This window comes from Drosophila teissieri, chromosome X (assembly GCF_016746235.2).
Source record: "Drosophila teissieri strain GT53w chromosome X, Prin_Dtei_1.1, whole genome shotgun sequence".
NCBI lineage: Eukaryota > Metazoa > Arthropoda > Insecta > Diptera > Drosophilidae > Drosophila > Drosophila teissieri.
This window is the reverse complement of record NC_053034.1, coordinates 1,238,750-1,360,645: the sequence shown is the minus strand read 5'-3', so window position 1 is coordinate 1,360,645 and position 121,896 is coordinate 1,238,750. Positions and strand designations below refer to the sequence as shown.

Sequence of the window (121,896 nt, the reverse complement as noted above, 5' to 3'; positions counted from 1 at the left end):
CAGGCCGTGTAAAGTGGGTGTGAGTACATCCTTATGGAGTATGGAGTTACAGTAGGGGTTAGGCTATCGTATTATTGTTAGAGTTAGGTTGTTAGGTTATCTGTACTTGTCGCCGTGTTTAACTTGTGTATTAACTTGCAGTGGCCTTTCTCTGTATTGCTAAGTGCCGGACGCTGCGTAATCCGCGTCCGGCGTAATCGGGCGCTGCGGTTCTACTACTTGCTAGTGTAAAGGTTCCTCGTCGAAATAATCGTCGTAAGCATAAGTCATACTCTATATAATCTGCACCAGCCGTGCTCGTAAAATAAGTCAAAATGGATACAAAATGGGTACGAGTAGGTGGCGACGTTTTGGATCATTTTCAATTTCCGCTTGTTTTCTTTTTCGTGTATAAATTAGTAACTATTTAAAATTATATACATTCATGTAGTACTTATCATATTATAGATATCATGCCTGTCTGTACAAAACGTCGCCGGATAGGTTTTCTTTTTCATTTTCGTTTTTCGCTAAACTTTGTTTTCCACACATGTATATCCTCACTATACTCATGCATGTATTTTATATTTGAGTGCAAGTTCACATAAATTCAGTCGTGATTCAATTGATTTCCTAAAGTTGATCTTCGCCTCGATCTTGCTCGTTTTCTAAAATAAAGCTCAAGGTAGTAAAACCGGGCCTACACAAAACGGACCACACGCACACTCCGCTCCTACCGCTCGCCAGTTCGACAGTGGAGCAGAACTACGGAGCAGAACTCTGCGGCTCTACAAATTCCGGGGAAACTCGGATTTGGGGTGCAGAGGGCCTGGTTTGGTATCGGTATCGGTATCGGATCGGACACGTAAATGCAGCTCGAACCTATGTGGTACTGTAAGTTAGTTAGGTGCTTAACCAAGGGAATCGCGACTGCTCCAGCGAAGGGTCCGCTGCGTCGTCAGGGTCGTTATTGTAAGCACGATAAAAACTACTAAGACTAACCCTACAAACTCCCGCTAAATGTGTATATACCTAGCTTATTGAGTGTCCCAGCAGCCCAGCAGCCGAGTAGTCCAGCAGTCCAGCAGCCCAGCGGCTCGGAAGGATCCTCTGCTAAATGTCTGGCTAACTGACTGACTGACTGACTGACTGACGGACTGACTGACGGACTTGCTGGTTCGCGCGTGCCTCCTGAAGCAAAGCTGAAGCTCGAAGCTGAGTCTAATTCAGCAGCCTGGCTATGGGGCAGTACGCAACGAAGCAGGGCTGGTTTCTTGTTTCTCGTTACTCGTACAGTCGTACAGGGTCTATCTGGTTTACTACAAGTTGAACACATGCACGCCCGCACACACTTCGTACAGTGCGCAAAACGGCCACAAGGGCGAGAATCGAATCGCAGTGGTACCTGTTAACTTTGTCTCGAATGCAAATGAAGCGTAGTCTCCCTGCGGGCTCTGCTTTGGTGATTCCGGCTGATCTTGGTGGGTGATCTGTGACTGTGCCTGTGCCTGTGGCTGAGTCTGATCTGATCGCGTGTCGTGTGGTGTGGTGTGGTTTGTGGTGGGTGATGTGGCTGTGGCTCGGGCTCGGTCTGTGGCTCGGGCTTCCTTGGCTGCATCCAATTTGTGTTGGGTCGGTGTGGTTGATTGTGTTACTGATTGGGAATGAGTTTGCTGAGTTTGCTGATGAAGGGGAGTTCGGTATTTCAATTTTCAGGGGTTGTATGTGAATATATAGCGCGATTAAATTCCAAGACTGTAATTAAACAGAGATAAAAAGAGCGTAAGTCACAGACAGGCGAGGCAATGTACTACAGTCCTAGAGCATACGAAACTCCTATATACAAATATGGTCTACATTTAATATATTGTGCGTTGCTAACGTAGCGCAGCGGAACAAGTCCACTGTTAATTGTTACTTCCGCTTTAACATAGAGTACATGTGTCATGTGTATATGCTTGTCGGTCTTCGATATGCTGTCAAATACTCGGCACCAATATCCATTGGCCATTGGTCACATAAGACAGCACACCCGAACACCCAAAACGGGCGCCAGCAGGGAAACAGCGAAAAAGAGCGAGAGGGCGTTGTGTCGCCGCCCTGCGATTGGCTTACATTCGCGATCCCTTCTGCTGCAGGACCTTGGCCCGGTCGTTGAGCTCCAGCTCCCGCCCGGCCGTCGTGCCACACTCTTTGGAGACCACGCACAGGAACTCATTGTTCTCGAAGGGCCCGTAGTTCGTGTACTGTTGAGCTGATGTGCTGATGAGCTGCTCGAACCTCCAGCCGTCCGACAGCGTTGAGATCATCTGCAAAATAAGGATTAATGATCAGATTTGTGGAGCGCTCTATTAAATCAAGGACTCACCTGGGTTAGTTCCTGCTCGCGGCACTGCAGCACGCGATAAACGCGCTTCTTGTCCGCTTGGGGTCGCTGGAAAAATTGGCACGGATTAGTGGGGATTGATAGGGCTGCGTAGTGAGGTTGTCTCACCTGATCCCTGTGCAGGATGCACTCCTTCAGCAGCGCTATCAGCTGCGTCACGTTGTAGAACTCAGCCTCCTCCAAGACGCCTTCCTCGGAGACGCCATCGATCACCAGCTTGCCGTGGCGCAAATAGTTGAGCACGGGTGCAAAGTATTTGGGGTCTCTGTCGATCAGGTAGGCTCCTGTCTCGTCCTGTAAGCGAATCATTGATTAGTATTGCACGTCCAGTGATGGGCACGCGGGTGGCAAAGCTAGTTGATTCGAGCATCGACGTTGGTGAGAGGGGTCAGGGCACTGTTTATTTATACAAAAACGGAATAGTCAGAGCATGAGAATGTGCCTGTGTGCCCCTGCCACTGGAATTTCGCGCTGCTTGGGGAGCCATCGAAATGTTTGTTTGCCGATTGGCCGTGTGCATGTTATAATTATTGTCATGATGATTATTTGGTCTGGCCCGCTTCGAGGGGGTTGGGTGACCTTCTGGGGGCAACACTGCAAACTAGCACACTCGGCTGCAGCTGCAGTTAATGTAGGACGCTCTCTCGCGCTCTCTGGGCGAGCTTGTTGCTTGGCTGCTTGTTTGTGGCTCTTGGTTCCTGGCCCCCGACCCCTGGGCAAAACCCCCGGCCCCCCCGAAGCTGCATGACCTGCTTTGGGTCATGTGCGCACTTTTCGGTTATCTCGAATGGACTTATGAAGTGTGGCTACTGAATACACTGGGGACGTGCCATGTGCGCACATGGGGTAGGGAACACTCACCCGATCCGATATCAAGTCGCAGTCCTCCTGAATCAGACGGGAGAGGAACGAATTTGGGTCACGGGAGAGCGTCGTCTTGGTGGTGAGGAAGTAGGTGCCGCCCACGTTCAGCTTGACCCACTGGTCGGTGCCCTGTTTTTTCAGCACGTTGGGGCTCTTTCGCGAGTTTATGAACACCGTGCTCATAGTGGTGGTGGTGGTGCCGCTGCTGCGCTTCGGGTGCTCCGCTGGTTTGGTGCTTCTTTGGTGCTCCTGCTCCTGATCCTGCCCTACTCCTGCCCAGCTCCTGTCCTGCTCTTATTGTCCGCGCGAATCCCGTTGCTTGCTGGCGACGACAGCCTCAGCTCATGCTTTTCTTCTTCGCTTGCGTCTTTGTTGCGTTGCTGCGCCTTGTTGGCTGGCCTTCGACTGCGTCTTGCTCTTGCACTCGTGCGTTGCCTCTTTTTGCTGGGGGACTCCACTTGGGCACGCTGACTGTGCTGATTGCGCTGCTTATCGTCTTTTTTTTAGTTAACTTGGACTAATTAATTAATTCATTAATAAACAAGACCGTTATCGATAGCATGCGTCTGCCGATGTCTGAGCTCATCGGGTCTGCAGTACCTCGATAACGGAGGCCTCATTTCCCTGCGTCTATCGCGTTTTGTCGGCCGTCTGGTGTCGTAATATCGAACGGCGGTGGGTGCCCTCGCTAGGTCGGTGTGTGTACGCGGTAAAATAAACTGTGTATTGAATATCGATGTATCGTTGCGGACGTGCGATACTTTCAGTTGCAGCCCATGGTGAGTTTCCCAAATTTAAATTCAAACTTTTGCTTAGTCGAGAGACCAGTTTGTGCGTGGCTTTTGGACCATCATCACCACTATGACCGATCTTCTGCCGCGCTTGTTGGTTCTGCTGCTGGTCTTTGCCAGCGTCTCCACCTCTCCGATGCTGTACAAACTGAATCCCGAAGAGAAGTACGAGGCAGGTGAGTTCTCCGATATGATGAGTTGCTCACTGTCTCCCCAACTGTTATTCTGCCCTTTTCGTCAGACCTGGTGCCCGTCTCCTCCACCGTAATTCCGCTGACAGTGCTGGAGGTGAGCTACGGAGCAGGTGGAAAGCCCAGCGAGGAGTACAAAGCGGCCTACCTTCGTAAGCTGCGCAAACAGGTGCTTCAGCGGACAGAAACCGGCGAAAACGTGGGCGTCGGCGCTGGCGTGGGCGAGGACGACGAGGATATCCTGATCACAGGTGGGTTTCTCTTCAGTCGTGCACCCGATCCTCCACTGATGCCTATCTAATCGTAGTGAAGTCGCAGAAGCTGGAGAAGGCCAAAGTCAAGGCCGTTCCAGCCACGCAGGCGGACTGAAGTGTAGCAACTTGGTGCTGGTTTTCGAGCTGATGTCATGGCGTACTTCGCATAAAAAACAACTAACCGAATCGCCGCAAATCTTGTTTTGACTTGGGCCTAATTGGGTGCGTGTGGGCGTGGTAGATGACGCAGCTTGGTTGCGGCACACGTAGGTGCAAAGAGGCGAAAGCTACGACGGAGTCGCAGAGTTGACAGGAAGCTGCTCGGAGCGGAAGGATGTCTGTTGTCAACGAAATCGAATCAAATATAATGAGCTTGGGCGAGGAAGCTCCCCATTCGATTGGGATAACGACGGTAACGACGTTGGGATAACCTCCACAGCTGCTGGGGGACATTAGAAGCTGACTTGAGTAATTTCACCCTTGGTCAGAGGCTGCAAAATCTGAGCAGCACAAAGGAAAGCGAGGCATTAGGGAGCCAAAGAAGAATTTCACAGGGAGGAGCCGATGGGAATGTCTGCTGGCGTGTGCGTGCTTTTGAGGCCAGTTAGTCAATTCCCCCGGCCGCCGCGCTCCCCCATACCCATCTCTTTTGCCTTTCTAGGACTCAGGTGAGACCTTCCTGCTAGGCTGCCTGTCCGAACAGAAGCTGACAAGCACATCGGACTGCTCTTTTTCTTGCTGCTATCTTTGAGCCCCTCCTGCTTTGTGCAGAGCCGTCAATGTAGCTGTCATGGGCAAGTCACAAGTTGCATGGCCACTGAGGAACGTGTCACCACCAGGAGGCATCCGTGCCTCCGTTCACCCCATGCACACCCACCTGAGAAGTGAACCCTACCGGCCCAGAGCGTCGTGGCTGATTAAGCGCACAGAAATGCTGATGGCAGCCAACTATTTTCGCTATTTGTGCACTTGCCTCCGGCACGTACTTAATTTGAATACAAAGCATAAGGGTGGTGGGTGTTTGCGGGACGGGTGGGATTGAAGTCTGTCATGTTTGTGGCAAGTGCACGCGGATTTAACCGGAGCACTGAGCACTGCCCCCAGGGGAGACCAGGGAGTCAAGGGAAACGGAGGCAGCGGTGAAGAAGTGTAAACTACACGTAAATGATGTTGTCACTATTCCGCCCTCCGTCCGCCCGCGCCCTCCTCGACAGCCCACTTCACTTGGCGCAGCTCAGCTCAGCTCTTCAATCTGATTTCCGTCGTCGTTATTACTAGTAGTGATCTGCACATTTTATGCTCCACTTACCGCAACGGGGCGCTGTGATGAACCAATTAATAGCTGGGCCTATTCAATACGAAGTGGTGATATCGCGTATACGCCCACGCGCCCATTCAGATGTGTGTCGCTTGAGAAGATGTTGATGTTGATGGTGGTGATGGTGATGGCGTTGCTGACGATGACGACGATGATGATGACGACGATGGTGCTCCAGCGGCACACTGGTTTTTGTTGCTGCTGATTGTTGTCAGCGACAGATGCCATCAAATCGAATGTCAAATCGAATGACGTGTGAAGTAATCGTTGGCGCGGTGCCGCTTTTAATTTGTGGCAAAGAGAACACTCCTGACAGACGATGCGGGTGCGGGTGGGGGTGGTGGTGGTGGTGGATAATCCCTTCGGAACCTGTTTGCGAATAATAGGGAATCAGCGTGTAAGCATTAAGCTGCTTGATGTGTAAATTTCTAAGCTACGGGACACTTACTGGAGGATACACACCGCTTTGGCATGGACTCAAATTTATTTTGAAAGCAAACTAAATTTGAAAAAAGGCTTGCCGGAGTTTAAAAGCCAATCAAAAATGAAACTACCTGCAAAATCAGGTTGGGCCATGGAAAATGCTCGCGTGCGAGGAAGAAACGGACCTGGCTATGAATTTGCACACAATAGCAATCTAATTCCAGGCTTGACTGGGGAAATGAAATGTCATTAAGTCCCGAATTTGTTTCGTTTGCCTGATTGAGGGGAGTGGGGCGGGGGGAAATCTAATTGCGGATTTGGGTCGCGTGCTAGGCGAACCAGCTTCGGATGCAGTTGGTCATCCCGCTGGCTCCCAATCCTGTTGCTGTTTCTGATTTCAGTTTGCCCTCCCCCTAGCCCTGTTTGCATTCAGGGGGAGATTGTGTGGCGGCGATAGCTGGATAGCTGGGAGATCGCAGTTACAGGATTCGCCTAATTGACCCACGTCCTGTGCGGGCTTTTCCGTGTCCTGCAGGCGACTGGAGCGGCCTCCAATGTTGCGGAAAATTACTTTAAACGTGGTTTCCCATGTTCCGATTCGCCGAAATTCAGATTTCTGTATGTGTTCATCAGGGACATGGTCTAGGGAATATAGAGGGAGTGCAGGGAGTTCGGGGAGTACAGGGAGTACAGGGAGTTCGGGGAGCATGGCCGAAATGTCTTTTTAAATGCTTCGAGCCTTGCCAAACTTTGATGGGCCAACTCTCGCTCTGACACACTTCGGCTCTCTCCCTCCCTCTCGGCTTTGTTGTGCGTGTGTTCGCTTTGATATAGTGGTGGGTAGCGGGCGGAGCGGGGCGGGGGAAAACCCTTCAGACTTCAGATTCCCGACTTCACAGAGATGCCTCGCAGGCAACATCGGCCCAATGAAATCAGCGTCTGGCAAACAAAATTTTACTAAATACACACACACACAGATGCTCACTATGTTCGAAAAGGGAACATAATGCAAACGAAATTATAAGAAGTGAACGCCAAGGGCGGAGGCAGTGGCAGTGGCAATGGCAGAAGTAGCTCAAAGCGCCACGCCCACCTCCCCCCACTCCCAGCCACCCGAAATCATCAGCTAGCCTTATTAATCGAGTTTTCAATGCGATAGAAAAGCACTCGCATCCATCAAAGGCCCCCAACATCCCAGCCAGGTGATCGAAGACAGCAACAGAAGCCGAACTTATTTGGGAACAGCAGCAGGAACAGAAGCAGGAGCAGTAACAGGAGAAGGAGCGGGACCAGGAGCAGGAGCAGGAACACCCAATCATCTATCATAGAGAGCGCTTCCACGCCCCACTCATTCAAATCTAATCAAGGAGTACACGTCGCTATCTTCTTCTGGCTGTGCGTTTTTACAGCCAATTTATTAATTTGGCAAGTTAGGCAGAGCCACAAGCACCGCCACATCTACATCCACATCCACATCCACATCCACAGACGCAGACCACAAAAGGCGACAAAGGCGCCTGGAAGCTCGACGGATGGCAGGGGCGGCAGCGGTGGGAACAGGGCTGCCGCAAAGCGTTTACCCGCCGCTTTGGTTTCTGGCGAGCGGAAGCAGGATGAAATCCAAGCCGAAACCGAGAGGCCGAAACCTAGCCCAGACGGACGAGCCCAAGTCCGAAAGCCGAAGGAAATCTGCCAGCGCTTGAAGCACACCGCACGCGATGAGCGTCGTGGTCACAGTGGTTACTCGTTCTTGTTCATGGCAGGATGCAAAGTCAGCCTAGGCTGCCGTCCATCAGGCAATATTCTCAGAGATGGAATGTATACGACAATTCGTTGGCTTTGAAATCGAATAAAATCTGCATCCAGTCCGTCCTATTATATGCCCAATTATTACGCCGTGCGCACCACGGTGGCTTGTCGACGCAAGGGCGAGGTACTAGGATGTACTAGGCTCCAAGTCCTGGCGCTCCTTTGCTGCCGCCTGGCTGCGCAGGGAGCATGCCGCCCAGCATTCAGTTGGCAAGTGGCGACGCCGTGCGTAAGAAGCCAAAGCCAGAGAAAGCTAAGGCTGCCTGGGCAGCCTTAGCCACGGCGTCAGAGTTTGGATCGGAATCTGAATCTGAATCAGGAGTCGCAGTCGCAGGAGCAGTACCAGTAGCAGGAGCGGAATCGCACAGAGTGCGCACAATCAAAACAAATCAACACGTGGTTTTCGTCCACCTCTCGAGCAGTCGAACGGTGGAGCAGTCGAACGGCGGAGCAGTCTAATGGTCCAACAGATGAGGTCGAGGCAAGACCCAGTAGTCCTGCTCCACCCCGATGCGTCCTGCAGCCCCAGCATCCTCCATCTGCTCCCCAAAACACAAAAAAAGCGGCGCAGACGCAAAGACCCGAAAGCAGCACTTCGGGCGTTGCCAGATGCCGCAGGATTGTCTGCCTGCCATTCCGAACTCGATTTTCGCAATGCGGGAATGTTGAAAACAGTCACCCTGGTGACATCAAATGCCCGAGCAATTTGAAGTAGGCGAACTAATCGAAAATACCCCTTTGACAAGTTTTCCATTTTGATGGAGGCTTGTTTCCTGACATGTCCTGATAACAGATTCGAAAGTGGCGTGATTGAGGGTTGACAGATTGATGACTTTCACTTCGCCGGGTGGCAACCACGCCAATGGGCTTGGCACGCGATTAGCATCCAGAAGAGAGCAGAAGCAGAAGCAGAGCGAGAGAGAGAGCAGAGAGAGAGAGAGACGCGAGAGCAGGATATTACGTATACGCTGCAGGAGGGCGTGTTACAAGCCGAAATGAAACGAAAACGAAATCGAAACCAAGTCAATGCCTCTCTCTCTGTGACATTGACAGTGCTCGGTGGCCCCTGCGTACGCCCCACCGCGCCCGTTCCGTCGGAAATACGAGACCACTTCGTGTCCTTCGCGCTGGGGCTGGCATCCGCTCGCAGGAGCAGCGGGGGCAGCGGGAGCAGCAGGAACTGTGGGAGCCGTGGAAACTGAGGAAGCTGCGGAAGAGTGCTTCCTCTTGCTCGCGACAGAGGCGGCTCCATGGCTGCCTGGCAGTGCCATTCGGTGGCTCATCGAATTCAGTCCGCAGAGCGCGCTCCGTTCCGTTCGTTTAGCTCGCTCCGTGCCGTTCAGAGTCCTGCTCGGTTGTGCTCGCTCGCACCCGCATCCGCATCAGCAGCATCCGCATCTGCAGGAGCTGCCAGGCGTCCAGAGCCAGAGAGCCAGGTTTGGCTTCAGTTTCAGTCTCAGTTTCCGTTTCCGTTTCCCAGACTGAGCTGAGCTTGGCTTGGCCCGCTGAAGCGGACTCGAACTTCGGAGCCGGACTTGGGACTTGAGACCTGAGACTTTGGACTAACGCCTAGCTCTAGACACACACTGGACACACGGGACGAACTGGACTGACCACGAACTGACCAAGTGAGCACTGCGCCCAGGATGCGAACGTAAACGTAAGCCCAGGACCTGCGTACCCACCCCGCCCATGTGACAATCCGAGTGTGTTTTGTTTTATAACAAAGAAAGCAGCGCAGCAACATCAACGGCACAACAACAACAGCAGCAATGGCAAAAGGACAAAAAACTGTGTGGATGGGGTTGGACAGGCGGAGGGGAAGTGAAAGGGGGTGTGGGGGGAAGGGGAGAGAAATAGAGAAAGCACAGCGGAATGATGGCGAAAAAGTACATGAGCAACAACAAAACAGATGAACTTTTTCGTCGCTTTTTTTTTTTTTGGGCGTGTATGTCCATGTGTGTGTGTGTGTGTGTGTGTGTGTGTGTGTATGTGTTCGTGTGCCTGCCCCACGTCTGTGTGAGTGAGGCTGCGTCGTCGTCATCGCCGCTGTCGCTGTCGTTGTGCGTGTCTTTGAATTTTTGGGTGTGGACCTGCTTCATGTTTCAGTTTCAGGCCCCACCCTTTCCAGCTAGCCACCCCTCCCCAGCTTGCCCCGCATATCCTGCATCCCCCGCACGCTTGCAAAACTTTACGCTAAGTAGCAACAACAACAGCAGCTGCGAAAAACATCGGGCTTAATAAAAATAATCACGGGAAAGTGCAATGGAGAAATGCAGCGGCAGCCCCACTGTCACTCTTTATTTTGTTTTTGTTCGAGTGTGTGAGTGAGTGTGCCAATCACAACAACAGCAACAACAACAACTACTACAACAACTACAACATCAATAAGAGTAAGAACAACAGCGACGGCAACTGCAACAACAACAACGACAACAACCGCAGGCAGCGCAACAACAATGGCCAAGTGCATCAAAAGTGCAGAAGGAAAACAGCGCGAAAGCAAAACAAAAGCCCCACCCCGCCGCCCACCAGCCCCCCCTGCAACACATTTTAATTAAGAGCCTGCAATGACAGACCCCTCGACAGCCGACCCACCCACTCGAAACCACTGTGCACCACCCACCCCCCATCACCCGCCACCACCCCATCCCATCCGCCATCCAATCGCGCCACCAAGATTGAGATTTTTATTATTATGAAATTTTCGCTAATTCGAGGCGGAAGGCCAAGCGAAGCAGCCTTGGGCGGCTTTTGGCGCGCGCTGGGGCCCCGCCCACTTTCTAAGCTCCACTCCTTGCCCTCGCCTTCTGACCCATTTTGGCCCATTTTGGCCCGCTCGCCAGCCGCATCCTGAAAAGTAAACAAACCGGAATGGGGCAGTGCATTGAATATTTAGCTAAATCGATGGACCCCCATTAACTCCTCCTAATTGCTTTTCTTCAAAAATATATCTATTGTACTGTGTTACAGATTCCCGTCGAGATAAGAATAGAGTATTGCAGAAAAATGTAAGCAAAGTTGGTATTAATATCTTTTAGAAAGATCCCAATTAATCAGGCTCACCGGTTTTCTACCAGGATATCGGCCTACGGTATCTGTGTAGAGAGTCTACAGATCTTGCGCTAGCCAGTCGGTGCTGAATCTATTTGGGGAACTCCCCCTTCCACCATCGACTCAAGGTCACCGGCCAAGGATGCCTCTAATGTGCCACAATAACCACTGCGGCAAGTGCATCTCAGTCGGGGGCCGAAACTTCTGGGCCAACACAACACAACACAACACAACACAGGACACACAACACAACATGGCACAAACGCGAGGCGGGACAAACTGACATCGTGTTAGTTTATCCAGTTCGTGTTCCTGCTCCTGTTCCTGTTCCTGTGCCTGCGCCTGTACGTGCTTTTTGTTGCTACCATAGTTGTTGTGGCCGACGCGTTGTTGCAGCGGGATTTGCATTCGACCAACTTTGGGCAGCGAACTTTTGTTTGCTTGTTGTTTGGCGGCACAACAAGCCGAAACTTGGGTGGGGTCCAATGAATTAGGTGCCAGCCAGATCCCGCCGGATGGGGGAAGGGACACCATCAGTGTCACACAGATAACACGTAGTCATTTTTCACGCCGACGAGCACCAGGGAATCCGGCCCTTTTTTTGGCGATGCGAAAAGAAAAATAGGGCCAGTGTCGCTGGAACAAAGAAAAAGCGTTGACAGCGCCAACGTTTGGCCCAAACTAATAAGCAACCGGCCATAGCCATGTTTGTCTAGAGGGGATTGGGGGCTGACAGCGGTCGCCGTCCTGTCAAATAAGACGGCTTCCTCCCACTCCCACTCCCACTTTCACTACTCCCACCACATTCATTCCCAACACCACCCATTTATCTATCCACCCGGTCATCTGTTCTGGCCTAAAGCTAACCCATTTGGATCCGACCTAACAAGGATCCGTTGGCCGGGAACGATAAAGCACGGCTAAGGAAGGAGGGGCGCAAGACGCTGGGTCCACGGACGTCGGCGAGGAGTATGGAAGCGGGGGGAATGGAACACACAAATAAATAAATACGTGTATTGCATTTGTGGGCGTGGTCAGTGAAAGAGGATGACAAAACGGGTAGAGAAAGAAGCCGAAAGCGGCAAGCCATGCTAGAAAGTAAATAACTCTAAAAAGGGTTCAGCTATGAACAGCCATGAACATGTACACCGAGAGAAAACAGTCTGTCCAAGAAGGACTGCTTCCCCACTGAGCGACAAGCTCCTTACGTAATACAAGTTTTTCTCTCTGTGCATCACATGTGTGTGTGTGTGTGTGTATGTGGTTGTTCGTAACAGAACCTGTCTCCAAAAGAGCCAATAGAGCCAAAACAGCCAAGTATAGCAAACACAACTTGAGCCTAGCACAGAGATGTCCGGCAAAAGTCATAAACTTACGCACACACAGAGGGATGATGATAATGCCATTGTCGGAGTGGCAGCAACAACAGGGCCAAAAGAATACGCTAGCTGGCGGAGCCGGAGCAACCAGCATTTTCAATCAAAAGTTTAATACGCCGTGAATTCATTACACGTCCGATGAATGATGTAGCCCCCGAGCTCGAAGCACCGCCCCTGCCCCAGGAAGGAGCTAGGAGAGAGGAGATGGGAGATAGGAGATAGGAGAGGGGGAGTCCATTGTGAGGACTATGAGCCACGTTACCCGGGATGTCTGTTATTTTGGTTTCTTTTCTCATAAGATACAATTTATTGCCGCCATCATGTACGAAAAGTACGAAACACATGTAGGCACACACAGACATTTACGGCTACCCCAAAACACACGCACACAGATGTGTGTGGATGAGCCTGGAGGGAGATGGGAGCTGGGAGATGGGGCCATGCGGAGACAGCCGCCAAGGAGCCCGTGACCTTCGGCGCCTTTGGCGGCCATTGCATGGAGCATTGGGTCCTGCTTCCTTTGTGCCTTTGTGCCTGCCTGCTTGGCCCCAACAAAGTAATCACTCTTTCCTGCAAACGAGCCACGGAAGTGGGCCAAGGAAGTGGGGCAGGAGATGGTTCCACCCCCGCTTATTGACAGCCAGGCAGCTTAGTGTCAAAACACAGTTTAAGCAAACCAGGGGCTACGCAAAGCGGAGGGCCAACCGACAACCGACAACCATCAACCGACAAATTATAAGCCCAAACAGCTTCTGTGTGCCGCGCAGCCAGGAGATGCGAAAGGCGAAAAGCGAAGCAACCGCCGCAACACGAAATGAAGTCGAGCAACTTGCTGACGCAGGAGCCACGACCCCTGCCGCCCCTGCCGCCCCTGCCGCCCGCCACGCCCCCCTTCTCGGCGCAGGCGGTGGAATGCGATGATAACACGAAGCCGCAGCAGGCGACGCCCAAAGCCAAGCCCGGAGCTCTGGCTGTGGGGCACACAGAAAGGAACGGGGTGAGACCAGCGTCCGCTTTGATCCAATAAACGAAATAGTGAATGAAAAACGAATCCGCTAGTAACAGCTATGTATGAAGATGTCTAGCAGAATGCGAAGGATAAACAGGATAACAGTCGTAGGGTCTTTCGAATGACAAACCAAGCTGCAGGGGAGTGAAGGTTTTTTCGAGTGTACCAATAGCTACAAACGAAGCGCAAATTCGGGCCGGAAAAGCAGAATGAGATACAGCGCAACTACCAGCAGCCGCAATATGTGGAGATATTAATGGTGATGACAATCATAATGGCTAGACTGTGCGGGAAATCGAAAGGAGAGGGCTGGCAGAGGACGGGGGAGGAGGACACAGTAGATATCTGTATCCAACTCTCCCGCTGCCACTTTCCGCCTCCCGTTTCCCACCTCCCACCTTCCGATTCCCGATTTCTGTTTCCGCTGCTTCGGCTGCCTTGCTCCGCCTGGTTCTGCCCTGGCCTGTTTTTACTACAGCTACTGGCAGCATTCGAAATTCAAAGTGAAAGTTTCGCGAGCAAATGCCGCATTCCCTGCGGGGGTGGAGGAGCAGCGGTGGGGGGTTGGCGTTTGGGGTTTGGGGGCTGCTTGAATCAGGAATCGGGAACCTGGCGGCAGAGGCAGAGGCGGAGGCGGAGGCGAGAGTGTGTGCCAGAGCAGCGATTATGCGGACCAATGTCGCATTTAATTTATGTAGAATGGCAAGCTGCGCTCAAATTGAATCCGAGTGAAAAACTGTGTGGGCGGGGGGAGCAGGGGATCGCAGGGCGAAGTACCCTGCAGGGCCTGGGAGCTGAGAAACCATATCTGACATCTGTGTAGCATACAGCAGCATTTCTGCGCTGCCACCCACAGTTGTTCAGCACTCATTTCACTGCTGCTGGCAATGCTCCCCTCCATTGTAGCCAGAATTTAATGCAAGACACCTATTACAATACCTGAGCAGTCCAGTTGATAAAGCCCCCTGAGTTCTCATCATTCCAAAAGGCGGCTACACTCTTCTCTCTTATTGTTCTGTCCACGGAGGCGAGGGGTTTGGAGGTGGAATGTCCTCGCCGGCGACCAGCAGGCGGCACGTTCGGCACAGTGGATCCGAAAGTTTGCGCACGACATTCCTTGCAGGCAGAGGGGCGCCAAACATCGCGATGTGCGAAAAGGCTCCACGGTGCTTTTCCGGCCATAACAAATTAGTAGCGGAAGCGGAAATGGAAATGGCGGAAAACGTCAACGACGAGTGTTGCCATTGCTGCTGCAGATGTTGCTGCCTAGGTGTGTGCGTGTGTGCCTGTGTGCGTGTGTGTATGTATGTGTGCATAGGGGCATGTGTATATTGATGTGGGGTGGTGGGTACATGTACTGAACATAACTTCTGTTGCCCGTCTGAATTTAGCAATGCGCAGCGGTCAATACAAGACCATCAACTGCCCGGGGAAGCGAACAGAGGCAAAAGCGGCCAGCGAGCGGACCCAGACTGTTCAGGAAAACGCAATCCATCCACAATCCGAACAATAGCGCGGCCCAGACAACTGCATCCCGGCCAGATGCACTAGAGGCCACCGGAGCACTGAGCACCGGATCCCAGCGAACTTCAGGATCTAGTAGTCCACGCGCCATGATGCCCAGTCGCGTCAAGCTGAAACGCGGCACGGATGGGCCGACGCCCATGTCAACGCCCACGTCCTCGCCCTCGCCCACGCCCACGCCTACCACAATGCCAATGCAAACGCCAATCGCCACTTTGAACACTGCCAGCAGCCAGCACAATAGCACAACAAGTAGACGAAAGCCAAAACTCACCCCTCCAAGCGGGCCCATCCCGCTGCTCCTCCTCACGGTCCTGACCCTGCTGATCCTGGACACCAGGTCCTGCCAGGGCCTCCGGCTGACCAACGGAGGCGGCAGCCTGAGCAAGGGCGCGGCGGCCAACAAGGAGCAGCTCAACATCGGCCTGATCGCGCCGCACACGAACTTCGGAAAGCGGGAGTACCTGCGCAGCATCAACAACGCGGTCACCGGATTAACGAAGACGCGCGGCGCCAAGCTGACCTTCCTGAAGGACTACTCCTTCGAGCAGAAGAACATCCACTTCGACATGATGTCGCTGACGCCCAGTCCGACCGGTGAGTGTCCTTCACAATGCTCCTTTGTCAATGCTCCTTTTCCCCAATTATGTAGGTACTTATGCTGCTACTCGGGCGCGAAATTTGCCTACCAACGTTTATTGTGACCACGGGGGCGCAGGTCACAGGCTACGGGTCGCAGGTCACAACTCACAGCCACCAGCCACAGCTTACAGGTCGTGGGCGACGACACCTGGTGGGCTCTTGATTGCGTGCGCATTTTTAATGGCCGTTCATTTAGAGCTTCTTAAGCGCTTAACCCCCTTTGCCACTCACGACGACGCAATAAAGCGTAAACGTGAATAAAAATTAAAATGATAATGAAAACGAAAACAAAAAAGAAAACGCAAATGGAAATGAAAGTGAGGAAACGAAGAAAACTGCTTAATGGCCGAGCGGACGGGGCGCACATAAATAAATGACCAGGCCAAGCCAGGCTGTAATTAATCGCTGGCAGAGTTGTCACCGCTTTGCGGCATGGTTGTCAACGATTTGGCTATAAGGCGGGCCTGCAGAGTTGCAGTGGTACAGAGTTGCCAAGTGCTTTTATTAGGCAACAAGCTGAATTTCAAATTGCAAGAGCTGCGCTTGCAGGGTTGGCAAGGCGATTTCAATGAAGATGTAACAGAATGACCAAGTGCCTACCAGGGTTGTCAGGACAGCCAAGAGCATGGTGAGCTACGTTTCTCTGCTCTGGTTGAGTGACAACTCGTTTTTCAGGTGCCGTAGTGCAAGTGGCACATTTAAGCCGCGCAGGGCTGGCAGGGCACTCAATTCTGTAACAGGGTTGCCAAGTGCCCCAATGCCAACAATTTATGCCACCGCTTTTTCGTCCTGTTTTTTTGTTATTGAAAAATCCCGAATACCAGATCCCAGATTCCGTTTTGCAAGTTCAAAATTGCAAATCAAAAGGCTGCGCTCGAAGTGCCCATGTCTACAAATTGCATTCTCTGTGCCACATGCAACTGCCACGCACCAGGACCAGGACCAGGACCCGACTCCGAGCTCGAACCCGAAACTGGCATCGTGGCACTAAAATATGCACAGCTATAAAAAGGGCCGGATCAGGAGCAGGAGCAAACTTAACATCTCCGGGCGGAAAGTGGGATGTGGGATGTGGCATGTGCAAAGTGGGAAGTGCAAAGTGGGAGGAGGGCATGGCCAAGAGTGATGGTGCCCGGATCAGCCATGTGCATATGGATGTGGCGATGGGGCGAGAGGGCGGGTGGACTTGGGGGCATATCGAAATTTTATGTTGAATTTCCACAGTTGGCCAAATTGATAAAGTAAACAGCAGAGCGGCAAGGGGGCCAAGGGGAGTGTGGGGAAAATGCGAGCGCAAACAAAACCCAAATGAATTTCCAATGATGTTTAAATGTTTATTATAGCCAGGACCTTGAGAATACGAGTATCTGTGTGTACGCAAATTACAACACATGGCAAACAAAGTCTGTCTGTTGATTGCCCCTCCCCAGGACTATGGGGAATTTATAATGGATTTCTATGGCTTTCGCACCCACGCACACAAACTCACTCGCTCACTCACACACACATTGACAGGACTTGGGCTTGTTCAGTTGCTGAGACGATTGTTATTTCTCTCGAATGTCGAACAATAAACGCGTGATGCTGCCTTGATTTCTTTCCCACTTACCACCCGTTTTTCCCCCTCTTACCGCCCACTTTTGCATCCGCCTTAGGTGGAAAAGTCTGCCTTTACTTGCCCCCCGAATGTCCCCTGATTGCATTCCCGTTCCCCTTCGCACGCCTTCCATTGATTGCCGAACATAGTTTGGCAGGACTTGTGCCAGCAAGTTCGTAATAACCGTATGGAAATTGAATTCCAGTCAGCGGTCGTCCAGTTGAAGTTGTCATCCAACCCATTCACATTCTCATTCACATTCCCTGCCATGAGCATTAAGTTGGACGAGCTGTGCAGGTCGGGCGAAAAGTTCCTCTTTTCGACAAGTGCCTTTCATTCCAAAGGCTCGAACTCGAACTCGAGCTCCGTCTGCCCGACACGACAGCGTAGTAGATGATTTTGTGTCAAAGCAATTTCATACAAAATCGTATTTGCTTTAACCCCTAGACACAACAAACGATTACCAGGTCAGGTTTGGGGCGGCTGAGCCCGGGCTGTGTGTGTGTGTGTGCTTGCCCCTTTCTCGTGGCAGCCATAAACTTTGATGGCCTTATTATCGAGTTTGGCTCATTTGCGGCGATGGAAAGCAGGGCAATTACGAACGAGTCTGTAGGGATAGTGTGAGTAAAGACACATAAGGCACATAATAATGCTTTCCACGGGGAAATTGATTGAATTTATAGAAGCATGTTCCACAATGAGCTGGAAGAGCAAGAGCAACGGGAAGCCTGATGAAACGAGTGGTCAGTGCCAATAATCGTTAACGCCACTTCAACACGACCATCAGCAACAGAGCCTCATTTTCCTGCAGACAGGTTAACCCTTTTTCGGTTTGCCACCCACTGCGCACACGAGTACTTTGTGTACATATGCACGTGTAATCTGTTATCCTCTTACCCCGTTGCCGCTGCCTCTGCCTCTGCCACTTCCACTCCCACTCGATTGGCGCCCATTCTTTGACACGTCCATTAGTATCTGCTCATCCGGCTGATTTGCATTAATTGCATAACAATAGTAGCAGCCAGCAACCAGCAACCAGCAGCCAGTAGCCAGCGAAGCCAAATTGATGGGATAATTGAGCGCTTCGTGCAACCGAGTGACTCACGTGCGTTTCGCACTGCCCGCAACCTTTGACCTGTTGTCGCATATCGATGTCAGTCGTCGATTGACCTTGAACGATTGCGAATCACGATAGCCTATAGCCATGCACACGCATCCTGGGCCTCGTCCGTGTGGCGAAAGCGATACCCTAACTGCAATTGAAAGCTGAGTGAAGAGGCACTACCCCAAGCCCACCCCCATTCATGCTGGCCCACATGGCGTATGGGCGATGCCGTCAATAAGCGGTTGATTGAATGAACGATCCCGTCCAGTTGTCTCCACTTTGCTAAATGACATTTTCATTTAAATCGAACCGCGCGGAACCGGAGCCCAGGACCCACGTATCATATATCACTCCATTGTGAGCCAGTATCCGCTCCGACAGCCCTAAGTCAGTCAGTCCTAAGTCATTTTTCTTGTCGTTCCCTTTGCCTTTCTACCGGGGGAAGGGTGGAAGGCGGAAAGGGGGAAAGGGGGAACCTGTCAACTTCCATCAGCAACTTGGGCCACTTGGTCCTTTATTATTAGCCATTGAACCCGCGATTACTACCACCACCACTGCCACCCAGCTGGCCACTGCATTGAATGACCGGCAATGAATGACCAGGTCCAGCGACCCTGTCAGCGCCGTTAACCTTGTTTACACCATGTTTGCATGCCGCCTCTCCCCTCCCTTGCATTCTCTGCCAGTGCGCATTAATAAGCTATTGTGGCCGGATCCTGCTCCTGTCCTGCTCCTGTTCTGGCCTCTCCTTGTGCCTGTATCTCTACCAGTACCTGTACCTGTCGTAGCTGCATACGCCTGCCACACCTGCCAGGTGGCGGCTCCCACCACTGCAGCTGGAAGAGCGAACACGAGTGGCTGTGTTGCCGCATTTGTTGACAACGGGCAAGTACTCGGCCGCAGCTGCTGCTCCCTGGCGGTACATGCCTGTATGTGAGCCAAGGGCAATCCTGCTCCGAAACAAGCCCCAAACAAATGGATGCCAGCAGTAAGCAAGCAGGCGACTGGGGTATGCAAGCGAAAAAACGAAAAAGAAACGGACCCAAGCCTGCGGCCAAGATGGGTCAGATGGGATGGATGGGGTGGCGGAGGCGGAGGCGGAGGCCAAGCCAAGTCAAGCAGGACAATGGCCTGGGCAGACATCGAGTCCCCACCGCAGACACACTGGGGAAAAAGCCATCAATAAATGGACCCAGAGCACCCGAAGAAATCTAAACTGGTGGCTGATAAATGTAACAGTTGCCATTACCTTTTATGGCCTGTCATCTGGTCTAGAAAGTCACGGCTTATGGAACTATTTCCTACTCCCGTTCCAAGCTGCATAAAATTAGGCGCTTAAATAGTAACGAGCATGGCTCTTCACTAGTTCAGTCCTTTAAAGTACAGCGAAGAACAACTGGAGTACACTACTTGATACCATGGCATATTTTTGGCCGGTGCACACACACCAAGACCAAGCCAGCCAAACGGAACCCAAAACCCAAAACCCAAATCCAGCCGGAGTCCGACGCTGTTCCACTAATTGGCGCCGTCGCAAGAAGAAGGCGCATCCTTGGAGTCACTGGCAGGTCAAGAATGGCCCTCGGGCCTAATCCTGCCACACCCCAGACCGCTTTCCTCGTGCCTGGCGTCTTGTGCCTTCAGCCGGATGCGGAATGTGTGTATGTGTGTATGTGCGCTATCTGCTGCTCTTGCTGGGAGACTTTTGAACTTGGACCATTTCTCTCGGGAACGAGAATGGAAAAGAGCTCGGGCCCTTGGGTGGCGCCAGGAGCATGGTAGCAGGGGAGCAGGGGAGCTGGGGAGGAGCATGTGCGTCGATTCGGTTTCGGGTTACAAGCTATGAACTTCGCTTAAGTCTGTTGACATTGCACACATGCCTGCGGTGACGGAGCGGCCAAGTCGTGCCGGACAAGGGGTGGTCGGTCACAAGTGGTCACCGGTCCCCGCCGAGCAGACCAGACACAAAATGGACACTGAATTGCCTGATTATACACGCTCAGCTGCTAATGATGGCCCAGAAGTCCACCGAGCTGGGTGGGCAAGGCCAAGTCCATGGCCCAAACTCAGGACCAGCAAAACGGCTACGATCCGAGCAGGGCGGGGCGGCCAGAGGAGCAGAGTGCTGCGAACTGAGGCGCAACCACGCCTAATGGCCCGACTGGCCAAGTGGTTGCGGTTGTGGGCCAGGCTGCTCGGTGGCGGTGGTGGTGGTCTGGGTGCCAACACGCTCTCTGGGGAGGTGGGAACTGGGAGCTGCGAGTGATGGAGGTGGTTGAAGACCGTCCACAAGGCTCTCAGGTTGCCGTTGAAACAGGGCCGTTGAAACCTTAGAAGACACAAGATGCGGGCGTGGCGCACTAAAGGACGAGTGAAATGGGCGGAACAACTACTATGACGCTCCACTTTGCAGCAAAGTTTCACCATTCCCCGCCGTGTCAGCAGCTGTGGAGTAATCTGCCGTGGCTGTGACGCCCGCGTCCTTGGGCTCTTCTCGGGATGGCAGCTCACAGCTCGCATCTCACAGCTCCCAGCTCCTATCACCATAAGCCTTCACCTCTCTTTGAATCGGATTTATTTGGATGTTGAAATCAAATGAGTAGGAAAGAAGTAGCCTGCGCTCCTAAGAAAGTTTAAATATTGCATATGCATTGTAGAGATAGAAGATCCAATGGGGAAACCACTGTACACTATATTATTGCGATCCTGGGCTATATCCTCTATAGATTACGTAAGTTCTTGGCCTGACTTCGTTCATAGCCAATGCGTTGTTTCCAAGACTTGGCTGGTTCCTAAGCCCCGTAGAGTCTTCGAAAGCATATCACGGAGCAGCTCTGAGATATGAGTCAGCTAAGCTGACGTAGTAGAAGGTGCACGCCCCACATGTCCGTGTGTCCTTTTACATCCTGTGTGTGTGTGTGTGAGAGTGTGTGTGTTGAATACTTCACGTGCAAAACTCATCCGACAAGAGCATGAAAAGCGAAAAATCATCTGGCAACACTTTGATATTCGATAAGATGTTTGGGCGCTTTCGTCGGCGCTTTCTCACTAATGTCCTTGCCGTCCTTGCTATCCTTGCTGTCCTTGCTCTCTTGTCCCTGTCATTGTCGTCATGCGAGTTTCGGCTGCTCGTATCTGCGAGGTGGAGTGGTGAGCCAGTGGGAAGTGGGAAGTGGGAGCCGGTGGCGCTGGGGCCCGTGACGTCAAGTTATAAAATATGAGGCTGTTCCCAGCGCCCAGCCCAAGAATCGAGTTTAGTTCGGGTCGCTTTGCTTTCCCCCAGTCGCAGAGCACAGTCCTTCCTGCTGTCGCCACTCGTCTAGTTGTTGTTACACTGCCATGCATGGCATTTCTTTTTATTGGCATGCCACGCCCTGTCGGATCTGTGCGTGTGCTCGTAAGGAACGGGTGGCTGGATGGGTGGATGGATGGCTGGGTGGCTGGATGCCTAGGGTGTCTGGGGTGGTGCTGAGGTCACAACTCGGAGCTGCAGGATTCGGAGCTGAGTAACTATTTCAACCAACTAGTTTCCGGGTCCGGGTTAGGCATTTCCGGGGAAAGAAGCAGCCTGGCCCACTTGTATGCGCTGGTTAACAGACATGGATTTCACTTCATTTACCTCTAATTTCTAGCATTAAAGCTGGTAGGTGCAGCAGCACCTTAAGATACATCTGTAATCAATGCTACCAGAGTGAGCGACGATTACTTAATCGTCCGAAATTATCACTGCAAATATTTAATTGTGTGCACAATGTGGATTCTAACCCGCCAGGCAAAAGTTTCCATCGCTTTTCACATTCAGTAACCAGCTACCAGCTACCAGCTACTAGCTTTTCCCTCCCAACTACCCGTATTGAATTTCCCAATTCTGGATTATCGAGCGCGAGTCAAAGTGCTGGGACATGGGACAGCTGCTACTTCTAACTGTGCTTTATGCCATCCTGCTCCGCGGATGTCGATGCGGATGCGGATGTGGAAGCGGAAGCGAATGCGAAGTTTTCTGTGTGCCGAGAGATACACTTTCGAGGGCAACTAGATTTATGTTCTGCTTGGGTGGAGCGCCTGTCGGCGCTTTTTCCACTTGCCTGCGTCGGGCGGAATGTGAAAAGTTGCTCAAGAGCGGCAGCAGGATGCGGATGCGGATGCGAGTGCGAGTGCGGATGCCAATGCGGATGCCAAGTGGTTGGGCGAGTCACACACACACATGAAGGTGTCACTCTCCCTCCACTCGGTTACTTGCATTGTTGGCAACTTGTGATAACTTGCGATAAAAACGAAGGCAATTGAATGATGCTTAAATGAAATTAATGGATGTTATAATAAGTTGACAGACGCATCCCCCCTACTTCCCCACTGCCAGCGCACCACACACCCCCCTCCCTGCGGCTGCTGTCAGAGCAGACAAGTCGAGCAAGGACGAATGCGAAAGGACTCAAAGCCGGAGCCAACTCACAGCCGACAGCTGTCAGCTGACTCCCGACTCCTGACTCCTGCGCTGGTACCACAATCAGCTCCTCGTTCAGCATTAAAATTGGGGCTGTGTCAAAATTCAATTTGCACATTACAAAAAGCTAGTTTCGCAAGCTCCTTTGTGGCCCCGAAATTGTGAAATTGTGAGCTTCCGTAGTCCTTTGGGGCGGCAAACATGGCAAACATGGTTCAACTGCCGCTCACCTTGACGGACTCTGCATCTCCTCACCGCACCACGCACTTTGGGGTCTGTATTACCTCAGACGTGAGTAGGATTTGAGACCAGAACACCACCCCACCCCACCCCATCCATTCATTAGACCCCCAGGTCCCTCCCCCTCGCTGGTCCAGTTCCTACGGCTCCACTGCGAGTACCCTGCTGAGGCGACACTTAGTAATGCAATTACAGGATGCCTAATGCACGCAATTAAATTCGTAATGGACGTGCCGGAGGAATCAAAAATGCTCCATTAAAACGGAATTAAATTTTTGGCAGCGGGAGCGGGAGCGGGGCCGTGCCCTGTCTTGACCGGGCCGAGCCTAATTCCGTTAAGTGAATTTCTATTCTCGGTTAAATGCGAACAAAGGTCGTCAGTGTAAAGAACCCCACCCCAAGTCCACCCCCTGGGCATTCCAATCAAGCACCGGGCCATCGCCCATCGCCCATCCCTCGCCCATCACCCATCACCCATCGATCCATCATCCCGAGTGCGGTTGCCTATGCCTGTGGCTGGGCCTATCCATCCTGCCATCCATCTGCGTATCTTTGCATCCATACATATCTGCGGCTTTGAATCCATCCGGGCGACTCCCGACAGGGAAATGGTAATTGAATGCAGGGATACTGCAAGACGTCTGCGGGCAGGATGAAAAATTAGCAGACCCCAGCTCCCGCCACTCCCCGCCACCCCCACGTCCTGCGATCCGACATCCCAGCCCTCTAGTAGCGATGGAATGCAGATAGCAGAAGTAAAGTGATGAAAAAGTTAATTAAACTTTTTGATGAGATTTCACATTTTGCCAAAGCATTGACAGAAGACTGACAGTCCTACGGGGGCACGGGGGCGGGCAGAGGGCATCGCAAGTTCCCTAGGACTTGACAATGTCTTGTCATTGATTTCGAGCGCTCCCCTCCAGCCACCTCCAGCCCCCTTAGGCAGGCTAAACTTCCGAAATTGTCTATAGTCACTGGTGAACAATGACATCGGTTGCCAAATCACGACACCCAGTCTCCCCCACCGCACCCCCATCCCTGAAGTCCTTTGAGATTGCATATGGATTAATTACCCTGTGAGTGTGAAGAGCCGTCCCGCAATTCCTTAAAAAAGGTCAATTGGCTAGTAGGCTAGTTGGCCAGAAGCCGCGCACCCAACCACCACCACCCATCCTTGAGAAGGCCACAACCAATAAAAGGCCCCCACTCCACCGGGTGGCAGCAGCCAATCGTAAAACAAGTTCGGAAGGTGGCTAATCTGCAATTAATTGCCACACATCTGTACACAAGACACGCACGAGCTGAGATTGAGATTTTGATTGGGATGGGGATAGGGACTGGGGTCCGAATCGGAATTGGAATTGGGATCAGCAGCTGGGGCTGAAGCGCTTTTCGGTGGGTTGGTCGGTCAGATAAGCAAATGAGCACGCACGTAGTGCACCCAGGGAGCCGCAGGCAATAGTGTTTCGTTTGGAAACAAATTTTCTCCGAATTTAAAACTGATTTGCATAATTTTCTTTATCAATGTGGGTGGCGATTTGTGCCACGAGATACCACCCATGAACTGCAACGCCCAATGCTAACTCATCCCTTTGTCCGCCAGCCATCCTAAGCACACTGTGCAAGGAGTTCCTCCGCGTGAACGTATCCGCAATCCTGTACATGATGAACAACGAACAGTTTGGGCACAGCACGGCCTCGGCGCAGTACTTCCTGCAACTGGCCGGCTACCTGGGCATCCCGGTTATCTCGTGGAACGCAGACAACTCGGGTCTGGAGCGACGGGCCTCGCAATCGACGCTGCAGCTGCAGCTGGCCCCAAGCATTGAGCACCAAAGCGCCGCAATGCTGAGCATCCTGGAGCGCTACAAGTGGCACCAGTTCTCGGTGGTCACGTCGCAGATAGCCGGTCACGATGACTTCGTGCAGGCGGTGCGGGAGCGCGTGGCCGAGATGCAGGAGCACTTCAAGTTCACCATCCTAAACTCGATCGTGGTCACCCGCACCAGCGACCTCATGGAGCTGGTAAACAGTGAGGCCCGGGTGATGCTGCTTTATGCCACGCAGACCGAAGCCATCACCATCCTGCGCGCCGCCGAGGAGATGAAGCTCACCGGAGAAAACTACGTCTGGGTAGTCAGCCAGTCGGTCATAGAGAAGAAGGACGCCCACTCCCAGTTCCCCGTCGGCATGCTTGGCGTGCACTTCGACACCTCCAGTGCGGCGCTCATGAACGAGATCTCCAACGCAATCAAGATCTACAGCTACGGCGTGGAGGCCTACCTAACGGACCCGGCCAACCGTGACCGCCGCCTCACCACCCAGTCGCTGTCCTGCGAGGACGAGGGACGCGGTCGCTGGGACAACGGAGAAATGTAAGTGGAGATCCCAATGCTGTGTGCTCTGCACGCTTGCAGCCGAAACGATCTGTCGTAGGGTTTAGATTTACATAAGCGAAGGACGAAGCAGGAAGCAGCGTCCTCATAGAAATAGTGAAGAATCCTGAAGTCAAAATGAGCCCCGGGCCTGTTATTAAGCATGCGGTCTCTTTCCCAGCTTCTTCAAGTACTTGCGCAACGTGTCCATCGAGGGCGACCTCAACAAGCCGAACATCGAGTTCACGGCGGACGGGGACCTGCGCTCGGCGGAGCTCAAGATCATGAACCTCCGGCCCAGCGCCAACAACAAGAACCTTGTGTGGGAAGAGGTAAGTGGGAGTTGCTTGCATGCTTTTCTCAGTCCTTTCTCACTTTGCCACTCTCCCCACGCTTACTCTTCCCGCTCCACTCTGATCCACACTCTGATCCACACTCTGATCCAATCTGATCCACTCTGAACCACTCCGAACCACTTTGAACCACTTTGAACCACGTTCCACGACCCAATCTGATCCCGCACCGATCAATCGATCTCGCACCGCTTTGTACTTATGCTGATCTGAACCACGACTCCAATTGGGGCAGATTGGAGTGTGGAAGTCCTGGGAAACGCAGAAGCTGGACATCCGCGACATTGCGTGGCCCGGCAACTCGCACGCCCCGCCCCAGGGCGTGCCGGAGAAGTTCCATTTGAAGATCACATTCCTCGAAGAGGCACCCTATATCAATCTGTCGCCTGCGGACCCGGTGAGTGGCAAGTGCCTGATGGACCGTGGTGTGCTCTGCCGGGTGGCGGCCGACCACGAGATGGCCGCCGACATCGACGTGGGCCAGGCACACCGCAACGAGTCCTTCTACCAGTGCTGCAGCGGCTTCTGCATAGACCTGCTGGAGAAGTTTGCCGAGGAGCTGGGCTTCACCTACGAGCTGGTGCGGGTCGAAGATGGTAAATGGGGTACCCTCGAGAATGGCAAGTGGAACGGCCTGATCGCCGACCTGGTCAACCGCAAGACGGACATGGTCCTCACCTCGCTGATGATCAACACGGAGCGCGAGGCGGTCGTCGATTTCTCCGAGCCTTTCATGGAGACCGGCATCGCCATCGTGGTGGCCAAGCGCACTGGCATCATCTCGCCCACGGCTTTTCTGGAGCCCTTCGACACGGCCTCCTGGATGCTGGTAAGTAGCCCCCTCTGAAGCCGTGCTCTGTCCAGCCTTCTCACTGGTAAGTGTCCTTGCTCCTTGCCTCCTCCCTCTCTCCCTTTCTCTGCGTCCAGGTGGGCATAGTGGCCATCCAGGCGGCCACCTTCATGATCTTCCTCTTTGAGTGGCTCTCGCCCAGCGGCTACGACATGAAGCTCTACCTGCAGAACACCAACGTGACCCCGTACCGCTTCTCCCTGTTCCGCACCTACTGGCTGGTTTGGGCCGTGCTCTTCCAGGCCGCCGTCCATGTGGATTCGCCGCGAGGCTTCACCTCGCGCTTCATGACCAATGTGTGGGCCCTCTTCGCTGTGGTATTTCTGGCCATATACACTGCCAACCTGGCCGCCTTCATGATAACGAGGTAAGCCTTCGGGACTCCGGGTTCGGACTTGATATCTGAGCGCACTGTCCACTTTCTAGGGAGGAGTTCCACGAGTTCAGCGGTCTCAACGACAGCCGCCTGGTGCATCCCTTCTCCCACAAGCCCTCCTTCAAGTTCGGCACCATCCCGTACAGCCACACGGACTCAACCATCCACAAGTACTTCAACGTCATGCACAACTACATGCGGCAGTGAGTCGGCAGCCACCATTGGCTTAGGGTGGAGTGCGTTCCACGGAGCACTGATCTTCCATCTCTCGCAGGTACAACAAGACCAGTGTGGCGGATGGAGTGGCCGCCGTGCTCAACGGCAACCTGGACTCCTTCATCTACGACGGCACTGTGCTGGACTATCTGGTAGCCCAGGACGAGGACTGCCGGCTCATGACCGTGGGCAGCTGGTATGCCATGACGGGTAAGCACTGCTCCCTCTTCCGCTTCCGCTCCTTTACCAGCTTGTGACCTCAAACTTCTGCACTCTCTGACGGGCATTAGATTGTCGTTTGAAGTTATTATTATATTAGTTTCCAGCCGCACACAGTTTGCATCAGCTCGTAAGCTGTGAAAACGGCTTGGCTAAAAGTTAAAGCGCATCAAGTGTGGGTGGCAAACTTTTCACTGTTGCTGCCAACACTCATTTGGCTCATTAACAACATTTGCAATATAACGTTCAGCGCTGGGCGAAGTAGTTTTCATCTTCGTGAGTTACACTGGTAATTTAATTGCACTAATTTCCGTGGCCCCCATAGAAGATATGAGCATTGCAGAACAAAGTTATGCTGAAATATTTCCATTACTTTCTCTGCAGGATACGGACTGGCATTCAGCCGCAACTCCAAGTACGTACAGATGTTCAACAAGCGGCTGCTTGAGTTCCGTGCGAACGGGGACCTGGAGCGGCTGCGTCGCTACTGGATGACGGGCACGTGCCGTCCGGGCAAGCAGGAGCACAAGTCCTCGGACCCGCTGGCGCTGGAGCAGTTCTTGTCCGCCTTTCTGCTCCTCATGGCCGGCATCCTGCTGGCGGCGCTCCTCCTGCTGCTGGAGCACGTCTACTTTAAGTACATCCGCAAGCGGCTGGCCAAGAAGGACGGCGGCCACTGCTGCGCCCTCATCTCGCTGTCCATGGGCAAGTCGCTGACCTTCCGGGGCGCCGTTTTCGAGGCCACCGAGATCCTGAAGAAGCACCGCTGCAACGACCCCATCTGCGACACGCATCTCTGGAAGGTCAAGCACGAGCTGGACATGTCTCGCCTCCGCGTCCGCCAGCTGGAGAAGGTCATGGACAAGCATGGCATCAAGGCGCCACAGCTGAGGTGAGTGCACGCTGCTATTCCCAGACTCAACGGTGTTCCACATCTGCAGGACACCGGTTCACGACTCACTCACCTTCATCATAGTGCGCTAGGCTAACATTGTGTCCCCATTCACATGTCTCCTTGCAGGCTGGCATCCTCCTCGGACCTGCTGAACCACCATCATCTCAAGGAGCGGCCGCCACTGCTGGGCAACCTGAGTCTCGCCGCCAGCGCCCAAGATCTATACAGGTGGTAAGTTTTCTTTGTGCATGCCTTTTCCTGCACGATTCCCTGCACAATGACTCCTGACTCTTGACTCCCGATTCCCCCCTCCACCGTGGCAGTAATTAAATTAAGCAATTGCTTAGGATAACATTCCAGCACGGTTCAGTGTTCTTTTTCCGGAGCGGAACGGGACTCGTTACTGGCCTCGCTAATGATGCCGGGCAGCTGCTACAACGGTCCAAGTCGCCCCTTGGGGCATTTCTCTGGTTTCTGCTCTAATATAAATATATGGAAATGACTTTATTAAATTACTTTATCTCGGTTCCTGATTCCGCATACAGACTCGGTCTGGAGCCCACGCCCCACAACCCACAACCCACACACCACACCCCAGTCCCCAATCCGCAGCCCCACTCCCCACTCTTCAGGCCCACAAACACGGGCGGGGAAACAGTCCTTGGTTATAGTCTTTAGTTATAGCACAATTTCCGGCAGTTCCTGTTGTCATTCATGCCAGCACAGGCAGCACAGGCAGCACAGGAGGGCAGTGGCAATGGAGCCATGCCTTTGTGTCAAGTGCCTGTGAGGCTGCGAGATTGTATGGGTCTGTCCATTTGCATATCGTCCACAATGGGTCGGGCGCCGGGTAGATAATCGGATGTGGGAACGCTTTACGACCGTCCACAGTTTCAGCTGCAACCCCTGGCCAGCAGGGGCAGCAATTAACGGATCAGGGTTACCAGCATCCAGCACCCAGCATCCAGCCGGCAGTCGTCATCCACATCATCGTTTTCATCTCTATTGGCATCGCCAAGCTCCGCACTTCGCACACCTCCTCCCCCTGAACCTCCACCGCAAGTTCCAATGGTCAGGCAGTCAGTCAATCACTCTGTATCCATCCCACTGCCGGCAACACAAGCCCAGTTTTGTGTGGGGCCAACACCTTTATCTCTGCTGCTCCACCACCTGACGACCCACCTCCGGGCCAGTAGTTCCCCCTGCCCCATGTCCGGGTTGCACTGCTTAGGACGACTTTGTGGTGCTTCACTGTGGGGTGGCTGGATGCCATGCAAAGGGCTCTGCGGACTGAGGATTATAAATCTGTGCATGACGATGGTGCTCTGGGGTAAAAGACTAAGTTGTACTCAATGCCGATCAGCAAACTTTAATGGGTCTGGGGTGTGGATGTTTTTGCGTTCTTGCATTTTGCTGGAAACTCATTAGTCCACTTTTTCCAAGAACGAAGTACATTTTAGGGGAAAAACTCTCAGCTCACAGTACGTTACTGAGTGCACCTTTTCCAGGGTGGCCGCTGCTTCCAACACTTGCCGGTTGAGTTCCTCTGGACTCCAGCTCGATTCCTTTGTTTGCCAGTGTGGTTTGTGGTGGGCGGTGCACAGTGGTTTGCACAATGCTCACCGACTATGTCTGTACTTTGTTGAATCAAGTATATCCTATTATATTTCGGGCCAGAAAGCTCTGATACCACCTTTCTTTAGGTAAGCCCGTGTCAAGGGCTTGATTTTTTTTGTGTCCTGTTTCCTATATCCCATCCACCGTGCCAGCTAGGATGCTATGAGGCTATGAGACATTTGCATTAATTACTGACGGGTAAACAGTCCGAGACCTGCTTCGGCGAATTGGCATGGGGCGGTAGGAGGTGGGCGGTGGGCGTGGTCGAACAGGTGGAGCGTTGTTCTATGCGGTTGCGTGTCTGTTGTGCGGTGTCCCTAGTCCTCCGTCCTCTATCCTGCTCAGTGTCTGTTGTGTGCATTATGGCGTGCCAGGATTTATCCAACGCCACGAATGGATAGTTATTTATGTCGGCTTTTGCTTCCCGCCAATGCTTCGTTGTGGACCGCCATCCTCCCTCCTGCGCCCTGCATCCTGCAGGTGGCGAAGGTGCGCATCCACAGGGTGGCTGCTCATCGTTATGGATGGCAGTGAATCCGTTTTTCCCAGAACACGTACCACGTGCTGACTTTTGGCTTTCATGTTAACCAGTTTTGCGCCCCACCAAAACAGAGACAACTAAACTTCTCGAGTTCTCCAAATTAGGTTGGCGGTACGGGAGTAGCCCTAAATTGTTAGCCAAAGCACTCGTATGTACACGCTTTTTGCATTCCGCCGGAGAACTGGGAGTCCGGGTAAACGTGGATAATACTTCAAAGCCGAGCCAGACTTTTTGGCTCGAGAAAGGGGGCGTGGCATGCGGGCTGATAAATTGATGATGGCCAACGGACAGGAGTGATGAAGAAGTAAAAGGGGAACCGAAAACCCTTTATTGGAATGGAACACCTGTCCGATCGTGTGACGGCCACTCCGACCTCACATCCCAATGCTCGCCCCCTTGCGATGATTCGCTTTTCGCATTTACTTTTTGGCACTAATTTATTTACATGCGAATCCTTGAGTGCTCGCCCCGTTGGACCCTGATTGATTGATGATGCCCAGGTCTTGCGCCATCGCATCCGCATCCGCATCCACCTTGTCCCCCTTCCCCCCCTGCCCACTCCGCCAGTACTGCTAATGTTTTTGATTCTCCACGGCAACACACACACCATCACACCCACACGCTGAAAACGACTTCTGCCTTGACACACATATCCGCACATGTTGGCAATCGGAGCTGCTGCCAGTGTTCCAGCATCCGCCCATCCCCTACCCCATTACCCATCTACCCATCTACCCAACTACCCAACTACCCATCTGCCTATCTACCCATCGTACCAGCCCCAAGAGACCCGATTACAATTTGTCACATTTTTCATTGGATGGCATGCTAATTAGCGTAGCCCGCAACGCATGTCCTGCACCAGTTAATCCGTTAAGCATGCTTGGTGTTCCGTAGCAGTAGCATACATCTACGCGATGCGCGCGAGGTTCAGAATCCTTTAACTAACACTTGGCGTTCACCCCGTTCTCTCTTTGCAAACCCAAATCCTAATGGGATCGCAGGTCGTACAAGACGGAAATCGCCGAGATGGAGACAGTGCTTTGAAGCGTTTGGAGCACTTGGACCTGCCCATGGAGGAGGGCATGTTACTCACACTAGACAAACATTCGCAATCGTGCCGGAGTGCCATCCTACAGCGAGTACGTCTAATCAAAATCAACGTTTCAAACAAAATGTGAACTAAAAGCTTTCGAAAGTTAGGGACGAGATAGCGAAAGAGAAATGAACCCAAAGCGCCTCACGAAAACCGCACACAACTCGATAGTCAGTAGTAGATAGTCGAGGATATAGAATCCAGAATCCAGAATCCAGAAACTAGAATCCACAATCCAGAATCCAAAATCCAGTATCCAGAATCAAGAACTAAGCCCAGATTTGCAGCCCAGGCAAGCCCAAAGATTGTATAAAGTTAAACTAAATGTAAAACCAAACCAAATGTAAGCCAAGCGTTAAACTAAGTGGAACACGGGGAGTAACAAGCTAACAAGCAAAATACCAAAGCAGCCGCCGCACGAGTATTTCATAAACAAAGTTTTAAAGGAGAAGTTGGGGAGATCAACCGTCGCATTTTTGGCGATTGAACTGTTAAGCGTTAACAAGAAGCAGTAGAGGAATAAGAGTAGGTCCAACCCAGAGTTGGCCATGTTTGTATGTAATCCGTTTGATTGTTTGTGATTGTTGTTTCATTTGTTGTCTTTTTTTGGATAGTAAATATTTACGAATCATATTCAAGTAAGCGTACATACATACATATGTCGAAGGCAAACGCGAGGACGAGAAGAGGCGCCGGTTGTCACGCCCATTATTAAATGTACACATTAACAGATTTATATGTATTTACCTATGATTACGACGATATAAATGTTATTGCATATACACGTACATATACATATACATTTAAAGAACAAACAAGAAATATTTACATATGAATATACATACATATATGTATCTTATATTTTTCTGTTTTTGATATAAAAATTGCTTATGCGCCGCCAGCAAAAACAAGACGAAAAACCTAAAACCAAAAGCCAAAAACACAAGAAGAATCAAAAGCAAGGCCTACACGAAATTTTCATCTCGCTAGGAGATTCCCACACGACTACTAAACAAGGCTTCATTTTAGTTTCTCCCGCCCGCTTTGCTGCTTTCTTTTGTTTCACCCACTTTCGATTTCACTTTCATTTCGCTTGCTCGCTGAGAGAGAGCCAAACACCCGCACCCCCGCACCCCGCACTTCCACTCCCACACCCGCAACCACACACCACTATCTTCCATTATCCTCGTCATCCTGGCAAGGAGCAAAGGCAAATGAGAATTTCGCTTGCTGGAGCGACCTCTGCATGTGAAAGTTATGGCAAACTCTCTCCACGCTCTTCCCTCTCTCTCAACTCTCCCACTGCACACCCCCGCCTCACCCACTAACCTAACTAGAAAAGATAAAAAATATTTATAAATGTGCATTGTTGTTGTGGCGAACAAAACATGCTTAAATCAGATTTAAAGTAAACTTGAAATCGAATTAAATATGTACAAAGGTTAAACGATTTAAACTAAAAACGCGACGTAAATAATTAATGAGCTAACTAACGAATCGAAGGAGATGTATTGTGTTGGTATTTATTTATGTGTGTCTTCTAAGTGTTTAGCGATCCTCGAGGATCACCAATACTAAAAGCAAGCGCGAAACGTAAATGTAAACGAAAAATTGAACTAACTAATGCAAATTTAAACAAACTAAATATATACACTAGACAACCAAACGCGCACGGCCGTTTAGCTGTGCGTGTGCTTCTTCGAGACTCTTTTCGTTAATGTAACGCCATCTCTGTTCGTTTAAGCCGTTATACAGTTATACCGTTATGTTCCACGCCCACGCCCCACTCGCCGTTCAAAACGACGAGAGCGGTGCGAGCGAGACAGCACTGCAACACAGCACTTCAACCAGAACACTCGACTAACGGACTAAGGAAACTCACGAACTAACTAGTGGGCAGAAAAATAAGCGAGAGGGTTGACAGTGACAAAAACAGACAAAAAACAACAAGAACAATGTTAACAGAAAACAAAACAAAGAAACTTATTGAGTTTTATTTGCAAAAGAGTGATTTTTTGTAGTGGAAATATTTTATACACAAGATACGGATGGTTCAAGCGGACGACATAGCGAATGTTAATTATTACGTATATGTATATATTTTTTAAGACAAATTGTTCAAATTTATTATACGAATACTACCAAACAAAGCGAGTCGATACCAAAGCAAAGCCAAATCGAAAACTGGAAAATGATGTTGCAGACAACAAAATAGTATTAATACAATGGAAGAAAGGTCGAAGAAGGAGAGAACGAAGAAGAGAAGTGAAAACAAAACCTTTACGGACAAATTAAAACAAGTAAAACAAGTTAACATTACATTATATAAGTAGTTAGTAATTTAAAACTAAACCCAAAGAAAATAAGCTAAACATCACGACAAATGATAAAAGCATTCAAAAAAAAGGTTTATGTATACAAAAAGATGTTTTTTTTAATATATTATTAATGTTACTAAGTTACGAGTGCGAATAACGAGCGTGCACACAGTCACACTGTCCAGACACCCACACCAACACGAATAACGAGTGCATTTTGTTAGATGTTAAACATAGAAAGCTGAGGAGAACAGAAACCAAATCACAAGCATCAATTGAAGTCGAATCAATTTTTAAACGCAAAGATATGTAAACCCCCCCCGTGCATAACGAGGGGCTGAATTCGAATCTCAATCCAAAAAAAAACAAAACAAAAGTCGGTCGCCAACTCCTGTCCCCCTGAGCACCTGAGCGAAGGGGAGAACGGGACGGCACGATGGCCGATCGTATTTCAAGTTACTAACACGACACAATTTTTTAACCACGCCAGCGGATCGAGAGAAGAAGCGTTTCACGTACATAATCTAAGCAAATGGAATATGCGTACATTGTTGTGGTAGTTACAGATGGCGAGGAGCATACACGTAATTAAAATATAAACAAACTTGCAATAAATGTGTATACAAAAAGGTATTGCGTCTTTGCATTTGCAGCAGATAGGGATGGGAATGGTATTCCGTTAGCTTGGCTCACTTACCCCAGCTAAATGAAATCATTCGCCGTCTCCGTTTGAACAACGAAACTCACCACGCTTCTAGCGATGGGCAGGAAAAGTCCGCGCACTTGAATCCTTACACACTCCGCGTTACCGAAACCCGCGAAAATTTCGATAGACTGATTGCCGGTGTGACTGCTCCGCGCCGAACAAAAAAGTACCAAAAAGTATGACCGCATCGCGCAGTGCGAAAAATCCGCAAAACGCGAACACAACACCGATTCTCTGCCTGTCAAGCTGGCCGTCTGCGACCCGGAAATCGGCCATTTTGTCAAAACTCCCAGCGGCATCTAGACGTAAGTAGAGCGAGCTCCTCCAACATACTCAGAAATACCTGCGAAATGGGATCACGGCCTGCACCATGCGATGCCTGGACGCATTGCGGATCTCCTCTAAGCTGCGCCGACTGGGTCCAGGCACCTGGACGCCAGAAATCGCGCACGCCAGACCTCCAAATATGCCGCGGTACTTCCATGTTGCTTCGAAATGGATTTCGCCTGGGCGTATTCGACTGCTTGCCGTGACTGCCTGCGCGTGATGTCGCCTCTGGCAACAGGCGCGACACCGGCGCCAAGTCCCACGTGGAGCCCCTTCTTTGAGGTTATGCCCACTAATCGTATGCGTGTTTCGTCCACAGGTCCGTAACTCTTTCCACGTTAACATGTCGGGAGGCTTAGATATTCTGTCCCTCAAGGAGGACGACATCACCAAGATGTTGGTGGCCACCACCCATCTGGGGTCCGAGAACGTCAACTTCCAGATGGAGCAGTACGTGTACAAGCGCCGCGCCGATGGCGTCAACATCCTCAACCTGGGCAAGACCTGGGAGAAGCTGCAGCTGGCGGCCCGCGCCATTGTGGCCATCGATAACCCTTCGGACGTAAGTACAAGTGCAGAATTGCAGGGCTCTTTGAGTGCGGCGTGGCCAACGTGATGAGTTTATCACTAATCTTTCGGGTATGAAATTCAATGATTTCAACTTCACTGCTGACCAGCCACGCCTCACCGCCTCGGAGGGATTGCCTTTCCCCATTTCCTGACAAATCGAGCATATTCTAATTCAACACTTCTCCCGCAGATCTTCGTCATCTCGTCGCGTCCAATTGGTCAGCGCGCCGTGCTGAAGTTCGCCAAGTACACGGACACCACTCCCATCGCTGGCCGTTTCACTCCCGGTGCCTTCACCAACCAGATCCAGCCCGCTTTCCGCGAGCCGCGTCTGCTGGTGGTGACCGACCCCAACACCGATCACCAGCCCATCATGGAGGCCAGCTACGTGAACATCCCCGTGATCGCTTTCACCAACACCGACTCGCCTCTGCGCTACATCGACATTGCCATTCCGTGCAACAACAAGTCGGCCCACTCCATCGGTCTGATGTGGTGGCTGTTGGCCCGCGAGGTGCTCCGCCTGCGTGGCACCATCTCTCGCAGCGTCGAGTGGCCCGTGGTCGTCGATCTGTTCTTCTACCGCGATCCTGAGGAGGCCGAGAAGGAGGAGGCCGCCGCCAAGGAGCTGCTGCCACCACCCAAGATCGAGGAGGCCGTCGACCACCCGGTCGAGGAGACCACCAACTGGGCCGATGAGGTTGCCGCTGAGACCGTTGGCGGAGTGGAGGACTGGAACGAGGACACCGTCAAGACCTCCTGGGGCAGCGACGGCCAGTTCTAAGGAATTGTCCGGGCCACAGATGGCACTACATCAGCACAGCGTTTTGTTGTCAGGCGCCTTTTCCACGGCATAAATAAACAGCTCTGTTTATATCTAAGCACCTCGTTTTTTCATTTTCTGCATAGCATAGTGCATACCACGTGCTTTCACCTCACGTTGTACGACATATTCACTCTCATGGAGGCAGTCTAACGCAATTGCTCAGTTGGGCTGCTTTGAGCGCCGGAAAATCCGAGAGGTTTCCCAATATACATTTATATTTATATACAGACGACTCTCCACGGAACGCTGCTCGGATTAGAGGGAGACAGCCAGCTCTCGCTGTTGCATTCCTTCTGGGCCATCACGATGCCCGCATATGTGCATAATCATGTACACACATTCAAACGAATGGCAGCGTGTTCAATTTACAGTATTAATTTATTGTTTTTTTCGGCTTTGTACAAATAGAAAACAGTTAATGACAGCAATTGCAAATTGCTCTTGTTGTATACATATCCATATAGTTTTATGCTCCCGCCAAACATACGATTTTAGAGGTTCTTATCCGCCAAAAACGGGAACGACGATATATGCGTAAAAGTAATGTTAATGTTAAGAGACAAAAATTGTGTTAATCTGGTAAAACTATGCATCGGTATAAACACGATTATGTGTAGCATCGACTTCACATCATTCAAATTTGGACAGGGCTATCAAACGTTGGTAGTCGATTGGTTCCGTCGAGCACTATTTAAATGGATTTGGACGAGCCTTGAATGCCGTCATCTTGCGCAGCTCCTTGATCTCCTCCTGCTCGCATCGCTTCCGTTGTTCGTCTTGCTGCAAAGGCAAAGGCGAAGAGGATTACGGATTAGCTAAGTAATGTATGGTCTGGTGGGGCGATGGGTGCTATAGTGCATTCTAATTACGGCTGGACCTTGCATACGCAACCTATGTCTGCCCACTCGGCCCGATGGATGGATGACTGGCTGCCTGACTCATCCAACGGCCGGAGGCATAGATGGGCTCCCACTGGTCATATATGCCTGCTCCCTGTCCTATCGGTTGCCTCGTTCCGCTGAGTCACGGCGGGATTTTCAGAACGATAAGCCGGCATTTGGGCTGGGCTGGACTGGGCTGCTTGTGAGCAGCAGATACGCGAAAATCCAACATCATCCGTCCGTTTGTTTGCCAGCGAAAAATAGAGTAGCGGCAACCGTCGCAGCCACTTGGCTGATAAGGCTGGCTATCGCGCCCAGCGGAATTCGCGGAAAATGTGAAACGAGAAAAATATAATACCAAAACGGAGACACAGCAAGGTCGCAGTCACGAGCAATGTTCTATACTCTCCCAACTTAACTCTTGATTACCCTCAATCTTTGCACGTCTTTCATCTAACGCATGAGTATGATACAAGATCAGGACTTTGGTCCGAAGGTCTAGCAATGAAGAGGACATGTTTCGGGTGATCAAATGCACTGTGGCCATTTTAGACTTTTTTGAACAAAGAGACTTGTTATTGCCATGGTACGGGGGGTCTACAAGGTGTCTGGATATGTGGTGTGGTTGGGTGAGAGCTTGAAAGCGATATCTACCGTAATCATTCGCTATGTGGTCCGTTCAACAGTGGCTGCCCGTCGTCGCAAGGGCAGCCGGGGAGCTTTGGACGCTCGGTGTCACCTGCGGAGCCTCCGAACTACCGGTGGTGACGGAGGAGGGCGAGGTTATCGTCGAGGAGTCTTCCACGGCGGATAGCACGCTGTTGTCGCCGTAGAAGCGCGGCTCATCGTGCGACTCGCCACCAGGGGAGGCAGTCTCCTCGTCGGAGTCCTCGTCGTTGGAGCTGTCGCCGGCCGTTGTGTTGAGCTTGTTGCCGGAGGCAGCACCGGTAGCCGCTGCCGAGTCCTCGCCAGAGCCAAGGGAACTGGGCACATGCTTCAAGCGCTCGTAGCAGGCGTCGCAGACGCGCAACGCCTTGGTGCTCTGCTGCGGAAGCAGGAACTTCTTGGCCGAGCAGCCGGCGCAGACGACAGCGCCGCAGTTGCGGCAGTGATGCCGGCGCTGGATGAAGGTAAACTGCGTCTTCTTGCAGTGCATGCAGACGCTGGCGTCGGTGTCCGGCACCCAGACGGCGGCATGGTTTTCCACCGGCTTCTTGCCGCTCTTGCGCAGCAGGTCTTCCACGCACTTGTTGATGTGGGCCATCCACTCCTGCTTCTCGGTGCTGGTGGCCGCGAACACCACAAAGGACTTGGTGGTGGTGCGAATGTACCAGCCGTTTCTGTACGTTTGGTTGTCGGCGATCGATTCCAGCGACACCTCCTCCAGCGGCATGATATGCTGCTTGTTGTACTTCTTTTTGCCAATCACTATGTTCCCGTACACCAGGATGTCGTTGAACAGGAAAAACTGGCGCGACTTGGGCCGCTTGCGACACATCTTGGTCAGCACGCCCTCGCCCACCAGGACGCGGCCCTGCATAGCCAGCGGCACGCCCGAGCTCCCGAAGCAGCTCTCCACGGAGGTGATGCGCCGGGTGTTGGCCTCCGAGTTGACCAGGCGATCCACCATGACGATAATGGGCGGTTGGGCTGGGGTTTCGGTATGGACTTGGGCTTGGGCTTGGGCTTGACTTCGAGTGCGGCGAAAGTTGCTGCTCAGCTAGCTCGATGCGAGTCCGAATCGGATTCCGACTTTACGAGTCGAAATGTAGCCAACTGTGACGACAGACTGCCTGCTGCAATGGTGTGCGTGCGCTCGCGCCGTGTGTGTATGGTGTGACACTCGGTGCCACTGCTCCTCAAGAAGTGTGTGTACGTGGGTGCGTATGTGTGGGTGTGTGTGAGTGTGCGGAATGGGCGCAGCTGTTGCAGGTCCTGGCAAACGGCGAGGGACTGGGGCGATTGGCGGATCCTGGTTCTGGAATGCAGGGCGACAGCTCCCGCTTTATGCAATGCTCGACGGTTGACTGTAACTGGCTTTTCTACGCCGTCCAAAACGTCATGACTCACTCACACCACAGCAACAAAAACAAACTGGGCTCGCTCTTTCTCGCTCTGCCCACCGCCTTGTGTTTATTGTTGGTGGAGCGTGGGATTCCCGGCCTGGGCCTGCTGCACTGGCGAACTGGGGCGTTCCTGGATCGTTTCCGTTCGGCCCTTGGATTTGGGTCTCGGTTTGGACGCAAGAGGGGTTTTGGGGCTGCAGCAACACTTGGAGAAATACGTTATTTTGCGAGCGCAGTGTGGCCGCTCGCGGATCGCAGCTAAATACCGGCGCTCTGGTGTTGGAAAACTCCGCGTAGCGCTGCGAAGGCACATTTTGAACGCAACGGACTCTGCTTACAGTGGGCCCTCGAAAGAGGGTCAGATGCATATCTTTTATTACATTGAGCGAAACAAGCTCTTTAGGGAAAATGCAACAACAACTAACCCTTCTAGTTAATGGCTAGATACGCGGCCAGGTGTTAAACTAACAGGAAACTAAACCATCACATTACATCACATACAAAAATTAAATTCCGTCCTGAGCTCAAACACCACCACAATTGATCTGCATAGGTTCTGAACCACTTTCAGCGCCCCAACACTTAATGGCTACTAGATTTAGTCTTTACCTCCTTCTTCTTCTGCTCCAGGCTGACCTGCACGGCGGCGTCGAACTCGCGCCGGTCGCGCACGCGCTGCTCGCTGCGCAGATGGAATGGTTTGGATCGCGTGCCGGCTGGATGCAGTCGCGCCTGGTCGTCCTCTCGACGCCGCTCCGCGTTCAATTGGCTGTGCTTGAGCGTCTCGGGCGTTCGCGGAATGGTGATTTTGTGGATGACCGCCAGCTCGCCCATGCGCTTGTGCATGGCCCTGAAGTTGGGCATGGGTCGGCTGTGGAACTGGCGCGCCTTGCTTTCCTCCTCGCTGCGCCTGCGCATCGCCTGCTGCCGCTTGCTCTCGTACACGTCCTTGAACTGGTAGGCCTTGGGGGCGGTAGTTGTGGCGGATGCGGCAGAGGTGCCGGCTCCCTCGTGCTCGCGGTGGCTTGGGGGCGACCACTCTAGGCGCAGCTTGCCCCCGACGCCTGGATGACGGGCATCCTGGTGGATCAAGTGCTGGTCGGCCTCCGTCATGTGCTTCTCATCATCGTCACCATTTGTACCCCAGTTGAGCGGAACAATTGGTTTGGCGTCATCCTGTGGCTCTGGGCCGCGCTCAACTGGGAGCTCTGCTTTGGGCTCGACTTTTAGCATATCTTGGGGCTCCACTTTGGGTTCGATTGTGGGCGCATCTTTGGGAGTCTCTATTATGTATTTAGGAGACTCCTTTATGAGATCCTCAGCACAAATCAGCTTGCCACCGAAGTCACCATCGCGCTGTTCCCGGCAGATCTTCTGCGGCGTGGGGCATAGCTGGAAGGGGTTTACATTGCTGAGGCCCCTGTTGTTCTCCTTGTTGGCGCGTGCTGCTGGGAAATGTGGAAAATGCGGAAAATGGTCAGCAAAAGTCAACCAAAAATGGCGCGTTTTCTCAGCTTGGACGCGGAGGCCTGCATACGCACCGAAAAAGTTCTGGGAGTGATCCAACTGGTAGTCACCCACGTTGATGGCGTCCCAGTCGAACTCCGACTTGTCAAAAGTTGAGTTCGCGTTGTCCATGGCCAGTAACAAGTGATTAAAACCTCGACCGAGCAGTTTCCGAACCGATTCAAATAAAGAAAAACAAAGCAAACCGCGAGCCCGCAAGTAACTCGATACGTGCAACTCGATAGCGGCGCTTTACAGCACTACATTCCCTCGCGATACTTATCGATAGCTCGGAGCGCGCAAACTTCAATTTTTCGATTGCAATTTACCGCATAAGCCGAGCACTAAAATAGCGAAATTTGATTACTGAACGATGCGTGCACCATTCTACTATAGAAACACCGGGCCACTCGATCGTACTCGATGGGATACACTTCTGACTTTGAATGCTTCGCTGGAGAGCAAAGCTTAGGCGCCGTCCCGCAGAAGCTCCGCACAAAGCCCTTTTCGAAAGTTGCCCGAGGGATTATGTCTCGAGAGCCCTTTGAAGTACCTACGAAGTACCCAACTCCCGTGGGAAAGGACACCTGGGCGGCGCACCTGTCGCGCCGCGGAAGCGCCCTGAAAGCTGGCGCAAGCTTTGGCTGAAAGCTGTGCCTCGGCCAAAGGACCGCCAGTTGGCGGCCAAAGAGTCTTGTAGTCTGTGCTGGGCAGCGCATGGCAACAGGTCGGGCAGCGCACCGCCCACTGGATCTTCTGCGTTCGCGTTCGCAGCATCCCCGCACAGCCTCGGAGTCCTCGGAGTGCTCGTGGGCCACTTGTTTTCGTTTAACCCTGCCTCCGCAAAGTGGTGGGGGGCCTTCGCGCAGACTTGCGGAATTGCGCGCGCTAAAAATAACGGTTGCCCGCCATTCTAGTCCCGTCAGCTGAATCGCAATCCCTCCGAATCTCTGGAGTGGCGAGGCGAAAGAAGTCGCCTTGGGCGCCAAAGTCGACGGCGGGCGTCGGAGCAGAAATGCGTGCCGCGCCTCCTGAGCCTCTGCAATTAGCCGGATTCGGTGAACAGGTGAGCTGAGCAGGTGGCGATGGCGATGGCGGTGGCGGTGGCGGTTTCGGTGGCTATTTTTAATCGCGCGCCAGAAGCGCGGCCACTGGGAAGGGCTGCAGCTAATTACGGCACTGCGGCCGAGGCTTAATTGGAAGCCGTCCTTGTCCAAGTGCAGCTGGCCGCGCTGAAAGCTGGTGGAAGGAAGCTGTACGGCCTTGAGTGCAGACCTTGTGGTTTGCCACTGCCTAATTGCCATTGCTCGGCTAGGCATCCCCCACCGCAACGCCACCCCCGGGAAACGGCAGGCTATTTCCGTGACTAGGCCCACCTGAGCCCCGCAAGATCTTGCGAATCAATAAAGGTTTAAAATTAACCGTCAGCCGAGCAGGTTGGCACTGGCGGCTGTGCGTGCATGCTAATTCGATTTGCCCACCAACCCTATCCCACATCCCACCATCCACCTCCTCCCCGTGAGACTTGGCGAGCAGCAGACAAGTGTAACCTATGCGTGCTCCCTGTGCGAGGCAGCGGAATCGGAAGTGGGGGCCGGAAGCCGGAGACAGGAGACAGCAGCCGGAAACGAGAGGAAATTAGATTACAAGACATCAGCAGGCAGGACTCCACTGAATGCTGCTGGACTCTGGATGCGCAGAAGCCAGTGTAGGGAGGAAGAGGGGGTCTCGGTTATTACTTCGATCTCTGTTGCTGCCTTCCAGTGGGGGCGGCCCCGTTGTCTAGCAACCACTTCAACCGCAGGCAGCGTCCGTAATCCGCTTAGCGCGAGGAGGACGCCAGGCTCAGGCTGCAGAGATGCTGCACGCCTCCGTCTGCCACTTCCAAGGCCCTCCTTTCCACGTTGGCCCTTGGTCTAATTAGCGAGGCAAGGGCATTCCTCCAGTGCTTCTGCCACTTTCTACTTTCTACTGCCCATTATAATGTCGCTTCTCTGCTGCACGGCGCGTCCAGCGGGAATGCTCGAATTCTCGATCGGCTTGTCCTTTGATGCGGAAATCGGCGCAAGGGACTCCCCGCCAGCCCGACCCACCGAACCCACTCCGCCCACCGAACATCGCCCGGAACGGGACAGAAAATCAATAAATCGGGATTTAATGAGTTTCAAATATTTGCCACGGTACGGCGAGATGTGTGTGTGCGTGTGTGTGGGTAAGTGGGTCGCATTATGGGGGTGGCAGCTGGCGGTGGGTGGGAGGCACGCTTATGAAGATGCCTCCCGACTTGAGTGCCCCACCTCTGCTCCTGTCAGCCTAAGCCCGGTCTTACACAAAGGAGGATGAAGAGTGGTGAATGGGGAATTGGGAGTGGAGAGAGAAGGGGACAGAGAGCAGGGAACAGGGAGCTGGGGGAGAGCCTTTGCTGGGGAGAGCTGTACAGGAACGGGCCGCTCATTCGCTTCCCTGCTTCCAGGCGGACGGGATGCGTCTGCGGTCTTGAACGTGCCAAACGCGCTGCTAAGAACGGCCACTATGACGGGCGCCAACATCGACTACGACTACCTGCTCAAGTTCCTCGTCCTCGGCGACTCCGGCGTGGGCAAGACCTGCCTCCTCTACCAGTACACGGATGGCCGGTTCCACACCCAGTTCATCTCCACCGTGGGCATCGACTTCCGCGAGAAGCGGCTGGTAAGTGCTAGCGGCTATTCATGATCTTACTGAAGTCGGTTTAAAACCGCATCTGCTGGTTAGTCAGTGAACGTCTGTTGTGCATGAAGCACTATGTATATCACTCGCCAACCCTAGTGACCCATCATCTTTTCTGCGTCCCGCAGCTGTACAACTCCCGCGGACGCCGCCACCGCATCCACCTGCAGATCTGGGACACCGCCGGACAGGAGCGCTTTCGGTCGCTAACCACGGCGTTCTACCGCGACGCCATGGGCTTCCTGCTCATCTTCGACCTGACCAGCGAGAAGAGCTTTCTGGAGACGGCCAACTGGCTGTCGCAGCTGCGGACGCACGCCTACTCGGAGGACCCGGACGTGGTGCTCTGCGGCAACAAGTGCGACCTGCTGCAGCTGCGCGTGGTGAGTCGCGACCAGGTGGCGGCCCTCTGCCGCCGCTACCGGCTGCCCTACATCGAGACGAGCGCCTGCACCGGGGCCAACGTCAAGGAGGCCGTGGAGCTGCTGGTGGGCCGCGTCATGGAGCGTATCGAGAACGCGGCCTGCAACCGCGAGTTCTCCCTGCTGCTGACCCAGTCGCGCTGCCTGCCGAACATCGCCTACGGCCAGCCGGAGGACCTGGTGCGCCTCCACGACCGGCGGGAGGAGCCCTGCTCGCGGCGCAACTGTCGCAACTGCTAGGTGCCATGCCCATGCCCATGCCCATGTCACCCTGCTTTGTTCCTTGACTCGTGTTTCCGAATCTAAGTGTGTTTCGATGTAAATAAATGTTGATTGTTGAGTGGAAGAGCGTTTCATTGCACGACGAGATACGAAAAGGTCGCGATAATTATCCGACTCTTGCGAAAGTGCCCAGATTTGTAGATACCTGTTGGTAACTGATACCTGCGGGGTGGCATCCGAAGTACAACAGCGATTCGAAAGATAGGTTTGCATACGGTAGCAATCAGATTTCCAGCTATCGCTACATTGTACTTACGAGTACGTGTATTGGGAACATTAAGTTTAGAATATAGTTATACAGTTACTACATAGACTAAAGCACTACGAGGGATGCATCCCGAGATGTGGAATCATAGCCACGACACCGAGCACCACATCAGCAGGGGCAGAAGCAGTCCGGGAGCCACCCTGGAGTAGGGAGCCGCGCTGCGTCCCTCTATCCACTGGCGGTAGTACTCCACGTCCACGTAGACACCCGGCAGTCCCGGCTCCGCGCATCCGTAGCCCCAGGAGACCACACCCACCAGACGGCCCTCGTGCACCAGCGGACCGCCGGAGTCGCCTTGGCAGGAGTCGGTGCCGCCCTGCAACCGTCCAGCGCACATCATCCCGGGCAGCAGGCCGGACCTGTAGATCATGCGGCAGGTCTGGTGCCGGATGGTGCTCACGTTGGCCGTCAGCAGGATGTTGGACAGGGAACTCTGAACAGGAAAGGGAAGAAGGGAGAAGCTGTATGCTCACTGGCCTGCCTACGGCTCCACGAATCCGACTCACCTGCTCGGTGCGACCCCAGCCGGCCACCTGGCACAGCTTCCCGGGGGGCGTGACCTGCCCCGCCAGTTGGATTGGGGCCACAGTTAGGTGGACGCCGGCCGAAGACATCGGCAGCCCGGTGCGCAGAAAGAGGATCCCGACGTCGTCGCGCATGCTGTCCGGGCTGAAGGTGTGCATGTAGGCTATGGAGCTCACCTGGGACACGATGGTGCCGTTGCGTTGCTCAAAGCGGTTCAGCGTGCCCAGCACCACGACGAACTCACTGGCCCGTCGAAAGCGCTTTCTCTGATTGCTGCTGGCATTAGTCCGATCAGAAGGAGCGGGCACCCCATGGGATCATTACTCACTTGTACAGGCAGTGGGCTGCGGTCAAGACCTTTCTGGGCGCGATTAGCGCACCGCCGCAGATGTGGCCGCTTCCGAAGTTGTTGTCGTGCCGCAGGAGGCGGATGGAGACCAGGTGGCGCGTCTCGTCCGCCCTGGCCACGCTTCCATTAATGATGCGCGGCTGCTGGTTCTCCTGTAGCCTGAGCTCCTCCGCCGCGCAGGAGAGGAGGAGCCAGAACAGAAGGTAGCTGCAGGCGAGCAGGCAACGCCGAGTCATCGCAGATCAGGTGAGAAGAAACAGAGCGCACGAAGCTCACTGAATCTAGTTCTCGAGTCTGGGAGCCAGCAGCCGAAACTAACAATTTGCAATCAGCGGAGGCGCTATCAGTTCGATAAGACAAACATAAACATATTAGGCGTAGATCACATCCGTACCTCATCACCAGAAACATGCAGTTGGTGGTGGTCATGAATGGAAACCAATACGAATAAACACCAATAATCAATCTGATCTGCACATTTGGCTTCAGATACTCGCAAGTTCAAATAATACATTTAATTCAATGTTAATATGTCTCTACACCATTTTGCTTATAAAAGGCATCTTTTCTAGGTGGAATTTAGTATAATAATTGAAGCTGTAAACACTTTTGAGCCTAGATAGAAAGTATAATGGTAGATATGTAAAAAGTTAGTGGATCTTTTTGGTCGCACTGATCTTACGTTTAGCTGTACGTGCTATTAAATACAATTACATATAGGGAGCCGAGTTCGCTGATTCGGCGTGTATATAGATGTATATGATCAATATTTAAAGTCTGGGAAGGATGTCGAACGTTAAAGGCACTTGGACGGCGTCGATTGCGCAGATACGAGGCACGAGATTGCGTCAGAAAACTTAAGCTAAGATCCAATCGGAGCGGAATGTATTGAAGCTACTTGGGCAGCTGTTATATGTAGCCCTGCAGGCTGCGCGACTGGCTGTGGTGGTGACGCGGCGGCTGGTAGCCCGGCTCCTGCATCTCCATTTGCATGACCAGGTTCTTCTGCTCACCGCGGGCGTCGTAAGCTTGCCGGGCCTCGCGCTGCAGGATCAGAGCGGCTAGACCAAGCAGCATAAAGGTGACAACGGCCAGGGCGTAGGACCAGCCCAGCACATTGAACTTTGGGTACATCATCCAGTCGCGACGGTAGGCGCAGCCCCCGAAGATGCACACGGCCAGAAACATGAACAGCGCTGTGGGAGATCGCTGTTAGGCTGATACTTATTAAGCAGGTGGCAGATACGTACAGGAGATGGCGGTGCCCAAGTAGGAGAGGCGGACGAGCAGCCACTCGTACTGCAGAACGGCCTTAAGCGGCAGTCGGATGATGGTAAGCGAGAGCAGAGCCAGCACGATGAAGACGATGATGAAAGACATGGTCACGAAGCCCTGCACCGCCATGAGCCAACCGGGCAGCAGATACTCACGGATAACGTAGTATTCCTGTGTGGGTGGTGGAAAATGAGGATAAGAATACGAACCGGCCACTTAGATGCACTCACGTGTGAGAAAATGTTGTGGCAGCCGTTGAATTGCTTCGGGAACGCGTACTTGGGGTACACGAAGTCCTTAAAGCAGTACTGCCACAGGCCCATGTTCTTGAAGCTGGCCCGCGTCTCCTCGTAGGACTCGATCCAGTACGGTGAGCAGAAGGACATCATCAGCACGAAGAAGCTGGCGAATGTGACTATGGCGCCGAAGACCACGCCATCTGGAAACGAAATTGAAGAGGAATTAGGCCATTGAAAGTCTATGTTGGATGCAATTGTAGAGCGGCCCGCATGCTCGAGTGCGTCACTTACTGGTGGCTCGCGGGTAGTCGCCCTTCTCGACTCCCGAGTCCGTGGTGTCCTGCGACTGCTGCTTGTTGAGTTCGCGCATGCTGCTGTCCTGGTTCTCGACGGGATCGCAGTTGGAGCGGAGGAGTATCTTTTTTGGTGATTGTCAGTAAACAAATACAACGCACACACCCAAAAAAAGCAGCAACAACTAGGTGGGGCTAGCGATGGGAGAGTGTCGATTGAAACTGTGGTGGGGCTTCGTCGATATACCGCGATGCCCTATAATAAAACGTATTAAATATTTTATTTATTTTACCTCGTTACTGTTCGGAAAGAGAGGGTTTTTTATCATTGTTTACTTATTGCTCTGTAATTGTTAGGCAAATTCATACACAATCGATATATTCACACCTCTAGGTAAGCCCAGTGTGACCAGTACTTAGAGCGAAATACCGTTCTTAGATTTTAATTTATTTCAATTCGTTTACTATCTACTATTTCATTTAATGCTGTTTAAGAAATACGGCCATGACCATCAAATGGCCCCGTCCACCTCGTGGTGCTCCAGGTGCTTCATGTAGGCCAGGAAGCAGGTCCAGCACAGGCTGCACGCGCTGATGAAAGGCACCCGGTTGCGCTCGGGGATCAGAGTAAAGTTGATGGTGGCCACCAGTGGCCACACGCATAGAGCTACCTTGTACGTGGGCAGGAATTTCTTGCCGACCTCGGCGACCGCCTCCTCCACCGTCTTGGACTCCAGGAGGCTCATGATAAAGTAGAAGCAGGTCATCGCGCCGGGGGTGTACGAGATCGTCTCCACCGCCGCCTTGATGACGCCCGTCCTCAACGATGTCTGCGGCCACATGGCGCTGGAAATCTGCAGAGCATTGGGATTGGATCGAAACGGACATGCAAGCGGTCACTAACCTTGACCCATCCGTAAAGTGTAGGAGCAACGAACAGGCCACCGTACATGCTAAACCGGAACACGCGCCACCAGTCGTAGGTGCCTGTAGGATGAAAATTAAGATGAGCAGAAGAGCTAGCTGCTCGAAAGTTTGCCGACTCACCCCAGCGCCTTCCCTCAACCGTTTGCTGGATAATGCTGCCCGTGGGCCAGATCAGGCTGTACGATATCATGCCGCGCATTATCGGGTACCGGGTGACGAGCACCTTGAAGTTTTGCCACAAGAGTGGGCCCGCCATCGCAATCTCGGCCCTGCGGAGTCACAATCGCGCGGTTGGCATCTCATTAGCATGGCTAATAGTTGAAGCCCGTAACTGCATGGCCAGCTCCACCCACACAAAAACCGCTTGCAAATGCGGGCCCCCATATCCCATAAATGGCCCTGCTCTACCTGCGCACCGTGCACATAGAAGGCCGTCATGGCTTCGCTCGCAAGGCTCGCACTGCTCTACATGGCAACCTGGCTTATTGCTGGAGCCTCCGGGGAGGATGGAAAAATCGTCAACGGCACTACAGCTGGCCCGGGGGAGTTTCCCTTTGTAGTCTCGCTGCGCCGCGCGAAGAGCGGCCGTCACTCCTGCGGCGCTACGCTGCTCAACCCGTACTGGGTCCTGACAGCCGCCCACTGCGTGCACAGCTCCTCGCCCGAGCAGATTGACGTGCAGTACGGCAGCCAGATGCTGGCGCGAAACTCCAGCCATGTGGCTCGCGTGGCCGCCATCTTCGTCCATCCAGGCTACAAGCCGGAGGACAAGTACGTCAACGACATCGCCTTGCTGCAGCTGGCGCAGTCGGTCGTTTTGAGCAAGGTTGTCCAGCCGGTGCGTCTACCAGAGCCTCGGCAAGTTACGCCCGGAAACGCCAGTGCCGTCCTTGCGGGCTGGGGATTGAATGCGGTAAGAGAGAAGCCATCGCTTGCCGGCTTCTTGACTAATCGACGAATCCTTTCAATTGTAGACGGGCGGCGTGGTCCAGCAGCATCTGCAGAAGGTCAAACTGCAAGTGTTCAGCGATACGGAGTGCAGCGAGCGCCATCAGACGCAACTGCACGATAGCCAGATCTGTGCGGGATTGCCCGAAGGTGGAAAGGGCCAGTGCAGCGGCGACTCCGGCGGCCCGCTGCTCCTTTTTGGCTCCGACACTCAGGTGGGTATTGTTTCTTGGAGCATCAAGCCCTGCGCTCGACCACCGTTTCCGGGCGTCTTCACCGAGGTGTCGGCCTACGTGGACTGGATTGTGGAGACGGTGAATGGCTGCTCGCCCTCGTCTTCGCTTTGGGTGGGCCAGCTGATTGTGGGACGATCGCCACCTAACCTAAACAGCTAACGGATTTACTCTAGCCCCATTAAAATACCAATTCACATACGCTAACGCTATCTAATTCAACAATTGGCCTAAGGGACGCATAAAAGGTAACAAATACGACACGGGTAACTATGTACAAGGCAGACCCGCGGAATCCGACTGCTCCTCGTGGCGCGTCTTCATGTACGCCAGGAAAATGGTCCACATCAGGCTGCAAATGCTTACGAACACCACACGGTTGTGCTCCGGCACCAGCGAGAAGTTTATGGTCTGCAGGATGGGCCAGATGCATACGCCGACCTGGAGGGTTAGTAATGAGTTGGCTGTGAGCATAGGGGAGCAGCAAGCAGCGGGATAGGCGTTACCTTGTACGTGGGCACCGCCTTCTCCTTCGTCTCTTCTACGGCCTGACTAAAGGTCTTCAGCTCCAGCAAGCTCATTCCCATGAAGAAGCTTACGCAAGCGAAGGGTCCGTAGGAAAGCTGCTCCGTGATGGCCTGCAAAGAGGCGGTTGAGCTTGGTCCGCTGCGGCTAAGGTGCCGGATTGAGTCTGAGCCCTTACCTTAATGATGCCCGAGCGCAGATTGGTCTGGGGCCACATGGCGCTGGTGAGCCGCACCCAGCCATACAGAGTGGGCGCCACGTACAGAGCTCCAAACAAGCTGAAACGGAGCGCCCTGGCCCAGTCGTACTCGCCTGCGGATCGTCGGTGAAGGAAGAGGTTACGCATGAAGAGCAGGAGATGATTATGGATGCGATTGGTGCGGAATAATTACTTACGCAGCTTGCGTCCCTCCATCGCTTGCTGGATCAGGCTGCCCGTGGGCCACATGACCGCGTACGTAAGCGCGCCCTTGGCCATGGGATGTAGCTTGCTCCCTCGTCGCCACTGGGCCAGCGAGGACTGCAATAGCTTAACGGCCGGAGGCACCATCACTTATGCTGGCCAGAGAGAGAGACATGGAGAAGGGTAACGGGCGGGTCTTAGACTATTGCTCAACCTAAACCAAAACAACGACAGCAACGACGACGAAGGGGAGGAGGCGTCTCTAGCAATTCAAAGGTCACTGGCTGCGCGTGGCGGGGACAGGAGCTGGCCATGGTACTTAGTATGGAGGGTACTTGCTGTGCTCAGTGCTCGGTGCTCAATGCTCTGTGGTGTGTGGCCTGTAGCCTGTGGCTATGGGGTCTCGATATCGTTATGTGCTGTTCGCCTGCGCCGAATGCCGCACTGAAACTGCACGATGAGTGCGATGAGTGCAGTGTGCAGTTTGTGAATTCTAAATTCGAACATAGCAATCGGGATGCAAAAATATTAGGCTTCGCGAGCATGTCTTCGCGCCGATCTTGACCCTCAGCCGAGCGAGCGGCACGAGACTAAGTACATATGTGCATATGGCGGGGGTGCACTCCCGAATGGCGAAATTCATTCAAGAAATGTGAACTGCAATGCATCCCAGTGTTGCGCCCCTGGATTTTCTCTCACGCAACGCGAGAGGAAGTGTTTTCGCAAGGACTTTATGTAACAGCGGCAGGGGTGGGGGAGGGGGAGGCTCGCCATTGATGAATGAAGAATAACGGCACGTTTGGCTCTCTTGCACCAGTCACTACGCAAACACGTAACGTCGCTCGTAAACGAGAGCGTGACAGAGAAGATCTGCCGCCCGTCGCCCCCTTCCTCTTCGTTTCTGTTGTTGCTGTCCGGTAAATGGTGAGTGGTGAGTAGGTAGTTAGTTACTTGCTTTTGTGGAGCGTTTAGGGGGTCCAATGCGGGAAAGGGGCCTGGGAATAGCTAGGATGTAGCTAGTCTAACCTAATGTAATCTAGTTTGTACTGTGGTCACGCACGGCGTCCGCATCTCGCGCCCTCCTCCGTTCGCTGGGCTTCCGTATCTCGTATCTGACTGAGGCAATCCGACGGCCCAAAACACGCGAATACGAAATGTTTTGCACAGTCAGCTGTTCGAGATTAGCGGGCGAGCTTTCGCGCAGCTTTTTACAGTGGCTATCTCACCAGGGCTTTTTCCAAGACCCGTAATAGCAAGTAGCATATGTAAATCGTTAGAATCATAGTGCCAATACGAATCGATTTCAATTCCAGCCCGGAACCAGCTTATAAGAACTCAAAAATGCGAAAACAATTGCAGTTTTTGGTAAGAAACAATACCGATTCAACTTATCCTGATTTGCTGCCCAAAAATTCAGTTTTTTGTTTACCGCAACGCAAATATTAATCCAATCATAAAGTGCCGTACCTCGTTGAAATCGCAGTAAAATTTGCCATCGGATGGCATTCAAGGCTTGAAATGTAAAATTTTGGCCGTTTTTCGCAAAAAAGGATGATGTTACCCCTTATCAAAAATGCAAACTTTTGCCAAAAACTTAATTTGTCAAAATCGGCAAAAAGGTGATTGGGTTCGTTAATTGGGATCATAAGCTGCAAAAAACAGTAATTTTTATCGCTGTATGAAGTTTTTTGACCAAGTTATGATCCAAAACCTCCGTAATGAACCTAGTTTTTTTTAAATCCCTTTTTTTTACCAAAAATAATCACTTTTTTGTTCATAGCTGCTAAAATATTTGTCTAAATATAGAATGTCATACCTCGTTAAATTCGTAAAAAAATTCCCAGTCGGATGGCATTCAAGGCTTGAAATGTGAAATTTTGGCCGTTTTTCGCAAAAAAGGATGATGTTACCCCTTATCAAAAATGCAAAATTTTGCCAAAAACTTAATTTGTCAAAATCGGCAAAAAGGTGATTGGGTTCGTTAATTGGGACCATCAGCTGCACAAAACAGTTATTTTTATGTCTGTGTGACGTTTTTTAACCAAGTTATGATGCAAAACCTCCGAAATAAACCTAGATTTTTTGAAATCCCTTTTTTTTTTTACCAAAAAATAGCAGCTAACATGTTGGTCTAAATATAGAATGTTAAATTCGTTATAAAATTCCCTGTCGGATGGCATTCAAGGCTTATGTTCATTTTCTGGAGTATTTAATGGAAAAATACCAAATGCGTTAGGGTTTTTTCCTGACCGCCGCCACAACTCGAAACCAAAAATGCGAGGGATCTGGCCCAGGCTTGGGCTCCCGGCGCTGCTCCTGCTCCTCCACCTGCTGACGGGCGCGAAAGCCGACTTTCGGAACGGGACTGCCAGGCGAGCGAATGGCGATTCCCGGGGAAGTAGCGCCACCTGCGCCAAAAGGGTCCTGCAAGAGATCCTGCCACTGCCAGAGACTTGCCCGCCCGAGGTGCTCGGCCTGAGGGGCGCCGTGTATATCCTCTACGACGTGAACATCTCCGAGGGCTTCAACCTGCGCCGAGACGTCTACATTCGCATGGCGGTGTTCGTGCGCCGACTGCAGAGAAGGAAGCGTTTCCGCCAGGTGCGCCTTGTGCTGCCGCCGTGGCCTCGCCTCTACCACTGGCACTCGCAGGGCCTGCAGCAGGCTGGACTGCCCTGGAGCCACTTCTTCGACTTGACCAGTCTGCGCCGATACGCGCCCGTTCTGGACTACGAGGAATTCCTGGCCGAGCAGCGCATATTCGGCAATCCTGGCGCACCTCTGGTCCATGTAGCGCACGCTTTCCGGCTGCAGCACTACGAGGTCATGCTGGAACAGGGCATCTTTCGGGACAAGTTCGAGCGCGTCACGGACAAGCCGTGCAGCGAGGGATCCCTGTCGGGAGGACCACTGCTGCAGCAGGCGGAGCTGCGCGTGGGGCGCTTCCACTGCGTTCGGTTTCAGGGCAGCGCCGGATTGCTGGAGAAGCTGCTTCGCGAGGCCATCGCCGAGGACACGGCGGGACCGGAGGACGCCGACGACATGCGCACGTACGCCTTGCTCAGCGCCGAGACCGTGCTCCACGACCACTGGGGTGACGAGCACTTTTGGCAAGCTCGCCGTTCCATGCGGTTCGCTCGTCGGCTCGATCAGGTGGCCGCCGACTTCCGGCAGCAGGCCCTGACCACCACAGACGCTACGGCCGGAGTCCAGCGGCCCGCCATGTGGGAGCTGGAGCGGCCGAAGCGCAACGCTAAGGGTGGCGATTACCTGTGCGCCCACCTAAGACGGGGCGACTTTGTGCGCTCGCGGGAATCCACCACTCCCACCCTGAAAGCGGCTGCCCAGCAGATCAAGCAGCTGCTGCGCGCGTTCAACATGACCACCGTGTTCTTGGCCACTGACGCCACGCCCTACGAACTGATGGAGCTGAAGGAGCTCTTCTACCGCTTCCGTCTCGTTCACTTCGCGCCGGAGTCGAATGCCCAACGGAGGGAGCTGAAGGATGGGGGCGTGGCGGTGGTGGATCAACTGGTCTGCGCCTATGCCCGCTACTTTGTGGGCACCTACGAGAGCACCTTTACGTACCGCATCTACGAGGAGCGCGAAATCCTCGGCTTCAACCAGGCCAGCACCTTTAACACGTTCTGCAAGGCCGTGGGCGGAAGCTGCTCCCGCAACGCCGTGTGGCCCATTGTGTGGGCGGATGGCGACAGCGATAGCGAGGAGGATTCCGACACGTACTGATTACCTCGGAGCTTGCGGACAGGCTGTACCTTCTGTAACGTCCACTTGCCGTGCCGTATGTGAATTGACGGACAACTCGAATCCTAGTTTTAAGTTCAAAGCGAGATTCCGAACCACCTGCGATTGTGTACCAAATAATAAATCTAAAGCCAATAGTCTGTGCTACATTAAAGTGTAATACCTCTAGGTGGAACGTTTAAATTTTGCCGCTCGCTCACCGTTGCCACATTCCGAAAAAAGCTAAGAAATACCGAAAATCTCGATCTGTGACAATCGATTAGGGACAGGAATCCCAATCGAATCTGTCTCGATTGCACGATAGGCCTCGATAGCATTTGAGGCAAACATTGCACGTGTTTTGGTCAATATAAATAATTATTTCGTCCGTCGATTTGCGAATACAGTAACTGCGCCATGGGCAAGAAAAACAAGGGCGCCACGCCCAACCTGGGCCGCCAGTTGATCAAGGATCGTTTTGGACACACTCCGCGCCGCAAGGTGGACAACGACACTATGGTAAGTGTAGTTGTAAAATATACGTACGTATGTATTTGGTCTTACCCAGCAAACACGATTGCGATCTTCACCAGCTGCACACCACCGAGCTGCAGGATGGTTACGACTGGGGCCGCCTTAACCTGTCCTCTGTCACCGAGGAGTCGTCGTTCCAGGCCTTCCTGCGCACGGCCGAGCTGGCCGGCACCGAGTTTCAGGCCGAGAAGCTGAACATTACGTTCGTGAACCCCAAACAGCGCGTTGGACTGCTGAGCAAGACACAGGAGCAGCGCATGCACCAGAAGCATGACGAGCACCGTGACCAGCTCAAAATCCCGCGGCGGCCCAAGTGGAGCAAGGAGACGAGCGCCGAGGAGCTGGAGCGCGCCGAAAACGAGGCGTTCCTCGACTGGCGCCGCGACCTGGCGCTGTTGCAGGAGGACGAGGAGATCTTGATGACTCCGTACGAGAAGAACCTGGAGTTCTGGCGCCAGCTTTGGCGCGTGGTTGAGCGCTCTGACGTCGTTGTCCAGATCGTAGACGCTCGCAATCCGCTGCTATTCCGCAGCATCGACCTTGAGCGCTACGTAAAGGAGGTAGAGCCCAGCAAGATGAACATGATCCTGGTAAACAAGTCGGACCTGCTCACTGAGGAACAGCGTCGCCACTGGGCGGCGTATTTCGACAGCGAGGGTATTCGCACAGCCTTCTACTCGGCCACGCTGGTCGAGGAGGAGTTGAAGCGGGAGGCGGAGGCGGCACGTGAAGAATCCTTTCCCGAGGTGCAACAGTTGCGCCAGGCAGCTGAGGAGATTCAACAATCGTTGGACAGCGTGGAGGACACTCTGAACGTTATCGAGCAGAAACTAAAGGTGACTCCCGAGAATGAGAACGATCAGCTGCCACGACTACCCGGGGACAAGAACAGTCCGCGACTGCTGTCCCGCCTGGAGCTCATTGAGTTCCTGCGACACATCTACACCGGTCCGCGGCACACAGAGCAGCATGTGACCGTCGGAATGGTCGGCTACCCGAACGTGGGCAAAAGTAGCACCATCAACTCGCTGATGACGGTGAAGAAGGTGTCCGTTTCGGCCACGCCGGGTAAAACCAAACGCTTCCAGACGCTTTTCCTGGACAAGGACATATTGCTCTGCGACTGTCCCGGCTTGGTGATGCCGAGCTTTGTGTTGACCAAGGCTGACATGTTGCTCAACGGCATCCTGCCCATTGACCAAATGCGCGATCACGTTCCCGCCGTCAACTTGCTGTGCGAGCGCATTCCGCGCCACGTCCTTGAAGATAAATACGGCATTGTGATAGCCAAGCCGCTGGAGGGCGAGGACCTGGAGAGGCCACCGCATTCCGAGGAGCTGCTGCTGGCCTATGGATGTAAGTGCTAAGCGCGGTGTACGCATTTCAGTATTTCACAACGCACTCTTTCTCGCTCTTTTCCAGACAATCGTGGTTTTATGACCTCCAACGGGCAGCCGGATCAGGCGCGTTCCGCCAGGTATGTGCTGAAAGACTACGTCAACGGAAGACTGCTCTACGCCATGAGTCCGCCCTCGGTGCCCCAGACCGAGTATCACACCTTCCCCGAACGCCAGCGCAAGGTCATCGAGGAGTCGCAGTTGCCCGGCCAGCAGCAGCGAGCCATGCGGGTGAGATTTTCCCTTTGCACTACTCCCGATTCCTTCGCTAACTGATCGCCCTGCCCTTTCCGCAGATCAACAAAAGCACGTCCAAGGAGCTGGACAACCAGTTCTTCTCCGACAAGCCCACCCACGCCCACGTCAAGGGACGCACCAACTTCCCCAACGTGCGTCTGGCCAACGACGGCTCTCTCGTAGCCGGCAATGATCCGGCGGCCAAGCCTTGGCGCCACGTGAAGAAGGAGAGACGCGAAAAGCTGCGCAAAAAGTTCTCACACCTGGACGAGCACTGATTGCAGCCCATTAGTAATTTATTTAATTCCGAAGGGTGTGTCTCAGAGGCACTTGTATATTATTAGCATTAGACCTACGTACATATTAAAGTCCCCTCAACTTAAAGAGTTTGATGGCCCACAATCTCGGGCTAAAATACTTAAATGGCGCAATCATGGAGCAATCATGGATGGAGCGAAACATAGATAAGCCATCTGATGGCCCAGCCTGAAAGCAGAGATGAACACAAAGATGGCACATATTTAGCCTACACAATAATAAAAGCAAACGGCTGAAAAGGCGTCCCCAATTGAGCACGACAGATGCGTGAGTGGAAGATAGCTGCGAGATGCGGAGGAGCGCAGTTGAGCGGAGCAAAGAAGCCTGCACTTTGACCGCGTGATAAGCGCAGATGCCTACGCCTCTTGTCTTCCATCACACCCATCACTTCCATCACTTGGCCGCAGTCTCTATCGCGCAGTCCGCACCGATGGCCACAAACGCGAGCTGCAAGCACTTCAGGGAGCTGGGCGTTGAGCAGCGTTCCGGGCTGCTCCACATTCGCTTCCAGCGGTGCTGGCAACGCCGAACCCTCTACGAGCTGATGTGCGCCCTGGACCTGGCGAGTGCAGACGCCGCCGTTAGACTGGTGGTGCTCTCGGGCGAGTTCTCCGCGGCATGTGGCGGTGCGACGGAGCCGCTGGCTCTGAAACAGGGCGTGGAGCAGCGGAGCAGGCGAACGGCTGCCCGGGAGGAAGCTGTGGGCCATGGGGATCCCGAGGAGCAGTACATCCACGAGAAGGCGGCCAACTTTGTGATGCGCTCGCTGGCCAAGAAGCTGCTTGTGCACAGCAAACTGCTAGTGGCTTTCGTGGAGAACCAGTGCGTCGGCCTGGGCCTGAGCGTGTGCAGCCTGTGCGATCTGGTCTACGCAACGGAGTCATCTGCCTTTGTGCCCGCTTTCTCGCACCTGGATCCCTGCACCAAGGTGGGCCCTCGCTGGACTGTGCCCCACATCCACTGGCTGCTACGCTTGGGCGATCAAGCGAGCTCCAGCACTGCCCTCCAGTGTGGCCTAGTGGCTGGTGTGGTGAGGCAGCCGCAGGAGTTTTGGCGCCGCGTGGACCATTACCTGCTCCTGCCCTCCGCCTCCCTGTTGGCCACGAAGCGCCTCCTGCTGCGCCCCTGGCAGGAATCCCTCCTCACCGAGCTGCGCGAGGAGGGCACTCCGCTGGCTGCGCAGCGACGTCGCCTGGCCAGATCCTCGCTGTAGAGCCGTTGCATCGATTAAGTGAATAAATAGCGTTAGTAAATAAATAGCGTGCACATTCTTTTCATTAGAGCTCCAGGAACTAGTAACTTAGTAACTAAACTTAAATCTGAAATTCAAAATCCGCAACGGAAACGAAGCAGTTCAAGGTAGCGGAAACACGTAGGGGGTACTCCTGCACAGATGGGCAGCACTGTTTTCGATACCTTTCAACTGGAAGGCACAGCTGTTTGCCGGCGCGTGTTGTTTTTTTTTGTTTTTTGGTTGCTCGCCGCGAAACTGATCAAGTAAAATCGCGTAATTTTGCGGAAAAATAAATTAACTTGGCCGAAATGCAGCGAGCACGACTGCTGCAGAGTGTGTGGCTGTGCAGGCAGCGCCTGGGCCAGCTGCCAGGACGCAGCGCCTCCTTCGCCAGCCTGCCACTCAGTTATGCAACGAAGTCAGCGACGCCGCTCCTGCCGCTCCAGCCGCTGCAGCTGCGCTCCCTGGGCACGGGTGGCGTCCTCAGTGCGGCGGAGCGTAGAAGCCGTCGCCCTGCCTCCGCCGAGAAACCGAAGGCCAGCGTGGCGGATGCGTGGTCGCAGCTGGAGACGTACTACCGGCAGCACGATCTGATCAACTTCGAGCACTGCCAGCGGCTACTGGAGCTCCTGCAGGGGGCGACGTCGCCCCCGGGAGTCGGCATCGAAGAGGTGCACTTCCTCCTGGGTTCCTGTGTGCCCGAACTGCTCCCTGCGCAGAGCAGCCAGGCGCGGCTGCAGCTCTTCCAGAGCCTCTGGGCTCAGCTCATCAAGCTGGGGCAGCCCACGCTGGCCCATTACCACACGAAGCTGCAGGTGCTGCGGCAGAACCGCTTGCCGCTGCACGACTATCGCTCCTTGCTGGCGGAGATCGCCGTCTACCATGGAGCAGCCGATTCCAGCTTGTACGGCGCTCTTTTGGACGTGGCCGGTGCCGCGGGAAACATGCGCATGGCCACCGAGATTCTATCGGAGATGCGCGAGCGCAGCTTCGCCCTCACGGAGCACAACTTTCACGCCCTGCTCCTGGGCCACGCCCGCAGCGGCGATCTGCCCGGGGCGGAGTCCGTCTTGGCCAGCATGCGGGCTGCAGGAATACAGCTGGGCAGCAGCACACAGGCCCTTTGGTTCGAGGCTCTGGTGGAAAACGGCCAGGTGGCACAGGCCAAGGAGCTGCTGCAGGCGGAGCACGGATTCACCGCGCCTCAGCTGCTCCAGATGCTGCGCGGACTGCTCGGCAGCAAGGATGTCGACACGGAGCTAATCCAACTGCTGGTCAAGGAACTGCCCCGCGAATTTCTGACCGGTCTCGACCTGCCGCCCGCCATCAGAAGCCTGTGCATTCAGCTGGTGCACCAGGAACGCACCGAAGTCGTCATCCAGCTCGTGGGCGCGTTGCCCGCTCCCAAATTCGAGGTCCAGAACCAGAATCAGAATCAGAACGTGGACGAGTACGGTGCACTGCTGCTGCAGGAGTTCTTCCGCGCCCACGTTCCGCTGGACCAAACGCTCCAGTTCGCCGGTCAACTGGTGCAGCGGAACCAGAACGTCCGCGCCCTGCATTTGGTGGCTGAGCTGGCGCTTCGCCGCCTGCCGTCATCCGCGCTCCACTGCCTGGAAGTGCTGTCTGCAGCCGGCGAGCAGCTGCGTCCGCACTACTTCTGGCCCCTGATCCTGCACCACTACCGGCGGGAGGGCGAGAGCGGCATGCTGCGCCTGCTGGCCGAGATGCAGCGCCTGCGCGTGGAGTGCGACGAGGAAACATTGCGCCACTATCTGCTGCCCCACCTGCGCCAAACCCTGGCGCAGCCCCTGGAGGCCGTGAAGGCACTTGAAGCGGCGGGCGTGAAGCCTTCCCACACCTTGTGTCCGGTCGTGAGCCACTTGCTGCAGCAGCATCAGATGTCTGAGGTGCTGGACTTGCTGGAGCGCTATCCCACGCGCTTGGACCTGTCCACGCTGCTCCAGCCACTCGCTTCTCTGGCGGTCAATGCCCGCGCCACCAAGCGTTTCGAGCTATTTGCAAAGGTGATTCAGGCGCTGCAGCAGAAGGCGCTCCAACGGGCGGACGACTTTGTGGGCTCCTTGCTGTTGCAAATGACTGGACCTCAGACGCGCCTGCGCCAGGATCCCACCGCCTTGCGACGATTCCTGCATGAGCTTAGACGCCTAGAGCTACAAATCTCACCAGCTGCTTCCGAAGCTCTGCTCTCTGTGGTCCGGCACGCCACTGATGACGCTGACCTAGTTCAGGAGGTGGCCAAAACGCTGCAGAAGATGAAAAGCCCACAGTTCGCGCTGCCAGCAGACACGGCCTCTCTGCACGGGGGATTCATCAAGCACCCGCGCGACATGAGCATAGACGAGCTCGAGTGCCACCTGGTCGAGCTGGAGTCCAAGCAGCTGAACCCCCGAGGCGTGCTGCGTCGCTTGCTGCAGCTCTCGGTGCGCAGCGGGCGCTTGGAGCGCGCCCAACAGCTGCTGGCGAAGTGCCAGGCTCTGAAGGTGCAGACGAGCGCAGGAATGATGGCCTCCATCCTGGACCTGCACATCAAGCTGCGCGACTTGCCGCGCGCCCAGGAGAGCTTGGAGCGACTGAGCAGCAGCTATCCAGGTAACTGAAACTTGCTACTTCGTGTGGACTGCATTAATGCCGTTTCCTCGTCAGCCTTTCAGATTGACGAGCACAAGGTGATCGACTACGCCGCCCTCTTGGTGCAAGGCCGGCAGCTGGAGGCCGCCAAGCAGCTGCTCCAGCGACGCGCGGAGCAGCACAAGGTCGTCGGTGGCGACTATGTGATGAAGAACGTGTGGCAACTGCTGACCAACGTGGGCCAGCTGGCCGCCGCCGCCGCCGCTTCACCTGCTGGTGGTGGTGGTGGCGAGAGTTCCAAGCCACTTAACCAGACCCGCGAGTGGCTGGACTTCCTCCGCGGTCTGGGCTACTGTCAGTCGCACAATGCCCTGCTAGGTCCAGTGGTGCGCGAGTGGCTCCTCAAGGGCGACCTGGACGCTGCGGTGGCCGAGTTTCTGCGACTGGCTAACACACACAAGCACACGCCTCTGCAGTTCGAGCTCCTCTCGCTGCTGGTGCGGCTGGGCAACGGGGATGAGCAGGAGATGGCCCGCTTTCCCGGCGTCACGGCCGAGTCTGCGCAGCAGCACCTGGCGGCGGTTACCGCGACGGTGAGTCGTGTCCACGGGCCGGCCAACATGAACAGCGCCCTGCTGCTCGCCCTGGCCGAATCCGGGAAGGAGACGCAGCTGCGCCGGCTGATCATCAACCCAGAGTTCCGCCTCAACCACGAGCTCCTCGTCAAGAACTGCGAGCACTTGGGGCAGGAGGGCGCGGTGCGGACGCTCCTGCGCCTGGCACGAGGCGTGAGGGGCGTGCAGCGAACCATCGACGAGCAGAAAATCTACGACCTGCTGTTGGCCCAATTCTGCCGGAGCAACGACTACGAGGCGGCGTTGGATCTGTTCGAGCGCCTGGAGGCCGATGACGAGTTGAAGGTGTCGCACGAGTTCCTGCGCAACCTTGTGCAGCTGCTGCAGGTGAACCAGGTGGAGATTCCCAGCGCAGTCGCCCTGCGCGCCCACGTTAGATAGCCGACGATCACGTCGCCCTTATCCTTAGTTAGACCTTTGGTATGTACGTAACCACATAAATGAATGCAGTAAACGCTGAAGGATCTTGGATCTTGATGGTCTCTGGGTATCCTAGGACTCCTGGGACCACATGAAGGTTCCGACTGGAGTAGGCCTGGCGTCGGAAGGCGATTGTCATCTGGGATTGGGTAATCACAAAGTTTTAAACACGCAGCACACACTAGTCTCCTAGCAGCTGCTCCGAAAGCCACTCCCAATCTAAATTTCAGTACTCATTTTATTAGCGTTCAATCCGTGCATGTTGCAACCCTTCCCCTCACCCTTCCCCCGCCCCTTCCTCCATCCAAGCATGAAGCGGCTGTCCCGACGGCCAGTCTCCGACGAGCAGAAGACCCAGATGCGCACGCAGAGCCATGAGCAGGGCCCCATAGAGATCTTCCTGTCGGTGGCCACCGTCTCGTCGCTGCCCCAAACGCAGACGCACCCGCACCAGAATCCGCACCAGCACCCGCAGTTGCAACCAGAAGCCCAGTCGCCGGATCCGCAGGCTCCACAGGATCAGCAGAAGGACAAAGAGCAGCGCCAGGAGCCGAAGCAGGAACCGGAGCCAGAGGCGCTCGAGAGCGGCGCCCAGGGCGACAACGAGCAGTCCGACACTGACGCCGGTCCCACTCCCTCGACGTCCACCCATGCCGCCGAGGGCCTGCCAACGGAGGGGGATCCTGCCAAGCTGAAGGCGCTGGCCGGGCGCCAGCAGATCGCCAGGCTGCTCACGCGCCTCGGCGACGGCGCAGAGGGCGATGGCGAGGCCAACCAGATCGTGCTGGAGCTGCTTGGCAGCCGGGACAGCCGGGACAACCGCCCCAACGCGTCCCTGCAGCCGCACTCGGCCACCGAGCGCGTCTCCGAACAGCTGCTGCACGTGCTGCGGGAGCAGACGTTGCTGGAGGCCGGCATATCCACCGGGAATGAGCGGTATCGCTGCTTCAAGAGCGTGCTGCAGAACTACGCCAAGATCTATGCGGCGCGCCACTTTATGGAGCAGTTGCCGCAGCTGGACCAGCTTGGCCAGGACGCGGACACGGGCACTGGCACAAACACGGATGCGGAGCGGGAGCTGTTCGCCCGCGTCGTGGCGGAGGAGGTGCTGCAGATACCGCAGCTGCTGCGCCAGCTGTGGTCGTCGCTGGAGAAGATGGAGTTCTTCAACGAGGACACCGCCTTCAAGGCCTACCTGGAGGCGCGTCGCCACCCGCAGGCCCGCATCCTGTGCGAACTCATGCTCACCCGCATCTCGCGCGTCTTCCTCTGCATTGTCAGCTCCACATTCTTCCTGGACTTCACCGAGCACGAGCTCACGCACATCTTGCGCAACTGTTACCTCAGCGTCAACTCAGAGATCGAGGTGAGATCGTGGTCACTGGTCACTGGTCACCAATCGCCTCCTAATCCTCCAAACGATCACCCCCGGCAGATATTCCTTTCCGTGGTGCTCTGGCTGGAGCACAACTGGCTTGAGCGCGGCGACTGCGCCGAGCGCATCCTGGCCGAGGTGCGCTTCGCCCTGATGCCCACTTGGTACCTGTGCACCCTGGACAGGTCCAACCGGTGCCGCCACTTTGCCCGCGTCATCCGCAGCCCCGGCGTGCAGCGCTTGATTGCCGAAGGCCTGGAGTAGGTTCCATTCTTGGGGGTTTGCTCATCCTTTACACGTCCTGTTCCCCCCAGGGACGCCGTCCCCCTCAAGTCCAAGCCCCGCTCCAGTGGTGCAACTGCCGCCGCCGCTGCCGGAGCCGCAGCCACCGCTGGCCAATCACAACAACAGCGGCAGGAGGATCAGCGCCTGGCACGCGACTGGATCGCGGATACCGAGTGCCGCCACCACCACAAGCGCCACTGCGAACGGTTTGTCTACCCCACCTACGACACCTTCAAGGAGTACCTGGCCAGGATCATCTGCTGCGCGCCCAACTACTGGCGCACGTTCCGGCCCGCCCAAGAGGTGTACCGCAGCGACTTCCGCTGCTGCTCGCCGCCACAATTCCACTAGACACGGTTCGCGTCCCGATCTTATGCCTCTGCCTGCTCCTTTCGGTTGTCCCGTCCTTCGGCTTCGGCTGGGTGGCTTAAATTCTACGTGCGAGAATGCTCCTTCGGGGCAGTCGTGATTCTGTCTGTCCCGTCCACTGCCAGTTGCTGTCTACTTCTCTTTCAACAAGCCCATCCAAACCAATAGCTCCTTTCCGCCAAGATCAAGGTGCTGTCTTCAGCGGATGCTCGTGAACGCCCACGCATCTGCAGTCCATCGCTGCTTGGCGCCAGCTCACTCCGACTGCATCCTTGGCAACACCCTAACCAAGCTATCGCCCAGGCTGAGCAAGTCAAGCGCAAACGTGCATATGTATGCCTTTCGTTGCGCGAGAACAGGCGCTCAGAAGCGATTAGCAGGTGGAAAAGGATCAGCTGATTGGTTTGATCTGTGGTTGCCCAGAGATGGCGGCGTGACCACTTCTTTTCGGCACGATCTAATAAACTACATGTGAACTGGCTGCAACGTCGTGCTTTTCGTGCTTAATTCGTGACACGTACAAAAAATCAACGTGTGCGCTCATCTCTGGTTTGCAGCTATCCCAAACTAACGGTTTTGCTCGATCTATTTGCTTTCCGATTGGTGGAAAGAGGTAGGGGAAGGAGCTTAGGGCGGCCATAATGAATTTGCAACAGCTGTTTTCGCTTACTTCACTCTGCCAGCTGACACTTGCTACGGATTCTGTTCGCCTGGTGCAATCAAGAAAATTTAGGACTTTACTGCGAGATTTTTGAGCCGCCGACCAAAACTTGGCTGAAATCGGGCTGTTTTTTCACTGCTAAATACCAGGCGAACATATTGCTCAGTAGGGGGCCCAGTAAAATTGGTGAAATGGCGACTGGAAAGATTCATGGGGGAGCCGTCATGAAAGAAGAACAGCTGTTTTTGCTTGCTCCTAAGCTGAACTAACGGTTTGCTTCCCTCAACTGGCTTCCTATTGGCTGGATGGTGCCTGGGGAAAAGAGCGCGGCAGCCATCATGAAAAAGCAAACAGCTGTTTTAGGTAAATTTGAGCTGCCAGCTGGCACTTTCTGCGGTTTCTGTTCGCCTGGTGCGAAAGACGGGAAAATGTCCGGAATCCGCCTACGAAAAATGTTGTCGATCCGCCGAATAAATTGATGACAGCTGGGGTGGTTTTTATTTCTAAGCGCCAGGCGAATCTTTTTTATTAATTATGGAACAACAATTAAGAGTAAAAGCCATTATGTAGTGTTTGCGCCAACAGGTGGCCGTCACTCCTGCTGCTACTCCTGTAGCTACTGTCCGTTGGATCCACCGCCGATGGTGGATTCGCTCATGTGAAACTGGATCAGAATTATCAGGTACGTGGTAGTGGCTCCCACGATCTGGAATGTGCGTGCTGTTATCCGGAAATTCGGAATTCCACTCGAGGTGCCCACTTACCGTATAGAGAAGGGTGCAGTCCACATTGAAGAAGCCAGCGGCGCTGAAGTGGAGCCGTTGGTGGAGTAGCTGCAGCGAGAACTGGGTTATCTGCAGAGGGACGGGGATTATCAATGATTGCTCTGGCGCACAGGTGGTACCTACCAGGGCGTTGTGGCTCTCGTTCCTCAGGTCCACGGTCACCTGGTGCAGGCACAGGGCCAGACGAGTGGCCTGGAAAGCAAATAGAACATCCTTTAGAGATTCATGTGGGCGGGGCAGGTACTCCGGTTAACTCACACACTGGGCCGTTCGGTCGCAAAGCAGCGAGAGGACGAGCACATTGCCCAGGTGGGGGGCAGACCATACGCCGCTGGCCACGATCTGCAGGATGTCGAAGGGTGAGGCCGCCGACTGGCGAAAGTTGAGGAACATCCAGTAGCAGTTGGAGGTGATGGCCAGGAAGTCGTTGCCCACCTGCATCAACACGGAGAGTCCGTAGCAGCGGTTTAGCAAGGCCACTAGGGCCCACACCCGCTGGTAGACGAGTCTGACAGCGATCAGTCGATCCATGGCCGCATCTTCCAGGTCGTCCTGCGCTTCCAGCACAGTATCCACGGCGGGCCCTTTCCGATGCAGCTGGAGCTGCTGCAAGGCCACCAGGAGCACATCCAGGCGCTGGCGCACGAGCTGAGTGGCGTTGAAGATCTGAAAGTAGCGCAGACCGCACACGAGCAGTGGCAGCAAGTAGCTGATCCAGTAGATGGGGAACCTGTCGCCCCGGGCGAGCAGCTTGGCGCCCAGGATGAGGAGTTGGCTAACCGCATAGCCCCACAGGATCCACACAGCTCGGCGCGACGTCTGCCGACGCATTTGGAGCCGCATAGCCTCCACGTCCACCCTCAGGGCCTTGGACAGCAGGCGATCGATCTCGCCCAGCTCAGCGAAGAAGCTTCGTTGTGCGTGCCGCTGCCACAGGGCCTCCAGCACGGCAGCCAGATGAGCCACCCGCATGCCCACCAGCTGAATGAAGTCCACCGTGTGACCTATGCTCGAGATGGTGGACTCCGCGTCCGGCTCCTCTTGCACGCTGCTCTCCTGGAAGAGGCCGTAGGCGGTAAAGCCGGTGGCCGCCATCAGCACGGTCCAGCCGTACAGCTCCAGCCAGCGCGATCTCCGGAGCAGGATGCCCTCCGAGTCGGGCGGGGGTGCGAGGCGCCAGGGCCACAGGTTGCACACTTGGCAGACGCGGTGCAGCGGCTCCAGAGCTCTCAGCGTGTCCATGCCGAATTCCATCCGCTATCTGCTGCGGGGTTTCGGCCAGGTTTCGCTACGTGGGGAGGAGGCTACATCAATTAGATTACCTTATCACTTCCCTGTTCCGCTAATCGAGTGCCCCTTCCCCGATCCGTACCTCAATTCGGCTTATCTCGGGATGGAACTTTTCTGTTTCGGCTATCTAGTGCTCCATTCGACCCTGCTGCGCTTTGGGATTAGGAAGCGGGATTCGGAAACTCGCAGTGGAGAAGGATAGCCACTTACAACTTTTCTATGAGACAGCGAGTCTTGGTATTTCGGGACCAAGTTAAGCCAGGAAACCTACACGGTCAGCAATCCCCACCGACCGTAGATGACTGCGCGTTGACGAGGTCCTGCCGAAAGGAACTCTCCCAGTGGCCATCCATCATGATCAATTAAGCCATTAGCTTAATTGTCAGGTCATCAATCAAGCAATCCGAGGTGGGTTTCCTCCTCAAACAAGGACTTGGAGGCGAAGACGGAGACCTGGGCTCTACTAGGTGCCCTGGTAACTCACCTGGCATGGCGGTGTCCTGGGAATCTAAGAAGGCAGGGGAACCCAAAACACACCCGGGCTTCACATAAATACGTTTATTATAATTTCAGATTTTGTTTTGGAAATAGTTCTTGAGATAAGCTTGACGTTTCATAAAATGTAATACATATATATTTCTTCGCGGTAACCTCTGCCCATTTTCAGATCTTTGTGCTGGCTCGCTCATCCCTGTCTCCTACCGACTCCTACCGACTCCTCCTCATTTCCTGGTCTGGCCAGGCATATGACCACTTCATCCGCCAGTAAGCGATACCTCGGCTGGGCTCTTGTTTGTAACAATCTTACTTTCTGCATGCACTTGCTGTACTAATGATTATATAGAGCACACACGGGCCCACACACACCACACCACACACTACGCCACATGAGCGAGCAGTGTGTGTGTGTGTGTGTGCGGGGGTGTGTGCATTTAGTATGTATATTTGATTTAAATCGAAGCTGCTAAAAAGTAAAAGCAAATTCAACAAACAAACTCTCATAGGTCATACATATCGAACTTGATTCTTAGACTAATATAAGGTATGATGCAGATATCTGTTTGTTCTCTGGATATAAGGCAATGGATACATGTGCGTGTGGCGTTATGTGTGTACTGTTGTGTGTGTGTGTGGGTACAGTATAGTGTATAGTGTATAGTGTGTGGTGTATAGTGTATAGTGTGTAGTCGATCTGATCTGATCTGACCTGATTTCAACGAAACTCATGTCGCAAACAAACGGGGGGCAAAGGTAACAAGTTTTCATATTTTCGTATCTTAGGGGAAATTCGTTTCGTGAAAGGCAAAAAATGTCTTCTGGCTGGGAGAAGAGTTCTTTTTTTTTTGGTTTTTCTTGTTAAGCAACATCAATACGCTCAAGTACATATATAATCTTATATATTCATATATAGTGTATATAGTTCATGTGTGAGTATTCTTTATCTTCACCTTCTTAGGTTTGGATTTCGATTTGGTTTTGCTTTTGGTTTTGGTTTTTGTATTTGTTTTGGTTTTGCTCGCTAAGCGCACGAATTTGGAAAGTAATTAATGTTTAATAAACGTCGTCTTTTGTTTTTCTCGGTTATAAATTTAAAATCCTCGAAGCGGAGACTGCAATGCTACCCAATAATCGAAAGTCGCCCGATCGGTCTATACGATCTATATAGTATATACCGACCGCGAGTGCTGGTCGGACGGGAGCGCTAATGGGGATCGTCGTCGTGATCCTCACTAGTCCCTCACTAGTGTGCCCGCCCCTCTTAGCCCTACGTGTGTATAATTTTGCTTAAATTTCGCTGGTTGCTATCAAACGGTGTAGACTGGACGGTTGCCAGTTGACTGTTGTCTGCTGCGGTCTGCCTGTTGCATGTTGCATGTGGCATATAGCATGCTGCATGCTGCATGCTGCACGCTGAAAGTTAATCGGCCGCAGCTCCTCCCAGATCTGTTGCTGTTGTATATAAAAAGCAACTCAAAAATATACGCGTAGCCTAAAAAGTCTGTCTCGAGTGGGGCATCGACCACTCGAGTCTTTAATTTATAATTGTAACTGGCTCTTTTGGACTGTTTTGCTGTGGCCTCGAATTGCTTGTTCCGTTTGTTTCTTGTTTCTTATTTCATGTTTCATGTTTCATGTTTCTTGTTTACTGGTTACTGGTTACTTGTTACTGGTTACATTGATTAAAATTGCCTGTGTGCCTGGTTCGCGTCTTGCTGCATATTTATCTTGTTTGTTTGTTTGTTGCAAATTTGTTATTCTATGACTATGAAAAGTAAAAAAAATATAGAAAAATAACCTTCATTCACTTTGTGTACTTCATATTTATCGTATCGTATTTAGTTATGACTCTCTGCTCATTCTCGTTATATTCTCACAATAGCTGTTTCACTGTCCCCTCATTCAACCCCTCTATCCCTCTATCCCTAAACCACTCAACCCCAGCCCGAATCCCAACCCACCCAACCTAAGACTCCCGCCCCATCACAAGCCCAGTTCTAGTCCTATTCCTATCCCCATACCAGCTAAGCCCACTCAGATCACTCGGATCCTTACATAGTAACATCAGCATTGACTGTCGTCGTCGTCGTCGTCTACGTCTTCGTCCAATACTTCGATCACCTTTCCTGCTTCCTCGATCTTCCGGCAATGGCGTCTATTCTGTAGGACTCTTGGTTCCTAAATGCATCACTTCGCCATTCCACTTCCCAATCCCCAATTCAGTTCCCTTCTCATCTTCCTTTAGTCCCCCATGTGGGAGTGGAGGTGTACGTATATCGGTCGCTATAGCATATTGGGTTATAAGTCTTTCTGCGGCTGCCTGCTGAAACAACGGAACGAAATGCAACGAAAAACATACGAAACTAAGCGGTGAGAATGGACTACGGAAAGAATTGGATCTGGAATTACTTAAATGTTGAGGGTATCGAATACCAAATCTCGGATACTGGATTTTAGATACGGGATTTGCTTCGTTAAAGGGTAAATCGAACATTTTTGTTGCACTCACTTGTTAGCCCTAACGTTTGATTCAAGTTTAGTCCGAAGGGCGGCGAAGGTAGTGAATCCGTCTCCGATCTTCGTTCTGTTTTATGATCGCTTATTATCCTACGGCTAAAGAGCTCTGACTTTACGGGTTATACACGTTCAATTAGCTAATGCTCGCTTTAAAATTCGAATACCTTTGGTATGGGGAGACCATACGAGGGTTCGTAAATGTTTCGACTAATACATATATTAAACATGAATATTAAGTTCTCTATATATATAGAGTTTGTCTTTTCTTCGTATTTTTTTTGCTTTCTTCTTCTCCTTCTCTTCTCGCCTTTTCGTTCCTCTTTTGTATATTTTAGCTATGCGGTTTTGAAAACTATTTTGATCTTTGGATTACTAGGCAAGGTAGCTTGACGTTATGCAATGAAAGCGACATAAATGGCTTCTCCTCGACTAAACCACTGAGGATCGGTTGCAATGCGTTTTTGGTAATTAATTTTTAAAACTTAATATCAATTAATTACGTAGCTTTTGGTCGGCCGAAACAAGTCGTCGAAAGCTCAATAGGCGGCATTGGTAAACAAAATGGAGTCATTCGCGTGACCCTAACTCCGCCATATCAGCCAACGTCCGGCTCATTTCCGTTTTTTGCGGCTCCTGCTCACGAAACTTGGCCATTCGAATTGTCTGAATTGTCATTCCCATTCTGATCTCCATCTCCATCCCAATCCTTGTCCTCTGCTGTGGTCGTCGTCGTGCTGGTCCTAGTCCTAGTCCTGGTTCTTGTCGTGTCAGAGCTCGAGTCCGTGCACTTTGTATGCCGCACATGGACTCAATTCTCTGGCAGTGCTCTGCTCGTCTGCTTCTATGGCTGGGTGCGTTGTGGGTTGGCTTAGTCATCGTCGAATGCAATAAACAAGCCCGTGGCCTAGAACTCCAGGCGGTAGGCGGAGCACGAGGTCTCGTGGTCCTGCAGGTTGATGGTGCAACGAGACGCGGAGGGCGAGAGGTCGATGCGGTGCTTGGCTAGCAGCTCCTCGTTTTCAGCCACCCAATAACCTAGCACATCGGTATCGTACGTAGGTATAATGGTGACCTCTGCAAGCCGCAGAATTGGAAAGTTAACTCATTTTCGAAGAGACAAATCAAGCATCTACTCACCCAACTCCTTGTCCTCCCATGTCTGTTTGGCCTCGAGCAACGCATCATACACCTGGCGACTGGGTTCCGTGCCGGAGAAGACGTAGTAGCGGGCACGCACCCGCTTGAAGAACTCCACGTGGGCGTAGTAGGAGTTGCCGTTGTGCGGCACGTATGTGAGGTCCACGTACACGGGCGCTGGCTTCTTGCCGGCCTTGTTGGGCGATTCGCTGCGCTTGCGCATGTTCTTCTCGTTGTTCAGTCGCGTCTTGGTGGCCACCAGACGGCGTTCCTTCTTGGGAGTGGTGCGAATGTCAGCACCGCCCTCTACAGGCAGTGGTGCTGGTGATGGCAGACCTAGGGGCTTGCCCCACTCCTCGAGGCGGTCCTTGGGCAGGGCTCCAGTGGAACTCGCTGTGGCTGTGGTGCTCGCTGTTGCTGCAGTTGTGGTAGGCACGGCTTCCTCCACTTCCTCTCCTTTCTCCTGCTGCTGGGAGGCGACACTGCCAACTGTGGCAAAGCCACTCTCCGCCACACGGGACCGCTGGACATCGCTAAGCGGGAAGCGCTGCCGTTCCGCAGTGCTACTCACGATCTGTTCCATTTCCTCGGCCTTTGAGGGCGAGTACGAGTACTTGGCGGTGACGGAAGACATGACCTCGGCGCCGCGCGCCTGCACGTGCTCCTCGAGTGCTCGCTGGAAGTCCTTGTCCGCCTGGTCGAGGAACTTGTGTCCTGCCCAGGTCTGGCTACTGCTCTCCACGCTCTCCGACGACTGGCTATCGCCGGACGGCGCGCCCTGAATCGGGATTGGTTCGGTGCTGGGCTTCATCGCAACGTCGAAACTGTCGGGCAGGGCGCCGTAGAAGGAGGTGGCCATGGGGTCGGCTGTGCGAGGCAGAAGAATCGAGCGTGCGGTTGAGTGCTCCTCGCTTCCATACTGAGGAGGAATGTCATCCTGGCTCTCGTCACCGTCGGCGTCCAGATCGGAGCGCTTACTCACGCCGGAGCTAGAGTGTTGCAGCTCGTAGCTGGTGGCGCTGCGCGGGGATCCCAGTAGGAGGTCCTCGTCGTCCTCGCTGCCCGGAGTGCTGGCGCGGTACAGGCCGCGCAGCAGCGCCACCTCTTTGGGCAGCAGCTGGTCGCGTTCGCTCTCGCTGGTGGTACGCGTGGTGGTCACCACTACCTTTTCGCTGTCGGGCTCTGAACTGTCTGTGGTTGTCACCGTCTTTTGCTCGGTCACTATTTCCTTGCCGTCCGCCGAAATTACCTTGGTCACCGTGGTGATTGTGGTGGTGATTATCTTATCGGTGCTCCCGCTGAGGGCTGTGGTGCACTCGAGTCCACGAAGTTCGTGCAGCTCGGGAAGATCAGCCTCGCACTCAGCTCCGGCTGCAGCGGCGGCTCCCGCCAGCATCTGCTCCTGCTCGTGGTGCTAAACGGGTTAAAGGTTATGGAATATATTTAGAAAATGCCAGACCTGTAAAACCAATACACAACTCTTTTAACTCACCTGAATTTCCAGGGACTTAAGCTCGTCCTTGCTGACGCGCGGGAAAGGCGATGTGGGCTTTGGCGAGGACTCCGGGGTGTCCGTATGCGACTCCCGACCCAGCGGAGTGGGAATTGACTGGCTCTCCGAGGTGAGGGCGCCGGGACTGGACTTGCCACTGATGTCCTTGGGCGACATCGGGCCCGATGAAGAAACGATGCTGGCAGCACTGGACTCGCACTTTCCGGCAGCGGCCACGGCTCCAGCTCCAATCACAGAGCCGGCCGATCCTGTCGAGCTCAAAGCCTTGACGCCGGGACTCACTGGCGCCGTTGGCGGTGTCTTGCGATCAGCAGGCTCTGCCTGACTCTGGCTAGTCTGCTGATCCATTTGTGTGAGAGTGATGGACTCCACCCTTGAGGCACCGGTCTTGCTGGTGCTACTGGTGGTTGTGCTGCTGCTCTGTTCGCTCGACTGCAACAGAGTTGTGGTCTTGCTGGTAGAGGTGACCTCCTGAGCCAGCTCCTCCACGTGCTCGTGCTCCTCCTCGACGACCTTTGAAATTGGCTCAATATCCTCGGAAGGTTTGTAGATGCTGGTCATCATGATTGTAGCAATCGACTTGGAGCGGCTCTCCTTAACACTGGAGCGCTCGTCGACGTCGTCAGCGGGCTCCTCATCTTCGGGATCACTGTGGGTCAAGCGGCTCTCACTCGCCTGGCTCAGCAGGGACTCTCTCCGTGATTCGTCCGTGCCCACGAATAGCGCTCGCTGGGAGGCGGTTGTGCTGGAGACGTTGCTGGCGGTGGCCTTCTTCAGGCAGTCGTCTGCCGACTTGGTGGCTTCAGTGCTGAAGGCTTCCTTGGCGGAGACAATCTTCTCGGTGGCCAGAAACTCGGCCACAGTTTCCTTTAAGTCGTCTTTGGCGCTGGCGCTGGTGCTGGTACTGGTGCTAGTGCTAAACTGGCTGGTTACTTTGGTTTCCCTAGCATCCTTGGTTTCCTTAGTTGACTTCTGAGCGATGCTGGTCTGAATCTCGCTAACGATTGACTCTGATGAGCACTCCTCGGACTGCACAAGCAGCTCCTCCAGCTGAGATGCAGAGGTGCTAGTGTCCTCCTTCAAACTAGTGCTGGTAGTGATTCCTCCTTTTTCGGCCAACAAGCTGGAGAGCGACTCGCGTCGGGAGCTGTCCTCCACCTTGAGGCTGCTACTCAACGAGTCGCTGGTGGACTCTTCGCGAAGTTGAACTGACTGGCTGGAGAGGACTGTGGACTTAGTGACTGAGGTGGAGACAGATTCAAAGCTCGATTTCTCTTCCAGTTGTTTGGTCTCAACTGTCTCTGTGGTAGTAAGTGAGTGGAGTAGCGACTCAGTCGTCTCCTCATCGCCGTCCTTGGTGCTAAATTGGCTGGTGCTAGATGCTGGGCGCGATGACTTCATGTCCTTTTCGCTGACCTGGCTGGCAACGGACTCGGGGCGAGAAGACTTCTCAGCTTTATGGCTCTCGGAAAGCACGGACTCGCGTCCAGACTCATCCTTGCTGGGAATGGGGGATGACTGTTCCTTAGCCTGGATTTCCGCCTCCTTGTGTTCATGGCCGGCTGCTGACTCTGAAGGGCAGGGCGAGGGCACGGACTCCTGTTGGCTGGCAACTGACTCCGGCCGGCTTATAGCCAATATTCCCTGCCTTAATTGTGCTTTTTCAGATTGCTCGATTTTGTCCTTCTCCTCGATGGAAATGGGGCCGGACTTCTGATCTGGCGATGACTTCTCCGACTCGATTTCTACTTTGACGCTGATTTCCAGGGATTTCTCGTCCCGAGTACTTTTGTCGGACTCCTCCTCTGTATCGGCGGTTGACTTTAGTTTCTCCTCTAGCTGGCGTTCGTCAAAGTCGGGTATGATGTCTGTGATATCCTTGTCGGACTTAAGGACCTTGGCCACGTCGGCAACGATTTTGGCTACTTCTTCCTCGCGCGGTGATAGTGGTCGCATCGGCTGTGGTGGAATTATTACTGTCTTGTCCCCATCGCTTGGAGGCGAGAAGCGATGCTCCTCGTCCTCCTCCTTGATGTCGTGCAGCACGGGCTCATCGCGCTCGCAGATCGTAACCGTGAATTCCGGTGACCCCACGGTGGTAATATGCGTTTCGCGCAGCTCCGAGAATGTGCCCAGATCCAGGCTGCTCTTTTCCTGGCCAGTTTCCGTTGAGCTTTCCCCAATAGTGGTGATGTGCTCGGAAACGTGTTCGGTCGACGTCTCAATTACTTTCTCTGTCACATCCTGCACTTTCTTTTCAACGGTCTCCACTGCAGTGCTAAATAAGGTGGTTACGTTGCTGATGCTGGAGTCCAGCACTGATTTGATCTCTGTCAACTGCTCACTGCTCTTCTTGGTCAGTTGCTCCAAGGAATCGGTCACTGTGGTTTCAGCTTGCTTCACTGAGGACTCGACTTTCTCTTCAACTTGCTTCACCGAGCTCTCCAGTAATTCCACCTTACTTTCCACCTTCGAGGTAAGGGATTCAAGCAACGTTGTTTCCGATTGCTTGGTTACCGTCTCGGATTTGGTTTCAGTCAGGTCAAGCAAATCCGCTTCCGCTGTTTCCTTGGTGACCCCGACTCCAGAGGTGGTATGCTGTTCAACCGCATCGATGGTTTCCAGAACGGGAGAAGCCTCGTCCACGGGAGAGGAGACTGTATGCGCGGTATCCGATTGCGAAAGCTCCGCTGGTTTTGAAAGTGCAGCTGGCCGCGGGAAGTATTCCCCTTTTACTTCAGCGAAGTCTCCTTCTGCCACATCGATGGGACTCGAGAGAGTTGGAAGTTTGCCCTTAGATTCACCTGTCAGGTTAAGGGGCAGACTGAGGTCAGCAATGGATCGTGGACCTTCTTCAATGGGTGATGAGGCGGTTTCGGCAACAGATGCAGGGCGAGATGCTTCCTTTGAGGCAGCTGGCGACTTATCGGCCACCGATTCAGGACGCGAAGGAAGCGGTGATTTCTCGTCCTTGGCACTTACGGCCACTGACTCGGGTCGGGATGTCTTAGCTTCGTCCTTAACGCTTTCCACAGCAGACTCGGGTCTTGACGCTTCTTTCGAAGCCAGAGGAGATTGATCACCCTTGATACTCTCCGCCTTACCGCTTTCGGCCATCGACTCTCGCCGAGATTCTTCCTTGGACTTTTCAGCTTCATCCTTAACACTTTCTGCAACAGAAGCTGGTCTGGAAGCTTCCTTAGAGACCAAAGGTGATTTTTCGGCCACTGATTCTCGCCTAGATTCATCCTTTGCCTTCTCAGCTTCATCCTTAACACTTTCTGCAACAGAAGCTGGTCTGGAAGCATCCTTAGAGGCCAACGCTGATTTTTCGGCAATCGACTCTCGCCTAGATTCATCCTTTGCCTTCTCAGCTTCATCCTTAACACTTTCTGCAACAGAACCTGGTCTAGAAGCATCCTTAGACGCCAATGGTGATTTTTCGGCAATCGACTCCCGCCTTGATTCTTCCTTGCACTTCTCAGCTTCATCCTTTACACTTTCTGCAACGGAAGCTGGTCTAGAAGCGTCTTTAGAGGCCAATGGTGATTTTTCGGCAATCGACTCTCGCCTTGATTCGTCCTTTGCCTTCTCAGCTTCATCCTTAACACTTTCTGCGACAGAAGCTGGTCTGGAAGCATCCTTAGAGGCCAAAGGTGATTTTTCGGCCACTGACTCTCGCCTTGATTCTTCCTTGGACTTCTCAGCTTCATCCTTAGCACTTTCTGCAACGGAAGCTGGTCTAGAAGCTTCCTTGGAGGCCAAAGGTGACTTTTCATCTTTAATACTTTCCGCCTTTATGTTTTGGGACACCGACTCTGGTCTAGATGGTTCCTTGGATTCATCTGCCAGATCTTTGGCACTTTCTGCAACGGATGCTGGTCTAGATGCTTCTTTGGATGCGAATGGGGATTTTTCATCCTTGACGCTTTCTGTAACAGATTCGGGACGAGAGGTCTCCTTTGTCGAGGCAATCACATCTTTCAAGCTTTCTGCCTTAGATTCAGGCCGGGAAGCTTCTTCTGATGGGAGAGGAGACTTTCCACTTTCAGCCTTGTTGCATTCGGCAGCCGATTCACGACGGCTTTCGCACTTCTCAGACTCGTCTTTAATACTCTCAATTACTGATTCGGGTCTGGAAACTTCCTTAGATACAATCTCGGGTTTTGAATCCTTGGCACTTTCAGCTACTGACTCCCGTCGCGATGGTTCCTTCGACTTTTCAGTCTCATCCTTAACACTTTCCACCACTGATCCTGGCCGTGAAGCTTCCTTAGAGTCTGGAGCGGACTTTTCATCCCGCGTGGTTTCAGCCGCAATGCTTTCGGATACAGATGCCGGCCGTGATGGATCAGTAGACTTCTCGGCTTCATCTTTAACGCTTTCTGCAACAGATCCTGGCCGGGAAGCTGCTTGTGATCCAAGGAGAGACTTTTCTTCTTTTATACTGTCAGCTACCGAATCGCGGCGACTTGTGGTCTTATCGCCTTCATCCTTGACGCTTTCCAAAACGGACTCTGGTCGAGAATGTTCCTTTGAGGGTGGAGCTGATGTTAAGTCCTTTAAACTTTCCGGCTTCACGCTTTCCGCCACAGATTGACGACGGCTTTCAGCCTTCTCATCTTTAATGCTTCCTACGGATTCGGGGCGGGAATCCTCTTTTGACGCCAATGGGGATTTTTCGTCCTTTGTGATCTCTGCCTTGATGCTTTCTGCCACGGAATCTCGCCGGGAATGTTCTTTGGATTTTTCCGCCTCTTCTTGTAGTGGAGACTCTTCATCCTTTGTACTTCCATGCTTAATGCTCTCCGCGACGGATTCTGGTCGGGATGGCTCTTTGGTTTTTTCAGCTTTATCCTTATCACTATCGGCAACGGATCCCGGCCTGGAGGCGTCCTTGGAGCCAAGGGGAGATTTTTCATCCTTGGAGCTGTCTGGTTTAACGCTTTCGGAAAGGGATTCACGACGGCTATCGGGTTTCTCCTTTTCATCCTTAATGCTTTCTACAACAGATTCCGGCCTTGAAATTTCTTTGGAGGCCATCGGAGACTCATCGTCCTTGGTACTCGTTACTTTAAGGCTGCCTGCGATCGATTCCCGCCTGCTTTCCTGTTTTAACTCATCGTCTTTCAGAAGTTCCTCGACGGAGGCTGGTCGAGATGCTTCTTGAGATTTCCCATCGTTTTTGCTATCTGCTTTGACGCTTTCCGCTACAGACTCCCGACGGGATTGCTGTTCAGATTTCTCAGCTTCAGCTGTAACGCTTCCTACCACTGAGCCTGGACGAGACACATCCTTTGAGTCCAGTGGGGATGGCGATTCCTTGGAGACTGGCTTTGCACTGTCGATTACCGATTCTGAACGGCTTTCAGACTTCTCAGCATCGTCTTTTAAGCATTCCACGACGGATTCTCTTCGAGAGGCGTTTTTCGATGCCAATGTTGACTTTTCATCTTTATGACTTTCCTGACTAGCGCTTTCCACTTTAGCAACTGACTCTCGACGGCTCTCCGCCTCATCATGCTCATCCTTAACACTTTCTACTACTGATTCTGGTCGGGATACCTCTTTAGTGGTTTCCCCCGTAACACTTGCTGCAACAGATGGCGGACGCGATGATTCCTTAGATTTTTGAACATCGTCCTTTGGGCTTTGCAACACCGATTCCGGCCGGGAATCCGCTTTAGTGCTTTCAACTACAGATGGTGGACGTGATGCATCCTTTGACTTTTCGGCAGCTTCATCCTTGGCACTTTCAGCAGGAGATTCTGGACGCTCTTCTGTCGGATATCCAATTACTGACTTCGGAGCCTCATCTATCGGACTTGACGCTGTCTTCTCAATGCCGACTTTAGAGAGTTCAGCTGGTTGGACTGGGACTGCAGTTGGGGAGCTTGTGGGTGTTGATGTCTGGGGAAAGTCACCATGAGCCACATCCACAGGGCTCGACAACGTGGGGAGACTACCCTTTAGTTCAATAGTCAAAGGCAGCACAGCTTTCTCGGCCTGCTCAAATTCCGCAAAGTCTTTGGGTGCTTCCTCAATGGGCGATGATGCTGTCTCTCCCACTGATGCCGGGCGAGAGGCTTCCGTGGAGGCGACCGGGGATTTAAGATCCTTTACTTCTGTAATGTGCTCATCCACTGCACTTGCTAGCTGATCAGCACCATCTTTGCTTTCTGCAACCGACGCTGGTCTTGAGCACTCCTTCGAAGCTTGTGGTGATTTGTCATTACTGGCAATCTCTTCAGTCGCACATTCTGCGGGTGAATCTGCGCGGGATATATGCTCTGGAGCAGATGGAGTTTTTGGAGCCTCGTCCACAGGAGACGAGACCGTTATAGCTGCACCAATCTTTGCGAATTCTGCAGGTTTTGTAAGTGTGGGCGGGACGGTGGAAACTGAAGCGACAACATGCGAAAAGTCACCCTCGGCCACGTCAACAGGACTGGAATCCGTTTCCAGTTTTCCTCCAGAGCCAGCTTGTAGACTAAGGACTAGGCTGGCTTTTTCTACGACTTCAATCTCTGAGAACTCTAGCGTCGCTTCCTCAATTGGTGACGATACAGTTTCAGCAACAGAACCTGGACGGGATTTATCTTTGGGGGAGATGGAACTCTTTGCATCAACCCCAATAGCTACGGCAGCTTCATGATCACTGGCCACAGATACTGGTCGAGAAACAGACTTCTCTGAAGTAACAGCAGCTTCGTCCTTAACGCTATCAACTACCGATTCTGGCCTTGAAGCTTCCTTGGACGCCAAAGGAGATTTATCGTCTTTAGCGCTTTCCGCTGTGACACTTCCCGCTACAGATTCTCGACGGGATGGTTCCTTGGATTTGACAGGATCGTCTTTAACACTCTCTGCCACAGACCCTGGTCGTGAAACTTCTGGGGATTTCTCGTCCTTAGCTTCTTTTTGTGTAACAATCTCTGCAACAGATTCGCGCCGACTTTCTGGCTTCTCAACATCGTCCTTAACGCTTTCCACAACAGAATCGGGTCTTGACGCTTCTTTCGAAGCCAAAGGAGATGGATCACCCTTGATACTCTCCGCCTTACCGCTTTCGGCCATCGACTCTCGCCGAGATTCTTCCTTGGACTTCTCAGCTCCGACTTTTACACTTTCGGCAACGGAAGCTGGTCTGGAAGCGTCTTTAGAGGCCAAAGGTGACTTGTCGGCCACTGACTCTCGTCTTGATTCTTCCTTGGACTTCTCAGCTTCATCCTTAACACTTTCTGCGACGGACGCTGGTCTGGAAGCTTCCTTAGAGGCCAACGCTGATTTTTCGGCAATCGACTCTCGCCTAGATTCCTCCTTGGACTTCTCAGCTTCATCCTTAACACTTTCTGCAACGGAAGCTGGTCTGGAAGCTTCCTTGGAGGCCAGAGGTGACTTGTCGGCCACTGACTCCCGTCTTGATTCTTCCTTGGACTTCTCAGCTTCATCCTTAACACTTTCTGCGACGGACGCTGGTCTGGAAGCTTCCTTAGAGGCCAACGCTGATTTTTCGGCAATCGACTCTCGCCTAGATTCCTCCTTGGACTTCTCAGCTTCATCCTTAACACTTTCTGCAACGGAAGCTGGTCTGGAAGCTTCCTTGGAGGCCAGAGGTGACTTGTCGGCCACTGACTCCCGTCTTGATTCTTCCTTGGACTTCTCCGCTTCATCCTTAACACTTTCTGCGACGGAAGCTGGTCTGGAAGCTTCCTTAGAGGCCAAAGGTGATTGTTCGGCAATTGACTCTCGCCTAGATTCCTCCTTGGACTTCTCCGCTTCAGCCTTAACACTTTCTGCGACGGAAGCTGGCCTGGAAGCTTCCTTGGAGGCCAGAGGTGATTTGTCGGCCACTGACTCTCGTCTTGATTCTTCCTTGGACTTCTCAGCTTCATCCTTAAAACTTTCTGCAACGGAAGCTGGTCTGGAAGCTTCCTTGGAGGCCAGAGGTGATTTGTCGGCCACTGACTCTCGTCTTGATTCTTCCTTGGACTTCTCAGCTTCATCCTTAACACTTTCTGCAACGGAAGCTGGTCTGGAAGCTTCCTTGGAGGCCAGAGGTGATTTGTCGGCCACTGACTCTCGTCTTGATTCTTCCTTGGACTTCTCCGCTTCATCCTTAACACTTTCTGCGACGGAAGCTGGTCTGGAAGCTTCCTTAGAGGCCAGAGGTGATTTGTCGGCCACTGACTCTCGTCTTGATTCTTCCTTGGACTTCTCAGCTTCATCCTTAACACTTTCTGCGACGGAAGCTGGTCTGGAAGCTTCCTTAGAGACCAAAGGTGATTTTTCGGCCACTGACTCTCGCCTAGATTCATCCTTGGACTTCTCAGCTTCATCCTTAACACTTTCTGCAACGGAAGCTGGTCTGGAAGCTTCCTTGGAGGCCAGAGGTGATTTTTCGGCCACTGACTCTCGTCTTGATTCTTCCTTGGACTCCTCAGCTTCATCCTTAACACTTTCTGCGACGGAAGCTGGTCTGGAAGCTTCCTTAGAGACCAAAGGTGATTTTTCGGCCACTGACTCTCGCCTAGATTCTTCCTTGGACTTCTCAGCTTCATCCTTAACACTTTCTGCGACGGAAGCTGGTCTGGAAGTTTCCTTAGAGACAAAAGGTGATTTTTCGGCCACTGACTCTCGCCTAGATTCATCCTTGGACTTCTCAGCTTCATCCTTAACACTTTCTGCAACGGAAGCTGGTCTGGAAGCTTCCTTGGAGGCCAGAGGTGATTTGTCGGCCATTGACTCTCGTCTTGATTCTTCCTTGGACTTCTCAGCTTCATCCTTAACACTTTCTGCAACGGAAGTTGGTCTAGAAGCTTCCTTGGACGCCAGAGGTGATTTTTCATCTTTGATACTTTCCGCTTTAATGCTTTGAGTCATTGAACCGGCTCTAGACAATTCCTTTAGATCATCAGCCCCATCCTTGGCACTTTCTGCAACGGAAGCGGGACGAGAAGCCTCCAACGACTTGGCAGCTTCATCTTTTACGCTTTCCGCGACCGACTCACGTCGGGAAGGCTCCTTGGACATACCCTCATCTTTCAAACTACCTACAGCTGATTCTGGCCTAGACGCTTCCTTTGATGGCTGCGATTCTGTCACTGATCCTCGCTGGGACGGACTCTTCAATACTTCAGCTTCATCTTTGACGCTTTCTACTTTGGATTCTGGTCGGGATGGTTCCTTGGAGTCCTTGGTACTGCATGGAAGAACGCTTTCAGTAGAGGACTCACGACGGCTCTCAGGCTTTACGCTCTCTACTTCGAGTTCTGGCCTGGAGTTAACCTCTGAAGGCCTAACGCTTTCCACAACAGATTCAGGTTTGTCAGTGTCATCCTTTTCACTTTCCGCTACTGATTCCGGTCTGGAGACATCCCTGGAGGCTGCTGCGGATTCTGGCTGCGACCGCTCTGCTGATTTTTGGACTGCATCCAACACATTTTCCGCAGCCGAGTCTGGTCGCGATATATCTTTGGATGCAAGTGGGGACTTTTCGTCCTTTGTACTACCTGTTTTGACGCTTTCTGCCACCGACTCACGGCGAAGGTCTTCTGTGGACTTAATTGGTTCATCTTTGACGCTTTCCACTACTGATTCTGGCCGGGAAGCCTCCTTTGAGGCAAGGGGGGAATCACGATGACTTTCGGGCTTTTCAGATTCGTCTTTGATGCTTTCAATTACCGATTCGGGTCTTGAGACTTCTCTAGATTCAATAGCGGCTTTGGCACTTTCAGCTATTGACTCCCGTCGCGATGGTTCCTTTGACTTTTCAGTCTCATCTTTAACACTTTCTACCACTGAACCTGGCCGCGAAGCTTCCTTAGACGGTGGAGCGGATTTTTCATCTCTCGCACTGTCGGCCTTTAAGCTTTCAGCGACGGATTCACGACGGGACGGCTCCTTTGACTTGTCTGCCTCGACGATTACGCTTTCTGCCACAGATTCTGGTCTGGAGGCTTCCTTCGAGGCCACGGCAGACTTTTCATCTTTTGCACTCTCTGGCTTGATGCTTTCCGCAAGAGATTCGCGACGACTTTCCTGTTCTTTTGCTTTATCAAGAGAACTTTCCTCTTTAGGAGTTTTGGCAAGGGATTCTCGTCGGCTCTCTGATTTTCCTGCTTCATCTTTGATGCTTTCCGCAACAGATTCCGGTCGAGAAACTTCTTTTGAGGCGAGTGGAGACTTGGTATCCTTTGCCTCGGATTCGGGTCGGGAGGGCTCGGGGGATGTCTTGGATTCCGGCTGCTCAGAGTCTTCCTTGACGCCTTCTGTCGCAGATTGAGGTCGGGAGGTCTCCTTTGAGGCCAGTGGTGACTTTTCCGTCTTGGTACTCTTCTCCGGAGCTGGCTCTGGTTTTTGGGCTTCTTGCTTGGCTTGCACCTCAATCTCAATGGCCTCCTCAATGGTGGGGGGACTGTCAATGGAGCCGGTGTCTTCGTGTTCTTTGGCTGATTTGGGTGGCACTGTGGTTGGTTCCGCCAGTTGGGCTGGAAGCTCATCATCGGACGTAATGTCGCTGGTTTCTTTTTCCTCGGGAGTGCTGGCCGACTTTTTGGCCTCCTTCTCGGTAATAATTCCGGACTCAAGTTTTTGTTCACGCTCTTCTATATCTTTTTCCTGCCCTGCCTGGCTTTCTTGCGTCGTGGCCATAGTTGCCTCCACGATCTTCTCGGTTTCCAGGGTCACCTTCTCCTCCACCTTTTTTTCCACTGTAGTTTGAATGACCTCGACTTTGTCGGCCACTTCCTGCACTGACTCTTTGAGCAGTACGTGAGAGATGTCCACCCTTTCCGGTTCATCCTCCAATTCGATATCTCCTACCTTGTTCTCCTTTTCGTCGTCGGTCTCCTTTTCTTCCTTTGCGGACTCCTCTTTATGGGAGATACTTTTGGCGCCGGCGTCCTGGCTGTCCTTTTCGTATAGCCCAAGATCGGCTTCCTCATGGACGGGTAGATCTGCAACTTCATCAGGCGTTTTAATGACATCGCGGAGAAGGTTTTGCTGGGCCTCAAATGTCATCTTCATGGGCAGCACCCGTTCGCCTGAGTCGGCCAGCTCTCCTAAAACCTCGGCCTTGGCGTCTATAGGGGCATCCTTGGTGGCTGCGGCTAGGATAGCATCGATTGCCAAGGGAGTTGCTTCGGGAAGAGTCTGTACGGCGGCCACCACGATGGCCTCCGTTTCCTTGGTCTCTTCCCTCACATATTTCTCCTCGATCACGAGGTCCTCCTTTATCTGATCCAACGGAATGCGCTCATCCTCGGGTAGTGTAGGAGCAGTGGTGGCCCCCGACTCAATGGTAGCCGAAAACTTCTCTTCGGGTAGGCTTTCTTGAAGATTGACGGGTAGAACGTCGACTGGAGCTCCGACTTGGTCGTCCTTTGTATCCGAAGTCTTTTTGCTTAGCTTCTCTTCGGGAGTTGGCGATGAGAGCTCCTCCTCTCCGGGCTTGGCCAACTGCTCCTCGGTGCGTGACTTGGCAATATCCTTGGCAGTGGCAATGATATCCTGCACCTCGGCCTTAATCTTGCTCTGCTCCGGATCTACGTCCACTTCCGACTCATCCTGCCGGGCAGAGGCACCCTCAAGTCGCGCCTTACGCTCAGCGGCTTCTACCTTGGCAATGGCCGCCTCGATCTCTTCTTCGGCGCTCTTCTTGCGCTTCTTCTCTGATTCCTGCGAGTCACGCTGGTGTTTTTGGATCTCCTCCTCCTTGGTCATGCTGCTTTCCTGTTCCACGATTGAGTCTTCGGTATACTGCTCGACCTCCTCCTTTTCGATGATCAGATACTCCTCCTCTTCATCAGGCTCATCTTCACCGTCGCCGGTTCCCTCGGCAGGCATTTCTCGGAGCTCGGCCTTGATCTGTTGGTGCTGCTGTCGCTTCATTTCATCACGACTAAACACAGCTTCTATCTCCCGTACCACCTCCTGCTCCTCCTTAAGGTCGTCCAATTCACGCTGCTTCTCTGCGTCGAGTTCCTGAGATGCGGTTAGGTCTTGCAGCTTCTTGGCAGCCGTGGCTTCATCTGCGGAGGGGGTGGACACCAGACTGGAGTCGGTGGTGCCCCCCTTGTCCAGACGTGCCTTTTTCAAGTCTGCCGCCTTCGGCTTTGCCTGCTTCACCGGACTTCCGGGTGCTGGTGCCCGCTTGGAGGGTGAAACGCCACGAGGTCTCCTTGAGATTGGTTTCCTCTGGGTCGCTTGGGTGGCCCCAGTCGCCGCTGTCTTGGCTTCCGTCTGCTGTTGGACACGCCTTTCACTGGTCGTGCTTGTAACCCGCCTAGAGACGGTGCTGGTGGCCTGCACTCGGGCCGCCTGCTGCTTGGACTCGAGCACTTTCCGGTTGTTGGCCTCCTTGGCACTCTTAGCAGGAGTGCTACTGGGACTGGACTTGGTTGCTGGGCGGCTCAGCACTTTAGGCTTGGCATCTCGGGCTACGGGTGCCCGGGCGGCCGGCGTAGCTGTGGGCGAGCTCTTTTTCTCATCCCGTTTGGCCAGTTTCCGGTCCATGGACTTGGGGGGCTTGGTGTCGATGCGGGAGCGTACCACCGGCTTAACCTCAGCCCGCGGCTTATCCGCCTTACCCTTGGCTGACGCTTTGCTCAGTTTGCCGGTGGGCGTCACATCGGCAGGAGTGGCATCTACTGCATCTTTGCCAGATGCTGGGCCTACTACTGGTGCTGTCGCCTGCTGGGGCTTCATGATTAACACTTCCACCTTCTTCTCCTCACCAGCATCCTTGTCCTGCTCGGCTTCGGGTTCATGCTCGGGTTCGGGTTCAGTCTCCGCCTCAGGCTCCTGCTCTGTCGGAGCAGCCTCGTCCCCAGTGTCAGCAGGCTCAGGGTCTGCCTCGTGCTCTGGTTCTGCATCCGTGTCCATGGAGTCGGCCTTGGCGCGGGCAATAGTAGCTGCGGTAGCCGCTGCAGCAGCAGCCGCCGCCGCTGCCGCAGCCGCAGCCTCCTTCGCTTTGTTATCCTGCTGCTGCGGATGCTGGACGGCTAGAGCGGCGCTTGCCACCGGACTGAACTTTGTAGACTTGTAACTGGCGCTGGGCGGAGCTGGAGTCGCTTCTATGGCCGATTTTAAGCTCTTGCGAGTTGAGGTCACGGTCTGTATGGCTGGGGCAATCGACTTTGCTGTGCACGTGGAGTGCTTCATGAACTCCAGATGCTTTAGCTTTTCGAGGCCCTCCTGGATTTTGAAGTCGGGTGTGCTGCCCGGGAAGAGAATGCGAGTGATAGTGTCGTCCGGGTTGGCTGGTTGCCACACCAGCAGGGCGCAAATGGATACCAGGTTTTGCAGCGGGAAGTTAAAGTCGCGCGACTCCCGGGCGGCAAAGACCCGCTGGTCGCCGGCATGCCACTTCTGGAGAAACTCCTTCACTTCCTTTGAGTCGCGCGCTGGGCTTATCACATACATATCCAGAGTGCCGTGGCCGACCTTGTGGTAGAGGTTGACCGGCTCCTGGTTACGGTAGCAGCCCTGTGGCTTTAGGTCCAGCGCCTTCAGGTCACTAACGATACCGTGTCCACGCTCGAATAGATCGATCAGAAGCGGATCGCGGTCCTTATCGCCGTCGGGGCTGGGCAGGCCCTTGCGGTCAGGTACATTGCCGAAAAAGTGCCCGATCTGGGGGTAGACGTGAGCGTCCCGCTTGCGCGACACGACCGCACCCAGACCCTGTACGTTGCTGTTGTTCAGGCGCGTCATCAGCACCGCGTCCAGTCGGTCGAGGTGCCGGGCGAAGTCCCAGAAGCACGCCTTCCGGTTGAAGCCGCCGTCAACTGCGTGGAAAAACAGGTGGACAGAAGGAGATTAGGTTGCATTTACTCAATACTATGTAAGTGATTTTCCTACCAAGCATATTAAAGCCGTTGATTCCGAAAAGCGCCGCGTCACCCTGGCCGCCGGGGAAGACATATAACGTTGGATGCGTGAAGCGGATGTTTCCCACAACGTCCGAGGTCTCGAGCAGCTCCCTCAGCGATGTTGGCATCACCATGGGCGCGAGGTAATCTGTGGAAAGACGAACTCGATAAGCGCTGCATCGGAAATAGTGGGCACAGACTTACCAATGAATCCGTTGATACACTCGCTGCTCGTGTCCAGGACGTCCACGGGATTGATCCGTATCCGGCACTGGCGCGCAAAGGACTTCTCGGGCAACGTGTGCCAAAGACCCGCGTCCGCGCAGTGAATGTTCATGGTGATGGTGTCCGCATAGGCCCGAATCACCCTTTGTACGTCGTGCTCCTGGAAGGCCTCAGAGAAGTCCGCCACCGAGAAGGTTCCGTCCTGCAAAGAGATGGGCATGAGCTTCCGATGACAGAAGAAAGGGGTACTATGCGGGCAATATTCACCTGCAATATCCAGGAACCATTGCCACTGAAGGTGTAGCCGGCGTGGATGATGTGCCGGTGGCGGGTGAAACTGCTGAGCAGATTTCGCATGCACTGGATAAGCGTGTTGTACTGCGGGTGGATGAGCACCTCCGTGACCAGATTCTCGCTGGCATACTGGATGAGCCGTTCGCCTGAAAGGAGAGTCGTGAAAAAAGTTGTTCCATCAGCCATCAGCTTTTTATTTGGATATTTCCGTTCGCCTCAACCGCACATTCGGAGCCCTGACATTGCTTCAACCCTTCTTGTGAGCTGACCTCCTTCCGGCAGGGCAGTAACTCCGTCCGCAGTGTTGCAGGTGGAGCATAATGCCCCCACACCCCCAATGAATAGTTAACCGAACGGTCAGAGGTGCTGGCAGATATGCAAGAGATGCCTGGGCTGCCTGGGCTGCCAGGCACGGACATGGACTCGAGCACGCACGGCGCATCAAGTGGGTTTGAATTGTCAAGCTTTATTGTCTCGACTGCTTCCAGGGCACCGTCCCCGGAGGCGCAGTTGCCACAGCTAGAAATTATTTAATGAATCTTTAATTTTAATGCTTTAATTAAGCCCTCTGCGCACGTGGGAGCGACCTTGCCGGCGACCTTGGCCACCCCCCTGCCCGCATCGCGGTAACGACGACGGTAATAATGATGACGGCGCAGATGAGGGCTGTGATGAGGTTTTTTGGTCGCCCTCGTCCGACATATACATAATATGTATGTATATGCGTAAATAATTTACGCACTTTCCGCACCAAATAGTCGTTGACAAGCCAACTGCAGGGTGGACGTGGGCGGATAAGTGGATGGATGGGTGCACCACCACCTCCCCCTGGGAGCAGCAGTGGTCAAACGTGCCCACGTACGCGTAAAAAATACAAGACAAGAGCATCGGTGGACGGCTGTCAGTTGGCTTCTATGGCTTCGGCCAGCTGTTGGCCTCGTGCCGTGTGCCGTGTGTATCCCCTGCTCTCCATATGAACCCAACCCGGCCACCCGACTTCGTGTGCTCTCCTACGGCTTATGGCCAACGCAGCGAGATGAGAACGCAGTGACTGGGCATTCCGTGCGTATACGCAATTTGGCCAACTCAGGTCGCCCTCTGCCTCGGGTCCTGTCTCTACCACTGTTCCACCTCTGCTGCTCGTCGCTCTCCCATGCCCAGGACATAATCGTAGGAGTCTGGGAAAGCAGATCTTGGTCCTTGTCTTTCTGTACCTTCTATCTTTCCGCGTTCGCCCTATTCCACACAGAATTCATTAGTTAATCTACTGCTACGGAAGAGCTTTTAGTTGAAACACTGCGAAAGAATGCTAAGAAAGGCAGTGGTGCCTTGAAAGAGGCCACTTGAAAGTTGGACATCGGCGGCGGAGATCGGTTTGTCAGCCAGGGAGTGGTCCACTTTAGCCGGCCAGGATGCAAAGTTGCAGTAAGTGGTCAGTCTGGCACTGGCCAAATAATACCGAGTGGCGATGGGAGGAGCCAGAGCCCAGTGGGATGCATAGCTGGGCAGGATGCTAGCCGCACCTCGAGCCAAAGTGGCAACATGGCACCAGATTAACCGGTAATAGCTGCCACCGGCTTTGGGCACTAGTCGTGGCCAGAGTTACGAACTTTTTGCAAAACAAAGGGAGAAATGGGAAAAAATTTGCATAACAGCAGCAGTCGGAAACTTTTTGTGTTTTATGATTTCGTTGGCCTTTTTTCTTTTTGGGCTTTTTGTTTGGCTCCAAAGTAATTACAGTTACAGGCGCCGGTCAGCCCTTCATCTTCTTCTTCTTCTTGTTCTCCTTCCGCGCCACCGCCCAGTTACGCCCACTTTTGAACCCACCGCAGTTAGGAAAAGTTTACTGTCAAACCAATGCGCACGTGTTAAAAAAAGTTTCCAATGACCTTTGCAGCCTCCTCTTTCGGACGCCCACGAAAAAGACGCGGAAAACTCTTCCAAATTAAATAATGAGGAAACTCATTGTGATTAAACTGAGATCTTGCAGTCCAGACCTTTCAGTCCAGTCTGAAAAGTGCTTATTCGTGTATTGTTAGTTATAGTTATAGTATACAATTTGTATTCCTATGTCTAAGTATCCAGTTTTAAGTGAGAGGAACATGCCCCGATGCTTTCCCGCAAAACCACATTAATAATGTATCCCCACTTGGCAGTTCCGTAGCTCACATATGGCCAGTGGATGGCGTGCCTTGTGCCTCGCCAGCTGATAAATTATGTACATACATATGTAGCCGGGAATTTCCCACAGCTCGTCCTGGCCCCACCCCTTGCATTAAGCTCCCTCGAGTGGGAACACGCCTTAACTGGCTGCGCTTATCCCGAGCCGGCAGCACGGCCATATTTATGAATGTCCACTGCACTAATCCCTGGGCATTATGGTGATGATAGTTTAATTAGCGGTTTCGGCTGCACTTCGGGAGGAGGATTGGTGTCGGTATCAACCACTGTCCGTTGGTGATGGAAGCTGAACGATGGACGCCTGGGGCAGAGCTATCGGCATTACTGGCATCATTAATCAGGGCACATAATGTGCTCGAATCTACTCTGGTTACGTAAATGCTTCGGACGGAGGAGCAGAGGAGCAGCCGAGCAGGGGAGCAGGGGAGCAGAGGAGCAGCTCCTGTTGAACAAAGCCAATAACATGTTGTAAACGTCAAGCGATGTGTTTGCACTGCCCCCCTATCCGTATTTTAAAAGGATGCGCCGCAAGGAGCCTCCTCAAATGACGGACGTCAGCTGCTTCCTCCTCGCTGATATTAATTGATGTCCTGTCAACATGTTACCCGCATTCCGGAAGGCGGAAGCCGGGGGGGAGCAGGCACTCCTTTATCTACGGCGGCCACTTCTCGCTGCATCTCGCCCCACATCGCAGTGGTTAATTTGCTTATCGCTGCTGCTGGACCACACCACTTGCCACCAACCACCCACTCCGTATGCAAATTAGAGGAGGAGAAAAGAAATTTCGTGTGGGCGTGTCAGTTAGTCAGTCTGGCTGTCTGCCTCATAAAGCCCCTATATGTCCCCGCTCGTCCCTCTCCGCCTGAATTATGCATGAGCCACACAACAACACACAAGGAAGCACCAGCACACACATGCCCATTGCCCATTGGCCATTGGCCATTGTCAATACGGCCTTGTAGGCACGCCTGTGAGCGTGACTCCCACTCACTTTGCTTGTGGCTTTCCAGTGGCAGTGGCTCCATTTATGTGCACTCGTATATCGTATATCCTCGGCACGGACGGACTCTATCTTTCTATCAATTTTGCATGCGTTTTATCTCAAGAATTTGTATGGCTTTTCAGGTTAGGTTGGGTGTCCTATTGTGGCACGCCCCCTCATCTCATCAGCCCATCCTTTGATTGCTTATGTGGGTTTTGGCTTAGGCACGATAAGAATGTGTCTAAATCCCCAGATAATCCGCAGAGCGGGTTGGGCCACGTACGAGTATGAGTACGACTATGACTGCGGGTGAGGAGCGGGAGGATCGCCGGGTGGACGAGCAGGCCTCACTGCAACTCGGGGGAGCGTTTTCCTGATGGGCACCGCTTTAAAAGTCAGCAAACTTGTACCGTCCCACTCGGAAACTTTAGGCAGCCTCATGAATCAGTAAGGATAGCGGTGCTGGAAGGACTGGGGGTCAGTCAGAGACGGGACTTCAGGCCAACTTTGGACATGCACGTCGAGAAGTCAGGAGTTGGGTACATAAACAAGGTGCTTGTGACCTATCAATTTGGGGATAAAGGAACTGGCGTTCGAAGGCAGCCACGCAGGAAGGTGGTCAACTTGGACACCATGGGTCCGTTGCCCGGCTTCCTTTTCACCCAGCGGATGAACGGAACGGAGATCTTGGACGAGCACAATGCGCGCGGCGAAGCGAGTGCATTCTGTGCATTCAGTGCATTCTGTGCATTCTGGATTCTCAATCGCGACTCAAGTGCCCCGGCCACCAGCTATGCCGGCTGCTCTGGCGGCACTCTGGTTATGCTTATGGCTGCACCATCATTATTGGGCTCTGGACCGCTCTGTGGCGGCAGCACTTCAGAATTTTGTTTGAGTAGTTTCGAGGAGGGAACGCAAACAAAATGCGATTGCGAGAGCAAATGGAAAATGGAAAGCCCGCTGTCGTTGCCAACTTTTCCCCATCCGGACAATGGCTAAATGGAGGGCATTCAGCGCAGGTGTTGCACTTAGCATGTCCTTCAAGGACAACGCCTCGGCATCGCCATCGCCATCACCATCGGCATCGGCGTCGAACGAGAGACCTGTTAAGAAGAAGAACGCGCCTTATCACTGCCAAATCCGTGTCCCTTGAAACGTACTTTGGTTTCATTGTCGCTGGAGAATATGTCCTCCAAGGTGAGGTTGCTCACGCTGTTCTTCAAGAGCGGACTCGAGAAATCAAGGGAATTCGTATTACTTCCTCGAAAACTATAAAAACATATTGTACACCAATAGGACAGGAACTACTTTGATGTGTAATGGATAGGCTAAGTTTTAGAACGCCAGCAAGTTTCCAAGTTGCTGCAAAACAAGGAAAACTTCAAGGTAGAAGGTTATAGTTTAATGCCTGTGCGAAAGCATTGCCGCAATCTGTGAGTGCTCAGACTGCGGAATTTTGATCAAACGGGACGGCTTTGGAGCACTAAAAGGAGGTGGGCGGCAGAAAATCCCAATCATCTCCAGTGCGAGTCAACAAAGGGGGCGAATAGAACCGCGAAGAGCGCGGTTGATGCAGTGGCAGCCACTTGAGTGAGCTTCAACATCGTTTTAGCCTAATCCGCAAAGACAACAGCCCCGTCAGCCAGCTTATTGTTGCTCCTGCCGATGATGATGATGATGGCGATGGTGATAACCATGATGATGATGGTGATGATGATGAGGATGAAGCTGCTGCTGTTGCACTTGGGCAAATGAAAATACAGCCTCTCGCTTGGCAGCTGCTTTTGGGCCGGCTTTATCACAAAAGCCAAAACAACAAAGCATGAAAACGTCGAGCTTTCGGCTTTGTGCATTCAATTGTTGTTTATCCGGGCCCATGCCCCATGCCCCGTGCCCCCTGGCCACCACACTCCCCCCCTCCTCGCTGCCAGCAAACGGCTGTTGTGCGGAGACAATTGTCCTAGTAATTCGCTGGAATAAGATTTGTAATTCGCCACATCGCCATTGTGGCCCGATGCGATCCGAATTCGATGATCTCCGAGTGCCAGGATGGGATTCGCTAATTGGGGCAGATGACTTAGCCTAGCTAATGCTCCAATGGAGTTGCACTTACCGTGACGAGCCTCCTCGCCCTCGGGCGCATGCTGTGTAATTGTATTGAGCTCCTCTTCCAAGTCGACGTGACAATCGGAAACGTCCCAGGAGAGGAAACCTGCAAGGAGACAAAGTGGAGAAGGTAGAGAAGATCAGTAAGGATGTGCTGGGCTGTAGAACTAAACAAACTATGTCCTGCTTGCATATCATATATAGTTACATTACATTACGCACATGACAGTGCATTAGCTGGGTGAACAAACATTGGGTGGCTGGTCCGTTTGCCCAGGGGCCATTAATCACTCACACATTAGTTTTGTGTAATTATGCACAGCGTCTGCGAATGCTTGGCAATCCGCAGTTTTGATAAATGAGCAGGCGAGGGTTTTGAAAGCGGGTGCGATCCATTACGCATACGCCACGTTGAACTGGACTGGACTGGACTCTTGATATTATGTCATTTAGTCAACAAATTAAGTCACCAGTCCGACTTCCAGCGTGGCTATGAGCAAGTACAAAGCCAAACGAATGGCCCTGCCCTTCCATCATTTTCACGCTCCAGCCACTTTTTCAAATTTTCAATAGTTTTCCCCCAGCTGTTAGTGAGTGTGTGGGCAATTTGTTGTGTTTATGCGGATGCGGTGTGGCATGAAAAGCTCGAGGGGCAGGACCAGGAGAGCCAGTTGAGCCAGGTGAGTGCGGGTAAATGAATCAAATTACTTTTGGGGCACCTTGAAGCCCAGACTTTAAGCCCTACGTGACAGGTTTAAGAGGCAGGTTTCCGAGAAGTCCCCTACTTCCCCCCAACATTCCTGCATTCGCCTGCCACGTCTAGATGCCTCGCAGATCTGACAGATTGTAAATTATCCCTAAGCCCCTTGGAAATTTAATGAACCCCCGAAGACCCGAGGACCCGGGCGTCGTTGTCGTGAATAACTTATTCAAACGATGCCTTAATGAGTGCTTAACTTTCATTTTTATGCCTCCGCCGTAGGATGCAAATGAAGCACTTTCCGCGGTATGGAATATCATTGAATGGCAGATGGTTCCAGATCATCAGCCCACAAGAAGGAGGCGAACGATGCGGAGGATGCGGAGGAACCTCTGGCTTGAGCCTAAGCCAGAAAAATATAACAATATTACCCTTTCGCCTGCCGCCTTCCACCGCTCACTGCAGCAATTTGCACAAATGGCTGGTAAGAGCAACAAAAGCGGCTGAAAAAAAGTAAAGTCGAGGCACAAAATGCAAAGTCTTAACACTTTTTCACCCAGCAGCCCGCACACACCCACAATATATATATAAAGCCAGATTCAGGCAGGATCAGGACATTGTGTGGGCAAACAAAAGGGAAAGCAGAGAATAAAGCGGAGGCAGCCGAGAAAAGGAGCAGACGGCAGTCAAAAGCGCCTACGGCGATTGCACAAAAATAATGAGGAAGCGCCCAGGATATGCGACGCCAGCACATATACTCGCACATATCCATATACAAATATATATATGTGTATAGTGTATAGTGTATGTATATGGCAAGGATGTGGGCGAACGGACCCTTCTCCTTACACTAGTTGTCCCGCTCTCTTGAGCAATCATCGAGCGAATGAAGCCACTCAGACGAAGGAGCAAGACAGCGGCGGAAACGCCGCAGAAACAGAAACAGAAACAGAAACCGAATCCAAATCCGAGTCCGAGTCCGAATCCGAGTCACAACCCGAATCTTAATCCGAGTCCGGGTCAGAACCTCCGACTCGAAGGCACCTCGTCCCCCGTCCCCCGGCCATCGCCCTTTGGCAGCGCTCATTTATTATTTGTGCGTTGATATCTTTGAGTGAGACTTCAATTTGCCCGCTGCCAGGGCCAGACTCGGTGCCTATTTATTTATTTATATTTAATTTTTGGCTTAGCTCCGCCAGCCACTCACTCACTTGCCTTCGTTGCAGTACAAATGGCACAGGGATCGGGCTCCACAATACCTATGCACCTAACATCAGTTGGGTAAATCAAGGACGTGACCAGTTTCCGCTGCTTTCGGATGCCTAAACATGTCATAATCCCGAACCCTATCCTCTGATGCATGGCGGTTAGTTGCGACCTTAATTCATCACAGAGCCGCGGGCGCCGTGGTTCTGATTTTTTTCATTTCGATTTCGATTTCGACACATCGAAAAGTGCACTCGCTGCGATTGAGCGCCCGACAGCCAGTTAATCGAATGCAGAGTCGTGTCAGACAGACAGACAGACAGGCACTTGTATCCTGTGTCCTGCGTCCTGCGTCCTACAGGCCTCCATCGCCACGTCCTCTGGAGCCCCGGAGGCGACACCCACCCACATCCGCCCCACAGATACCCTGGCGACACCTATGTGTTCCTGCTCGTGTCGCCGCTTCCGCGAGCTATGGATGATTGCTGATAGGCACCTCGCCTCGCCTCGGTGGCTTTTACTGCGTTCCCCGCGCGCTTCCCTCTGGTTTGCAGCATATAGTTGCATAATTCTGTGCCCCCTAAAAGCCACTCTGCATGTAGATGGCTGGCGAGGGGCGGGGTGGAGCAGGAGGGGGAGGAGGAGCTGTGTTGATTCTGATGTAGCTAAAAAGCCACTTGACGTTGTTCGCTCGTTCGTTGTTGCCAGGCTCTTGAAGCCAGAAAAGCGCGTTGAAAAAGTTTGCATAGCCAAATGAATGCGCTTCTTCTCCGGCCTTCCCGAACCCACAGTTCCTCCGCCAACCTCCAACCTCCAGACTCCCGACTCTGGTTGAGATTCAGATTCGGAAAGAGGGCGGCGCAAAGTGCAACTGTTGGAGGGGCCGCCGACGAAAAGGGGCTAAATGTTTGGAAATGAATAATAAACACATTAAAAAGAAATTAAACACTTGCGCCCATTAATTGCGTATTGAGTGAAGTGGACGCCAAGGAGGAGCAGCCTCGAGATGAAGATGAGTCTACAAGCGGCAGCAGAACTGAAGGAGGCGGGGTGGGATGTTGATGAACTGCGCCTGAAGGACAGCCAGCCAGCCAGCCAGCCAAGTGGGGGAATAGTGGGGCCCAAAAGTAGAAAACTGGCTAGGAGAGGCAATAACAATTAAAGCAAATCGAAAGTAAAGCAAACGAGCCGCAGCAAATAGTCGGCTCCTCCTCTGATCGCATCGAATCCTTTGTTGTGACAGCTCGAGGATGCGGACCAGGACCAGGACCAGGTCAGGGCAGGAGCGCCAATGGGGGGAGGGCGGGCTCACTGACTGAGCGAGAACAATGCTGCGCCTGATTGCCCCGTGCCGATAAGCGAGCTTGATGAGCCGAGGCACAAAGACACGGACACGGACAAGGACATCGACCATCGAACATCCACCATCCACCATCCGACATTCCACATTCCCACATCCCGCAACGGACACGCTGTTGATGTTTTTGCGCACCCAGCGATATGTATACCCTGATAAGAGCCGTAATTAATTGGAACAGGGCCCAGACGAGGTGGGAAAAGGCGCTTTAAAGCCGTACACTTTCAAATGAGGTCAACAAAGCAGGCACCTACTATTCGGTCAACACGTTAAATTTGTTTAGTTCATAACAGCCACTGTAGACTCCACCTGTTCCCACTTCTTGGCCACTCTCTTGGGCGGCGTGGAGCAGCGGAGGAGCATTGCGTCATGTCGGGACATGCGTCATTATCATGCTCCCTGTCCTCACTGCCGATAATCTTGTGCTCCTCTTTTGCGCCACTATCGCCTCTGCTCCTCTGCTGAGTCATGTCCAACGCTGCTCCTGCTGTCCCCTGTCCCCTGTCCTGGCATACATGACGAATGCGCAATATATTTTGAAGTGCTGTTCCCCCTAATGGCTAATCAATGTCTATAGGCTGCCGCCAGGCCGAAGCGCCGGGCAGACAGAACCACAGTCGGAACCGGGAACCGGGAACCCATGAGTGAGGAGGAGCCATGAGCCATGAGCCAGGAACCAAACGAGGCCAGGCCAAATGATTGGACAGCGGCAAGAGTGGGACTTCTGGCCAAATATGAAATACAAATGCGCAAATTCGTGAAAGTGCTGGTAAGGTGGCAAGGTGGCAAGGTGGCCAGAACTAACCAATTTTCAGATGGGCGTGGTGGCATAGAAATATTGCACTGGCTGACAAAGCCCCACAAGGCTCCAATATACCAACGGATGGGGAACGGATGGAGGGGGCTGGGTTGGAGGTTGGAGGATGTGCGAGCGAGTTTCGCATAATTTATGTCACTTTATCGATTCGTCCCATACATGCCATACATACATGCCAGCACAGCCACGAGCACACACACAACATACACACAACACACACACTGTGCGGCGAAAGGAAGGAACGGAAGGATCTTTGCGAGGGGGCGGCGGCGGCGAGTGAACTCTTTTTAGCATTTTATAGCCCTGCATAAATTGCTCATGAATGTTTTCCTGCCACGTGCGGTTGCACCATTCGGGGGCAGCCCGGCAGTTGGCAGCCTTTGTGGGCTGTGGGCTGTGGGCTGTATCCTGACATCTGCCCGAAAATGAAATTCTATTATCACCGCACGCGTGGCTCGGAAGACAGAGACAGCTCCTCTTCTGGGCTCTGCAGAGCTTTCATTTCTCGAATCCTACCTTCCACCCGCTGCGCCCCATGGTCATTCGGTATGAAGCACCCCGGCTTCCCGCTGGGCCAGATTTTAGCTGCTCCTGACAGAGAAGCCAACGAAACGAGAAGAACGACAGCTACGTACGTAGCCTTGCAAACAGCCAGAAACTCCTATGTGGAAGCCATCATTGTGGGACATCTGATGGGTGCCTTAGGTTGATTACCGCACGAAGTACACCTACACGCCAAGGAACATGCGATTTGTAGCACCCTACTGGTAAGAGGTCAATCGATTGCAGAAGCATACAACTCTCTGCAATGCCGTGCGAGGTATTCGAGTGCTAGCGAATGGCTAACAGCGCGCAGTTCACAGTTCGCATTGCAATCCGATTGTAGGACTCATTCTCGCCGGGGAGAATCTCCCTACGCCGCCTGCCTCCATCTCGCCATGAAACAGAGGAGAGGAGAGGAGCCAGTGGAATGGCATGGGATGGGGTGGCATGGGGTGGCATGGGGTGGCATGGGATGGGGTGGACAATCCCTTCACTTCATATCGTACTTTATCTCCTGCCACATGTCACGACTGCCACCATCCGCCGCCGCGACCCCTCCCTTCCCTTCGCCCATTTAGCTGGCCGGGTCACCTCAGTTTGTTTATATTTCTTCGATTTTACTGCCAGCGGAGGGAGTGAAAATAGAAGCGGAGCCAGTCGAAACATTTTCAGAGGAAACATTTCTGACACAGACTTGCGCCTGTCACAATGACTGCACATGAGTCCGCCGCTGTGTGTGTGTGTGTTTGTGTGTGCTGCTGCCACAAAAAAGATTTTCCCGCTGCAACTGCAGCATTTTCCGCGACCAGCTAAAAATAAATTTTGCGTTCGTCCGCGATCCGCACGAATGGAGGATTTTTGCGTATGACAGGCGGGAATAAGTGCGACCCGCGCATCCCGCGCATTTTCAAGTTTACTGAAGACGGCTAAAAATAGTTTATCCGCCAGATACCCTCGGGGTCTGACATGCAATTTCCATTATTCGAGTTCAACTCGCCGAGTATGACGTGCACATGGTTGGGGCTCTTGTGCCCTCAGCTCCATCAGCATACTCACCTCGCGAAAGGTGTCCTGGAACTAACTACTGTAGCTACTACAACCTCTGAGCTGGCATGCCAACTCACAGCCCAATTCAGTTTAATTCAATTAGCATTTGCATTTGCAACTCCTTAGCTAATGCTAATGGCTCGGCGTACCTGTGGGTGCCACGCCCCCGAAGAAACCGCCTTCCTGCCCCCCTGCCTCACAGATCCTAATTGTTTGTCACTAATTGTATAATTGCCAGCATTTCCCAACATGCACCATGCAGCTCCCATTTCGCATATGGCGCTGAGCTGCCGGGCTTATCCTTTAATGCCATCAAAAAGTCAATAATGAGAGCGATACATCGGCGAAGGACGAGTCTCCGATGCCGATGGCGGATTGAATGCCACTTGAATCATAAGCATTCAATTATTCATGGCAAACACACATTAAATGTCACGCCACTTTATACTTGCATACTCGCATGAACAGCCAATTAAGTGAAGAGAATCAAATAGTTTTTAATCGCTTCTGAATTGATGAGCAGCGTAGAGGAAAAATGTAATTATTTCCACTGAATACATCACACAATGTGCATCATATTTATTTGATTTAAGGCTGATGTTTACCCAGCAAATAGTCCCAAATGTTTGCCGAGAGGAAATGCATAAGCTAAATCAATTTTCAGCATGAGTCTACTTTCTTTCCCAATCAATGCAGCCTGTAATCAAATATTTGCATCGATGCAGTAGGAAGTGCACCACTCCCGTCGAGCTATGGCTGCTCCATCACCCAACATCCAAAGTCCTTTTGCTCATCCGCACAAAGTGCACAATAGTTCACAAAGGGTGCATCATGGGGCATATGCACATTTGTGGTCCTTTCATGCGCTCGTGTTCGGCTCGACCATTATGGATTTCCAATTTCATGGCTGACTACTGACTACTGACTACTGACTTCTATAGGTGGAGGTTTCCCGGGCAGCGCGGCTCCATCATATCGCCTCGCACACAATGGACAACCGTGCCACTTGCGAGTCTTATCTGCCACGCCCACACACACACAGCAGCACACACACAGGCATACAAAGTCGGCAAGGAAAGCGCCATGAGCCATGAGCCATGAACCATGAGCCATAAGGGCAATAAAAAGCATTTGAAACGCCTTTTTGAGTCTGAGGTGATGCCAGATTGAATCGAAATGAATTTGTATTGAGCGAACGCAGGGCAAGGGCAATTCGGGTGGGGGAGGGGTTGGGGCAGCGGGAAGCGGGAAGCGCTAATGCGGACACGGAAAGGTAGAAAGTCAGCCGAGGGAGGAGGGCGTCTCCAATGCAATTTGTCAACGATTTTTCGCAATTTTCCCAGGCAAGGCGACAAATTGGATCCAAGCACACCAACACACCTTACACACACACACACATGCCGAGCACTCGGAAAACTGGGAAAACTGGGGAAAAGGCCAAGGAGAAGTGAGGAGCGAGGCGGGCCGGGCCGGGCTCTTGTCGTGATCGACATTTCATCATTCAGTGGCAGATAGGAAATTGAAAATTTCATGCATTCTCTGCAGCCGTCGACATCTGTGCGCCCCGCTGCCCCCTGCTGCTCCAGCCACAAACCTTAAGGGACACATTTTAAAAGTAATAAACATTTTACATAAAAAGTATATCCGTGACGACTATGTAGCTCTCAGCTGAGCAGCATGCGCCAGAAACATGCACTACTTTGGCCGCAAGCAGTTTAATTGCCATTTAATAAAAGGGAAAATGCATTTTCCGAGTCAATCTCAACTTTGCCACGCCCAATTAGCGCGCAAGCCAATCAATAAAGCGCTTTGGTGGCGCTCATGTGCGAGAGTCATGAATAAATAAGCTATAACTTTGCGAGCAGCCAGCGGTTAACAAAGTAGCGGTAGGCTAATAAATAAGGAGCGTGAATAAAGTACGTATAAATCAGATTGTGTCAAAATCGAGTTCGGTAACAAAGCAGAAGGGTGCAGTGAGAAGAAAGGGTTTTTCCTCGATATATAGCTTGGTTCTTCATCATTCCGCAACACTTTGCAGATGAAGGACCTCCAAAGCATCCTTTTTCCAGCACGGCTCATACCAAATACCAAAGATTGCGAGAGTCACGCAGATTTGCTGGCAACTGTCATCATCCCAATTCCGAGCTATTAATGCGCAGCTCATTAGAGGAGCTCATTAAAGAACCGATTCAAAGTCAGGGTCCGCCGTTCCTTGCCCCGAACACCCGAACACCCGAATCCATCTGCCCGGCAGAACATGTGGCCGTGGGATGTGAGTGTCACCAGCTGCACTTGGCAAGCGACCAACAAATCACTTGATGACTGCGACCGGGGACGCTGGGGAGGATTGCTGGCGAGCGACGACGACGACTACGATGACTACGATGACGGAGGAGGAGGCCAGAATGATGCAAGAAGCTTTTTAATTTCGCAAATGCGCCAAACGAAAATTGCAGCAGTCACAGCAGGAAAATGGCCAACCGAACCACCATCCTCCCACCTCCCACTCCTGGCGATGGCGATGGCACCTCTTCTCCGCCACCTCATCCTCCTCGTCCTATGCCTCCTCCGGTTTTAGGCTGCCCACAGACACGGGCAGCAGCTGCCATAAAATTACGAAATATGTGTGCATAAAATGGCGAAGAAATCAACTTTGAATCTTTTTACGGAGGCAACTGGCAGTAATGTATCTGCCAGATACGTGCTCTTATGCAAAGCGATTTTACGGCCTCTGATTGAATTCCAATACTTCATTTTCAACCTCTCCTTCAGCTGCAACCTTAACTTCGGCCAAGATTGCCGTTGGCAGATGGATATTAATGCGAGCCATGTCAGTTGACAATCAATTATGCTCCATATAATCCATGGGGACTGCGTTGCATCCAACTTCCATAATTGAGTCAATCCATGCTGGAGACCAGGGTTATTACGACTCTGTCTACCTGCGCTGCCGGCGGTGCCAAATGTACTGAATTCGAGAGATGAAGATGAAGTTGAAGCCAAAGACATGGCTCGTGTAGAATCAGAGCTACCTGCTCGCAGTGGCCAGGTCTTGCAGTCGGAACCACGGCCAAACTCAAACAAATGAGTTCAAATCAATCAGAAACTCAAACAGAAACCAGCCGGAGTGCACTACCAAATGAAATTAGCAGAGCTCTGCTCCGAGTCACGAGTGAATCACGGGCTGCTTCCGCCTGACCGACTTCTATTGGACTTTCGGAGTTCTGTTGGAGTTGCGGAGCAAACATTTGCATACAACGCAACGCTCCGCAGGATGGCTTGGATTTGGGATTGGCGGGGCACCCGGCAGAGCGGAGGAGCCTCCACTGCAATATTCAAAATGGCGGCACATTAATTTGTGCCGAGCTCAGCGGGAGCGGCACAGGGCAAATGGAGGGGATCGGGAGGGGATCGGGGCCCAGATTGCCAATTAATTTTCATGATTTTCACGTTGTCGACTCCGGGCCTCAGCGAGTGAGTTTGAATGCGAGTGTGAGTGGGAATGGGAGTGGGTCCGAAGATGTGCACAAGTCGGCAGTTTTGCGGCTGAGCCGGAGTCCGAGTTGGATTCGGAGCCTCCTCCTTCCCCGGTTCGCCGTTTCGTTTCGGTTCGTTTCCAGTTTCCTTGGGTCGTAAACCCATTTTGCCGCCGTGAGGACGAGGGCGCGTTAATCAAAATGAAAGGCTTTAGTTACGTGAGTGTGCACACACACGACTCTCCCCCCTTTCCCCTTGCGGCGACCAAGCTGGTCCTGCGTCTTGTTCGTGTGCCAATTGCATTAGCCGAATTGTACTTCACTTTAAATGTAATGAGATAGGAATTTTTATAGCTGACCATGGCTGGGAGCGTCCCACTTTGCAGTCCAACTTTGCCAGCACTTGCCAGCAGTTGAAAGCTGAAAATGCCTGCCAGCCGGGCAATACACTTCTACTTGGCCAGGCCATTGACCCAGCCCGAAACCATGTGAGGAGCAGCTGCAGCAGGAGAGGATTAGGCCCGGGCTATCACAAATGCCCAAATGGCTGTTGGTCATATCGATAGGGAACTGCTACGCTGTACGTCCCATTTGTGGTTGTCTGTCCGCTAGTTTTATGGTGTTCCTGACTACTTTATCGATCGCCAAGGAACTCTAGAGGGTATCTCCATGTCGAACCGTGTTTTCCCTGTGTTCTCCACCCGTTCTCCTTCCGCCAAGGAACTTCAAACCCCCCGTGCCACACACGAAGCCAAATTTACTCAAGTTTGCAAACACACTATGTATCTATATAGTGTAGTATAAACTGGGAATTGGATCGTGGTGCTTATGGGTACACCATTTTCTTTACGGCATTGCCAAGGCAGTTGAGAAAATTCATGAAATTACCGCTCGGAAATGGCTTTTATTTTCCTTCTTCTTCCTGCTGCTTGTTGGCTTCTTGGCCGAAACTTTGAGCCAAAAAGTGCTTTGGGATCAGATGCGGCAGTGATAGGTGCATGGCGGCACTTTATCCTGCCAACTTATCCTTGCCCCTCCCCAGAAGTTGTGGCTCATGAATTTCGCATTGGACATTTCAATTTGTGGTGGTCAAGTGGGCCGGGCCATCAACAAGCAGTTAGCAGCTAATTAGCTCACGTCTCGGCCAAATCCTCTTCCAAACTCTTTTCGACTGAGGAATGACACAGTGCACAGTTTTCGAACCGCTTTCCCAATGCGGTCGTTCGTATCCAGTTTCGCCGTGCATTTGCTCATTAGAATAATGAGAAATTAAATTGCAAATTTAATGACACGCTCATCACGAAGCTCACAGTGAAACAGGAACGACCTGGGCGAAAACTAATTAAAATGAAACGAACGTAACACGAGCTGGGCCAGAAACAAAACAGACCACAGGGCATGGGCATGGGCCACAGGGCAGTTGGCAGTTAGCAGTTGCCAGATGGAAGAGGCCAGATGGAAGAGGGCAGAGGTCAAGGGGGCTGGCTGGGTTTGGGCGTGGTCTGCGGCTGACCACGGGTGCGTCGCATGATCTGTGACCATTCGAAAGAGTGGCAGGGGATGTTGGTGTGGTGGCCTCCAATGCACTTCAAAGCAATTAATTTGCAATAAAAGCATTTTTAATGTCCCCGCCTCTTCGTCTGTGTGTGTGTCTGCCTGTGTGTGTGTGCGTGTGTGTGAGTCTGTCTATGTGCCGATTGATGACGCAAGTGTGGTTCGGCTTGGCCGCAGACGGTGCAGCACCAACATTGCCATCCGGCTCAACGCCCCACCTCTGCGAGGGCTTTTCTATTCGAAATCGATTATTGCGTATACGCCGCATTGGCCTCTGCTGGGCACGAGGTGAAGCTCCAGCTTGAGAATAAGCTGAAGCTGTCTTACTTTGTCTATACTCGCAACAATATCATATGCGTTGCCTGGATGTGTGCCACAATACGTGGCCAGGCTGAAGCATTCGAGTGGCTGCGGGGTAACTCTGTCCAAGATCCCAGAATGCAGCAAGCAGCCGCAAAGTTACATCATTTCACTTCGGGATCGAGTGGCACTGGCTTAGTTGGCTGCTAGTTGTCAGCACTGCCACTGCCACTGCCAGCAGCGAGTGCAGCTGAAACTGCTGTCATTGCATTGTCAGCGCCACTTTGTTGTCCGGGCGAACGTGTCCAGCTTTTCGGGGTTTTGGATGGCACGAGGGTCCCTTGGAGGGTCACGTATCGTGTTCCTCGGAAGAGATTCCTGTCGCCGCCGGCATCCTGTGCGCCGTCGTCCAGCTGTCGTAGCCCGGGCCATTGTCACGCAGTCCGAAGGCTCAGTCCCCCGGGAGCCATTCCCCCCCCCCCTCTTTTCCCCTCCGGGGCCCGTCTAAAAATATCAACAAAATCGAAGCTTGTCACGCGTCTTCTTCACTCTGGGCCTCACTTGCCTCCCTTGCCCCACTTGCCTCCCTTGCCCGCCTTGCCTGCTTGTCTCTGCCCTGTCTACCCTTTTATTTGATCGATTTTCGGGCCTACACACATTTTCGAGCCACGCCCATCACCACCCCCTGCTCTTTGCCCTTTTTCGACAACAGTTGTCATAATAATGTTATGTGATTCTCCCTCCGCCCTTCCTCCCTTCTGCCCTGCCTGGTGGTCGACCTTGAAAGTCACTCTTTCTTATTGATTAATTTTTAAGTTAATTAAAAGGGAATCCGAATCGGGCACTGCAGCTGAGCTACGTAATTGTTATAATCCAAAGTGGAGTCAACTGCCCTGGTGGCGATAGGACAGGCAATAGAACAGAAAAAGACAATGGGAATATATAGTCAATGCTATTTTTATGGGCTGCTAAGAGTGGCTTGTTTCGTTCTGAATTCCTCGAGTTCCGGTGCACTACCGCCGCACTTTTGAAATCAATTACAAGGGAGGACCCCCACATTTGCACCACCCTCTTGCCCCACGCCTCTGGCTGGCTATTTGTTCTATGCAAACCCGCGGAGCTGAGCAAACAGCATTTTTTTAGCGGCTAAACCTACAGGTAATCCACATCCACAGCCACATCCACATGCCCGCCTCCGGCTGCTGACTAATTTTCGGTGTCGCACGGACAAAGTTTTGCAATTTCCGTGTGGGAGGACGAGTGGGAGCAGTTTCGTGTCCGGCAATTATGGCACATCCTCAACCGTGCGAGTTCCGGCGAATTCCGTACTCCCGATGGGCTAGTTGGTGTTTACCCTGTATCCTTTAGCCTTTTCCCTAGTCACGTTCATATTCCCATTGCCATTCCCATTCAGCCATTCCGGCTTGTCGCCTGCATAAGTCAAATATTTGTTAATAATCTGCAATAGCTGCGCACTGCATCTGCACCTGCCCTTGCATCTGTATATGTATCAGTATATGTATATGTATCTGTATCTGTATCTGTATCTGTATCCGTACCTCTTTCCCACCCGCAGCCGCGTCGCAGAACTCAGAGCTCAGAACTCTGACCCAATTGCCCTTTTTTCACCGAAGCCGCCCCGTTGTTGTTTGCATGCTGCTGTTTGTAATGCAATCAACATGAAAATAATTAATACAATTAAAAGTAAACAATTCGCTGCTGTTCGCCGCTGTCCTGTCTCCCAGTTTCTGGGTGCAGATATGCTTTCGATTTCGATTTTAATTAAACTGGCAAAGTGCAGGGACACTGCAGCTCGCAACTCGCAACTCGTTCCTGCATCAGAAGCCTGCATACCTTCATGCGCAATTTGCTTAAATCGAATTACCAGCGGCATTGGCGATTGAGTTTGCGGACAGGACTTTGCACCCAGCACGACAACGACAACCAGGACACGGACGTGGAGCGCAGTGACCTGGTCTGTCCGTGAGCACGGAAATGGAAACTCGATTAGCAGGCAGCGCGTAATTGGAGTGCCAAGGAGCCTTTGCGTCAGGACAAGCCCCTCACAGCAGTTTTAATTCCTCAACCCCTTCAAGCGATTCGGTGTGGGATGCTTCTGAACAAACAATCGCAATCAGAAGTAAATGGGTACTAGCTGCTTTCGGGACTATGGCAGATTAGCCCTGATTATCGGGAACCTCTCAGATCAGAACACATTGGAGCATGGCAGAGAAAAGTGAAATATGACGCTGGAACAGCTAGTGGTGGCTTCTACCCAACATACACCATCCACCCTCCGCCATCCGCTGACCAGCGCCAGCCAATCCACCTGCTAATTAGAAGCAGCAGCAGACGAGACGACGGCGGCCAGCAAAGTGTGAAAAAGCTGGAGAGGCTGGACGGCTGGACGGAGTGGGTGGATCGCTCCTAATTGGTGTGGAGTGGAGTGGACTGGACTGGAGACGGGAGTCTGAATCGGGCCGACTGGCTCGTGGTTTGTGTTTTGTGGTTCGTGGGGTGTGGGCACAAACGGGACACGCGACGCGAAGCGGCCAGGCTTGACCACGACCGCGACCATGAGCATTCAATCATGGACTCCCAGTCCTCATTTGCATTCCCTGACTTTCTACTCTCGCATCCAAATATGCATTCAATCCAATCCAATGATATTTTTTCTGGGCTCAGTTTTTTGCCCAGTCAAAAATTTCACTGGCCAACAAGCGGCACGAATTTTCTGCTCGAATATCGAGGATCAACAAACCTATGCAAATTGGCCAGTATCTTTGAGTATTTTCCAAGATATTTTAGCAAGATAACAAAAACCAACCATCGTGTTATGTTACACCCTCGGCTTTCGAAATCGTGGGCATGATTCACCACTGGAAGCCAAGAGAAGGTAAAGAATATAAGACTTGAACTCACCCTTGAGCAGATGCTGCAAGATATTGTCCTTGTGCTCCTCGGAGTGCGGCTCCCCCAGGACGATGAGGAGGTAGCAGCCGGTGAGCGGACTGGGCGGACCCACAATGCCGCCGGCCAGGCTGGAGGGGGCTCCTCCGTCGGCGTCCGAGCAGGCGGTGTCCAGGGGCGCCCGGCCACCAATCTCGGAGGGGGGCAGCGAGCTGGCCCCGGCATCGGTGGCGCCATCGTCACCGGCATCCCCGGCATCTGCGGCATCTGCGGCATCTGCGGCATCCGCGGGCTCAACGTGCTCCGCCTGGCCCGGCTCCTGGGCCGCGTCCTGGGCAGGACCATCTCCGGCTCCTTTGGCCAGTGCGTCCTGGTTGGTGGAGGCCATCACGGCGTCGCCTTCAGGAAGTGGACCAGCTGCTCCTCCGGTCGCGGTTGTCGTTGCCTTTGGCTGATCTGCCATCACAGTTGGTGCAGTGGTGGCTGTTGTTGTTCTTGCCTTTCGTTTGGGTCACACACAAAAAAAACTGGTTCGCACACTCGAAAAAAAAGGGGGTATACTCTGGGTGTTCTCTGGTTGACCAACCGACACTGGCGCTTCAGTTTCCCGGCGCACGCAAGATTTCTCGGAAACGATGCGCTGCCAAATCGGAAAATTGCTGAAAGGGGCGGACTGCTCAGCCGCGGGGAGTGGGCGTGGTCGGTGGAAACGCTTCACTTCGCAGCTGCTGTTGCTTTTGCTGCTTGTTGCTTGAGTTGATGTTTGTGTTTGTTTGTTGTACTTTGTGTTTGCTGGCCGTGACTTTGGCGCAGTTTTTCTTCGACTTTGCTTAATTGTTTTTCGGTTTTCAGTTTTCGGTTTTGTTTAATAATAATTTGCCTTGGTTTTTGGATTGGGTGTCTTTCTTTGGTTTTGGTTAATAACTATTTACTTTGTTATTGTGCACACTTCGAAGCTGTGTTAGGTATTTGGTATTTTGCGATTGTTTAATGGAAATCTTTTCTTTTATCTTTTTACTTTTTACTTTTACGGGTTGGAGTAAAGTTGCGGCAATTGGCGTGTTCTCTTGAAGTATTATTAGTTAAATATATATAGTATACATATATTTATATAGTGAAGATTTGGACTAGCGTTTACTGGTAGCAATTTACTTTATATTTGGTTTTTCTCTCTTTGGTTTTCCTTTAATTTCTTTATCGATAATTTTGGTTTTGCGATTTAAACATGAAAATTCGATTTTTTGTTTTCTTCTTAAATGTTCTTTGGTTTTTCTCCCAATTCTTCGCTGTTTGTTATCTCTTAACTTTCTTCGCGTTTGCCGTTCGACCCTTTTCGTCAATCGTCGGATCTGAAAGTAAGAGCAGAATCGGCCGGTTAGCTTGGTACCGCCTATGTACTTGCGAACCCTCTACCCCTCATCCATCCATCTATTCACACCGTACTATATCCCCCCCCTTCCTCGGAATGTGGCCGAAGGAGGAGCGCCACCCCAAGTTGCCCCCTTGGCTTCGTCCGATCCGCTTCCCGGTGGACCTGCCAGACAGCCGGCATCCGGGCGAGGAGCACAGCCGAGGAGCTCGGCCGAGAAGCGGCTATAAAAAGACGGCCACAGCACGGCAGGAGGAGCAGGAGTGGGGCAGGAAGTGGAGGGCGGAGGACAGTCGGAGTTACAGCGCATAAAATCCATTGAACTTTGGCCGCCTTGCACACACAGTGGACCAGCCACACAGTGGAACCCGAAGGTGGCTCACTACAGGTCGAGTGCGATGATTGGTCACTCCGGCAGGGCAGACGAGTGTAAATGCTATCATCGAGCCGCGGAGGACATTGATGGAGAAGTGTCTACCGAATAGGCCACGACCTTTCCTCTTTCCCACCACAACCATAGCTGCTTCGCATAACTTTTATGGCCCACAGCCATCAGCGCTGGACTGCAGCCGTAAGATTTGGCCCCCTCATGACGAACTGATCCACCCTTGCAGTCCCATGTAGTGAGCCGGGGGTAGTGGCAGTGAGGCAGAGATGTCGTCATCGCTCCATGGCAACGATGGGAACGGCGACGACGACGACGACGTTGCCTTCAACGTCGTCATCATGCCACCCCCTTGCCATGCAGGGGCGAGAACTATAAAAAGCAGCCAGCACGAACTCCTTTCGCGTACGTCTGGCCTGTCTGCCGTCATGTGTATGGGAGCCGCCCGGCTGGCGCAATCCTGCAGGTTCTCCCCTAGAAACTGCAGTTTGGTCGCGTGCCCACGGGCCAAAAGCGACGCGCTCCATTGCGCCGGAGTTGCACGAAGTGCCGTATCCGAGGGCCGCGATGATTCATCGCACTCTTTTTGGTTATTTTTGAATTTGGTGTTCTTGGAGCTGCCGCCGGCACTTCTCACACATGGAGGGTGACACCGGGCTGGGCCTTCGTCCTCGACGTTCCCTGCCCGCCGGCCGAGTGCGGAAATGATGGATGCGGCGGCTATTTCGGGAGCTCCGGGAGTTCCTTTGATCGCAGCCCAGGCCAGCGGGACCGGAATAATCGATGCAACTCCGGCTGCAACTCCGACTGCATTCACGGACCTCTTCCACACTGGACGGAAAGTAGAGGAAGGAAGTGCCCACTCAGCACGTGCTGTTGGTGGTTATGTGACACCACCAGTGCCGCAAGAAGCCGCAAGAAGCCACAGAAAAAAAGGTGCACCAGCAAAAAAAAGGTTCACAATCAATGGGCACACCACACCATGCCACACCATGCCACACCACGGCACACCATGCCACACCACTCCACACACTCACACACACACACACAGCGAAAAAAAGAATTAGGCGAAAGAAAAACTTCTTTCTGGCCAATTTACTTTGGCTCTCTTTCCCACTGTCTCTGTCCCTCTCTCTGCTTGCTGCTAGCTGCTTGCTGCTTTTGCTTTGCTGCTGCTTCGCTGCTGCTTGCTGCGGCTACTGCTGCTGCTGCTGCTTCTTGGCTGCTTGTGGCTGGAGTTTCAGGCTCGACTGGATGGACAGGGATCCTTGGCGGTGCTGCTCTGGCGCTCGCTGCAAACGGTTTGAAAGCTCGACGACGACTGATTCTTGGCCCGAGCCATCGTGCACCACGAAGCGAAGATGCCAGTGGGGCAGCGACGCCAACGCCAACGCCACTTGCCACTTGCCACTCGGTCGTCGCTCGTCGGCAGTCGGCAGTCGGGAAGTCGGCAGTTTGCAGTCGTATGTCGATAGTCGGTTTCAGTTGTCGGCAACTCCAGTTGCGTTGCCGCCGCATTTGGAACTTCCAGCTGGGCGCAGGCTCGTCTCGCTCGCTCTCTGTCGCTCCCCGTAGCGTCGTCCCGCTCTTTCCACTCAGCTGTAGTCCTTTCCAAGCCGACAGTCCTTGCCACAACCCTATGCGAATACCCTTTCCGTGCCCATCTAAATCTCGCATCTGGTTGGTTCATTCCCAACAACAAAGTTGGGCTGTCCACAGCAACTTGCACTGCCAAATCTTGTGCCATCAGTGCCCCGGTGCCTCCTTTCTAGCTCAGTAGGAATCTTCGTGACCTTCTGCCAACAACTATCGCAATACCCCGCTCGGCAAGGGTATTCGAAACTTGGATGCCCTTCGTTGGGGCCGGCTTGTGGGTTCGTGGCGTCCAAAGGATGCTTCGGTTTCGTTCGGATGCGGACTCGCTGGCTCGCCGCTTCCAGTTAGCGGTTAGGGGCTTCGCCTCGCTTCTCCGTACCGGCACTTTATGGCACCGGCATACATTGCGACCCTCGCCCACAGCCCCACAGCCCCTCAGTACCTCAGTCCCTCAGTCCCACAGCCCCTGTACCCCACTCTCCGGCTTCCACTCGCCGCACTTCGTCAGTCATTGTCGATTTTTCCCAACTCCTGAAGCTCCTATAACTTGCCGGACGCACTTGCTCTAGACTCCTGGCGCGTGGTCAGCTGTTTCAGCGCCGGCTTTCAGCGGCTGGTCAACTGCACCAGTCACTCGGAAAATGGAAGGAATCGGAATAGGAATCAGAGCAGAAATCGCAAGCAGACTAAGCGGTTCCACCATGGGATGGCGGGAAAGCGAAGCGCGACTGGAAGTCGGCTTAACGCCTATGAAATTACGTAATTGCCAGTTCGGTCCCAGAAACAGGGGACAGGATCACTCAGCACGATCCCCAGCCAGTCATGGATGCTTTGGCTTAAGATGTACACACATATAAAGTGGATGCAATAAAGATGGACCGCTTTGTTATAACTATAATATATAGTTATAGTATATGGTTATATATATAAATAAAAGTACGATCACAATGCACACCGGCATTTGTGCGACTCGCCAGCGGCTTTCGGTGATCCATTTGGACTGGAAATGAAGGCTGGAAGCGACTCGGGGGAGCCTCCCCCACCGACCATCTGATTTTCCACCGGTGGAACTGCTAGCTGGAAACAGCTGCCATCGGCAGAGTGGCGGAGGGGATATCGATTTGGCATTCGTCGCGAATGTCGGTTTGCCGGCTGTTCCATCGGCCTGCGACTCGGGCAGCCGCGCGAAGTGGAGCTGTGGGAAGCGCGGTGGGGAGCGCAGTGGGGAGTGGGGGATGGGGGGATGGGGGGATGGGGACATGGACTCGGGTATACGAACAGCTGACTCTTGCTGCCGCCTGCGCTTGTGTGTGCTTGTGTAACGCTCAGCTGAGCGCGAGGCATCCAAGCGATGGATTTCGAACAGCTTGGTGGCATTGCCTCCGGCTGTGGCGCAAATTTAGGGCTTGCGATGCAGATGCAGATGAAGACGCCGCTGCAGCTGCAAGTGTGGATGCAACATGCAGCATGCAAAGCTGCTGCCTGGCTGATCATGAAGCACGAAAGCCCTGACCTACGACACACTCACTCATTCATCCACACAGCCACTCGACCCGGGATTGTGGTACTCACCTGTCGGACGTGGACGTGAATGTGGACGTGGACTAACGCTGCGGATTAGACTGCTTGGAGCTGTTGCCACTGGACTAGCACACGCGGCATGGATGGAGCAAGTTGTTCGTAAACTGTTGATTACCTAGTTAACTCTATGGTCAGGCTTAGCACAAAGTGGACGCACAAAGTGGACACACAAAATGGACACACGATTACGTTCGCGAAAAACGCTCTTAAATTTGTAGCACAAAGCGGACGCGATTGGCAAAGGAATGGCGTTGAGTTTATCTGTATTGAGTTGTATTGATTTCGATGGAAATTTCGGCTGGGGAAACTTCAAGTTTCCAAGGTGTCCGAACCGAAACCGAAATAAACTTTAGACGGATATTGATTTTTAACTGCTGTCACTGCCGCCACGCTCGCTCTCTCTCACTCTCTCTTTTGCACTCTCTCTTGCTGTCTCTCTCTCTCTCTCTCTAGCTGTCACTGTCTCCGGCTGCTCTCTCCGGCCGTATTGTTGCTGGTTTTGGGCTTGGACCTGGGCTGTGGGAGCACCCCCACTGGGCCTAATTGATTGATTGGCGCTGTTTTGGGCGCTGGCATTTAGTTAATCGCACTTGGAACTTGGCGCTGCAGGTTCCTTTGAATTTCGTGGATTTGTTGTGAATTTTCCGTGAATTTTCAGCTTGATTTTCTCGCTACTTGGGATACTTGGGGACTTCCGCAACTCTCCTGTCGCACTGCTGTTGACAATGATTCCGATTCCGATTCCGATTTTGTTTCTGTGCTTCGGTGCTTCTGTGTTTCTGTGTTTCTGTCTTTCTGATTGTGAATCTGAACCTGAGTCTCCTGGCTTCTGCTTCTCTGCTATTGCGCCTGTCGTTCCCGTTACCGTTACCGCTAGGCGACCGTTACCGTTAGCACTTCCATGCCACACACCACACACCACCCACCAAACGGCACCCGCCACCCGCCACCGAAACTCACACACCTCCCTTTTCCACGCAAAACACACTAACACAGTGAGGAGTCGGCTCGCCTTCGGCCGCGCCTTCCGCTCGCTCTTGCTCTTTCTGGCACACTGGAAGGGGCGGTCGTGTCCGTTCGTACTCGAAAAACATGTGACAGAGCCGCCGGACTTCCAGCGACGCAGGCGCGGTGGCGCCCCAGCAGCCGACAGCTGGCGAAGCGGAGCCGAACAGCTGATTGCCGCCAGCCAGAGTGACGACATCGAAGGGGGCCAAGGGGGCTGGCCTGCAGCGGGTAAAAAAGAAGGCCCACAAACGTGGGAGGGGGAGAGGAAGGGGGAGGAGTGGTGTCCTAACTCAGACGCCGCCGGTCGCCAAAGCCGTGGAACAGAACAGAGCGTCTGATGCCGTCGGGAAATGCGAAGAATGCAAATGCGGACGGATATAGATTGGCTATGGATAAGTTTTGCGGAAATGAAAATATAAACTACTACGGCCAAGTTGGCCGTTTCCCCCTGGAAAAGCGCAGAGAAATGGGAGAGGCTTGAATGATATGCGAGTTGGGCTTTAGCATAAATCCTATGAATTACAAAATAGAAAGGATGCAGCAGTCTAGCACTTTGAAGACTGTCTACAAAGACGAGCTCTCATAGGAAAACAAAGTGTTGGTATATCCGCTGGGTACATCAGGGAAATCACTTTTTTACATGACCTTTGCACTCCAGCGGCGTTGCGGCTTAAATATAATGCTTATACAACGAGAAAGCCCTTTTAAAATATCGATTTCTTTGCTACACATGTTCTACATGTGCAACTCAATCCCCGCTTAACGAGGCAATTCTGTTTTGGCTGCGGTCGCTTTCGAGCCAAGTTAGCAAAGTGGCCAAAACTTTTCCGGCGAAATTCCTTACATTTCGGCTCGTCTCTGGCTTCTTCAGCCGCCTTCCGCCCCCTGCCCCCCTTTCCCACCGTACCCCCGGAGCCCCAGGGGCCCCAGGAGCCCAGAGATGGCAGACACGTAACAGCCGCGACGGGAAGCAAAGCGGGATTGGGAGCACTTGCCGCTGGGGAGCGGACCCACTGCGGCCACGCCCATTTGTATCCACGTCTCAAAGTCCCACATTTCCAGTGCCGCAGACTAAAAGAAAGTCAAACAGAGGCAGAGACACCAACAACAACAGCAACAGCAATAGCAACATCAACAGCTACAGCAATAGCCAGCCAAAGTTCGAAATTTGAATTTAGCTCCGCGCTGGATTTCACTTAATTATAACCCAACACGAAACGGCGTTGCATACTCGACGGCGCCGGTTGCAGGTCCCGGAAAATGGCTTCAAATGTGACCCCGCCGCTGGCTGCACTGTAAACAACGGCCGTATACGTAATGCACACTCGAAAATCACGCATACGCACCGTGGCTCCACTCCAAAGTTAAGACGAGCTGCCGCTCCACCTGAAGAGCCGCTCACGATCAGCAAAACCACTTGACCACTTGGGGGTTATGGTCAACTGTATACTGCGGCTAAGTATCCCCTGTTTCTCTGCGTGTGTGCCTCCCCCCTTGTCACACTGCCCGGCAGACAGAAGTTAGCGACACGATACACAAGTGGGGAAAGCGGAGCGGAAAACTCCGCGGGACGGGGGAAATGCGGAGGCATGCCAAAAATATTGAAATGTAATAAGTACGAGGGTAGAACCGACTAAGGGTTGCTTGGCGAGGCGGTGGCGGAGTTGGGGGGGGGGCAGTGAGGTGGTGAGGGGGTGCAGCGCGTGGGAAGGGGACAGCTGCAGCTGCATCGCGTGCGCAGCTCACTTACAACCGCCGGGCAAAGTGGAGGCATTTGGAAAACCTTGATGACGCCATTGAATTTATAGCCACGTTTACTTCTTCGTGGCTCGAATGGCCGCCTCTCTCGTCTCTCCTCTCTCTGCTCTCTCTTTCGCTCCTTCGCTAATTACGCTCATTATAAATTTATTAAATTTCTGGGGCTTTTTAATTAAACACCACCCCCGCGCCCCATGCCCCGCGCTTCTCACATTGCTCATTTCCGTTTGGCGGCGCAATAAATTGCGTTCTATTAATTAGAAGTCAAGACTGCGGGGAGGGGAGCGGCAAAGGTAGGCAAAGGTAGGTAGGAGGTGCAGTGCCAGCACTTAACCCCATGATCGCCAGGATCCATTTCGTTCCGAAGTGGTATCCATCTGGGCAACGAATGTTCGCAAATCGCTGTTCTGCACAAATTAATTGCATGTCGACTGGAAAAGCAATCGGCTTCTTAGGGTTAATGAACGGGTATTGGATTAACTTCCACTTTGGCATGGTTTTTTCGTTCTGTTTCGTTTCGACTCGTTTCGTTTCGCTCGCTTTGTATCATTTCCCTTCCTTTCTTGGCAGGTCCTGGCTGCCACGCCGTGTCCTTGCTTGTTTTCGGGCCCGGTTGCGGCGCACTCCTAATAAATTTCAACAGCCAACAAGCCCGAAAATGTCAGGACAAGCAGCCGTGCTCGCCGGCTCGTTTTCCCATCGATTTTCAGCTCCTTGCTGAGGTGCAGCACTTTGCACGTGGTATTGCTGACGCCGCCGGCCGGAAACGGAAGTTGCAAGTGGCATGCGTCGCTGTCCGTTGTCCGCTGTCCGTTGCCCGCTGTCAGATGTCCGTGCCCGTTTGCGGTGCCGCAGGAAGCCCGAGAAGTTCAGACCGGTCCTGGCCGGCCCTACCCCACCCCGCACTTCACCTCCTGCACCCGTGGCACATTAATTAAGGGCGCTGGCCGAAGATGAAGCCGCAAGTGCGCCAGGAGAGCTGCGTCGCCGCTGATTCCCCAGATTAAACCGCACTCCTAATCCCTCGCAAAAGTTGCTTTCATTTAGCGGCAGTCAGACAGCTCCGGGGAATAAATATGGTGACCCACTTGTCCAGCAGCGCAATAACTCAAAGGAACTCTTATCGGAGTGGCTGATTAGCTTGCGTTTCGATTGCTATGCAGCAGCACAGATTGCAGGGAAAGCAAACTGATTTCCAGCCAAACAGGCGGTGGACGTTATTGATGGGGAAAGAATAATGAATGATCTGGGCTTAACTTGCGCGTTGGGGCAGGAAAAAGCGTCGCTGAAAGTCATTAACAAGACCATCGCCCCCACAAAAAGTACCTCCCGTGCTTCCAGACAAGTGACTCTGAATGTGTCCAGTCACTAATTGTCCTCGGGACACTCCATGCCGGCAGCTATTTACGCTCTTTACGGGGCACTTGCGACCGCAGTCCAAGTGCCCAAGGTCGAAGCCAAGTGGGCTTCCTGAGCTCCTTCGCACTCCGCACTTCGGAACACCGCCGATATCCGCTTTCAGTTATTTTTATGACAAGTCCTAAACGGAGGGCGAAGGAAGAGGAGCGAAGGACGAAGGACGAAGGACGTAGGGCGATGGACGGGAGATGGGGATGAGCCTTGTGGTATCTTGATTTCCTCTGCTCTTGTTGCTTTCATTGTTATTAATATTTCATTTCCCTTCGGGTAGCTTCCACAGCAAACCACCCACTATCCCAACCCACGCACGCCTAACAATTGCGTTTTATTATAGCCAATTCCACTGCCAGTCCCCCGATTTTGGGCCGAAATGGCGTCGTGGCCCAAGCAAGGAACAACAAAAACATCGCTTACTTTCTGGGGCATTTTCATTATATCGAGTTACGAATTTCAAGGTCAAAGAGCCAGCTGCTGGCTTTTTGTTGTTTTTTTTTTGGTTTTCTGGTTTTTTGGGCCCACCGCACGCACCCCAAAAAGTTAAAAAGGAAAGGCAGCAGTCGAGGATTTAGGACGACGATTTACATTGTGGAAATTCAACCACTAAGCCCCTCAGTCCAAATGAAGAGGTCCAAGAAGAAGAGCAAGCAAAGCATGTTTTGTCCAAACTATTTGGTAGACAACACGTTTCCGAGATCGAAGAATTCCCCAGGACACGACATATATGACTTAAAGCATGTCATCAGGTATTAAAAGCACCCTTGGGGGGGCTACCACAGATTCTGGTGGCAAGTTGATGGAGGAACCAATAGTATTTAAGGTCATTAATGCTAAACTGGATGAGCGGAGAGCAGTCAGGATTGCGTAGTCGCAAGACCACGAGAAATGGCGAAGAGTCGGCTCCTTAATTGAGTTTCGGACGGCCTGTGTCAGCTGGCATTAAGGCCAAAAGGTGTTTTGCGGCTATTAAAGCGCCACCTGCCGGGCGTTGCTGGCGCTTGGCTTGGGGAGCACTGCAGGGGCTCATTGTAGCGCAAGTTTTGGCGTAAATCGATGCGGCAGCCACAGCAACCATAAAGTAGAAGGCAGTGGAAGGCAGTGGAAGGCAGCACTCACACTCACACTCACCCCAGCCCAGTTAAGCCCAGCCCAGCCCAGCCCAGTACCCTTTTTTGAGTGTCACTGTGGATTGCGAGCGGCTTTGACACGTGGCAAGTTAAATTGAAATGCCGCCGACATCGCTGTACACATCTATTAGGCCGAACAGGAGAAAGTGCCGCCTCAAATGGGGGAAACACCGCCCGAGGCGGCACTTAGCAGTAGCAACTGTTCAAGCGAAGCGAAATGTCAGCAGCCGTCTCGATGCACCGAGAAAAACGGTAACGGTAAACACTTTAAGTTGCTTTTCATTTTTGGACTTGCTTCTACCTTAAACTTTGAATGAGTTCGCGCAGAAAGGTGGAGCCAACTTGCAACTTAAGGCCTTTAGCTGGGCTACCCGCTCTTCCCCAATCTGCTGATCTCTTCATCTGCATTGGGATTCATTCCTCTTCCGCCCACGACCCATTCACATGGAAATAAGAGGCGAAGGATGGCGGATGGCGGATGGTGGAAGCAGGGGGCGGGGGCGGCGTCTTGGCCCAAGTCAGGACGATAACCGCAGAAGTCGCGCCGCATCCGCCATTGTGTCGCAATCGGATTCGCAATCGCTGTTGCAGCTACAATGGTGCGATTGTTACAACTGCAGTTGCGAAAAGTCGCCGGGCCAAAAGAGCAAATTCAATAAAGTTCGCCTGTGGCGGCGTTTTCGTGCGGCATTTGTCAGTTGCCAAATGGCTAACATGTCCTTCATGTCCTTCATGTCCTGCCCCCAGTCCCCCGGCATTCGCTTGGCCAATTAAACGAGGCACCCCACAGGGGCCAGCTGACTGGATGGCTGCCTGGCGGGCTGAAAAGATGGCTGGCTGGCAGGATGGCAGGATGGCAGGCCGAACAAGGACGCACATTAGAGCCCGGTCAGAAGCGGAGGAGCGGAGGAGAGGAGGAGCGGGGCCACAGTCGGCCCATAAGAATTTATGCAGTGCGGCACACAAACAACCGTCCAGAGTGGGTCATCAGTTGGCCAACAACCAGCGAAAGGGGGTGCGAGTGTGAGTGAGTGCGTGTCTGCGAGTGTCCTCAATATTTATTGGAGGAACCATAAATAAGTAAGCCATAAAGCGCCCAGCCAAGTGCACGACTGCTCGATCGGATCTAGTCCAATTGCAGTGCGAGCCGTTGGCCAAACGATTGCACCGAACTCTGGTCAAGCAGGGGCTTTACAAGTATATATATTTTATATGTAAGTTGATATATATATGATACGACTATGATTAGCATGGTTCGCAGTTCGAAGTTGTTCCCTACTGAAAATATATTGCCTGTCCATGAGGCACTGCATCCAGAATGACGACGGGATACCCACATGGCCTCCGGAACCACTATCACACACACCGACACACAAACTACTACTTTCCCTATCACATCATAACTTCCGGTCAACTGATTTATGGGCTGTCAGAGCGGCTATCCCATGAGGATTGAGTCAGAACTGATTGGGAATTGGAAGTATTGGTGGACGAAATGTTTTTTACATTACATTAATTATGTAAATTAAGTAAATTACAATGTATAGAAAATATCTTTTGATATGTTTAATGTTTTGCGTTGAATGTTACCTATGTTTCATATGTTTGCACATTCAATGTTGCAACTTTAATGCTGCATATGATGAATAGCGCTATTTATAGGATCCAATACGTTTCAACAGACTGTCACTGAGCTTGGGCCATTTTCCGCCCTCTTATGCAACTTTTGCAGGCCTGCTGCCACGCTGGGCATCAATTATGAAATGTCGGCGGGCAGGAGAGCATTAATTAGGCCACCCCAAAGCCCACCGTCTCCGCCTCCCTGGGGAACCATGAAGCCACTGCCCACGCAAATTGCACAAAAGGTCGCCCCAAACGGGAAGAGGGGAGCTGCCGCAAGAAGGGGGAGGGGCGGATGCAAATAAGGCAAGGCTGCGGCGCTTGATTGATGGACTGCAGCGTAGGAGGAGCTGCCAGCCGGAGATTGAGCCGCCGATCGATCGACCCGAAAGCCGCGACTGCAGCCCGAAATAGAAAATTGAATGGTAATTGGGGTGGCGCACGGGCGGAGCAAAGACAATCTCGTTCAGGCGCAGCTCAAATTACAGGGCGACCCCCTGGATAATTGGTCAAATAACATGGCTGGCGATCGGAACTAACTTGACCCACCGAAGGAACTTGCCAGCGAAACAGCGGGGGAAATGCTGCAATCGATTCCATCGCCGTAGAACAACATAGTTTATGGCCACTTTGCTTGCCACAAGACTTGGAGCAGATGAAGCAGACGTTCGCCCCCCTCCCCCCTCCCCACAACGGGGCACGATTGGACAAGCCTTCCAATCTTCTTCTCCCAAAATCCACAAACTGGATGGCTGCAGTAATGTATCTGCAACGTCTTCCTGCAGCCGCTGTTGTTCTTGTTGCATAATTGTGTGCCGAGCTTCGGCATTGTTCTCCTTTCCTTCTGCCCCGAAGGGCGGGGGACGGGGGCCTTCCAGCCTGCCACATGCAACTCCCCCTAGAAGCCAACTTTAGCTTGAGTTGTGCAGTTTTGAAGCTTAGCAGGGACAAGGGCCAAGGGGGGCGGGAATGGTGGGGCACGTTGAGAATGGTGGGGCATGTTTAACGGCTTGTTGGCCACTTTACGCCCCGTTGTACGATGTTCGCAGCCCGCGGCAGCAGCGCAGAACAGAAAAGCAGAAAAACAAAAAAAAATATAAAAAATAAAAAAAATGGAAAACAGAAACAGCTAAATAAGTCCGAACAAACTGGGAAACAAAATATAAGCGAGGGTGTGGATGGTGCGTTAATTAAGGGTGTTCCAGAAAGCAGGCGAAATCCTTTCGATCACTGCGCTGCACTGCAGCTGGCCCAAAGGCAGACGCAGGAATCAGGCTAATAGGAGATTAATAGGGCTTTAAGTGAGCCGCAGCAGTTGGAATAACTCATGTTATGCACAACGATCGGTTTTTGACTGGAGATGCCTTTGGTTGCAAGTTACACAACAATTCGGAGTTCTGAGTTCTGGACTCAGAAATCAAATGTCCTTTGGTAATTCAGTTGCTTTAAAGGCGAGTGGGAATGTTTGAAATGCCACGCAGCTGGGAGCCCATTGAAAGTACAAGCACTCTGGCCGTATGAATACCTGCTGAATGTGTGTGCTACAACCATATGTGTGTACTAGTATAGTATGTGGCATGTGGCATGCATAGTATGCCATAGTGTACTACTGTGTACTACTGTGTGCTGCAGGTGCACAAGCATCCGCATCCACATCCGCATCCCCATCCGTCCTTATTTGTGTTCATCTGTTTATGTGTTTATGTGTTTATTTGCTCGGGCCAGCAAGCTGGCAAGTGCTCTAGAGAAACCGCAGCGAAAACGCAAACGGGCGGCGACAAATGAGTTCTGGAAAGCGGCGCTCTGTGAAATAAGTCCGCATTTCACCCGTCCAACGGAGCGGTCAGGCATCACGGCTCCGTTGGGGAAATCGATCGATCAATCAACCAGCCAAACTCCCCAGCAGGTGCCGGGTGCTCCCAACTCCTTGTCTAGACATCTGTCCGGAGATGTCCCTGTAATCGCTCCTCCAGTCGGATGGTTGTGGGATGCGGTGCTGGTTGCCCCTCCATTCGGTGGCGTCATCGAGGCGCCGCCTTGCAACAGCTGTTCCGCGGAGGAGCTTTCGGAGCCATACGTTTTGTTATTGCCCGGCCAAAGCTCTGCCAGCGCTTGAAGCGAGGCTCCTGGCACTTGGCCAGTGGAAGGTCCTCCAAGTGGGGCGCCGGATCGCCTTCCATCCCAAAAGCTCGGCGGCGATGCAACAAAGAGCTTTCCACTATGCCGGCCAAAAAAGGAACAGGCCGATTGAGTACTCGAAGGCGGATACTTCGACTCACGAACTCCCCTCCTTGCCTGCCGCAACTTTTCGCGCTGCCATGTAACATTATGTCATAGCCAAAAAGGATTGGGAACCGACATAATGGCCTGAAATTATGCTCGTCTGCTGATGACGGTGTGATAGTGTGATGGTGACTCCCCGTCATGTTCCTGTCAATGTCCTTGTCCTTGTCCTTGTCATTGTCGTAGCCATCATGGTGCGGCAGGCAACGAAGTTGGGGTGTGTCAGATTTTGATGCGTCGGCATTTAAATGCGTAATCCAAAACAGGGGATTGTCATATCACATAACATTTACTTTGCTTCTCATCTCGAGAGATGTGTACTTTGTTGCACTGCCTTTATTTTGTTGCACGGCCGAGCGGTTACTTATGTCAGTTGCACTGCTTTCGCCGGCTTTCAGCTTGTTATCCCCACGGGAGTCTTCAAATATGCTTCAGACGTCTCCTTCGAGGTTGGCTCAGCGGGTGGCCAGCTGCATTTTGGGAGGTGGAGGTGGAGTGGGAGTGGGCAGAAGATTTTCGGCTATTCAGATCGGGCCATACCTTTCGGCCACCCCTTCCTGTGAGCTTAGCACTTGGCGGAATCCGCTTAAATGCCATTTCCGGCACGGCACGGCATGGCAAGTGTTGCGTACTTTTGTCGCCATTCCGCAGGACGAAGGACGAAGAACGAAGAAACGGTTCTGTGTGCAACTGTACGAAAAACAGCCGCAGGGCAGTAAGGGATTTCCTCCAAAGGACGACAACTGGGAACCGAGAACTGAGAGCGCTGGGCTAAATTGAGTTGAATGTGGAATTTACTGTGTGGCACAAGTGCAGCTGCCACGCCCCCCAGCCCATAAACGCCCCCGCCATAGGACTCTGCTGCAATGCAGTTGCCATACATTCATTGCCCGCTCCCCGCCGCCTCTCCTCTGTTGCCCCCACAACTCGTACTTTCGTTGGCCAAATTGTATTTCCTTGCATTTAAGGGGGTGTGTGGGGGGAGGGGGTAGGTGCCACCCCAGGGACTGGCTGCTCTGAAGCTTAAATATCAACACTTGACACTCACCATTGTCCGGCACTTGGCCACCGCACACTATCTTTGTTTGGTCGCCAGCGAGGATTCGGTTGCTTCCTGTGCCCATCCACCTCCTAATCGCTGCATCAGGGACCGCAATAAGTCAGTCAGTCGCTCCTGGAGTGCAGCACGAATCTGTAATGGAGGTTTATACCTGGTTAGATTGGAGTCATAGCGTTGTGGGAACAAGGAATAGGCCTGTCTTGATCGATATGAATGCGGCTCGTGGCTCAGTTTACAACGCATGCTGTTAGTGTAGCAAGAGCACAGCCAGAAGAACGAAGAAGAAAGAAAAAAACAAGAAGAAGCATGAAGAACGATCTCCGCACTTCACTCGCTCTCACTCGCCGTTTCGCTGTGCGATCCATTCCTGCTCGCCTGTCCAAACTGGAGCACTTATTGTACAAAAATTGCACAACGTGCACAGAGGCGACCTGCAGAAGGCCAGGGGCATTCGCACTACCACTAGTCTCACAGATCTGGTAAACAAAGCAGCTGGTGGCTTCCAGTTCGGCTTGTGCAGTTTGAAAACGCTCTGAATTTCCCGGCAATCGGTTTCCCTTCAAAAATTCAAAGCTTACTTTGAGTTTTCAAGCTTAGCCGAGACACGAACCGGCGCGCAACCTACAGACCATCCAGCCATCCCGCTCTGGCCGGTACTTGCTCTCTCGTTTTCTGCTTCTCTTGCCTGGTGGTGTGGCCATCCCTCTCTGACCACAACAACGCATGGCGGCCATAGCGGCCGCAGTGCGAGCAGGACGGCGCGAGGGCGCCCTCACTATTTCTCGCGAATTTGGGTCGGTGGCCTGCTGGCGCCGCTGTTCGCCTGGTAATCCGTCTAGGGCAAGTTCCTAGAATGTTCATTCCAATAAGCCCGCTGCAACATTGCGCGCAAAGCGCTCCAAGCCAACGGCTCCAAAACTCGTAGAATTCACCCGAGCGACGGCCACATCGCGTCATGCGCGTCGCGAATTAAGCAGGCAAACAGGGACGGCGATAGGGCGCCGTTGGCGGTGCTGAAGGGGGTTTGGCGGCGCATGGGGACCATCCTGGACGCGGCCGCGTCTGATGGCCTCCAGCAGGCACATGTGGCCGTGGCCAACTCGAAAACGGCGGACGGCTAACACACACCCACCCCCACAGACACACACATGACGACCCACAGGAGCGCCGGGAGCGGTCCACAGTGGAGCGGAACGTTGCAGCGGATGTACGCGAGCGTTAACACTTTCGCTTTCTTGTTCCAACCTGGCGCTGGCCGCTAACCAGGCGCCCAGAAGGCACCAGCACTTGTGGCCGGAGCGGGCCAGCTATAGCTTCATCTCCACAGCCGCTATGCCCATCCCGCTCTGGCCCACGCTCACTACTCGCACTCACTCGCTGCGCGAGAGAAAGAAGCAATAACAAGTGCGCTCCCACTCTTGCTCTTTCTCCATCT

General features: G+C 52.9%; 19 protein-coding genes and 1 non-coding gene across 25 annotated transcripts; 11 read left to right on the top strand and 9 right to left on the bottom strand.

The window, feature by feature from the left end:
- Window positions 1-1,577: 1,577 nt before the first annotated feature.
- LOC122623164 (BTB/POZ domain-containing protein KCTD5) lies at window positions 1,578-3,808 on the bottom strand. Its single transcript, XM_043802143.1, has 5 exons — window positions 3,227-3,808; window positions 2,474-2,659; window positions 2,348-2,413; window positions 2,095-2,288; window positions 1,578-1,734 (listed from the first exon to the last, which is right to left on the bottom strand). Exons 1-5 carry the CDS (start codon window positions 3,410-3,412, stop codon window positions 1,722-1,724), a joined length of 645 nt encoding a protein of 214 aa, XP_043658078.1. The 5' UTR covers window positions 3,413-3,808; the 3' UTR covers window positions 1,578-1,721.
- Window positions 3,809-3,921: 113 nt separating this feature from the next.
- On the top strand, window positions 3,922-4,626 carry LOC122623165. The gene is made up of 3 exons (XM_043802144.1): window positions 3,922-4,196; window positions 4,262-4,462; window positions 4,519-4,626. Exons 1-3 carry the CDS (start codon window positions 4,091-4,093, stop codon window positions 4,578-4,580), a joined length of 369 nt encoding a protein of 122 aa, XP_043658079.1. The 5' UTR covers window positions 3,922-4,090; the 3' UTR covers window positions 4,581-4,626.
- A 4,784-nt stretch (window positions 4,627-9,410) lies between these two features.
- LOC122623048 (glutamate receptor ionotropic, NMDA 2B) lies at window positions 9,411-32,322 on the top strand. The gene is made up of 11 exons (XM_043801941.1): window positions 9,411-9,675; window positions 14,849-15,578; window positions 24,613-25,384; window positions 25,566-25,716; window positions 25,973-26,566; window positions 26,665-26,954; window positions 27,014-27,166; window positions 27,238-27,389; window positions 27,783-28,290; window positions 28,420-28,524; window positions 31,456-32,322. Exons 2-11 carry the CDS (start codon window positions 15,071-15,073, stop codon window positions 31,496-31,498), a joined length of 3,276 nt encoding a protein of 1,091 aa, XP_043657876.1. The 5' UTR covers window positions 9,411-9,675; window positions 14,849-15,070; the 3' UTR covers window positions 31,499-32,322.
- A 2,456-nt stretch (window positions 32,323-34,778) lies between these two features.
- On the top strand, window positions 34,779-36,349 carry LOC122623691 (40S ribosomal protein SA). The gene is made up of 3 exons (XM_043802979.1): window positions 34,779-34,876; window positions 35,218-35,460; window positions 35,659-36,349. Exons 2-3 carry the CDS (start codon window positions 35,242-35,244, stop codon window positions 36,250-36,252), a joined length of 813 nt encoding a protein of 270 aa, XP_043658914.1. The 5' UTR covers window positions 34,779-34,876; window positions 35,218-35,241; the 3' UTR covers window positions 36,253-36,349.
- On the top strand, window positions 35,544-35,647 carry LOC122625388. Its single transcript, XR_006326560.1, has one exon. It is a non-coding gene; the product is annotated as a small nucleolar RNA snoM1 (small nucleolar RNA).
- Window positions 36,350-36,653: 304 nt separating the features above from the next.
- Window positions 36,654-39,488, bottom strand: LOC122623114 (pleckstrin homology domain-containing family F member 1 homolog). Its single transcript, XM_043802058.1, has 2 exons — window positions 37,830-39,488; window positions 36,654-37,074 (listed from the first exon to the last, which is right to left on the bottom strand). Exon 1 carries the CDS (start codon window positions 38,803-38,805, stop codon window positions 37,855-37,857), a length of 951 nt encoding a protein of 316 aa, XP_043657993.1. The 5' UTR covers window positions 38,806-39,488; the 3' UTR covers window positions 36,654-37,074; window positions 37,830-37,854.
- Window positions 36,654-40,993, bottom strand: LOC122623113. Of its 2 annotated transcripts, none has more exons than XM_043802056.1 (3): window positions 40,783-40,993; window positions 39,851-40,689; window positions 36,654-37,074 (listed from the first exon to the last, which is right to left on the bottom strand). In XM_043802056.1, the coding sequence occupies exons 1-3, from the start codon at window positions 40,877-40,879 to the stop codon at window positions 36,982-36,984; spliced, it is 1,029 nt and encodes a 342-aa protein (XP_043657991.1). In that variant the 5' UTR covers window positions 40,880-40,993; the 3' UTR covers window positions 36,654-36,981. The 2 variants fall into 2 exon arrangements, with proteins under 2 accessions (XP_043657991.1, XP_043657992.1); XM_043802057.1 differs by having other exon boundaries at window positions 39,851-40,686.
- Window positions 40,994-41,405: 412 nt separating this feature from the next.
- On the top strand, window positions 41,406-44,216 carry LOC122624534 (ras-related protein Rab-27A). 2 transcript variants are annotated; one of them, XM_043804143.1, is made up of 3 exons: window positions 41,406-41,813; window positions 43,319-43,438; window positions 43,585-44,216. In XM_043804143.1, the coding sequence occupies exons 1-3, from the start codon at window positions 41,763-41,765 to the stop codon at window positions 44,116-44,118; spliced, it is 705 nt and encodes a 234-aa protein (XP_043660078.1). In that variant the 5' UTR covers window positions 41,406-41,762; the 3' UTR covers window positions 44,119-44,216. The 2 variants fall into 2 exon arrangements, with proteins under 2 accessions (XP_043660078.1, XP_043660077.1); XM_043804142.1 differs by having other exon boundaries at window positions 41,421-41,813; window positions 43,221-43,438.
- Window positions 44,217-44,487: 271 nt separating this feature from the next.
- LOC122624625 (trypsin alpha-3) lies at window positions 44,488-45,538 on the bottom strand. Its single transcript, XM_043804279.1, has 3 exons — window positions 45,282-45,538; window positions 44,935-45,226; window positions 44,488-44,861 (listed from the first exon to the last, which is right to left on the bottom strand). Exons 1-3 carry the CDS (start codon window positions 45,536-45,538, stop codon window positions 44,511-44,513), a joined length of 900 nt encoding a protein of 299 aa, XP_043660214.1. The 3' UTR covers window positions 44,488-44,510.
- A 254-nt stretch (window positions 45,539-45,792) lies between these two features.
- On the bottom strand, window positions 45,793-47,322 carry LOC122625344. Its single transcript, XM_043805457.1, has 4 exons — window positions 47,108-47,322; window positions 46,808-47,016; window positions 46,553-46,748; window positions 45,793-46,498 (listed from the first exon to the last, which is right to left on the bottom strand). The coding sequence occupies exons 1-4, from the start codon at window positions 47,184-47,186 to the stop codon at window positions 46,212-46,214; spliced, it is 771 nt and encodes a 256-aa protein (XP_043661392.1). The 5' UTR covers window positions 47,187-47,322; the 3' UTR covers window positions 45,793-46,211.
- A 197-nt stretch (window positions 47,323-47,519) lies between these two features.
- LOC122625346 (protein sym1) lies at window positions 47,520-50,635 on the bottom strand. Its single transcript, XM_043805462.1, has 4 exons — window positions 50,485-50,635; window positions 48,157-48,305; window positions 48,014-48,096; window positions 47,520-47,963 (listed from the first exon to the last, which is right to left on the bottom strand). The coding sequence occupies exons 2-4, from the start codon at window positions 48,290-48,292 to the stop codon at window positions 47,622-47,624; spliced, it is 561 nt and encodes a 186-aa protein (XP_043661397.1). The 5' UTR covers window positions 48,293-48,305; window positions 50,485-50,635; the 3' UTR covers window positions 47,520-47,621.
- Window positions 48,452-49,496, top strand: LOC122625343 (trypsin-1). Its single transcript, XM_043805456.1, has 2 exons — window positions 48,452-48,949; window positions 49,011-49,496. The coding sequence occupies exons 1-2, from the start codon at window positions 48,473-48,475 to the stop codon at window positions 49,377-49,379; spliced, it is 846 nt and encodes a 281-aa protein (XP_043661391.1). The 5' UTR covers window positions 48,452-48,472; the 3' UTR covers window positions 49,380-49,496.
- On the bottom strand, window positions 49,407-51,275 carry LOC122625345 (PXMP2/4 family protein 4). 3 transcript variants are annotated; one of them, XM_043805461.1, is made up of 5 exons: window positions 51,172-51,275; window positions 50,139-50,300; window positions 49,921-50,054; window positions 49,724-49,855; window positions 49,407-49,658 (listed from the first exon to the last, which is right to left on the bottom strand). In XM_043805461.1, the coding sequence occupies exons 2-5, from the start codon at window positions 50,290-50,292 to the stop codon at window positions 49,488-49,490; spliced, it is 591 nt and encodes a 196-aa protein (XP_043661396.1). In that variant the 5' UTR covers window positions 50,293-50,300; window positions 51,172-51,275; the 3' UTR covers window positions 49,407-49,487. The 3 variants fall into 3 exon arrangements, with proteins under 3 accessions (XP_043661396.1, XP_043661394.1, XP_043661395.1); XM_043805459.1 differs by having other exon boundaries at window positions 49,408-49,658; window positions 51,097-51,273; XM_043805460.1 differs by having other exon boundaries at window positions 49,408-49,658; window positions 51,101-51,273.
- A 1,068-nt stretch (window positions 51,276-52,343) lies between these two features.
- Window positions 52,344-54,045, top strand: LOC122625340 (GDP-fucose protein O-fucosyltransferase 2). The gene has a single exon (XM_043805454.1). It carries the CDS (start codon window positions 52,420-52,422, stop codon window positions 53,890-53,892), a length of 1,473 nt encoding a protein of 490 aa, XP_043661389.1. The 5' UTR covers window positions 52,344-52,419; the 3' UTR covers window positions 53,893-54,045.
- A 157-nt stretch (window positions 54,046-54,202) lies between these two features.
- LOC122625339 (large subunit GTPase 1 homolog) lies at window positions 54,203-56,480 on the top strand. The gene is made up of 4 exons (XM_043805453.1): window positions 54,203-54,408; window positions 54,483-55,779; window positions 55,846-56,051; window positions 56,117-56,480. The coding sequence occupies exons 1-4, from the start codon at window positions 54,307-54,309 to the stop codon at window positions 56,333-56,335; spliced, it is 1,824 nt and encodes a 607-aa protein (XP_043661388.1). The 5' UTR covers window positions 54,203-54,306; the 3' UTR covers window positions 56,336-56,480.
- A 136-nt stretch (window positions 56,481-56,616) lies between these two features.
- On the top strand, window positions 56,617-57,632 carry LOC122625342 (chromodomain Y-like protein 2). Its single transcript, XM_043805455.1, has one exon. The coding sequence runs from the start codon at window positions 56,728-56,730 to the stop codon at window positions 57,586-57,588; it is 861 nt and encodes a 286-aa protein (XP_043661390.1). The 5' UTR covers window positions 56,617-56,727; the 3' UTR covers window positions 57,589-57,632.
- A 189-nt stretch (window positions 57,633-57,821) lies between these two features.
- LOC122624314 (leucine-rich PPR motif-containing protein, mitochondrial) lies at window positions 57,822-61,297 on the top strand. Its single transcript, XM_043803810.1, has 2 exons — window positions 57,822-60,222; window positions 60,277-61,297. The coding sequence occupies exons 1-2, from the start codon at window positions 57,918-57,920 to the stop codon at window positions 61,215-61,217; spliced, it is 3,246 nt and encodes a 1,081-aa protein (XP_043659745.1). The 5' UTR covers window positions 57,822-57,917; the 3' UTR covers window positions 61,218-61,297.
- A 104-nt stretch (window positions 61,298-61,401) lies between these two features.
- On the top strand, window positions 61,402-63,771 carry LOC122624315. The gene is made up of 3 exons (XM_043803811.1): window positions 61,402-62,622; window positions 62,692-62,891; window positions 62,946-63,771. Exons 1-3 carry the CDS (start codon window positions 61,516-61,518, stop codon window positions 63,265-63,267), a joined length of 1,629 nt encoding a protein of 542 aa, XP_043659746.1. The 5' UTR covers window positions 61,402-61,515; the 3' UTR covers window positions 63,268-63,771.
- Window positions 63,772-64,520: 749 nt separating this feature from the next.
- LOC122624760 (putative gustatory receptor 2a) lies at window positions 64,521-65,973 on the bottom strand. Of its 2 annotated transcripts, XM_043804448.1 has the most exons (4): window positions 64,990-65,973; window positions 64,855-64,923; window positions 64,711-64,800; window positions 64,563-64,652 (listed from the first exon to the last, which is right to left on the bottom strand). In XM_043804448.1, the coding sequence occupies exons 1-4, from the start codon at window positions 65,971-65,973 to the stop codon at window positions 64,563-64,565; spliced, it is 1,233 nt and encodes a 410-aa protein (XP_043660383.1). The 2 variants fall into 2 exon arrangements, with proteins under 2 accessions (XP_043660382.1, XP_043660383.1); XM_043804447.1 differs by having other exon boundaries at window positions 64,521-64,652; window positions 64,711-64,923.
- Window positions 65,974-68,503: 2,530 nt separating this feature from the next.
- Window positions 68,504-86,182, bottom strand: LOC122624830 (microtubule-associated protein futsch). Its single transcript, XM_043804548.1, has 7 exons — window positions 86,053-86,182; window positions 85,765-85,987; window positions 85,550-85,708; window positions 85,322-85,476; window positions 71,666-83,380; window positions 70,174-71,587; window positions 68,504-70,110 (listed from the first exon to the last, which is right to left on the bottom strand). The coding sequence occupies exons 1-7, from the start codon at window positions 86,140-86,142 to the stop codon at window positions 69,941-69,943; spliced, it is 13,926 nt and encodes a 4,641-aa protein (XP_043660483.1). The 5' UTR covers window positions 86,143-86,182; the 3' UTR covers window positions 68,504-69,940.
- Window positions 86,183-121,896: the final 35,714 nt, after the last annotated feature.

Coding starts and splice junctions, on each gene's coding strand:
- LOC122624625 (XM_043804279.1), bottom strand. CDS start 45,538: ATGACTCGGCGTTGCCTGCTCGCCTGCAGCTACCTTCTGTTCTGGCTC. Junction 45,227..45,281: donor GCAGCCCACTGCCTGTACAA/GTGAGTAATGAT, acceptor TAATGCCAGCAG/CAATCAGAGAAAGCGCTTTC. Junction 44,862..44,934: donor GCTGGGGTCGCACCGAGCAG/GTGAGTCGGATT, acceptor TTTCCTGTTCAG/AGTTCCCTGTCCAACATCCT.
- LOC122625343 (XM_043805456.1), top strand. CDS start 48,473: ATGGCTTCGCTCGCAAGGCTCGCACTGCTCTACATGGCAACCTGGCTT. Junction 48,950..49,010: donor CGGGCTGGGGATTGAATGCG/GTAAGAGAGAAG, acceptor TTTCAATTGTAG/ACGGGCGGCGTGGTCCAGCA.
- LOC122624534 (XM_043804143.1), top strand. CDS start 41,763: ATGCGTGCCGCGCCTCCTGAGCCTCTGCAATTAGCCGGATTCGGTGAA. Junction 41,814..43,318: donor TAGCCGGATTCGGTGAACAG/GTGAGCTGAGCA, acceptor TACCTGCTCAAG/TTCCTCGTCCTCGGCGACTC. Junction 43,439..43,584: donor ACTTCCGCGAGAAGCGGCTG/GTAAGTGCTAGC, acceptor TGCGTCCCGCAG/CTGTACAACTCCCGCGGACG.
- LOC122624830 (XM_043804548.1), bottom strand. CDS start 86,142: ATGCGAAATCTGCTCAGCAGTTTCACCCGCCACCGGCACATCATCCAC. Junction 85,709..85,764: donor GTGTATCAACGGATTCATTG/GTAAGTCTGTGC, acceptor GTCTTTCCACAG/ATTACCTCGCGCCCATGGTG. Junction 83,381..85,321: donor ACGCTCACGTCTACCCCCAG/ATCGGGCACTTT, acceptor ATCCAAAAACAC/CAGCGTGACTCGCAGGAATC.
- LOC122623113 (XM_043802056.1), bottom strand. CDS start 40,879: ATGGACAACGCGAACTCAACTTTTGACAAGTCGGAGTTCGACTGGGAC. Junction 40,690..40,782: donor TCACTCCCAGAACTTTTTCG/GTGCGTATGCAG, acceptor CACATTTCCCAG/CAGCACGCGCCAACAAGGAG. Junction 37,075..39,850: donor TGGAGCAGAAGAAGAAGGAG/GTAAAGACTAAA, acceptor TTGCCTTTGCAG/CAAGACGAACAACGGAAGCG.
- LOC122625339 (XM_043805453.1), top strand. CDS start 54,307: ATGGGCAAGAAAAACAAGGGCGCCACGCCCAACCTGGGCCGCCAGTTG. Junction 55,780..55,845: donor GCTGCTGCTGGCCTATGGAT/GTAAGTGCTAAG, acceptor GCTCTTTTCCAG/ACAATCGTGGTTTTATGACC. Junction 56,052..56,116: donor AGCAGCAGCGAGCCATGCGG/GTGAGATTTTCC, acceptor CCCTTTCCGCAG/ATCAACAAAAGCACGTCCAA.
- LOC122625344 (XM_043805457.1), bottom strand. CDS start 47,186: ATGCGCGAACTCAACAAGCAGCAGTCGCAGGACACCACGGACTCGGGA. Junction 47,017..47,107: donor CGACTACCCGCGAGCCACCA/GTAAGTGACGCA, acceptor TTTCGTTTCCAG/ATGGCGTGGTCTTCGGCGCC. Junction 46,749..46,807: donor GCCACAACATTTTCTCACAC/GTGAGTGCATCT, acceptor CCACCCACACAG/GAATACTACGTTATCCGTGA.
- LOC122624314 (XM_043803810.1), top strand. CDS start 57,918: ATGCAGCGAGCACGACTGCTGCAGAGTGTGTGGCTGTGCAGGCAGCGC. Junction 60,223..60,276: donor ACTGAGCAGCAGCTATCCAG/GTAACTGAAACT, acceptor TTTCCTCGTCAG/CCTTTCAGATTGACGAGCAC.
- LOC122623114 (XM_043802058.1), bottom strand. CDS start 38,805: ATGGTGGATCGCCTGGTCAACTCGGAGGCCAACACCCGGCGCATCACC.
- LOC122623691 (XM_043802979.1), top strand. CDS start 35,242: ATGTCGGGAGGCTTAGATATTCTGTCCCTCAAGGAGGACGACATCACC. Junction 35,461..35,658: donor CCATCGATAACCCTTCGGAC/GTAAGTACAAGT, acceptor CTTCTCCCGCAG/ATCTTCGTCATCTCGTCGCG.
- LOC122625342 (XM_043805455.1), top strand. CDS start 56,728: ATGCCTACGCCTCTTGTCTTCCATCACACCCATCACTTCCATCACTTG.
- LOC122625340 (XM_043805454.1), top strand. CDS start 52,420: ATGCGAGGGATCTGGCCCAGGCTTGGGCTCCCGGCGCTGCTCCTGCTC.
- LOC122625346 (XM_043805462.1), bottom strand. CDS start 48,292: ATGGCGGGCCCACTCTTGTGGCAAAACTTCAAGGTGCTCGTCACCCGG. Junction 48,097..48,156: donor GGTTGAGGGAAGGCGCTGGG/GTGAGTCGGCAA, acceptor TTCATCCTACAG/GCACCTACGACTGGTGGCGC. Junction 47,964..48,013: donor CACTTTACGGATGGGTCAAG/GTTAGTGACCGC, acceptor AATGCTCTGCAG/ATTTCCAGCGCCATGTGGCC.
- LOC122625345 (XM_043805461.1), bottom strand. CDS start 50,292: ATGGTGCCTCCGGCCGTTAAGCTATTGCAGTCCTCGCTGGCCCAGTGG. Junction 50,055..50,138: donor GATGGAGGGACGCAAGCTGC/GTAAGTAATTAT, acceptor GACGATCCGCAG/GCGAGTACGACTGGGCCAGG. Junction 49,856..49,920: donor TGCGCTCGGGCATCATTAAG/GTAAGGGCTCAG, acceptor GCCTCTTTGCAG/GCCATCACGGAGCAGCTTTC.
- LOC122623164 (XM_043802143.1), bottom strand. CDS start 3,412: ATGAGCACGGTGTTCATAAACTCGCGAAAGAGCCCCAACGTGCTGAAA. Junction 2,660..3,226: donor GCGACTTGATATCGGATCGG/GTGAGTGTTCCC, acceptor ATTCGCTTACAG/GACGAGACAGGAGCCTACCT. Junction 2,414..2,473: donor GCATCCTGCACAGGGATCAG/GTGAGACAACCT, acceptor CAATTTTTCCAG/CGACCCCAAGCGGACAAGAA.
- LOC122624315 (XM_043803811.1), top strand. CDS start 61,516: ATGTTGCAACCCTTCCCCTCACCCTTCCCCCGCCCCTTCCTCCATCCA. Junction 62,623..62,691: donor GCGTCAACTCAGAGATCGAG/GTGAGATCGTGG, acceptor CACCCCCGGCAG/ATATTCCTTTCCGTGGTGCT. Junction 62,892..62,945: donor TTGATTGCCGAAGGCCTGGA/GTAGGTTCCATT, acceptor TGTTCCCCCCAG/GGACGCCGTCCCCCTCAAGT.
- LOC122624760 (XM_043804447.1), bottom strand. CDS start 65,973: ATGGACACGCTGAGAGCTCTGGAGCCGCTGCACCGCGTCTGCCAAGTG. Junction 64,924..64,989: donor GCGACCGAACGGCCCAGTGT/GTGAGTTAACCG, acceptor TTTGCTTTCCAG/GCCACTCGTCTGGCCCTGTG. Junction 64,653..64,710: donor ACTGCACCCTTCTCTATACG/GTAAGTGGGCAC, acceptor CGCACATTCCAG/ATCGTGGGAGCCACTACCAC.
- LOC122623165 (XM_043802144.1), top strand. CDS start 4,091: ATGACCGATCTTCTGCCGCGCTTGTTGGTTCTGCTGCTGGTCTTTGCC. Junction 4,197..4,261: donor CGAAGAGAAGTACGAGGCAG/GTGAGTTCTCCG, acceptor CCTTTTCGTCAG/ACCTGGTGCCCGTCTCCTCC. Junction 4,463..4,518: donor CGAGGATATCCTGATCACAG/GTGGGTTTCTCT, acceptor ATCTAATCGTAG/TGAAGTCGCAGAAGCTGGAG.
- LOC122623048 (XM_043801941.1), top strand. CDS start 15,071: ATGATGCCCAGTCGCGTCAAGCTGAAACGCGGCACGGATGGGCCGACG. Junction 27,167..27,237: donor ATGCACAACTACATGCGGCA/GTGAGTCGGCAG, acceptor CATCTCTCGCAG/GTACAACAAGACCAGTGTGG. Junction 27,390..27,782: donor CAGCTGGTATGCCATGACGG/GTAAGCACTGCT, acceptor CTTTCTCTGCAG/GATACGGACTGGCATTCAGC.